Here is a 122770-nt window from a genome sequence, read left to right on the forward strand (position 1 = left end):
TATCATCACAAATTTTTTACTCTAGTGTCAGTTTTTGTGTTCTTCTCTTTGTCTTCAGATCACTTTTATTTCTTCCTCCATCACCTGCTGGTTCTGACACACTGGCTCTGTGGCTGGAAATGAACTTGTTTTCCACAGCAGTTTACCTGCAGATCTTTCAGCCACTATTCTGTTAACTGTGCTTCTCTGCCACAGTCCAGAACAGTTTGTCTGACTTATTTCACACACTCCTGGAGAAATCTGTCCCTGCCTGTCACACGTGTGTCTATTGATCTGTTTGGATCAGAGATCTGTCACTTTCCAGCTATGATTTTAAAAGTTGGAGGTCTGTGCCTCTCTTACACTCACTCTCATTCTATAATTTGCTGAAGGCTGTATTGATCCCTTTGTAATTGATCCTGTATTGATTATTGTGTCTAAACCCCTCTGTACATCTGTCAAACTCCCTGCGTCTCATTCCAGCTGTAACAGATACAACTCCTGTCTGAAACTGTGTATCGACACCCTTGTCTGTCTTTGCCTGCTTGAGTCCCTGCAGATCTCCCTCTGTGAGAATGTGACAATATTCCTCCCGCAGTCCCTGTCTGTCAGGCTGCCCTGAGACAGGACCGACCACAGTGTGGCGCCACTGCAGGCTTGCAGAACAGGACTCAGACTCTCCAGTGTCAAGAGCTGCACCTGTAGACACTGATTGTCTGAAGGGCTGATTGGACTGGGAGGATTTTCACATGGGATTGAGGTGTATAAAAGCTGTGTCAGAGGCTCAGGAAGGAGTAGCAGTGGGATTCAGGATAGACAGGTCATGGTAAGAAAGAGCAGTTGCTAGTCTTATGCTGTTTGGTGAAAGCCTTTTGGTGTTATTTGTGTTTTTCTTGTTTAAGCCTCTAAATGTATTTTTTTTTTATTGTCCTTTTGGTTTTACAGGTTTCATATTTTTTTTCTTTAGCAATGGGAATAGTGTTTAGTGTCACTTGAGTAGATTAGCAGGACTACAGCCCTAAACAGCACCAGCTGTCAGCAGCCAGTGGAGGCTGAGATTGATACTAACTGACCAGGCTGCTGCTTTTCCATGCAGGGCCTGATGTCTGTGACCAGGTCTCCCCTGGGGAGAGTCTCTCCTGCAACTTCCTGATTGGATACTGGGGTCCCAGACGCAGGAGCTGAAGTACTGCTGCAGGAAACACCCCAGCAGAGCAATCACCCCTGCACCCCAACCAGACTCTTCTCCACTTCCTGCGCAGCTCCTGTGATACCCAGGAGAACTGAGTCTCTTTTGCTTTGTGGAACTTGAAAATAGAAAACCAGTGTTCATTTAAAAAATGAAACCCCAATTCTCATATCCCCACACTTCTGGGCTCATGTGTGACTTTAGCTGGTGCTCTGTTGGCACTGTGCCTCTTCCCTCACCCAGATAAACCAATAAACCTGCCACCACAGCTCACAGGAATAGGGCAGCAGTTAATCATGGACGTGGTGTCATCAGCCCCTATGGGAGGAGAGGGCATCAATGACCTGGGGAAGGTCAGACCACATAGAGAGAGGAGCTGGGGGTCCAAGAGGAGGGAAGGGCTTCCTCAAGACCCTCTCGAGCAGAGGGGCTGCAGGTGTTGAGGTTGGGAGGGCAGGTGCCGCTGTGATCCTCAGACAGCGGTCAGCACAGCAACATGCCTCCGGCCAGTGGGGCGTTGGGTCAGGGAGAAGAGGGTTGTGCACCTTGGAAGAGAAGCCAGAATGAACTATTGAGGCAACGGCCTCCCCCACCGAGAGGAGGGGTGACACCTGACTGCTCCCCCAGGCCCCACAGACCCCCGAGCGGGACCACAATGTCTCCCAGCTCCGAGCCTCCTCCCTCAGGGCCACGGGGAGCTGGAGAGCCCCTGGAGCTCTTGACCTCTGATCCCTGGCAGACTCGGGTCTCACTGCAGCAGAACTCACTGCAGCAGAACACAGCCTGTGTGTGGACTTGGGGTCCCAGCTGCACCCCTGGACAGCCTCTGCGCTCCGACACCGGTGAAGTCACGGGCGGCTCGCAGAATTCAATTCAATGCAATTTATTTTAACATAGTGCCTTTCACAACAAGGTTGCCCCAAGGCACTTAACAAAACAAGTGACCGTACATGTTGTGAATACAGAACAGAAAAGACCAGAAGACAACGGAGGAGAGGAACCACAAACTCCTCAGTAAGGAAAAAAGAAACCTCTAGGGGTCCAAGGTCTACTGTCTGCCCAACCCCTAAATGCTAAAATTATACAATTAAAAAAGGGAGAAATGAATGAAGGTTTTAATCCATCCATCATGTCTTCTGTATGTCAGTACTCCATGCAGATCTCTGTAGACCAGCAAAATCCTCGTAATTTATAGCTACATCCACGATGTCTCTCTTGGATCCAAGGCAGTGATGCAGCATCCAAATCAGATGGTACCCAGCCCGGGCGCCATCCAGACATGGGGGGAGGAGAATAGGATAGTTTGATCAGAACAGATGTAGCTACCTGGTGGGCCAACACAGAGACACACAATGGCATGTACAGCAGCACCAGCAGCCATGGTTGCAGCAGGCTATAATGTAAGGTGTGAGCAGGCTAGGCTGAAGTAATAGGTCTTCAGTCTGGATTTGAATACTGAGATCGACTCAGCAACCTGAACATGGGCTTTCATAAGCGAGGGGCCCTGTATCTAAAGGCTTTACCTCCAACTGTTTTTTTATTAATGCACGGAATACGAAGAAGACCTGCATTCTGTGATCTTACCGGCTGACTTGGATGGTAAACATGAATAAGTTCCATTAGACAGACAGGTGCCTGACCTCGGAGAGCCCTGTAAGGAAGTAGAAGGATTTTGAAGTCCGCCCTGTATCTGACAGGAAGACGATGAAGAGAGCTAAGCATGGGGGTTATATTGGTCATACCTTCTGCTCCTAGTAACAATTCCAGCTGCTGCATTCTGAATTCGCTGTAAGGTGATGAAAGAGTGGTGGGTGCTCCCTGATAGTAGGGCTTTGCAGTAGTCTAACCTGCTGTATACAAGAGCATGTACAGTATTACTTTCTCTGTGTCTTGAGTGGAGAGAATCTGCCTTAGTTTTGCAATATTTCTTAATTGTAGGAAGCATGTTATCGATACTGTTTTAACATGAGAATTAAATGAGAGCCTTTAATATGATGCCTAGGTTACGTGCTGAGACTTTGAGGCAAATGTTTTAATCCTCTGAGTGAAGTTCTGAAGGTATAGTAGTCCTATCAGTATTGTTGCCTCCAACAGAACAGAACTGCAGAATTCCCGCACCACCTGGAATTGCAGCGGAGAACTTCCAACGGTTATTCTCACAGGCTTTTTATTCACCAACAAGAGGATACACACATAAAGCCTAAACACGACACAGCAATTGTCCTCCTCCATCTGACAGTGACATGCTTTTCCACGTGGTTAACTCTCTACACTGTGCCAGTACAGATGGAGGAAATCTAACTAGTCAGTAAAAACACAACAGACAGCTCGTAATCCAAACTGGAAGACTGGTTCATCTTCTTTCACCAAATGAAATCAGGTTTGAGTGAGGTTGTAAATCCAATCCAAGCTCACCAGTACAGGCTAAACTTCTCTGCCTGTAACCTGAGAGAAAGCTGCTCTTTTTCTTGACAGAAATCTCCCTCACAGCACTGATCCACTGTTCACATGTTGGGGGCTTTCCAGTAAACCCAGTTTCTTGTGATTGTTGTCTTACTGGCAGCTAAAGGAATACCTAGTATAGATCTACCCTTTACTTACAAGTAATCAAAAGTAAAACTACCCAAACACACCAGGGAGATGGGGAATAGCATGTTAAGGTTCACTATATTATCAAGGCTTCATGTAGAGGTTTCCTGTATTGTTGAATTTCCAGGGAGGACAGGATTATGTGTAAATGAGTCTCTACTTGCTCTCCACACAACCTCCCAACACTGTGAACTGCTTCCTTTTTGATGCGTTTGAACTTAAGGATGCATAAATAAATGTCAGGTTTTTCCAACAGAAGTTTCCTCAAATTTGTGAACTTGTTGAAATCTATATCTGTTCTTCAACTGATCTACAGTTTTGACCATTTTCTTTAAATATATTCTGCTGAATCTTCTCATCACACAATCAACATTATGCTCCAGTGCTGATATGAAGTTACTTGATGAGCAGCTATAAAGCTGTCAAGCAGTGTCTTACCTGGGCCTGTAAGTGGCTGCTTCATGAGATCTTCAGATGAGAGGGGTCGCTTCTCTCTGCCAGCACACCTGTCACACAGCGCTGGGTCACGACGCTGCACAGAGCCGGAGACACGGCTTCACCTGGGAGGAACATGAAGTCTTACCGAAGGCAGTCAGAGCTGTAACTTCAGAAGTCAGGGTGAAGAAAAAGAAAGGATTATGAACTGATAGTGAGGGCAGCATGCTGGTAGAGTGGCTAGCATTGCAACCTCACAGCACTGGGGCTCTGGGTTCAATCAGCCCACCTGGCAGTGCTGCAGCTCTGTGCAGTAATGTACTAATGTATACCCCAGCGGACTGGTACCTGTTGTTGCTCTGCAGTAATGTATACCCCAGTGGACTGGTTCCTGTTGGCTCTGTGCAGTAACGTATACCCCAGTGGACTGGTTCCTGTTGGCTCTGTGCAGTAATGTATACCCAGGGGGAACAACAGTACAGAGGGACACATTGTGCTCTCAGTGCCTATACTGTATCCCCCAACTCTTCTGACACAAACTACAGGACAGAAATCAGACCTAGACTCTCACTCCTCCCCAGACTATTCTGAGACTAACTACAGCACAGAATTCACAATTGGACACACCTCCTCTCACTCTTCCCCAAACTGTTCTAAAACAAAATACAGCACACACAAAAAGTCACAACTGGACTTTCAATCCCTCAGCCTATCCAAACACATCGTAGACAAACTACACTCAGGAAGCACAGCTGAACTCTCACCCCCAACTCACCCTGCCCAAACTCGTCTCAGATAAAATACAAATCAAACTCAGAAATCACAGCTCGCCATACTCTACTGAGAAAAACAACAGCACAGAAATCACAGCTGAACTCTCACACCCTCTCACCCTCCCCAATCTCTTCTGAGACAAACTACTGCACAGAAATTACAGTAGAACTCTTAATCCTCTCACGCCTCCCTAAACTCATCTGAGACCAACTACAGCACAGAAATCACAAGTACTCTTCCACTTCTCTCAACCTTCCCAAACTCGCCTGAGAAAAACTACAGCACAGAAATCACAGCTGTACTCACACTCCCCTCTCTGCCTGCCCAAACTCTTCTGAGAGCTGGACTCTCTTTCTTTTCACCCTACCCTAACTCTTCTGAGAAAAACTACAGCACAGAAATCACAAGTACAAATGTGTTGATCAGCTTTTCAGCAACAGTTAGTGGTCACATAAGATGTAGTCAAGCCATATTTCTGAGGTGAAAGAAAGAGGTTTTGACAATATGCTGTACCTGTGGGTCGAATGTCAAGCCTGAATCAAGTATCACCACCAAGTTTTTCAATATAGACTGAAGGTCAAGTACAGTACCATCTACAGACAGGGTTACAGCACTGGCTTTACAAAGTTGAAATCAGACACCAGAGAGGACTGGGGATATCTGGATAACATGTTTTTGTTTTGTTCTGGGGAGCTTTGCAATAACTGATACTGTGTCCGGCGCTTATGTCAGAGAAAGAAATTGCCTGCTGTTTGCAATATATTTTTTGGGCGTTTTCAATGCAAGGTTGTAATTCCAGGAAAGCTGAAATCAAAGCAATGAAATATTTATGCCCACCAAAAGGACTCAAAGAATGATAATACTTGTAAATAGTTAAACCCGAGCACAAGAACTGCACATTCTCACGGGTAGATTTGCGTATGAGGGTGTTGAAAACACCACCCCAGACAGGGATCTTCAACACTGCGCTGGGGCAAAGCCCTCAGAACTCTAGCAGAGAAGAGTGCAGATGAATGGGTTTGACGCAGTGATTTAAGAGCTGGGGCAGAGCTCTCTGACCTCTAATACCCACAAGGAACAGTGAGCTGGAATACCCTGGATAATCACTGTTCTCACTGTAATACCCTGGAACTGTGCTGCAGGACAAGAGCTAACCATCCGCATGAGGAACATATTTACCAGTGAAAACAGCCTGGGGAATACATTTTATATGACTGGAGAAAGGTTCCGAATATTTTTTTTGATGGTTTGGATATAATTAAATCTGTGCTTTTCTGAAACTTTGTAGCGTTCTGACAGGTAATTATTTGTTTTACGGAATACAGAAATGCATACAAATAGAATAGTTTCGGACTAACATCTAATCTTTCCGAATTTTACGAGCCCCCAGGACGTGAGAGCAGGGAAAGACACATAATCCCTTTACAGCAAAACATTCACATGCAAGTCTGTGAGCAAACTCTTGAAATCTTTCTTTTTAAAACGTTTACAGTCGATATAAAGACACTGCTCCTTTCTGGAATATCTGAACTGCATTTCGAGTTCGTCTCTTCCTCAGTCCTCTGCACCATTTCATATAGATTTTAAAACCAGTAAATCAAATGAGCAAATTAAATTCACTCCTTTAACTTGCGTTCCGTTTAATATTTATTAATGACCCGACAATAAAACCGCTATCAGACAGCAAGAAGAAATCATTTAACTCACCAGAGATCCACAGCTGAAATCGTGTGGACTGCAGTTCTTATTTTAAAGACATTTGCCTTGTTTTCCAGACAAGCGTGTCCTGTTTTTCTCCCCTTAGCGTGTCCCGATCCACTCTCTCCTGCTCCCTCTGCTGGACAGTCGTGGTCTCTGCACCCAGGGGCTCCGCCCTGGTTCAGCTGTAACCTTACAAACAGGGAGATACTTTTCTATCGGTCCTGTAACTGTTTCTCAGTCAAAGTGACTGCTTTTTCTCCCAAAAAGAATTCGAATATTTAATTATTTCTTTAAAAAAAAATTTCTCCCATATACAACCGTTTTTGTGCAATATATGCCAGGGACTTGTGCAATACATTTATATTTATATTGTGCAATACAACTTTTCTGTGTACTGTTCTGTTCTGGTTTGGTCTTTGTGTGTTCTGGACTATCAGTAACTCTTCTTAGTGCACTTCTCACTGCACTGGTTGTATTGTATTATTATTAATGTATCCTTCGTTACACTGTGCTGTGTTGACTGTGTTAAGCTGCTGTTGCACTGCAATTTCCCTCACGGGATCAATAAAGTATCTTTCGAAATAATATTTAAATGTTTTGCAGAGCCTTCACAGCATAGGGTCAGTTTAACATTTTTACTGGATGTGATTCATCTGTTTTCTATAGTAAAGACTTGTATAATAGTAATACCTAAACTCCACAGAAACATTTCAATATCCTACATTTTCAAAATATACTCCATCTCAAGATAAACAGCAACTTAAAACCTGAGACCCGTGTTTTGCTTCATTAAGATCCGAAATAATTGTTTCAGGTCAGACATGGAGGCTATTTTTTTGGTAGCTCGCCCGGTTTATACTGCCTAAAAACATGCGACCATATAATAACAGGATTTTGACGCAGTTGTAAATTTATAATCGTTAAAACACAAACTAAAAATAAAAAGGAGAAAACATGCAAGCGGACCTGGTTGAGACACGATCCCTCCTTCTCTGATTCGTGCAGCAGCAGAAACATTAACCTCTTCCCTGCCGGAGAGCCGATAGGCACGAACAGCACCGGTGTTCACGTTATTCGACGTGAAATCCCAATTAATTAGATATAATTAAGAAATTTCGGATAAAGTAATAACATGCGCGCACACATACAAAAAAAGGTAATGACTGCCCCTTCTCGACTCTGTGGGTGGCTCTTAAAAGAGCCTTTGGGTTCGCTGATCGGGGACGGGCGGGCCGGGTTTACTTGGAGCTGGTGTACTTGGTGACGGCCTTGGTGCCCTCGGACACGGCGTGCTTGGCCAGCTCTCCGGGCAGCAGCAGGCGCACGGCGGTCTGGATCTCCCGGGAGGTGATGGTGGAGCGCTTGTTGTAGTGCGCCAGGCGGGAGGCCTCGCCGGCGATGCGCTCGAAAATGTCGCTGACGAACGAGTTCATGATGCCCATGGCCTTCGACGAGATGCCGGTGTCCGGGTGCACCTGCTTCAGCACCTTGTACACGTAGATGGCGTAGCTCTCCTTCCTGGACCTCTTGCGCTTCTTGGTGCCCTTGCCGGCCGTCTTGGTTACGGCTTTCTTGGAGCCCTTCTTGGGAGCGGATTTCGCTGGTTCAGGCATCTTCACAAACTGCACTCTGTGAAAACAAGCTTGAGAGGTCTGGTCTCCTACAGCTCCTATTTATAGCGGCCGCACACAAACCAGCTCGCTCAGCACAGAAGCCGGCTCATTGGTCAGCGAGAGAGCTTCTCTCCTATTGGCTGCGCTCTCCGCCAATGAAATTCAAACGGCTGAGCGCCCGAGCCGCTCGCTCTGACTCCAGGCGCCTCTCTCTCCCCTCCGCCCGCGCACACAGGAACAAAGGGCCGTGTGATCCGTTTAGCACTACGTGCAGATTTTCTGAAATCCGACTCTCATTACGCTGATGTCCTCTACCCTAGAAAAAAATGTGATCGGCGTAAAACATGCTATTTGTGTAAACTTGGAGTCAAAGGGACTCCTGGTGATATTCTAGGCAACCTTAAAATCACCAACAGCTTTGTGGAGATTTTCTGAAATCCTACTCTCATTACTCAGCGATTTGTGTTAACGTGGGAGTCCAAAGCAGTTTTGGAGATATTGGATCATTTAATGCACTTAAACCCTTCCAAATATATATATATACATGAATCCTAAAAACCTAGATAAAGAGCGTAATTTGCAGGTTAACTGCAACAGGGTCTTGTATAGCAGCGCATTTGAGCTTTGGCACTGCTTTCAAATGAGTCCGAGCTCACGAACCCTTCCTACAGAATGAGTGTAACGAGAAGGGCTCTTGGCGAATGAAGTGGAACTCAAGCGCTCCGTGCGCCTTCCTCTCGTCCTCCTGCTGAGCAGCCCGCTTCCTTTCTTAAAACCCATAAAGCGTGCGTGAGAAACAAAACGTTTGGAAGCTGAACCCCATTCGGTTCCCATGACCTCATTGCAATTTTCTACCATTTTGAACACGTCTAATGGGCGCGCTGTAAATGTCTTATTGAAAGAAGCGCAAAGCATGTAGCACTGCGAGTGATGGGGATGAAAACTATGGGCAGGGAAACGTGTTTCATCACGTAACGTTATTCCATTAGCTACCAGATTCACCTACAGCTCGCTCTGTACTGTGCATTACGGCAGGATAATCAACCTGGTCTGCGATTACATTTCGGGCCGCACTTTTGAAGTATAATTTCATTCTACAGAGAAACACAAAGATTTCAGCTCTCTTGTGAGAAGGTGGGTGGCTCTTAAAAGAGCCTTTGGGTTGATACGGCGGGGTCCGGTCCGGCAGTGCAGCTCCGCTCCTGTTCAGCCTCCGAAGCCGTACAGGGTGCGGCCCTGGCGCTTCAGCGCGTACACCACGTCCATAGCGGTGACGGTCTTCCTCTTGGCGTGCTCGGTGTAGGTGACGGCGTCGCGGATGACATTCTCCAGAAACACCTTCAGCACCCCGCGGGTCTCCTCGTAGATCAGCCCGGAGATCCGCTTCACTCCCCCACGGCGAGCCAGGCGGCGGATGGCGGGCTTGGTGATTCCCTGGATGTTGTCGCGGAGAACCTTGCGGTGACGCTTAGCGCCTCCTTTCCCGAGTCCTTTTCCGCCTTTACCTCTTCCAGACATCTTCAAATTATCAGCTGTGAACACGACACACACTGCTGGGCTGCAGCCGCGGCGCTTCTCTTTTCAAGCCTGAGAGCGGACCTGCTTGAGACCGGAGGCGCACTGACACACGAGCCCGCCTCCTCTCCGACCGCAGCAGCAGCCCAGACTGCACATGAACCCCTTCCCTGCCGTGAGCTCTCTCCCGCAGCAGCGCTGCAGAGGACAGACCTCGAGTATTCAATGTTTATGTTGATGCGACCCGCGGTGCTGTAATATTCTCGTGTAGATTTAGATCTAATTCCGCGCACAACACAAAAACACAGAATTCGGAATGGAAAATGTAGTGTACTACTGTGTATGAGGGTCATGAATAGCTGACATTAAGCATTCATCGTTGAAGAAGTACATATTTCGTTCTCCACCCCTTTTGTAGCATTGAATAAACAATCCAGCTGTTAAAAATGCCAAAAAGATTTTATATAAGGACGTCTTATAAACGCTTAAAACGAAATGTTCCACCTAAAGTAACTGACTGTATACACGTTCTTAAATAATGTCATTGAAATCTCTATCACAAGTACAGTCTATACAGTGTACTACTGTGCATGAGGGTCATGAATAACTGACAGGTTTTGAAGGCACTAATCATTGTAGAAGAACATATGTCGTTCTCTACCCCTTTCTATCATTGCATAGGCAATGCAGCTGTTAAAAAGTTAAGAAATGTTTCAAAAAGTACGTCTTTTGAAACTGGAAATGTTCCACCTAAAGGACCAGTGTATAAATGTTTTTAAATCATGTCATTGCAAACTGTATCACATGTACCGTTGGAGTTTCACGGCTAGTTAACAGCCGTCGCTGCCGCTGGTAGTGGTCCTACTTTACTGCAGTAGAAATAATCGCTTCTTTTGTGGGGATTAAGCAGCCGCTTGTGAACAAACACCAAAATTAAGGGTATGGGGCTTTAACGGTGATCATCCTTGTATTATTACAATTCTCATGCACTTAAAACTCTTTCAAATTTAGATACGCGAATGCTGAAAAACCAGAGCAGAAGGGGTGACGTATTTTGCTGGTTATCTGCAGCGCAGCGTCGTTGTGAACGAATGGGCTTTTAACAATATAGGGGAGACAACTACTTCTATGTACTGATTTCACTTATTAGCTAAACGAAATTTGTGTGTCGTTTAGACCATAATGGAAATATTCAACCCTCTCGAGTGTTGTGGTGGCTCTGAAAAGAGCCTTTGTGTTCAAGGGGAAAGATCCTGCAGCGGGCGGTCCGTGTCTAAGCGCGCTCCCCGCGGATGCGGCGGGCCAGCTGGATGTCTTTGGGCATGATGGTCACCCTCTTGGCGTGGATGGCGCACAGGTTGGTGTCCTCGAAGAGCCCCACCAGGTAAGCCTCGCTGGCCTCCTGCAGAGCCATGACGGCGGAGCTCTGGAAGCGCAGGTCGGTCTTGAAGTCCTGGGCGATCTCTCTCACCAGGCGCTGGAAAGGCAGCTTGCGGATCAGCAGCTCGGTGGACTTCTGGTAGCGGCGGATCTCCCGCAGAGCCACGGTGCCGGGCCTGTAGCGGTGGGGCTTCTTCACGCCGCCGGTGGCGGGGGCGCTCTTGCGGGCAGCCTTGGTGGCCAGCTGCTTCCTGGGCGCCTTGCCGCCGGTGGACTTGCGAGCGGTCTGTTTGGTTCTCGCCATCCTCCTCGCTGCTCTTCACAATCAGCACTGTAGTGAGAGGTGCTGCCGGCACTCGGGTTTATATGCGCAGGCAGCCCCGTCCTGATTGGCTGAACGGCCCCGGGACCCTCTCGCTGATTGGATCGTTTGAGAAGGAGCGCGCAGTTCATACACCCTCTCCAATCCTCTTTGTTTGACCAAGTCAAAGTATAAAGGCGTTTTTATACCTAGAAATTAATAACCTGCAAGAACCTTGATTTCTTTCAACTATGATAAAGTAGGACAAGAATATACTTCCATTAAATGATGAAATAGTATAATCCTACTGTAATGAAGTTAAATCAAACACATGTTACAGTGTAAAAGCGCATCCTGTGACTCAGGGGAGGAGTGCTGTGCTGAGGGACCCCGATTTCTGTTCAACTCTACAGCTCGGGGTTAAAAGCTCGTTCTACAATAATATAAATATGATAGAATAATGTGAATGAAGAGAACAATATCCTAAACCCCATTACAAGTACTATAGGGAACCCAGTTTGTTCTGCTCGGTTTATAATTAAAAGGTGAAAATCTACTTGAACGAACCGAACAAAGAAAATGATCGTATGAACCGTATTGGGAGCGCAACAGAAATCGCTCGTCCACACAGCGGCTGTGATTCGGAGCCACAGACACCACTGAGGAACAGAACACGTGCACCGACCTATTTACAAATACTGCAATTCTTCTACTAAAAAACAACAGAAATCGCTCTTTTCAAGAGACTGTGGGTGGCTCTTAAAAGAGCCTTTGTGTTCGGGGTCAGTCGGGGTCTCTGCCGGGCTGTTTACTTGCTCTTGACCGGCTTCTCGGTCTTCTTGGGCAGCAGCACCGCCTGGATGTTGGGCAGCACGCCGCCCTGCGCGATGGTCACGCCGCCCAGCAGCTTGTTCAGCTCCTCGTCGTTGCGGACGGCGAGCTGCAGGTGCCGGGGGATGATGCGGGTCTTCTTGTTGTCCCGGGCGGCGTTACCAGCCAGCTCCAGGATCTCGGCGGTCAGGTACTCCAGCACGGCAGCCAGATACACCGGGGCTCCGGCACCGACCCGCTCGGCATAGTTTCCCTTGCGCAGCAGCCGGTGGACACGGCCCACAGGAAACTGCAGTCCGGCCCTGGAAGAGCGAGTCTTGGCCTTGGCTCTAGCCTTACCGCCGGTCTTTCCTCTGCCGCTCATCTTGCAGTATCAAGCTTGTTTGAAGAAATCCACCCACAATGATCACAACTTGTCTGCCGCCCCACTTTTGAATAGTCGCGGCTGAATTTGATTGGTTGGACGGGAACAAGCTCTCCACCCAATCAGAGATCAGTGTTGCCACCCAGCGCTCTCGGTCTCGACCAATCAACAGGCAGGAGGGAAATTCGGAATCTGAACACAGAGCGCGGCTCTGCTGCCGAGCGAAGATAAATATTTGTTTTTCAGTTTCAAGCTTATTATCATTATTCTCGTACACAGGTATATGGAATAGCGAAATGCTATTTAGCTAGCTCTCAGACGATAAGTGGTAAAAAACAACACAATTACATGACAAAAGAAAGAGACAACAGGCCATGTGCAGAACAACAGGCGATTAGCAAAACTTTGCTTAATCGGTCATTTTCATGCTTTAGAAAATGTATATTTTAGTGTATTTCACCACCATCTGACTCTCAGTGACCATGTCTTAACACGCTACCTTGAGTGGAATTAAGCTCAACTCCCATAAGAATCTGGATCACCCGCCTGCGAGGGCTCAGTATTGAAAAGTCACCATTATCGCTATGATAGTGATCAAGTTGTCACGTTGCGCCTTTTCACAAGTCCGCTATAGCTGCGAGACTAGCAGTCACGAATTGCAAGTCACACACTAATGAATACCTACGTGCAATGTAACAGTGTAACATTTCACCTCATTGTTGGTGATGAGATGAAAGGAGTCGCAGTGTTGTTCAGTGACGATTAGAAAGTTTCATTCTTAACGAAAAGGCCCCCTTATAATTCTACAAAACCTTCCCTATGCACCCAGTATTTACAATAGTATTTACATTTGAACAATATTTTACTCAATTCGACTAAATATCGCATTTCAGTTTCAAGAAAAATGTACTTTAAACGCTAAAACTCAATCCCCCCCATTGTGTAAATTAACTATCCCCCCCGACATCGAGCGAACCGGCGCTTTCAGGCGGTGAAAAGGGAAAGTCTGCGCTCTCTCTCGGAAGGGCTGGTGGCTCTTAGAAGAGCCTTTGGGTTTGGAGGAAATTAACTCGGGGGTCGATCGCTCACTTCTTCTTGGGAGCCGCTTTCTTAGCTTTGGCCGTCTTGGGTTTGGCCACCTTGGGCTTCGCTGCCTTGGCTTTCTTCGGGCTCTTCGCCTTCTTAGGCGCCGCGGGCTTCTTGGCCTTCTTGGGGCTCTTGGTCGCCTTCTTGGCCGCTGCGGGCTTCGCGGCTTTCTTGGGCGACTTCTTGGCGGCCGCCGGCTTCTTGGGCGCCGCCTTCTTGGGCTTCTTGGCGGCCGCTGGCTTCTTAGCCGCTGCGGGTTTCTTGGCCGCCGGCTTCTTGGCTTTGGCGGCGGCGGCGGCGGCTTTCTTCACGGGCTTGGTCTTGGTCTCCGCCTGCTTCTTGTTGAGCTTGAAGGAGCCCGAGGCGCCGGTGCCCTTGGTCTGCACCAGGGTGCCCTTGGTCACCAGGCTCTTGATGGCCAGCTTGACGCGGGAGTTGTTCTTCTCCACGTCGTAGTCGCAGGCCGCCAGGGACTTCTTCAGGGCGGCCAGGGACACGCCGCTGCGCTCCTTGGAGGCGGACACGGCCTTCAGGATGAGCTCTCCCACGCTGGGGCCCGCTTTCTTGGGCTTGGCGGCGCTCTTCTTCTTGGGCGCCTTGGCCGGCGCGGCGGCGGGGGCCGGAGCGACTTCTTCTGCCATCGCTGCGTCTCTGTCTGCTGTCGGACTGTCTGCGGCTCCGCGCGCAGGCGGGACTTCAAGGCCGCATGAGAACCGTGGAGACTCAACCGCTGCTGCTGCAGCTCCGCTCCGCACAGCCCGCTCGCACTTGTGTTTTCTCCGCGCACAAAACTGCCCCGTAATCCTCACAACTACACCGAAACGAGTACAAAAGATGCAAAATGCAGAGGAAACCCCCTGTTCTTTAATATGCAGTTGACTTACAGATTTTTCTGTATGATAATATTGACAGAATTGCCCAAACTCCAACAACAGCGCACACGAAAGGCGGTGCTCACCCGGCACTTTGTCGTCTATTTCTAAAATAAATGTACTTAAACCTTCAGTAAAGACAAAAACAAGGTGTAAATAATACAGTTGAGACAGAAGGTCATGTAACACAATAAGAATACATTTTGAATTAGTAAAAACAGATTATTTATTTCTCCCTATGTTCAGTGTCATTAACACACTACCGGACTCGCTGTTTCTAAGAAGGAGCCGGATAAGTTTTGTCAAACAAGACAGTTTTATCCCCGTGAAATTGGGAGTATTTCGAGTTTCTCCACCGATACGCTTTTATAAAATGCTGAACAAGCGTATTCTGTCGCTTTGTTTATCTCATAAATTTCCAAATCCGTTATTTCAATGGCGGTTCTTCAATAGGGTTTTAATAAAGACCGCGACTCTCTACCGTCAATACCAACATCCAGATAAGAGCTGCGAGGCAGCAGTTTTAGAAGCAACACTAGCATTGCTTTATTTCAAAACGATTATTTATTGATAATATTAAATAGAAGACCTTTACCAATACTGAATTATCCACACAGACTGTAGAAACATCCTGAGTTTATGTATTCAGCTGCTCTGAAGAAACCAGCTGTTCCGTCTCTTCCTTCAGTATGTTATGCAAGAGGCAAACGGGAAAATCTGCACCCCAAGAACCCCCAAAATCAGTACAACAGGACAGATTACGGAAAAAAGATTAAATTGCAGTACAGAAATGCTGAACTGGAGACGTCCAGAAGTGAATCAAATACCCCTTTTTAATGTTAGTGCACGTTACCTCCGATCAATATTTTAAGGCCAGAATAAAAGGACTCCAAAAGCTGGAACAGGGCACTTTCATATTTTCACAGTAAGTGCAGCATGGAACACTCAAGCAATCAGAATCACCTGAGAGCCATTTGCCTCAAAACATAATTCTCCCCCAAAACAGGAGGACTGATTACAGTTGATTACACTGCCTTACCACAGCTAAGCATGAATGCAAAATAATACCCTGACCAAACCCAACATTTTCTACTGTCGTTTCGTTTTAAACTGTTCATCTAAAACGTAAATGTCATGTGCACGTAGACAAATGTCCCCTCTTGTACCAGTATATACCACTAACGTATATAGAAACATTTTGTAATTGAACTGATACATCAATCCAGATCAGCTCACTGGTTGCCTGGTCTTCACGCCTCAGTCTTGCCACAGTGTCATTTTGTTCCAGACTCTTGCTCATAACAAACTGAACTGCTTCAGCTGGCATCCATATTCCTGAGGGGTTTTCAACAGGAGCGGCACGCGCTAGCTCCCCGAACATCACTGGCGAGGTACGCTAGCTAAAGTCTTGAAAACTTGGCTTGTTAATGTGCCCAGTGTCCAGGTGTTGTATTTTAAAAAATAAAGAACTGCAATCCCTCCTCGATACAAAAAAAAGTCTAAGTGCATCTAATAAGCATTTCACAGAGAACAGGAGACACTTCTTTACCCAAAGAGGTGTGGGAGAATGGAGCAAATTGTCCAGCCGTGCTGATCCCCTGGCTGCTCTCTAGAAACAACAGGGTGAGATCTGTGTCCACTACCTAACGATAATGTTTCTGTCCTCTTTGTAAAGACACTGATATGATATAAATCGACTGCAATGACTACATTCCTATAACCCCAGTGATCAACAGTCAAAAGCACAGATTATGCACGGGCATAATTTTGTTTAAAAAAAGTATGTAAAAAATGATTGTAATGGTTTCTTTACTTTACTGGGAGATAATGATATTGCTTTCATGTACAGTTATACTACATCTCAGGTTTAAAGAACTGACCTGCTTTCAGTTACGACATAAATCAATTGCAATAAATTCCTCGCCAGAAAAAAACAACAACATATTTTGCGCTATAAGTATCTTTATAAATCAGGTCATAGAATTTCAGCAACCTGTTGTATTAAAACATAAGGCACTCGCATCGCCAACAAGCAGAAATAACTCAACTCACGGGAGATCCACGGCTTAATTCGCGCTTACCTGTGGACGTTGATACTTAAAGAGAAGTGCGGTTTTCCCCCACGCTAGCGTGTCCTGTTATTTTGTTTCCCTCGGCGTCGCTCTGGAGTGTCCCGAGAGGATCATCCACACATTTTCACCATTTATGTGATTTTAATCCATCACTGTCACTGTCTAACACAACATCACTTTATTAGCCCTATGCAATTTCTTGCATTAGGAATTCGTCTTTTCGCAGACCCCACCTTGCTCTCCATGAGACAGACGCACAACACTCCAGTCTAAGCAACACAATTTTACTATGAAGTGAGTAACGTTTCCTTACAAGTCAAAGGTGCGTTAAAGGGCCTGCTACTTAAGTTTTTTTCATTTTCACATGTACAATTTCTGACATGTTCATATTTAATGATTATTTGACGCACGATTAAGAATCCATAGGCATAAACCATGGCCGGCTCTTTTCACGAGTCTGTGGGTGGCTCTTAAAACAGCATTTTAGTCTGTTGATGCCGGACGGACGGTTTACGGAAAGAAACTCCTTTAACACCGCATTGTATGCTATGAGCTCGTGTATGACGCGACTTTATTAGTTAAAAAAAAAACTATTTGCAGAAATAATGTAACTCACCAGGGAATCACGGATTAAATCGTGCAGTCCGTGCAGGAATTCATGAAGGTTTACTCCCGAGATACCAGAAACATTACAGAACATGCAGAGGGGATAAAACTGTCTTATTGAAGAACGAAGTAACCATGAAAAGGAAGAAATCATGATTGCTCTTTTACAGACTCTGTGGGTGGCTCTTAAAAGAGCCTTTGGGTTCGTTGATCGGGGACGGGCGGGCCGGGTTTACTTGGAGCTGGTGTACTTGGTGACGGCCTTGGTGCCCTCGGACACGGCGTGCTTGGCCAGCTCTCCGGGCAGCAGCAGGCGCACGGCGGTCTGGATCTCCCGGGAGGTGATGGTGGAGCGCTTGTTGTAGTGCGCCAGGCGGGAGGCCTCGCCGGCGATGCGCTCGAAGATGTCGCTGACGAACGAGTTCATGATGCCCATGGCCTTCGACGAGATGCCGGTGTCCGGGTGCACCTGCTTCAGCACCTTGTACACGTAGATGGCGTAGCTCTCCTTCCTGGTCTTTCTGCGCTTCTTGCCGCCTTTCCCGGCTGTCTTAGTCACGGCTTTCTTGGAGCCCTTCTTAGGAGCGGATTTTGCTGGTTCAGGCATCTTGTTGCACTATTTACTGTACAGACAGTAATAAGATCACACGCCTCCTGCAGCCCCCTATTTATAGCGGCTGCATGCAAATCAGCTCGCTCAGCACAGAAGCCGGCTCATTGGTCAGCGAGAGAGCTTCTCTCCTATTGGCTGCGCTCTCCGCCAATGAAATTCAAACGGCTGAGCGCCCGAGCCGCTCGCTCTGACTCCAGGCGCCTCTCTCTCCCCTCCGCCCGCGCACACAGGAACAAAGGGCCGTGTGATCCGTTTAGCACTACGTGCAGATTTTCTGAAATCCGACTCTCACTCCGCTTATGTCCCCTACCCTAGAAAACAATGTGTTCGGCGTAAAATGCGCGATTTGTGCAAACTTGGAGTCAAAGGGACTCTTGGTGATAATCTAGGCAATTTTAAAATAAATTCTGAACCAACAGCATTTTATCGCAACACTTGAGCTTTAGCACCGGTTTCAAATTAGTCTGAGCACAAGAAAACATCACAATAAACCTTTCTACAAAGTGAACGTAAGCAGAATGGCTCTTTGCAAATGGATTTCAAGCGTCTTTGTCTCGACTTTCCGCCGAGTCCGAGCGAACAAAGAGCCGAGCAGCTCCCTGGCGGGGCGGGAGGGTTAGAAACGGCCCGATATCACTAAAACTCTCTTAAAAGATAAACCAAGCATGAAGAATAAAAAAACACATTTAGAAGCTGAACCCCCTTCTGCCCCATGATCTAATAGCAATTTTCTACAATTTCGAACGCATTTTTTAAGGAAGGCTCATCAGAAGAAAATAGTTTAAATGCAAAAACGCAAAGCACGTCGTACGAGGGGGGACGAAAACTACCACACCAACACTTCTGGGCAGCATAACGTGTTTCACCAAGAAACGTTACCCCATTAGCAGCCACATCCATATACAAGTCGCTCTGTATTGTACAAAGCACCAGTGTTTAACAAAGCGACTCTGTGATTACTTTATTTCTTACTATCAAACGTGGCTTTAAAAATAAAACCTCAATGCCTAAACAGATTAGAGCTCTTTTCTGAGAAGGTGGGTGGCTCTTAAAAGAGCCTTTGGGTTTAAAGTCGGGGTCCGGACCGGCAGTGAAGCTCCGCTCCTGTTCAGCCTCCGAAGCCGTACAGAGTGCGGCCCTGGCGCTTCAGCGCGTACACCACGTCCATGGCGGTGACGGTCTTCCTCTTGGCGTGCTCGGTGTAGGTGACGGCGTCGCGGATGACGTTCTCCAGGAACACCTTCAGCACCCCGCGGGTCTCCTCGTAGATCAGCCCGGAGATCCGCTTCACTCCCCCACGGCGAGCCAGGCGGCGGATGGCGGGCTTGGTGATTCCCTGGATGTTGTCGCGGAGAACCTTGCGGTGACGCTTAGCGCCTCCTTTCCCGAGTCCCTTTCCGCCTTTGCCTCTTCCAGACATCTTCAAATTATCAGCTGTGAACACAACACACACTGCTGGGCTGCAGCCGCGGCGCTTCTCTTTTCAAGCCTGAGAGCGGACCTGCTTGAGACCAGAACCGCACTGACTCCGCCTCCTCTCCGACTGCAGCAGCAGCCCAGACTGCACATGAACCCCTTCCCTGCCGTGAGCTCTCTCCCACAGCAGCGCTGCAGAGGACAGACCTCGAGTATTCAATGTTTATGTTGATGCGACCCGCGGTGCTGTAATATTCTCGTGTAGATTTAGACCAATCTAATTCCCCGCACAACACAAAAACACAGAATTCGGAATGGAAAATGTGGTGTACTACTGTGTATGAGGGTCATTAATAACTGACATGTTTTTCAGGCATTAATCATGTACAAGTACATATGTCGTTCTCTACCCCTTTCTATCACTGAATAGACAATGCAGCTGTTAAAAATTCAAGTAATATAGAAATAATCGCTTCTTTTGTGGGGAAAAGACCGACGGGAAGACCAGTAAGCAGGCTGTTGCTTAATTGTGAACAAACACCGAAATAAATAGCGTATGGGGCTTTAATGGTGATCATCCTTGTATCATTAAAATCATTTCATGCATTTAATACGCTTTCAAATTTACTTACACGACTGCTGGAAACCCGGAGCAAAAGGGGTGATGTATTTTGCTGGTTATCTGCAGCGCAGCGTAGTTGTGAACGAACGGGCTTTTAACAAAATAGGGGAGACAACTACTTCTATGTACCGATTTCACTTATTAGCTAAACGAAATTTGTGTCGTTTAGACCATAATGGAAATATTCAACCCTCTCGAGTATTGTGGTGGCTCTGAAAAGAGCCTTTGTGTTCAAGGGGAAAGATCCTGCAGCGGGCGGTCCGTGTCTAAGCGCGCTCCCCGCGGATGCGGCGGGCCAGCTGGATGTCTTTGGGCATGATGGTCACCCTCTTGGCGTGGATGGCGCACAGGTTGGTGTCCTCGAAGAGCCCCACCAGGTAAGCCTCGCTGGCCTCCTGCAGAGCCATGACGGCGGAGCTCTGGAAGCGCAGGTCGGTCTTGAAGTCCTGGGCGATCTCTCTCACCAGGCGCTGGAAAGGCAGCTTGCGGATCAGCAGCTCGGTGGACTTCTGGTAGCGGCGGATCTCCCGCAGAGCCACGGTGCCGGGCCTGTAGCGGTGGGGCTTCTTCACGCCGCCGGTGGCGGGGGCGCTCTTGCGGGCAGCCTTGGTGGCCAGCTGCTTCCTGGGCGCCTTGCCGCCGGTGGACTTGCGAGCGGTCTGCTTGGTTCTCGCCATCTTCCTCGCTGCTCTTCACAATCAGCACTGTAGTGAGAGGTGCTGCCGGCACTCGGGTTTATATGCGCAGGCAGCCCCGTCCTGATTGGCTGAACGGCCCCGGGACCCTCTCGCTGATTGGATCGTTTGAGAAGGAGCGCGCAGTTCATACACCCTCTCCATTCCTCTTTGTTTGACCAAGTCAAAGTATAAAGGCGTTTTTATACTTAGAAATCAATAACCTTGATTTCTTTTAACTTTAATTCCATTAAATGATGAAATAGTATAATCCTACTGTAATGAAGTTAAATCAAACACATGTTACAGTGTAAAAGCGCATCCTGTGTCTCCGGGGAGGAGTGCTGTGCTGAGGGACCCCGATTTCTGTTCAACTCTACAGCTCGGGGTTAAAAGCTCGTTCTACAATAATGTAAATGATAGAATAATGTGAATGAAGAGAACAATATCCTAAACTCCATTACAAGTACTATAGGGAACCCAGTTTGTTCTGCTCGGTTTATAATTAAAAGGTGAAAATCTACTTGAACGAACCGAACAAAGAAAATGATCGTATGAACCGTATTGCGAGCGCAACAGAAATCGCTCGTCCACACAGCGGCTGTGATTCGGAGCCACAGACACCACTGAGGAACAAAAACACGTGCTCCGACCTATTTATAAATATTGCAATTATTCTACTAAAAAACAACAGAAATCGCTCTTTTCAAGAGGCTGTGGGTGGCTCTTAAAAGAGCCTTTGTGTTCGGGGTCAGTCGGGGTCTCTGCCGGGCTGTTTACTTGCTCTTGACCGGCTTCTCGGTCTTCTTGGGCAGCAGCACCGCCTGGATGTTGGGCAGCACGCCGCCCTGCGCGATGGTCACGCCGCCCAGCAGTTTGTTCAGCTCCTCGTCGTTGCGGACGGCGAGCTGCAGGTGCCGGGGGATGATGCGGGTCTTCTTGTTGTCCCGGGCGGCGTTGCCAGCCAGCTCCAGGATCTCGGCGGTCAGGTACTCCAGCACCGCGGCCAGATACACCGGGGCTCCGGCACCGACCCGCTCGGCATAGTTTCCCTTGCGCAGCAGCCGGTGGACACGGCCCACAGGGAACTGCAGTCCGGCCCTGGAAGAGCGAGTCTTGGCCTTGGCTCTGGCCTTACCGCCGGTCTTTCCTCTACCGCTCATCTTGCAGTGTCAAGCTTTTCTGAAAAAATCTACTCAAAGTGATCACATGTTGTCTGCCGCCCCGCTTTTGAAGAGTCTCGGCTGAATTTGATTGGTTGGACGGGAACAAGCTCTCCACCCAATCAGAGATCAGTGTTGCCACCCAGCGCTCTCGGTCTCGACCAATCAACAGGCAGGAGGGAAATTCGGACTCTGAACACAGAGCGCGGCTCTGCTGCCGAGCGAAGATAAATATTTGTTTTTCAATTTCAAGCTTATTATCATTATTCTCGTACACAGGTATATGGAATAGCAAAATGCTATTTAGCTAGCTCTCAGACGGTAAGTGGTAAAAAACAACAATACAGTTGCATAAGAAAAGAAAGACAGACAACAGGCCATGTGCAGAACAACAGGCGATTAGCAAAACTTTGCTTAATCGGTTTTTTTCATGCTTTAGAAAATGTATATTTTAGTATTTCACCGCCATCTGACACCGCCCTTTCACAAGTCCGCTATAGCTGCGAGACTAGCAGTCACGAATTGCAAGTCACACACTAATGAAAACCTACGGGCAATGTAAGTGTAACATTTCACCTCATTGTTGGTGATGAGATGAAAGGAGTCGCAGCGTTGTTCAGTGACGATTAGAAAGTTTCATTCTTAACGAAAAGGCCCCCTTATAATTCTACAAAACCTTCCCTATGCACCCAGTATTTACTTTTGTACAATATTTTACCCAACTCGACTAAATATTGCGTTTCAGTTTCAAGAAAAAGGATACTTTAATCGCTAAAACTCAATCCCCCCAATAGTGTAAAATAACTATTCCCCCCATCGAGCGAACCGGCGCTTTCAGGCGGTGAAAAGGGAAAGTCTGCGCTCTCTCGGAAGGGCTGGTGGCTCTTAGAAGAGCCTTTGGGTTTGGAGGAAATTAACTCGGGGGTCGATCGCTCACTTCTTCTTGGGAGCCGCTTTCTTAGCTTTGGCCGTCTTGGGTTTGGCCACCTTGGGCTTCGCTGCCTTGGCTTTCTTCGGGCTCTTCGCCTTCTTAGGCGCCGCGGGCTTCTTGGCCTTCTTGGGGCTCTTGGTCGCCTTCTTGGCCGCTGCGGGCTTCGCGGCTTTCTTGGGCGACTTCTTGGCGGCCGCCGGCTTCTTGGGCGCCGCCTTCTTGGGCTTCTTGGCGGCCGCTGGCTTCTTAGCCGCTGCGGGTTTCTTGGCCGCCGGCTTCTTGGCTTTGGCGGCGGCGGCGGCTTTCTTCACGGGCTTGGTCTTGGTCTCCGCCTGCTTCTTGTTGAGCTTGAAGGAGCCCGAGGCGCCGGTGCCCTTGGTCTGCACCAGGGTGCCCTTGGTCACCAGGCTCTTGATGGCCAGCTTGACGCGGGAGTTGTTCTTCTCCACGTCGTAGCCGCCGGCCGCCAGGGACTTCTTCAGGGCGGCCAGGGACACGCCGCTGCGCTCCTTGGAGGCGGACACGGCCTTCAGGATGAGCTCTCCCACGCTGGGGCCCGCTTTCTTGGGCTTGGCGGCGCTCTTCTTCTTGGGCGCCTTGGCCGGCGCGGCGGCGGGGGCCGGAGCGACTTCTTCTGCCATCGCTGCGTCTCTGTCTGCTGTCGGACTGTCTGCGGCTCCGCGCGCAGGCGGGACTTCAAGGCCGCATGAGAACCGTGGAGACTCAACCGCTGCTGCTGCAGCTCCGCTCCGCACAGCCCGCTCGCACTTGTGTTTTCTCCCCGCACAAAACTGCCCCGTAATCCTCACAACTACACCGAAACGAGTACAAAAGACGTCAAGTACAGAGAAAACCCTCCGATCTTCCAAACGCGCTTCAACTTCAGCAGAGTCTGTGCGGTAGTTTCGACAGAAATGCCCCAAATCCGACAACAGAGCACGCGAAAGGAGGTGCTCATTCGGCACTTTGTCGTGTATTTTAAACATATATGGATTTAAAACACCGCTAAAAATAAGAATCGTGTGCGTGAAATACTGTCAAGACTGGTGGCAAGCTATCTCGATAAAAAGGACGTCTGCAATATTAAAAACAATATTATTTATTCTGCTCTTTGGGCAGCGTCAGTAACACACTCCAGGAAACGCTGCTTCTAACAAAGGACTAGAGCAGTTTCGTAAAACTACCACTTTTTATTTCTTGACAAATGTCCAGATCGCCTATTAGAATATAGTGGAGTTGCTGGAATGCATTTATTTAAGGTTTTATAAGCCTGTCGAGATTTTTAAAAGAGGCCAAATGGAAAATCAGCACACACCGGCGAACCCGTTTGAATGAAATTGTCCTGACATGAAAAAAACAGCCCAGGCAGAGAAGTGGAGCCTGAAATGGTCCTCAGACTTTTTTTTTGTCATTCGGACAATGAAAACACTCGGTAAATTAGACTGTAACCAAGGCGTGGTTCAGCTTAATAATCTGCCAGGCGCTTGATCAGAACAAGGGACGTTGCAATGACATTTTTTAGAATGTATGAAAAGCAATATCCGATAATAAAAGCTGAAGGTTGTTCTAAAGACTCCTTTAGAAAGAGAGTGAGGAGGAGCTGTGTGTGACTTAACTCAAGGTGCATTTGAATCGAGCAAAGGAAACATTTCCTTACCCAAAGAGTTGCAGGAGAATGGAGCAACAAGCACAGCCTTGCTCCTACCCTGGCTTCTTTCCAGGAACAATGTAGAAAACACTCGGTAACAGCCACAGGCTCTGTTCTGGGAATGGGTCCGTTTCCTAAAACCAAGCTCTATCCTTGATCATTTGTGAAACAAATAATAATAAAGCTCATGTAAATCTAGTTTCATTGCTTTGAGACTGAAATGCCTTGAAATAAATGTGTAACCGATTCCCAACAGTTGCCAATTAGAAGCATCGAAGACAGCAACCTCAATGTGAAACAGAAAAGGTCATTTACGTGTAAGGTCACACTAAATTATGTATATTGGTAACAGAAGTTAAATGAGGGCTAAACTGCCAGAACCAGAGACAAAGCATGTCCCCCACTTGTCCTTAAATAATCGTCTGTACTTACAAAATGTTACGCGTAGCGCTCAGTGACAAGTATATGTACAACTTACACATACACGTCTACACAGAAAAATCAAATTCAAGCAAGGTGTGAATGTTATTGCACACTTGGGGCCAAAGTATTGCAGAGGGTGGTGAAGTCAGCACAGCTTATCACCAGCTGTGAGCTACCAAGCATCCAGGAGATCTACTCAGCTAGATGTCTGAAGAAGGCCAGGTCCATTCTCAAGGACCCCAGTCACAAACTATTTTCCCTCCTACTGTCCGGTAAACGGTACCAAAGCATTCGGTCCAAGTCCAACAGACTACGGAACAGCTTCTACCTCCAGGCAATAAGACTGCTAAATAGCCAACCTGCAGCTCCTTCAGCAAATCGCCTGTAATGGCTAGATGGACACACAATTCTCACTGTATTCAGCATAACTGCACTACTTGTATATATTGCATACACCCTGGACACATAACAGCTCTACTCACATTGAGTTTTATTCAATTTCAAAAATATAACCTCAATTTTGTGATTCTTGTGTTTTTGTGATTCTTTTGTTTTGTGAGCTCGCAGAAAAAGACATTCCATTGCCAGCAACTACTGCTGCACGTTGTATTGTTGTGCATTTGATAAATAAACTTTGATTTGATTTAAAAGCGTCGAAAACCGGGGTTTGAAGCAATAAGGAAGAAATCATGATTGCTCTTTCACGGACTCTGTGGGTGGCTCTTAAAAGAGCCTTTGGGTTCGCTGATCGGGGACGGGCGGGCCGGGTTTACTTGGAGCTGGTGTACTTGGTGACGGCCTTGGTGCCCTCGGACACGGCGTGCTTGGCCAGCTCTCCGGGCAGCAGCAGGCGCACGGCGGTCTGGATCTCCCGGGAGGTGATGGTGGAGCGCTTGTTGTAGTGCGCCAGGCGGGAGGCCTCGCCGGCGATGCGCTCGAAGATGTCGCTGACGAACGAGTTCATGATGCCCATGGCCTTCGACGAGATGCCGGTGTCCGGGTGCACCTGCTTCAGCACCTTGTACACGTAGATGGCGTAGCTCTCCTTCCTGGACCTCTTGCGCTTCTTGGTGCCCTTGCCGGCCGTCTTGGTCACGGCTTTCTTGGAGCCCTTCTTGGGAGCGGATTTCGCTGGTTCAGGCATCTTCACAAACTGCACTCTGTGGAAACAAGCTTGAGAGGTCTGGTCTCCTACAGCTCCTATTTATAGCGGCCGCACACAAATCAGCTCGCTCAGCTCAGAAGGCGGCTCATTGGTCAGCGAGAGAGCTGCTCTCCTATTGGCTGCGCTCTGGGCCAATGAAATTCAAACGGCTGAGCGCCCGAGCCGCTCGCTCTGACTCCAGGCGCCTCTCTCTCCCCTCCGCCCGCGCACACAGGAACAAAGGGCCGTGTGATCCGTTTAGCACTACGTGCAGATTTTCTGAAATCCGACTCTCACTCCGCTTATGTCCCCTACCCTAGAAAACAATGTGTTCGGCGTAAAATGCGCGATTTGTGCAAACTTGGAGTCAAAGGGACTCTTGGTGATAATCTAGGCAACCTTAAAATCACTCTTGAGCAACCAACAGCTTTGAATAGCAGCGCCTTTGAGCTTTGGCACTGCTTTCAAATTATGTACACCTGCATCAAATTAGGTGGGGCTGCACATTGGTGGTGGTGGAGGGGAGTTTCCATTATATGTAAAGCGCTCTGAGTGGAGTGTCCAGAAAAGCGCTATGTAAGTGTCAGCTATTATTATTATTATTATTCTGAGCTCACGAAACCTTCACACTAACCCTTTCTACCAAATGAATGTAATGAGAAGGGCTCTTGGCGAATGAAGTGGAATTTTTCCCGCACAAAGAGCTGAGCAGTCAAACAAACCGTTTAGAAGCTGAACCCCATTCGGTTCCCATGACCTTATTGCAGTTTTCTACCATTTTGAACACGTGTAATGAGCGCTCTAAATACGAAAATGTCATTAATGAAAGAAAAACAAAGCATGTAGCACTGTGAGTGATGGGGATGAAAACTATGGGCGGAAAAACGCGTTTCAGCCCGTAACGTTATTCCATTAGCTACCAGATTCACACACAGCTCGCTCCGTACTGCGCAGTAAGGCGGGATAATGAATCTAGTCTGCGATTGCACATCAAGCAGGATTTTCAGAGTACAACTTCGTTCTAGAGACCAGCACAAGGATTTCAACTCTCTTCTGAAAAGGGGGGTGGCTCTTAAAAGAGCCTTTGGGTTGATACGTCGGGGTCCGGTCCGGCAGTGAAGCTCCGCTCCTGTTCAGCCTCCGAAGCCGTACAGGGTGCGGCCCTGGCGCTTCAGCGCGTACACCACGTCCATGGCGGTGACGGTCTTCCTCTTGGCGTGCTCGGTGTAGGTGACGGCGTCGCGGATGACGTTCTCCAGGAACACCTTCAGCACCCCGCGGGTCTCCTCGTAGATCAGGCCGGAGATCCGCTTCACTCCCCCACGGCGAGCCAGGCGGCGGATGGCGGGCTTGGTGATTCCCTGGATGTTGTCGCGGAGAACCTTGCGGTGACGCTTAGCGCCTCCTTTCCCGAGTCCCTTTCCGCCTTTGCCTCTTCCAGACATCTTCAAGTTATCAGCTGTGAACACGACACACACTGCTGGGCTGCAGCCGCGGCGCTTCTCTTTTCAAGCCTGAGAGCGGACCTGCTTGAGACCGGAGGCGCACTGACACACGAGCCCGCCTCCTCTCCGACCGCAGCAGCAGCCCAGACTGCACATGAACCCCTTCCCTGCCGTGAGCTCTCTCCCACAGCAGCGCTGCAGAGGACAGACCTCGAGTATTCAATGTTTATGTTGATGCGACCCGCGGTGCTGTAATATTCGCGTGTAGATTTAGACCAATCTAATTCCCCGCACAACACAAAAACACAGAATACTACTACTACTACTACTGTGTACGAGGTTCATGAATAACTGACAGGTTTTGAAGGCATTAATCATTGTACAAGTACATATGTCGTTCTGCACCCCTTTCTATCATTGAGTAGACAATGCAGCTGTTAAAAAGTCAAGAAATGTTTAAAAAAGTACGTCTTTTGAAACTGAAAATGTTCCACCTAAAGGAACGGTGTATAAATGTTCTTAAATCATGTCATTGCAAACTGTATCACATGTACTGTTGGAGTTTCACGGCTAGTTAACAGCCGTCGCTGCCGCAGGTAGTGGTTGTGGGGAAAAGACCGACGGAAAGACCAGTAAGCAGACAGCCGCTTAGTTGTGAACAAACACCGAAATAAACGGTAGTGTGTGCGGCTTTAATTGTGATCATCCTTGTATCATTAGAATTATCTCATGCACTTAAACGCTACCAAGTTTACTTACACGACTGCTGAAAAAAAAAAGAGCAAAAGGGGTGACGTATTTTGCTGGTTAACTACAGCAGTGTAATCGTGTACGAATTTTAACGAAATAGGATATAGTACTGCTGATCAGTACTTTCACTTATCAGATAGCCAAACGGGAATTGTCTTGTACGGACTATAATGGAAATATTCAACCCTCTCGAGTGTTGTGGTGGCTCTGAAAAGAGCCTTTGTGTTCAAGGGGAAAGATCCTGCAGCGGGCGGTCCGTGTCTAAGCGCGCTCCCCGCGGATGCGGCGGGCCAGCTGGATGTCTTTGGGCATGATGGTCACCCTCTTGGCGTGGATGGCGCACAGGTTGGTGTCCTCGAAGAGCCCCACCAGGTAAGCCTCGCTGGCCTCCTGCAGAGCCATGACGGCGGAGCTCTGGAAGCGCAGGTCGGTCTTGAAGTCCTGGGCGATCTCTCTCACGAGGCGCTGGAAAGGCAGCTTGCGGATCAGCAGCTCGGTAGACTTCTGGTAGCGGCGGATCTCCCGCAGAGCCACGGTGCCGGGCCTGTAGCGGTGGGGCTTCTTCACGCCGCCGGTGGCGGGGGCGCTCTTGCGGGCAGCCTTGGTGGCCAGCTGCTTCCTGGGCGCCTTGCCGCCGGTGGACTTGCGAGCAGTCTGTTTGGTTCTCGCCATCCTCCTCGCTGCTCTTCACAATCAGCACTGTAGTGAGAGGTGCTGCCGGCACTCGGGTTTATATGCGCAGGCAGCCCCGTCCTGATTGGCTGAAAGGTACAGGGTACGGGAGGGTGGGAGACTGTAACTCGTTGATTGGACAGTTTGAAAACCAGCACCGTGTCCATTCATTTCTCGCGCCACATCTCACTTTCAATAAAAAAAGTAAATTTTCACAATCAGTTTCCTCGGCCAGCTCTCCCGGCTGCAGCAGGCGCACAGTGGTCTGGAGTGTGCTGTTGTGCCTTCTACAGGTGTAATTATATCCAGGTCCGCATTCATCCATTTAAGTGCATTTAAATACAATGCATACGTTAGCCCTAAAACATATCTAAAAATATCTGGATGTCGAAGTATTATGCAAATTATATGAGAAGACGCTTTTTAAATGAGTTTAAGCTTTGGGTATTTAAAGTTGTTGCAACAATTAAATGATCTGATAGAAAGTGAGATTTTGTTCTATGGCCACCAGGGGGCGAGGTTGCTATTCAGGTATATGGAGGGCTGATTTAAATGTGCCAATTTTTTCATTTTCAATTAATTCAATTATTCAATTGAATGAAAGGGCAGGACAGCCTGCACCCGTGTCTTTCACTGCTCAGCATTAGGTGCCACAGGCTTATGGATCACCACAGGATCACCACACCACTGGGACCTGGCCCATTCACAATGCATCGTCAATTACATCGTTTTCCAATGGAACATTATTCTTTGCAAAGCAAAATAAGGCTCTTCTAGTTCCTAGTATTAGTGTGGTGGAATTAAATAAAGAATAGACTGTAGAAGTACAGGCTGTTTGTTAACTTCCTTTTGGGTCTAATTCTGTGCAGAAAAAAATGATTTTGCTTTCTAGATGCTGTTCAAAAAGCACTCGATTCATGGACATCACAGTAAAGTCCCTGAAAGTTTGCCATGAGGAACAACATTTCCTGAAGGGATAACTCTTTTGTCTGTATAGAAAACCTGATTTTAAGTCGCTTAAGATCAGATCAGCTAATTTCCGAGATTTACAAAGGACCTGGGTTGAGCTGACCTGATGATCTTATCCCCCAATAATAATAATAATAATAATAATAATAATAATAATAATAATAATATAGCACTTTTCTGGACACTCCACTCAAAGCGCTTTACAGGTCATGGGGAATCCCACTACCACCCCCAGTGTGCAGCCCCACCTGGATGATGCAACGCCAGAACGCTCACCTCACATCAGCTCTCAGTAGTCAGCAGAACAGAGCAATGAAGCCAATTCAATCCAGGTATATCAAGGTCTCATATAAGTACAGACCAACTAATTAAGATGGAGAAGAGACATGATTAGAATTACTAAGCTTTATTGGCGGAACTAAATATTGACCCGTCACCCAATTACTCAACAGGTGAACTATTCACAAGCAAAGCCCCTTAACAGAGTGAGCTGTTGAGAGAACAGAGAGAGCCCACTGACATTACAGGTAACGGAGGCAGAGGGATTTATTTGAAATGCCAATCTTGGGAAGACAAGGAGCATTTGGATTTAAGCTATAGAGAAGCAATCAACAGTCAAAGCTAGGACAGCCATCTTGTGGTTTGATTCTGCTGTGCTTCAGTTCCACATTTAAAATCTGGATCTGGTGCACAGCGTTTTGTATTGCGTTTCATTTTGGGGTGGATGTCCTGTATTGAATGGTATTACTTTGTCTTGGGTGCGGACATTCACGGTATTTCGGGACCCTTCTTCCACTAAAATCTAGCATCTACATGCTAAATGGGAGCTACTACTCCTGATGTTAAAAGGGGTTTTAATTTCCTTCCAGGGTTTTGAGGTAGCTGTGGTTTCATAGTAAATACAGAAATTACAACAACAACAACAACATACAATATATCAGGATACTATCAAATCCTTTCTCCCTTTAGCTTACTACAGCCGTCGTTACAATACACATCTGGTCTGTCTTTCCTATGACACAGACAAGACATGTACTGTAGCTGCAGTGGCTGCACTCAGGAGAGTGAGTCAGCAGAAAGATCCAGAGCTGTGGCTTCACAGATAAAGCGTTCCTTTGAGCTGCACTTTACGTCATTCCAGGCCATCTGAAAGCTGGCTACATGAGTGATAGTCACACAGTCCTCGTCCTTGTAATTGTCAGGCTGCTTTTCCTGCCAGTACCTGGAACAGAACAGTAACACAATTCAGCCAGAACATTATTGCACCTAGGAAGCGCCAAGACACAAGCTACATTCACTTCGGTAGGCCAGGCTGTAGACAGTGCCCCTCACCTTCCCAAAAATGTGCTCTACCTCTCTATCACTGTGTGTCACTAGATAAATAGTGTTCATTTTCATTACCTCAACATCTGTGTGCGCACATCTCATTTAGTGAGTTTCACGGTCGTCATCCCTCCTCTTAAGGGCGCTCCGACCCTTTCGTATTTTAGTTCATGACGTGCACCTGCCCCCTGTTTAGTCTATCATTATTTAAGCCTGGCGCTCCCGCTATTCCTGGCTCAGCACTGGGAGATGGACGCCCGGAAGCCCACGTACCAATGGGTCCAGGAGAGACACAATGGCATAGGCTTCATCACGGCATCCTGACCGTCTGAGTCCAGGGCTCGGAGCGCCTGGCCTCGTTACCCTGGTTTTACTCCTTGCTCCTGTTCCAGATCCCGTTCCGGATTTTAACCTTGTCTGTCTTGGATGGATCCCCCGGTTCCTGGACCCTGGGCTGCGCCCCAGATTCCCCCTTTGGACTGTCAGGATTGTTTGCCTTGACCGCGCCCCCCCCGAGCACCGGATCACCGCCGTCACGCCCCCCTGTCTGTCAACCCCTCCTGATCCTTGTCGTCTCCTCCCTGTTGTCCTTCTCCACTTAGTTCCTGATGATACCATCTGCTCAGGGTCCTGAGCTACGCTTCACAGGAGCCTGGACTCCCGTTACAGTGAGGTGGAAGTTAAGTACCTGACTCTGCCACTACTCTTACCCTTTTGTCAGTTCAGTGCCATCCACCCACATGAATGTCTTCTCTTCTGCGGCATCATTCAGGCCAATCCAGGAGGTTCCTTTACTGTGTTTGTAGACAAATTTCTGAATACAAAACATAAAATTACAAAATTCCTTAGCTGGTGCTCTTGCACACTGCTCGACGCAGACATATTCTCTCTCTTTCCAGAACAGAATCACATTGTTTCCTACCTGTTTTTCATCACTGTTTATAATCACCAGGTTAGCACCCAGGAATCTACAGTAAAAGAAACTCTCATTCCAATCCATTGCATCAGAAGAGAAGTAGTAACAGGTGGAGTTCATGTTTATCCAGTTTGATGGACATGTTTTACAGATAAACTCTGTATAAAGATAAAACAGACAACAGCAGTTTCTATCAGTACAGCATTGTGTCTAGAACAGTGTATCAGTATATCTCATGTCTTCACTGTACAAGATGTGACAAACAGTTAAGCAAGCTTAGAAGGGATATACTTTGAATCAAGTATGCTGTAGTCTTATACCCTCTGTAGTTTTGCCCACATAAAACTGTAGTTCTCTTGGGACAGCATGGGCAGCTCAGAAGGCCTTAGGGCTTGAAGATGGCTCGGTAAGTGTTTTCACTTAACAACATCCACCTCTTAATCCCTAAAGTAGGCTTTGTGTACTCATATCATGAATAGCAAACAGACCTCTTGGATTGTCTGGGAGAGCAGACCTAGGAATGAGAGACCACAGTCTACTACTTGTCTGGATAAAGACATCTGTGTGGAATAACAAACTGAGTTGGAATACACTAATGTTAAATCGCCTTCCACTTCCAGGTAGGACCACGTTATTACAGTACGTCTGTGGTGCCACAACACCCATAATGGGAAAATTCTTCCAATGCATGGAAAGATCTCCTTCTTTCCCGGTGTAAGACCAGTACACTCTTGCGCTCTTGGCACCCCAAGATGTCACAAGTTCACCTCATGCTGGGACACACAAGCCCTGTACACTCACCCTGTGAACCGTTCTCTGCGACTTGACAGTACTGTTGTAGAATTGGGAATTTCTCAGACAAGACCGTAAAGAACTGGGTCCTCTCGTTCCGTAATTGGCCAACAGCTGCAGTCAGGGTAGTGATCTCTTTCCTGGCACTGTGAGAGGAAGTGCCGTCTGTGGAGAGGAGATACAAGCATTGTTTGTAGGGAAAAATAAATGACACCGATTTGCAAGTTTGTGGGGACCTGCCTGTCTTTCAGTATGTGTGATGTAAGCTGTGATGTAATCATCCATGAATATAGATTTTTGGCCTGAACGAGTAGATCTTCACCAGAAACTTAGGCTATGTTGCAAAGGTTACAAATTAAAGTTCACTAATTTGCCTAGATTTTTTAAACTTAACCAAAGACACAGAGGACTACCACATAGGCCAAATGGCCTCCTCACTTTTGTGAACTCATATGCTTAGAATATTACACTTCTGACATTCAGTCAGTGGGAATGTACCAGACAGAATTCAAATAGGCTTTCCCGAGTAATCCTTCTGAAATCATCCCAGTAACCCTCCAAAGGATTGAGTACTAGGAATGTCCACTACTTTGTAAGATCACTTTAAGATTTATTGGCCATATACAATTTCTTGTGTTAGGGATTCATCTTTCCACATACCCCAGCTTGCTCTCCATGAGACACACAGACAGGGAGAGCAGCTTGGGGGCCATTTATACGGGGGCCCCTGGAGCAGCTGGGGTTGAGGGCCTTGCTCAGGGGCCCAACAGAGTAGGATTCCTCTGCCAGCTGCGGGATTTGAACCGGCAGCCTTCCAGCCACAGGCGCAGATCCTGAGCCCTAAACTGTTGCATTACTGTCTATTATGCATGAAAGGAGCAGCCCTGCCCTGCCCCCTGCTGGAATTTGATCACAGTCAACCATGGATTTGGAGACACACCCTCCACCACAATGTCAAGCTGCTTAATTTTCAGGGGGGTAAGGCCACGTCCTGGAACATTCTTAAAATGAAGCTCAGGGGTTACCAACCCTGGGCTGGTAATGCCTGCAGGTTTTCTCAATCTTTTTAAAGCACTTGCTGGGATAAGCTGTTAAACGGGTCCCATTTAGCCAACTAGCTGGCTTTTAGCTGACTTACATGGTTAAGAGTCGAGTTAAAATTAATACCTGCTGACTCACCAGCTTTCCAAGATCAGGTCATCCCTGATGTAGACAATTGATCCATTAGGACTGCTATTTGGTAAAGACCTTGCTTTTTTTGTTTCTTAGTGCAATAAACAGCAATGGCAGCCAGGCAGCAATTAATTTTAAACCTCCTGGCTCTGGTCTTTCAGACAGCCTTTTACATCAGGTATCCTTCTAGAAACAGTTCAGAACACTAGGATATTTGTATACATGTAAACACATGTTAAGCAATGCTCAAATCTAACCAATGGTCACACAACCTAACTCAGGTTAACAAGCATCAGTTCATACAAGTGTGCTTTACACTCACGGTAGACACTCAAGGCTATGATGGCAATCAATAGGGCAGCACATAGCAGCCCCAGACACACAGCTGCCAGCCTGTAGGGAGGAGGGCTGGACTCCGCCTTCATTCCAGACACAGATTCTGGTGGAAATAAGAGAACAGGTGGCACCACGCTGTACTGTTGCACACTGAAGAAACAAACAGGTGCCACTGTATGAAGCTCAGTGCTGTGTACGCAGATAAATTGGCCAAATCCAAAATTTTCCATGGAGAGTTTAATGTGCGAAACCCCTGCTTTCACGGTAAAGAGTGCTGTGCAAGAGTACAAATCATGAAAAGAAGTGTGGTGAGAGGCAACAGTACTCTTACCAGAAAATGAAAACACTGGTCCAGCAAAGAGACAGCACTCTCTCAACATAATAACTCTGTATTGCCACGGCAAAACTGAACAGGAATTGATAAACATTCATTTATAGCGTCAATCTGTGTACTTTTCTGATATCCAATTTACAACCGCTGTTACACAAGTAACTGGTAGAATTTGTTCACCACACATTTCCAAATTATCTTCTGGCCTGCACAGAACACTCTCTTCACAGGAAATTACAATACCAGTGTAGTGGACAAAGAGAACTGCTTCTATGTACAGGTTTAGGAGAAGATGCACAGCTCAATGTGACTATAGTAGTTGTAAAACAAAACAGGAATAAGTAAACTTTCATATTCTTGTGCATTTCTGTCATTCAGTCCCTGATGACAGCTCGCTTTGCCAGCAAATAATAAAAATTAATAATAATTTCACCTCCTATAGTTAGTGAATACTGAGTGCTATCTATTCTCTATCACAGCTTGATAATAGAGTCATAACCAAGTGGTAAACCTAGATGGGTCAAGCACATTTTATCACAATAAATAACACAAATACAGTTACAGCCATAAACAGATGTTTACAAATCATCAGACATCTTAGCCCTGCCTGTATCAACAACATGGAAAACCAATACTTCAACCTCTCTACTCTAAACCTAAAATGTTTTAAAAGGCAAAGAGGGAACCTGCATCCTATTTGACAAAGGAATCCTGCCCAGAATTAAATCTTCTTCTCTAACCAGAGGCTGACAACTGAAAGCGAACCGATTTCCCTATTTCAAACAAAACATCACTAAACCAAGAAGAGGTTAGATTGAGTAGTGCAGGAAACCCCAATTTCCCCCACAGAAGACAGCAAAACCCTTTAGGAAGGATTCAGTTCTCTTCCAGAATTTGATTTGAAGTCTGACGGAAGATGAAAACTCTCATTACGAATCACAAAATTACAAAACTGAAGCTGGTATTGGCACTATTTAGAACAATCTCTGTTTCCAGCCCAGGTCAGTTTGCTTGATTTAAAGTTGGGTCATTAAGCATATGTGAGACAGATCTATAAGGTACATGCATCATGAAAAAAAAATCATAATGTGAATTATAATCATTGTCCAGATTAGCCACCAGGGAGTAGATTTATCTTTCTTAAAGTTGTGGCTTAAAGGATAAGCATCTGGGGTGATGGGACTTGAGCCCATGGCTCAGGGCTGAGGCCCAGGCAGGGGACGTTGCATGGCGACACTGATGCAGACTGAGGAAGGCGGTGGGGCAGACAGCCACTCATCGCTGCTGGCAGATGAGGGCTGGACGTCAGCGCTGTGTCGCAAGGCAGCTCTGCCTCTGCTAGTGCAGAGTTTATAAGGTGGAAACATTAGATCCACTGCACTGCTCAGGATGGTTGGGTGGTTCTGTGCACATCCAGTCCTCTGATGCAGGCAGGGAGTGACAAGGGCTCTGGTCTGGTGGGGAGCAAGGTTTTGCCAGCAGCCTTTTCCTTGAGTTCGGTATGCTGCTCAATCCTGGGGCTCAGCATATTGTCAGTACTGATGGCTGTGGAAAAGATGCATTTACTACTGTTGCTGCTACAGTCTACTGTGCTCACTATCTGCCGGGGCTCCTCAGTGTCAGATGTGGCATGGAACACGATGGAGGTGCACTTGTTGCAGTAGAGAGCTGCGACTGTCAATCTGATAGCTGTGCGGTGTCCTCTGCCCGGACCAGTAGGTGCACTATGAAGACTGAATACAGACTGCTCTATCTCAGCAGTCGGAATGCTAGTCGAGGGCAAGGACTGTACTTTGACTGGATTATTCCCAGACAAAAAGCACATCCCTAACTTTTACATCTGCGTATTCCTTTAACTTTTCAGTAGCACCATTAAATCCCCATAAGCAGCAGAACTTCCTTCCCAATTTTCCGTCTTGTTCTCCAGGTTTTGAAAAGCTCAGCTAAGTATTTTGATTTTCTTTCTTTTTTTTTGTTGTTGTTGACTGTTCTGTATTTCAGCTGCAAAAGTGTTCCTTATTTCAACTGAAAAACTTTCAAGCATCGGTACGGAGGCAGTCATATCTCCTGGTGTCACGGATATTGCAAACCTGATGACATTTCTATTAGTAAAGAAACGCTGCATGTTAAAATAAAGGAGAAGGACTCCTACCCCAAATTATTTAAACTAGAGAATCTTGCGCTGACACCAGCTTTTACAAAACACCTATGAATCATTAGATTATGTGAGCATTATGTCTGACTGTTCCACAATATTAAGGAGCAGAATTCACCATCTAGGAAAGTTTTACAGACAGCTGTTGACACAGCTGTAACTGTGATTATAATGTAGATGAATCTTGCAAGAATCCACACTTATCCAGCGTTCAGCAGTTTTAAGAATTATACAGCTATTCCAAAGAGCTGCAGTCCAGTTTCATCCAGGGCCCTGGATTCACAGTGGAAACTGGTGTTTTAAGTCGGCACGGTGCAATTAAAAAAGAACTGGGTTAAATCAGAGGTTGCCTGACCTGCTGGGTGAGGAGGAGGATGAGACGTCTGGATTGGGGGAAATCTTGCTGTTTTCACTTCTGCATAGGTCACCTCATCTTCCCTCACTGGGAGAGAGAAGGGAAGTGAGGGTGAATACACAAAGGGCCTGGCTGGACACTGCTGTCTGTTAATACCATTCAGACAGGGAGAGAATTGAATATAGCCGCACTGCTGGACTGGACACTACATCTAATTATTACTACTCCAAAATGACAGATACTGACATGTTGACTAGACAATATAGTGGAGCCTTAAATTTGAAACAAGAAAGCAACCATTTTCAGTGAGACACGCCAGTATATGAAAACTGCATTGCAAAATTGAGAGACTCACCTCGTCCTCTGGGGCTGGAGTTTTTTGTGAACCTCACAGATGAGTAAGAAAGCTCCTCGGGCATTGGTAAACTCTGATCCACTAACCGACTGACCGAGCAACCGAGTGCTTGATGACCAGGCAATCTGAAGCTGAGCTGGCTCACAGACTGGCAGGAACAACTGTCAAGCTGGTATACTTTGCAGATTCACATACAAAATATTACTTAAAACAGGAAGAAAGAGTGGAAGGAAAAGTCCTTACGCAGAGATACTGTGTAAGATTTTTTGAATTCCTCCTCTATTTCACACTCAACCACTTCTCCTTTTTTGGTGTCAATGCTGTAACATGACCCATCCATTGTATACATCAATACATGCACACCAAGATACAATCACACTATACCACCAACTCTCTGTGCACTGATACACAGGCTCAGTCTACTGTATATGATAGGGGACTCCTAGAGAGTCCCAATCCAATAGATTTGTATATGTCACTCCTAAATCACCAGATTCTTTGGACTTAATTTCAATTACCCTAATTTCCTCAACATAAATGAACAAATTGTCTTCTTTTTATTCAAGAAAGCCTACAGAAAGCAATAAATATCTGATAAAAGCTTTTAGAAATTTAGAAATACATTTAAGATGACTCAAGATACAAATACAAAACAAACCGTAACTGTTTAAAATCCAGATGTTTCACATGTATCTTATATTTGGTGAACTTTTGTTCTAGGTTAATAAATGTAAACAAGACCAAGTCAGACACTGGCTTTATAATGCAATCCTGTGCCTTTTTAGCCACAGAATTGCAGTTGCTCTATATGGCAAAATGTCCGATTGCTTTTCAAATACGGAAGTTATTTGCAGACATACCCCCCATACCAGTAAACACCGGGGTGATTGGGTTATCACTATTTTGTGCTGATTAGAAGTCACTACTGAAACTAAAATTGAAAATCCAGCCTATTCTCACCCGATTATCTTTGCTCCAGAATTTCATGTCGCCATTGCTGTTATCTCTTACCTTTACACACGAAGAAGCAGCGGAAACGTGGCTTTTTCTCATTTTGACTCCTGATTCCACTGTGGAATTAGCTTCCAAAATTTCCTTAGCGTGACCTACAGTACACACCAACAGCTCCCCGCTCAAACTATTTTTCTAACAGACACACATTGTGTTGTTAGATTTTGATGTAGACTCTTCTAAAAGAGTGGCTCAGGGAATCCATAAGCACACAACACACCGGTAACAGCTGCTTAAAGTCCACGAGGGCTCCAAGCCTCAAAAAAAGTTTTAAAACTTGACTTTTTTTTAACATAAGAACTCCCTCTCAGCAACGTACTGTAAAAATCCAACCAACTACAATTTTGACTCAGAACACTAGGTTTAAACTAATTCTCAAATGCCTTCTCAGCCATATTTTGGCAGCTAGTGGCTAGTGTGCATCATTACAGTCATTCCATGGGACAACCTGACACAATGAAATCTTTTCCTGTAATTTATTTTTTACAACAGTAACCAGGTCTCCCAAAACCTCAAGTAAACCTTGTGAAAATATCTCCTGCTGTGATCTTGCAGCTGTACGTTTTACATACTTCTCTTTGCAAAACGCATTTATTTTCAATTTCAGTTTCAGCATCAGAAAACGTATAATATGCAATGCTAAGTTTGCCTTTATTTCGATTGCAAAACAGCATTCTGTTTTTACATTAGCTTTCTTTAATTTGAAATAGCACATTAGGAGAATAATCACAAAATGCCTGCATCAGAAAAGGCTACAGCACCTTCTACATCTAAATTAAACACATGTAGCATCTTTCATGCAACACAAAGACATAAGCCCTTCCTTGGAATAAAACCGGATAAAATAAATAAGCAATGAAAGATAAAAACATACACATAGCCAAAATTAAAAATGGCTAAGATGTTAAAGTGCAAAAACAGGTTTAAATTTAGTTCTTCAAATGTCAAAGGTTTAACGATTCCTTATGCCCTTTGGAAAACCTTTTAGCAATCAGGATACAGAGCAGTAGAATACTGCAAAAGGATTTCAACGTCTAGAGACAGAGTGGTTAAACATGATTTTGGAAAAGCTGGTGCTTAGCCACCCATAGAATACATTTAAATCTGAGAAAACAAAAGGCATTTCTTTACACAAAGGGTGGTGGGAGTGTGGAACAAGCTCTCCAGCCATGTTTGTGGAAGATGATACTGAACTACACGGTTTGATTTACTGAACAGATGGACTGAAATCCTTCGTAGTCTCCAATACTCTCATGTACTTAATGAGTCAGAAAGGAGAATTATATTTTTACTCTAGACTCCATGCAGAGCCAAAGCAGAAATGCTGAATTTGATGCAAAATGATAAGATGAATTTACATTAGTTAAAATTCAAGAAGCGGAATACTGTTCTTCGCAGTGCAGGCCAGCACACCCAGCTGTGGTTACCCACAGAGGCAGGGTTAAGAGTGGAGACTCTTTGCATTAACTTCACAGATCCTGGAAATATTGTTGCTGCAGTGTTGGTCATGCCAGGTGTTCAGGCCTTTGGCTTTGGGGTTGGCGAAGACACAGTCCTGTTTTTTTGAGGGAAGATCGGGTTGCTTGTCATTCCAGTACCTGCAACAGAGCAGAATGAGGCTTCAGCCTGAATACAGTCACACAGCCCAGACAAAGAGCTAAGAGACTCATACTGGAACACAGCTTCAGACTCCGAGATCCACTGCTCTCTGTCACCTCCAAGAACCAGCACACATAATAATAATAATAAGAAGAAGAAGAAGAAGAAGAAATGCTTACACTTATATAGCACATTTCTGGACATTCCACTCAAAGCGCTTCACAGGTAATGTGGAATCCCACTATTACCACCAATGTGCAGCACATGAGCACACTTCAGTGTTTAGATTTGGCTGGGTTTGTCTAAAGCTCTCTGAATGGATTCTGCATCTGTCTTTCTCAGTCTACCTCAATGTGTGAGTCTGTTGCGTTTTTTAGTTACATATCCTGTGACAGCTGAAATCTCAATCTTTCTGGCTCTGTTTCTTAGAGGCACAGTCTCTCCCTCCTACTGACCCTCTCTCCATTACCCAGAGGTCACCACTTAGTAGTGTAGGTATCGTCAATCCACTAAAAGCCCTGTTTACCCCACCCCACTAAGACAAAAAAACATACTGTACTTCTCTCACGTTTCATTCAAAGAACGATTATCCACCCAGCGCCAGACGCCTTCTTCAGCCATATCATTCAGATCAATCCAGTAGGATTTTCCATTAGTTTGGTTCGTAATGAATTCCTAAACACAAGACATCAGGTTACTTTCAAGCCTTAAAAAGGAAAATGGGATTGGAAAATGTTGTAATCCTCAGTGAATTTTGAAAACCAAAAAGGCTCCGGGGATAATTTGAAGTTATCCGGGTTGAAAGCTCTGCGTCTTGTCTTGAAGAAAAGAGGATCTCTAATTTGCACTGACAGGTGATCTAATGCGTTCCTAGGTTGGAGGAATGGAGAACAGCCTGCCCATTTATTTAATCAGCAGATGATGTAATTGTGTAAATAAGGAAATGAGAGGTATATTCCAACAAAATTGGGAAAAAAAGTGGTTTTTTTTAATTCGCATAAGACTATTGCATTGTCTGTCCCCACATGGTAATTAGGGGCAGTATCAATTTAGTAATGGTATTGGGCTCATTAACAAGTTGTTTTGTTTAGACTTAAGGGAAATTTCAAAAACCTCTTCTGCTCGTTTTCATTCCAGCCGAGCTTAATTACCTAATTGGAGCGTTAATTGAACTAATGAGTTGCTTGATTGGAAAAGTGACAAGTTTGGGTTTTTTTTTTACTTACAGGTCTGGGATTGTATTTTGACTTTGAAATGCGCTGGCCGGATGGATAGTTAAAGGCAACCGCCTGCATGTTTAAGAGCTGGGAACAGTTCAAAATAAATGTCAAATGAAATGAATCAAATGCGCAGTGGGGTAAAGGAAAGCTGGAAAGAAACAAAAACCAGCAGCACTAGGATTGGGATTCCTATCAAAACAGGAATTTTCTTTTCTTAACAAATCCAGATCTGAATTCCTAAAACAATGACGACCACTCTTTGCAGTTCAGAAACAGCAAAGTGAGGATATAAATAGTCATACTCCATGCAGTGTTTCGATTTCTGTTCTTTTGTTGTTTTTGGCACTCAGTTTTCCTTTGCATCATACAGAGAAATAAGGGAAAGGGGGGGGGTCTATTCTGGGACTTCAGATTGCATAAGAGAAAACATACCTCAAAGACAAGCAGACATCCTCTCAGTGGAAATGAATGAAATCGAAAACTGAATGGCACACTCTTTTGTTGGAGGAATTTTTCCCCTGCTTCCCCTTGAAAGACAGTCAGGGGTCTGTCTCAGAAGTTAAAAGATGTTTTTATTTCATGCGCGTGGGAGCAAAACACCCAGAGATGCCCTGTGTATTTTTCTCAAGGTAATTAAACTACAATAGTCCGTAAATATTTTCCTGTTCTCTATCACGCTTCCCTGTGCATACAGTGTTCCAAAATCACACACATCTTCCCACCTCCCTATTTGCTAAAGATCACTTCTTTTAACACAATTGGTTACTTACTGTAGGTCTGCAGCACGCATTCCTATATAACACAGTATAGAATTACATAGCAGCCCTTGTGTTCTGCATTCTTCCATTCCAGTTCAAACCAGTTCTGTCCACCTTATAAAATATTGCAGCTTCTGCAGGAAAAGTGTGTACATAGTTCACAGAGACCCTCTTAACACTTTTAAACTTAGAAGTATATAATTTTCCACCTTATACCCAGCTATATTTTCAGGGAGCAGAGAACAGTAAAGAGAAACAGAGTGTGGGACAATGGGATGTTCCACCAAACACAGGAATCCAAACATGGGGAATACAGTGCTGTCCGATGTGAAATCCAAGACTCCTACCTGTTCATTTCTGCTGTTTATAATCACCAGGTCAGCTCCCTGCTTCCTACAAGCAGTGCGGCTGTCAGTCCAGTTCCGTTTATCAGCAGAGAAGTAGTAACACTTGGAGTCGAAGAGCTTCCAGCGCCGAGGACAGGGTTCGCAGACTCTGTCTGTAACAGACGACAGCAGCTCATATCAGTACCTCTCCATCTCTGCCTAAGTCAGCACGATGCACAGAAGGAATGTCATCTCCACAAACAGATGTTATGGATATAATATTTACGGACCTAAGAAAGGTTAGAAATAATTGGCGGACATTCTACCCTTCTTACACTTATAATTGTTAGGGATTTAATTAAGGACCTTGATTTCACATTTTTTGTTTTTCTGGAAAATGAAAAGGGTACCTGTTCCCATGAAGGCACTGGGTATTTTTCCTGACAATCAGAACCTTTTTTCTTAAAGGTTGAGTTTAAGAGCTTAAGAACAGTTAATAATGAGAAGAGGACATTCTTCAGCATGTCCAGCCCATCTCCTAGTTAGTAACTGATTGACCCCAGGATCTCATCCAGCTGTTTCCTGAAAGAAACCAGGGTACCAGCTGCAGCAGCATGGCTGGGAGAGATTCATGGTCATTACCCTGGGCTGTTGCAATTTGATCTTTTCCTTGCAATCTCTGAAGGACAGAAATGACATCTCAACACATGTGCAGAAATCGTCTGCACAGATAGTTTCATCAAGCTTCCCATCCTATGGTAAAGTGTATTATTTTTTTCTGCTACATGCACCAGCAAACACATTTACTTCTTTTGCAAGGGCACTCCAGGAATGAACTGCAATGACAGGAAGGTGTCCACTAGAGGTCGCCATGCAGCTGGCCTCCGGCAATAAATCTCAATATACTGTAGACCTCATCTGTTGTGTAACGCAACACCTCCTCCTCCACACTCTGGCCCTCCCATCTGCGTGGAACAGGCTGAAGAGTGACTCATCCGTGAAGAGGACCTGATGCCACTGCTGACGAGTCCATCGCAGCCTCTGTCTGGCCCAGGCCAGTCGGGGTGACGTCTAGGAGGTGTGAGCAGAGGGCCTCTGACAGGTCGCCTTGCTCTAAGGCCAGCAGCATGGAGCCTCACTGTCCTGTCACTGAGGGGGGCATTGTGTCTGCTGGCAGTTTCAGCAGCAGTACAGGTGGTAGATCTGAAACGCTCTATCAGATGGACCAGTCTGATGTGTCGGTCCTGCTCTGGTGTGGTCACTCGAGGGCGACTGGATCTTGGACGATCATCTGTCCTGCCGGTCTGCTAAAACATTCTCTGCAGTCGGGACACAGTGGAACGACTTACTCCATAGTGTCTGGCAACGCTGGCGCATGACATGCCTGCCTGCAGCATGCCAATGGCCCTCTCCCTTGCTTCTGGTGACATCCGAGGCATTATGGAATGCACAATAAGTGACTAAGTGTGGCCTTTTTCTTGCAGCAACCTAAGCTTTGAATTAAGGCCTTTTTAAAGGTGACCTGATCAGGCATTGTTCCACCTGGACCTCGTTGGGTAAAAGTGCACCTAACGAGCTTTTGTGTGATTGGCAAGTTGCAATGCCTCCCTGCACAAGGTGTATTGCTGGTCAGAGGGCTTAAAACAAATCGACACCTTTTTGTGAAAGTACATAAGCCATAATTATAGTTTTCTCATTCCAGAAAATGTGGTGTTTCTTTTTTCCACCAGTATACTGAATATATTCCAATATACTGTATCTGGTGCATAAGAGGACAACACAACTGTTTATGGAATGCATCTGGTGTGCAGGGTCAGCGGGTTAGCCTCACAGTCTTGGGACCCCGGGTACAATTCTGGACCCGAGGTGCTGTCTGTGTGGAGTTTGCATGTTCTTCCCGTGTTCATGTGAGTTTAATCTGGGTGCCCACAGGTTCCTCCTACTGTCCAAAAACTTGCTAGTAGGTTAATTGCCTCCTGGGAAAACTGGCCCCGGTGTGAGTGTCTGTGTCTGAGAGTGTGCCCTGCGATGGACTGGCGCCCTGTTGAGGGTATAACCTGCCCTGCATCCTTCGCTTGCCAGGATAGGCTCTGGCTCCCCTGGAGACCCTGACTTGGAAGAAGCAGTTAGAAAATGGATGGATCTGGTATGTATAATACATTGGAAGACAAGAAATTATTATACATAACAATTTGCCAGCAGCCATATCACCCTGCAGCTCTCAACTGGCTACCTAAAGCTCAGCAGGAGTTAGCCTGGTCGGTACCTAGATGGGAGACTCCTGGGAAGCTACGGTTGCTTCTGGAAATGGCGTTAGTGGGACTAGTGGGGGGCACCCACCCTCCTGTTGGTGTGGGTCCTAATGCTCCGGTATAGTGGCGGGGACACTATACTGTAGTGGGCGCCGTCTTTCGGATGAGATGTTAAACCGAGGTCCTCATTTTCAGTGGTCATTAAAGATCCCTGGGCATTTCTCGAGAGTAGGGTTATCCCAGTGTCTGGGCCCCCTCAGCCTTTACTGTGGCCTCCAAACTGTCCCCATGTATGACTGGCTTGCTCTTGCCCTGCGATGGATTGGCGTCCCATCCAGGGTGTACCCTGCCTTGCGCTCATTGTTTGCTGGGTAGGCTCCGGCTTCCCGCGACACAGTATGGTATAAAGCAGTTTGGGAATATATATTGGTATGAGCTTAACATGCAGAAGTTACATAGTTATATTGTCACAGTCAGGTGCCTCAGCCCAGCTGGTGAGGGCAAGAGTATAGAATGTGGTCAGCCGTCTGCTCCTTGCTGTCGCCGCATTCGCAAACGGGGTCATCAGTGAGACCCAACTTGTGTAGGGTGGCCCGGAAACGGCCATGTCCAGTTCTTAGTAGGTTCAGCTTGACCCGGGCTTGTCTGGGTAGGTTATTTCCAGCGGGTTTGTGAGATGCTTTTTTTAATATACTGTTTCAATCTGTGGTTGTTATTATTCCATGCGTCTTGCCACTTTTTGTTAGCCCAGTTGGCGCCATTATCGTTGTTTGCTTCTTCCATGAGGCGCCTAATTGTGTTAGAAGGTGAGTGCCGGTGTTCCAGTTGGAGGATCGTGGCGTTCTGGTTGCAGATGGCATCGTGCAGCAGGTGGTTGGGGGTCAAGAAGAGCTACTTCCTCGTAGTGACCCCTGGGCAACGTCTCTGATGGCAAAAAGCTCTTCAGAACAAACTTACCATGCTGCAGTTTGGGAAATGACATGACATGACAATTGTGATGTATGTACCTGTAATCCACCTGTGTCCATCAAACTAATCCATCGAACGATGTTTAATTGAAATGTGAAGATTGTCACATTTTGGGTTTTATTTGTATAAAGGGGTGTTGCTAGGAAAGTAGGGCAGTAAGGCTTGTGCTGTTGCTGGGAGAGCGATAACACTTTTTTTTTTTGTCATTGCTACTTCAAATACATACAGTAAGATGATGAAATACATGCCTGGTGTTGAAATTGTGCAAAAGCATTCAAACTGCCAAGGAAATGCCTTTCAATAAGTATGATTTCTTTCTGGCTGTTGCTTATAATAAAATTGAAACAGCTTGCAGAAACCGTGTAAAGCCCCCAAAGCAAAAACGCTTACATCACAGTAATGGATACAACCGTGACAGTGTGCATTATAAGCATCTTTTATTCCAACATAGAGAGAGTGAGACTGCTATGTGTAAAGACCTTTATCTGATCCACACAAGTGCAATAAGAACAAGCTGTAAAACACATGACAGCAGCCTTAACCACACTTGTTGTGAAATGTCAAAACTTGAGATCATTTCGAACTTGATCGTGAGTTTCTCTTTTCATACTGAGTACAGTAATAACAGAACGCAGGTTCTTTGTGTGCATCTAAAGGCATCAGACAGAGGAAAGCACTCACTCAGCTCAGTGACCTCTCTCCATAACTTGTCATGGTCTTTTCTCAGGTTGCTGTACTTCAGCTGGAGCTGATTCAGTTCCGTCATCCACAGGGAATTATTCTGGGAGGAGGGTTGATCACACACTCCATTGTCTAGATATAGGAGGAAAACAAAGGGAACGCGGACACCGACACCAACATGAATATACAGCCACATTATGGATGACTATGCTGACTACTACTGCTTCTATCCATCTAGTCATACAAATTAACTGCTCGTGAAATTGGCAGATACTTTAATCTAAAACAACTCGCATTTTCAACGCTAGGTATTTCACTGGAGCAATTCAGGTCAAGTGCTTTGCTTAAGGACATAACAGCTGTGTCTCAGCTGGGATTTGAACCCCCAACCTTCCTGTTCTGTTTCCAGCACCCTAAACACAGCTCCACACCAGTGTCAAGTCCAGTACACCGAGTGGTAACAGAATGCACCATAAAGGTTCTGTGCTATTACAGCCAATGACGAGGGAAGACACAGAGCAGAGTCATCACATCCCTACTATGACCAGAGCCTTAGAAGTCTGTCATCATAACCCTACAACGACCTGGCCTATTTAAACGACAACAAGTCCATGAGGCATACAGTATAATAGGTGCAACCTCAGAATAAACAAATCTTCCAAGTCCTGAAATCTCCTAGCAATCCTACAAACCACAGGATTTTTCACACAGACCAGCATGACTGCAAATATTAATATTCTACTAATATTCTTAGTAAGAAAGACGTGTAGGAACATTCAACATACCGTATGCTTGTTTATGAATGACACACACACGGTCTGACAGTGTGTTATACTCACAGTGGACACACAGGGCAATGATGATGGTTAGTGAGACTGCACACAGCAGCCCCAGGCACACCGTGGCCAGTCTGTAGGGAGAGCAGCTGGACTCGGGTTTCATTGTGGACACAAACACTGGCAAGAAAAAATGAAGCCAATAATGAGATGACCCATGTTGCTAACTCAAACCTGAACTGAAACTTCACACACCGAACCTCAAGCACCAGGACTGGAGATGCCTGGTTTAGCCTGGTTATTGCCTTCTGATGACTGAGCTGGTGTTTCAAGGGATCCATAGTCTCTGGAGCCACCCTGGTGTAAACAGAGAGCACCTGAGCTCATATTTATTCTCACACAACATCCCATTATCCATCTTTCCCTTCACAAGTCTGAATCATAGCCCCTTTCCTGATGCTTACAAACACAACCCTGCATGGCAAAACCATTCCCCTGGCTAATTCAGCGAGCCTCCATAACAGTGTGCTTGCAAACAGAGAGACGACAAAGCTCCACAGGGCAGCCAAAACATTACTAGACATTACGCATCACAGGGAGGTGATCTTTTCTCCATCAGATCCAATTCTATCCTACAGGAAATTCAGGCAGTACAGACAGAAATGGCTCATGGAGTTCAGGATCAATCACAATGAAGATGTGTCAGGGTTTACAGAAGAAAGTTCATCTGTAAAACATTCCCTGTGATAGAAAGAATCCACAAATCGTTGCTAAACTAAAACTAACGTGCACGAAGACAGCTGCCTTACCAGAGTACGAGCTTACAGTCTATAAACTACTTACCAGTTAGCAAAAGGTCCAGTTTGCAAGACAAACACTTGCATTGTGTATTCTACAGACCTTGATATCTGTCTACAATTCTCTACTGACTGCAGTGTCTGTTTTTCTGTACTCACTGGTTTTCTGTGATCCTAGGTGACTGGCTGTAGCTTTGTCCACTGTGCAGTACACATTCTTTTCAGGGTCCAGCAGTCCACTATATACGCCTTCAGGTGTCTCATATTCACTTGCGTCTGGAACATCTTTTTCCATCTTCTCATGAAGACACAGGCTCTCCTTCCACTTTTTTGGACACTCTCTCTGGAGTGCCTAGACCGAGTAAGACTTAGAAGTCTAAAGGTTGAGTCTCTTTCCCGTAGAAGCTGAAATAGGGAGTCGTCCTCTCACAACACAGGAAGTTGGGCAACAGTCAGAAATGCTTTTATAAGAATATTCATATTATTGTGTTTGTATGTGGATCCGTGCATTTGTGTGAGTGTTTGCAGGAGTATACTGTATGTCACTCTCAATTGCCTTGAACAAAATCCAAGGCAATGTCTGGGTAAGGTGAATAACTCCTGACAAAGATGAGAAGCAAAAGTTCCCACAATGTAAATGAAACAGAACCTCCTCTAAATCGAACATGTTCTGTTATGGGTCTGTTTTTGGCCCATTAGCAGTTTCACTGGAGAAGAGCTTGGAAAACTCAATAAAAACAGCACCAAAAAATAGGACCATAAATATGTGTGTGTAGCACAGCTACAAACAATAGTGCCCACTAGCATGGTGAAACCATCTGGAGATGCAGAGGACAGAGGGGAAGAGTCCCAGACTTTCATTGCAAATGCCATTAATGCCAAACTTCATGCAGCTTTAAGCAATGCCTGATGCTGTAAGGGCAACAAGAATGCAAATCCTGAGCTCTATTAGGGTTGTCCATCTCAGGGCTCCTTACTAAAAACATTGAAATACCGTATATCTGCTTTCTCAGACAGGCCTAGTAGTAATAACATTCCACAACCAGAGAATCGGGGCAGGAGCTCTGACAGTTTTATTTTTCACAAACAGCTTGACTGGGTCACAATTATACACTCCTTTATATAGAACATGAGGAAATACATTTTTTTTTAAATTGCTTGAAACATCAAACAGGTCTCTGATTGTTAGGTTACAAAACCCCTGCACTGGGTTCATTAACACTTTCTCAGTTTACAAATGTCTGCTGCGCGTGTCTCTCGGCATCTCACTCATTCACTCCCATTCACTCTGGATACACTTTCCTCCACAACTCACTCCTCTTCCTGCTCATTCGTCCCCTCTCTGTCACTGGTTCTCTTTCTTCTCTCCTTCGATCCCTGTCCTGCAGAGCTGGGGCTGGGTCCTCTCGCAGATCCAGTGCAAGTGCTGGCTGCAGGAATCCGAATGGACTCTCCACTCCGACCCTCTCCAATGTACGACAATGCAATTACCCGGATAGCCGTCGTCAATTACGAGCCTGTGACGGAGAGGAAGACTGGGGTCACAGTAAGATGGTCACTTTATTGGCTATTTACGACTTCTTGTATTAGGAATTTGTCTTTTCGCAGACCCCAGCTTGCTCTCCATGAGACACACAGACAGGGAGAGAGAAGCTGGGGGTCAGAGCGCAGGGTCAGCCATTTATACGGCGCCCCTGGAGCAGCTGGGGTTAAGGGCCTTGCTCAGGGCCCCAGCGGAGTAGGATTCCTCTGCCGGCAGCGAGAAACGAACCGGCAACCTTCCAGCCACAGATCCTTAGCCACAGAGCCACCGCAGCGCCCCAACAGTGTGAGTATGTGTAACAGTGTGAGCATCTCATTAGGCATTGAAATAATTCTGGAAACAAAGGGCAACATTTAACTTTCAACTTCACATAAGTACTTATGCATTACTGAAAAAATAGCTCTTGCATAGAAATGAATTGTTTCCTAATACATTTCAATCCTAAGTTATTTGGAAAGGGCCCGCTCTGTTTGTAGAGCATGAGACCCATAATCTCAGGGTAGTGGGTTCATGTCTCAAGTCGGGGCACCAGGTCCTCCATGTTGGAGGTTGGGCACAAGGCTAACAACCCTGTCCTGTAAAAAACTAATGTTACTGCATAACAAGCAAACATCCAACATCCACAGTTGGGTAACGGCATTGTGCAACGTGTGGCAACTCATCAGATAATGCCACTAGGCCTACAGAAATATAAACAGAGTTGAAACAAGTGTTGAAAAGTCCCCAAGAGTGATAACATGTTTACAGGATTATGTCTGAATTATGAATTAAATTACATCCTTTGGAGGGTTGCATGGTGGCGCAGTGGTCACAGCTCACAGCTTGATGGCTGCCTCATAGCATTGGAGCCCAGGGTTCAATTCCTGGGGTGTTATCTCATGGATTGTGTATGTTCTCCCAGTGTTCGTGTGGGTTTCCTGTGGGTGCTCCAGTTTTCCCCCACAGGCTAAAGACATACTGGTAGGTTAATTTGCTTCTCAGAAAACAGGCCCTGGTGTGAGCTCATGTGTGTCTGTGTCTGTGTGTACTCTGTGATGGACTGGTGTCCCACCCAGGGTGTATCCTGTCTCATGCCCATTGCTTGCTGGCATAGGCACTCCAGTTAAGGAAATTATTCATTTTTAAAAGTGAGTATCTGTTATTGTAGTTTAACACAAAGGAAAATCTTTAGAATGAGGTTAATATTTATGCAAGCCACTGTATGCTGACTGACTTGCATCATCTCCGAACTTACAGCGTTGTATTCAGAGTTCTGCCATTAACCCAGCTCCATGAGGTTCTCATGTTCTTCCTTCTCAGCCCGATCCAGTAATAACCCGAGTTTATAAAAGTGCTCAGCATGTCCTGCAAAGACAAACACAGCAGGCTGGTTTACTCTGGATACACAGTCATGGCAAGTAGGCTTTAAAGGGGACCTGCAGCGCTAATTTCTCAGACTGTTTATTTAATTGCTGTAACAAAATATATCAAATGATGCTATCGCAAAATTTTACAGATTCTGAATTGTGAACTTTTTGAAAGTAGTGTATAATCGTCATGTTGTTGCAAACCGCTGGTCTCACCAGAGGCGAGAGTGAGAGTATACGAGAATTGCTATGGCAGCCCTTCCTGCTCACTAGTCACCATAATGACTAATGTAACGCAACATATGAGTGATTTAGTACAGGTTATTCAGCAGACATTTCGCCACAGAAATGTTCTAACACGATCTGCATGCAGAGTTAACAAGTAAGTTGTATTTGTCGGCATAACTGTCTCATAGTCAAGAGCAATATTTCTATTGGATTAAAAGAGATGCGTTTACAAGCCTGCTTCTTTGCAATGTAATAGGGCCGCTTCACCTCACTGAAATTTGTTTTTGCCTCATTTTGAATCACAGCAATATGGCGCTGTGCATACCTGGAAATTGAATCTGTTTTATGATGTGAATTGGAGATGTTACGCACTACGGAGTACTGTGTATTTTACCTTCACTGTGGTTTGAAATGCAGTCATCAATGCCAATTCTTTCTAACCCCGAATAGATAAAAATAGCATTGCAGTTCTCTTTTAGTTCTTTACATTGATGTACCTCATTCCATCTGTGCATAATGCTATCTGTGTGTGTTAATGGGGATGGGTGTTGTCCTCACCAGTTCCTTCTTGTCGTCAATCACTACCAGATGAGAACCGAGTGATGAACAGGAGCTGCGTGCAGATTCCCAGCCTCTGTCTGCAGTATTTATGTAGTAACAACTCCCACTGTGTCCTCCCTTCCATCCCATCGGACAGCAGCTCTGTTCTGCATAGCCAGACACACAGACAATGACACAGGGAATCCCCCTGGTTTAATACTGCTGTCATCCACAGTCCACTTCACACTCATCGCTTTCTCCAAACTATTTGATCAGATATGTACTTCTCTGGCCCGTGGAGGGGTCCATGCAGAAGAAAGACTCCAGTTGCTCCATGTAGCTGTCCGTGCCACTGTCACACCTCTGTGTTTCATTGTGGCATATCCCTCTTTGCTCCTCTTCCTTCTTCATCAGCCTGCTCTCCCAGTCTCTGCTGTTCTTCACCACTGCAAGCCACACCCAAGATCGAAAAAGTGAGCACCTCTAATTCCTTCTAAAATCCCGACTAACAAAAGACATGAACCACCTCTAACTGCAGCCAACTCACAGAGTCATTTTCCGCAAATCGCCTAAGTCTTTATATTTGCAGCGGGTGCCCTGACATTTTGTTGAACGGACACAATTTTATCAACAGCTCTTCCAGGAAAGTCACAGGCAGGTAGCACCAGTGGCAATAGGAGCAATGCAAGCCACCCAACTTTGATTCACACTCAGAGTTAATGATTCTGAGATTCTGTCCCATTTCTCTTACAGAATCTGGACAAGCATGTACCTGTTCACTAGCCTAGAATCCTAGATGGCTACATGTCAACCAAGCTCATCCCACACATAGTCAATGTGGCACAGGCTTGTCAGGTAGAGGTAGAGGTAGAGCATCCACAACAGGTCATATTCTCGTCTTGCAAGGAACACATTGTTATATGAGCAGGAAGGACATCATATTTGACCCCAGCCTTTATTCAGTGAGTGAACGTAGGGCACAAGGTTCTCTAAGAACCCATACTGGGCAGCAGCAGTATAACATCACTTTAGTAGCCCTATACAATTTCGTGCATTAGGAATTCGTCTTTTCGCATACCCCATGCTTGCTCTCCATGAGACACATAGACACACAGACAGGGAGAGAAGCCTGGGGTCAGAGTGCAGGGTCATCCATTTATACAGCGCCCCTGGAGCAGTTGGGGTTGAGGGCCTTGCTCAGGGGCCTAACGGAGTAGGATTCCTCTGCCGGCTGCGCCTTCCAGCCACAGGCGCAGATCTTTAGCCACAGAACCACTGCTCTGCACCCTTTTTTTCATAACATCACTTTATTAGCCCTATACAATTTCTTGCATGGGGGGGTGGTGTTGGCGCCAGAGGATCAAGTTTCCTTTACAAAGGCAACAACACTTGCACTATCTGTGCGGAAGAATGGCCTGGCAATCTACTTCCGTTTCCTGCCACGACAGCTCTATGGATAGTGACGGTGGAACTCGTCCATAGGGTCGCCATGAGCTGACACCGACTTGACAGCACTCATCCCACCCCATCAACTTATCAAGCTTTAAACAACTGGATAAAATGATCTGGATGAGGTTGTGAAACTGTTAAAAGTCATTTAGAGAGCATTTGGACCTTTATCTCAACACCCTTCATCAGCTGAAGTGAGGGACCTCTGAACTAAAGAAATCATCTGCTCCACCAATCGATGACTTCTAGTTCTTCCCCAAACTTTTGGAAAGTGACCTACAATATACAGTATGTCTAACAGGAATGGGACCTCTCTGGGACCTCTGAACTCGATTCTGCTTCATGACGGGGATGCATCGCTTCCACACAGTGAAAAAGATCATTTGGATAAGTGGGATGAAGGAAGCAGGGGTCCCGCTATGACTGTATAGGACTCCCAAGAAAATTCTTCCCGGGCTGAGCATTTATTTACTCATCTTTAGCACAGGAATATGAAAACAGGCAGAAACAAGAGGATGCCATTCGGCCTATCTCGCCTGCCTGGTAATTAACAAATAATTGATCTTAGGATCTTATCCAGACATTTTCTGGAATAAATCAGGAAGCAGCTTCAGTAATATGGATCAGTAACTTATTCGATAATACTGCCCCAGCCCTGTGAGTAAAGAAATCCACTTGGTGTGTGTTTTACCATTGATTCTGTAGCTGGGGTGACTTTATCAATGCTCTGAGGACTTTAAAATCTTGCACCAGGTCCCCTAGTAATCTTCTCTGTTCATTTGAATACAAATCCATTATGGAATAATCACACATGCACATCAACGGTGTGTTATACTCACAGTAGGCTGACTGGACTATGATGACGGTCAGTAAGACAGCACAGAGAAGCCCCAGGCACAGTGCAGACAGTCTGTAGGGAGAAGGGTTGGGCTCCACTCTCACTGTGGACATTGACACTGGTGGAAATAAACACACAACACTGTATTGTTACAGTAAAAGGGACTCATAAGGAGTCTGCTTCTCTCTCAAGATAAAGTGGCAGTTTCTTGTAACCCTCTCAGCAGACTCCTGTCCAAAAAGGAATAATATGCACTCTGCCAAGATATTTGTGGGAGATAACTCACCTGTGCACAAAGGAATTATGTTTAAAAATAATTACAGCACTGTTATCAATTTGCAGACCATTTACGACCTCACCCTGTCAACACACAGCAGGAGGACTGCAGGTTGTTTGGCTGGGGTCATGAGAATGCAACTGCAGATGACCTGTAGGTCACTGTCTCATTTTCATTTTAGTGCAACTACGGCTTGTTGCACTGCTCTGTAAGGATGAGTCGACCAAATGACAGAACAAATCAAAACTAGGAATTTGCTTATCAAGTATGCTGTGCAGACAGAGTGGGGGAACTGCAGTTCACTTTAGTCGCACTCGTGAGTGGAATTGCTATTCTTATTTAGGTACAAATCTAGAGAGGCTGTCCTCTGTAGTCTCCAATCGCATGTTGCACTAATCAACAGATTTCTGGAGTTCTCCTTCTCTGTACTTACCTCTGCTCTGCGCCTCTGCTCTCCTGCGTGAAGTCTCCCGCACTGTGGCGTACGTATCGTATTTCGTTTCGAGAAGCTCAGTGTATATGTCCTCCTGTGACGCACACTGGGCTTTGTTCGTATCGGCGCCCATGGAGGCGCCATGGTCCCCCTCCATAGTGTGAATTGGAGGCAGTTGCCCCAGTGCTTATCTGCACGCAATGTTGGGCACATGATTCTCCACAGTGAACTATTCCTGGCTTCCTGGACGCGTCTGCTGACGACAACAGGAAGTTGTGAGGGGGAGCTGAAGCTGCCTTTGAGTTTGTGGTCTCCCGCAGGACCTGCGCCATCCATGATAACGTTTTTATCTGCCGTGAGGGGCTCTCACAGTCCAAAAGGAATTACTCCAAGCTAAATGAGACGTCAGGGAGCGGAGGTCACAGGAACTAAACAGGGCTGCAAATAATATTGGCTTAAGGGCTTGTGAAGATCCAGGGAACATCATCTCAGCCATGCTGGGACCCCTCGGGAAATGGTTGGATGACATTTTGGGATGGATAACAAATGAAGCAAAACAGTACAAGCTGCCCCCCACCCCCCTTCCTCCCCCCATTTTGAAAGTTGCAGAAATACTTGAGCACATCTTGGCCATTATTGTGGATGTTTTGGATGTTATTCAGAATTAAAATATCAATCCTAGTCATAACATTTAAGATCAGGATTGGGAAAGTGGCTCTGTTGCACATAGCTGTTGGGTACCAACAACTTTATTTGATGGAAAAATACAGTATCAGTTTACTTAGACATTAGATTTTATAGCAATAGAGGCCTCAAACCTCAAGTCCTCAAGTCTCAAACCAAAGTCTCAACCTCAAGTCTCCTTCTAAAGATACTTATAGTCCTATTACTGTCTCTGTCCATCATTGTTTTTTTCTTAAATGTTCTGGGGTGCACTGTCTAATGATTTAGATTATTCCGAGAATAAGCAGTTCTTGGACAAACAAGTTTCGTTTTCATGTGTTTACTTACTGACTCCATACCAGCATTTTCAAAGGTGAAAGGGTATTTGGTAAAGAGTATAAGAGGAAGTGGAAAAACAGGATCAAAAGAAAATATTTGAAACCACCTGAAACCGTTTGGAAACGCCGTGAATCGTGAAAGGAATCGAGCGCCCTTTGGAGCCTTGCAGAGTACAGGAGGTCCTTGAAATAATCACGAAATAAACAAAAGATACACATTCAGAGCAATGAAAACGCATACTGTCCCACTTGCTTTGTTCAATATGTGCTGATAGCTCTTAGAAATTGCAGTTAGCAAAGGATTATTTGATCATCAACACTCAAAAATCATATATATGTATTTGCAAATGAATAACCCAAGCAAACTAATCTACCTGACTGAACAGCAAGGCATAGGGCTTTGACCCTAAAAAAGATCAGCTTCTTCTCTTCTCACAAGCGGCTCATTGCTAATGCAGAGACGACTACCTATAAGTTAAGTTGATTTGTATGTTCACTATTAATTGATTAAAGCAGCTGATTTCTGCGGGGACGTTCCATCTTGTAAAGAAGGTTTGGCCTAGCTTTTGGAATATTATTCCCAATTCTGTTCTGGTTTCACAGATTTAGGCATCGGCTGCCTCATATCACAGAGTCTTAAAAAGTTAAGAGCACTACCGCACAATCTCTGTGCATCTACAGTTTTGCTTGTTAGTGAGGGATACAAAGATATTCTGCAGCACTGCCGGATATAAAGATCTCTGTCAGCAATATTGCATCTTTTGACCACAATGAGCCCAATGTACTGGGGATGATGATCTAATTCAACATCATCATCTGTCTGGATTTCCAGCTCCTGTGCACACCAGCAGTAACTGAAATCAAGCCATTTATGTGCTATGGGGAATTTACACATCCAGAAATATAAAATAGAAAATATAGAAAATATATTGGGTCTTATCAAATTGAGTCTTTTGTTAAGTTTCACGTCAGGAAGCTTAAAATATTGTGCAGGTCCTTAACAGGAAACGAAATTGCATGGCATTCCAGTGCATAGCTAGATGACAGGAAGGAAGTAAACTATAAATAAATGATAGAAAAGAGGATACTTAGAAAAAAAAAGATCCTTAGAAACAGCATGAAACAGCCTTATGTTAAAGCACTAGTTTGCTATTTTTCCATCTGATCTCTTGAAAGAAAGGGATGGGGGGGGGTTCAGCTCCTCCAGATGTACAGTGATGCTGCACACCCAAGTGAAGGAGCTGTGCAGTTTGTGAATATCTGATGAGCCTGCAGAGTAAGAGAACAGTTTCTTAACTGCACTGCCACTGCTTAACCCTTTTGTACCCTGGAGAGTTGAGAGTTTAATGTCCCCGGGACTGTTTGGAATTCTTAGGGATGCTCTTAATTGTAATGCTCCATTCTGCCAAAACATTTGCATTTCCACTCCTATAAAGGAAATGTTGCATTTATCAGGCACTTAAATGCTCTGGTTTCCTGCCTGACAGTTTATCTCCATACAAGCTTAGCAGTGATAGACATTAATAACACTTACAGTATAACACTTGTTGTTCATTTCCTCTCAAAGGATGTTTCATTTATTTTTTTTTAGAGACAAGACCATTTGAAGTACAAATGACATCACATATCCATCCTTTTACAATACAAATTTGCAAATATACATCATACATGAAAACTAATCTTATCTGTTCCCTAAATATTTTACAATTATTTTACTTTTTGTAACTGTATGCAAAGGAAGGATGTAAGGAAGATGCACACATTTTTTTATGACTTATGAAGAGGGAGAAATGCATGTCGATAGGCTTTCTTAATTCAAGTTTCAGCTATTCTCAACAAATTCAGACTTCAAAGGTTTAAAGTTGTACTCAACCCTCTCAAGTGAAAGTCCAGCTTGCCAAGTTACAGGACTCAAATATATTCTCCAGAGCCTCATGTAAATCAGTCCAGAAAAGCTTTATTTTAGCACACTACCAGAAAATATGCCAATGATGACCTTCTCCAGCATTTATTTTGCCCAGTATGGTGTGCCTTCTGCCAGACTATTAAAAAAAATTGAGCAATATTTTTTTCCAGGAAAAGCGTGGGTTAGTACCTTCCCATTGAAATTCACAAATGTTAAACCACTCTGCATTAGAAATCCTAACAACTTTCTTTCACATTTGTCACATTTAACTTTTATATACTCCGTAGAATGTAATTTATTTTCCAATAAACCCTTCTACAATCTATAATAATATCTTTACCTGTTTCTGATTTGTAGGCGTTCTTTACTACTTTTACCTCTGCTTCGTCTAAAATATCTTGTTCTCCCTTTTAATATCTTTTGAAATAGTGGCGAACGTGGATATCTACAACAATCTTGGTTTTCCAAATGGTGTTTCCATTTTAAAAACTGAAAATTTTGTAACTGACTTTTTTTTCCCTTTATAGTACAAAATGCTGTTATTCCTTTTCCTATCTAAACTTTACATCTATTATCCAATCTACAGTATTTGGTTTAAACTCTTAATTGTAGGTGAACCATCTGAGTACCTTTACTGCATCATTTAAGTGATATTCTTTTATAACTGAATTATTTATCTTAAGTTGGAGCTTTATCCATAGATAAAGTATTTTTCAGTACGTTTTTCTAAGTTCTTATTATCTAACAACACCTGAGATGGCAGGGTTCCTTATAAGAGACCTTTTAACGTCTTTCCACTTGATTTGATCATCTGGGTGACAGGACTTAATCCAAGGTTTAATGTGAGATGCATAAGAATAACTTGGTATATCCATTTCCCTTTCTCTTGGGAAAGACATAATGGCATGAATCTTATTCTTGGTTTTCTCCCTTTGCCCCATAAACCTAGAAATCATCTCATCCCATTTTGAAAATTGTTTTGGAGAGACGTCTGTTAAATAGTCACGAAACATCTTATCTGCCCCAGCTTTTACAAATTCTCTTAAATGCCACAGGAAACGTGCTCATAAACATTCTGAAATCAACTTAAATAAGGCCTGACTGACTTCTGTAACAATTCACGATTTTCCTCAGTCCTCTATGAGGGATATGTGTCTCAAACTCTGCACCACTGTCTGCTAGTTGGAAAGCAGAGTGAATCTCCACAAAGTTGCAGGAAGAGGTTACAAGTGTAGAATTGACTGGAGGGGTTTAAGATAAGAGATAAAGATAAGATCACTTTCTTGGCCATATGCAATTTAGTGTGTTAGGAATTTGTCTTTTCACATACCCCAGCTTGGTCTCCATGAGACAGGGAGAGAAGCTTGGGGTCAGAGCACAGGGTCAGCCATTTATACGGCACCCCTAGAGCAGTTGGGGTTAAGGGCCTTGCTCAGGGGCCCAACAGAGTAGGATTCCTCTGCCGGCCATGGGATACGAACCGGCAACCTTCCAGACACAGGCGCAGATCCTTAGCCACAGAGCCACCGTTTACAGTAGGAGGTTGTGGTATTACAGCCAGGTCACACAGCAGATTCCTGAGGAGTGAGCCTTAAGACATCTGCTTCACAAATCCAGTAATGAGAAGAACTGCAGATTCTATCATCCCAGTTTTTCATGGAATTTGCTTGTGGACTGATGACCACACACCGTGGAGTTTTATTCCGAATGTTAGGCTGTTTATCACCCCAGAAGCTGAAACAGAGAAGAGTTCCTTCAAGTTGAACATAGTACTGGTATTATCGATTAACATTAATTAGACTGTGATCACTATTCCCCAGCACAACTGACTTACACACTCTGCTTTTAATACATCATGACACTGGACAGAATTAACATGATTCTTAGCGAACCATTTTAGACATTACCGATTAAGCATCTCTGGAAATTGCGAATTCATTATCTAATAATAAATATTTCTACACTGTGTTGGAACAGATTATACTTTGACTCCTCCCTGAACACAGCATTGTGACCAGCTTGCATTTGTACACTTTCAGATGGAACGTCCTAGTCCATCATAGCATTATTCCAGTTATTGAGCACCAGGATGAAGTGGACACTACGTTCTTGTGACGCCATCCTAAAGCTGATGCTTTACAGTAGTGGAGGTGGTCTGGCCACAGAGAAGACCTAGAGTCACTGCAGGCGGCACTGCAGTGTCGATCCCTCAGTCATGTATATACAGTACCATTTTTGCACAGGAGAGGTGAGGCATTGAATTGAATTAACCTCTATTACCCCAAAGGGAATCTGTCTTGCACATCAAGAGCTCATAATGTATTATGATATGCTGTATGGTGCATTGTTGTGTTCTCACCTTTCATTCTTCAGTGGAGACCCATTCACCCAGTGCCAGTTTTTATCACTGTCTCTCAGACCAATCCAGACTAAATCCTTCAATGTTCTCACTTTACTCCAGATGAAATTCTGAGACACAAAAAAATAGACAGTAGGTGCAGTACAACGGTATTTCTATGGGCTTATCAAGACGGGGGGAGGGGTCTTGAAAATACAGTTGAGTCCTCATCAGTAGGCCTGAATTTCAGGCCAGTTAGAAACAAGTCACCAGGGTCTGGTTTCCTTAAGTATGACCGGAAAAATGAGAAACAAGATATTTCAAATTAGAATGGAATCAGTAACTAAAGATAGGAGAATTGCAAATGCCAACGTCATTTCCTAAAGAGAATATTATCGGGCAACCTCTGATTCTGTTTCAGGTAAAGTTATGGAAATGGTGTCTCTCGAATTTCAAGTCTCTGAGGAGAGCTCTAGACAGGACTGTGATGGGCAGATAAGACACTATGCTCTCTGACTGTGAGACCGACTTTCTTCATCTGAGTCCAGCTGAACAGAGTGGTCTCCCAGCACTTACCTGCTCCTCCTCACTGTCTATAATCACAAGGTGTGCCCCCTGTGACCTGCAATGGCACTGACTGGCAATCCAATCCATTTTGTCTTGGTACAAGTGGTAGCATTTCCCTTGGTTTTGCATCCAGTTCTGTGGACAGGGCTGACAGTGTCTCTCTGCAGGGTGACAAACACAGGCCACCCAAGTAAGGCACAGACGCTAGCAGAGAGGCACCAACACGCTGTCTTCACACACGTGATTTCTTTCATAGTACCCATGTACCAAGACACACATCCACAAAGATACATGCATAATCCACACATTTAATGGGTAAACCAACTAATAAAGCTTCTATTTCACTCATAATGTTCACTTTTAAAGTGAATCAAGACTGAAACTATCTCACTAACAACACACACCAGTGTCTACTGTTTTTTTATTATTGAGATGTTAATGGAATCAGCAATTGAGCTCAAACATTTTAGTTTAAAAACAGAAAACCATTGCGTAGGTCTACTCTCAGCCTCGTGGGCAGCATAGCATAGGGGATAAGTCTAGTGTCACAGTGGTGGGTTGAAGTTAAGATTTGCCGATGTAGTCACCACAACTCTGTTGTACCCTTGAGAGGGAATGTACCCCAACTGTGTATGTACTTCTGCTATGAACCAGCATTCCCGATCCCTTCTAAGGACAAGCATCCTGTCCGGGGATAGAGTCACGTGCTCTCTTGTCCATTTAAACCTGTGGAAACTAGGATGGGCTGTTGAGGTTCAAACATGGACATTATGAAATAACCAATCGACGGTATAGCTCCACTCACCATGCGACTTATGGTCATCAATGGGACAGTACTGATCCAGAATGGGGAATTTCTGGGAGAACTGGGCAAGGAGGTTGGTATTCCATATGTTCTGCATCTGGTGTCCGGTGCTATAGTTCATTTTGGGCTTGTTCAGTTTTTCATTCAACATAGAGTCATTTTGAGGCCGACTGCTGTACTTTTCACCATTACTGCAAGAGACATTATCTGAGGAAAGAAGATACATGTCCTACGTCTTGCTGAGACACACACAAGCATGCTAAACTGCACAGTTCCTCATAAAGCTTGACAGTGACAAGTACAATCTTCAATCAACACACTGTCCATCTTGAGACGATGAGATAGACTTGGAGGTCCTTGTTGAATTAGACAGCAATGACAGTCCCTTCACAGAACAGCTATATCATTAGTAAAACACTGACTCCTACACATAAACCTCCGCTGGATATACCAAATGTTGCAAACCTGTCAGAGCTCTGGCCAGAAGTGAGCAGATCAAGTATGTCAATTTCTTCGATGACATCGTATGAATTCTGTGCCAGAAATCCTCAGAACTGGTCTGTGCTTCCAAGAAGAGGCAAGACGTTGCACCACACAGTAGTAACTCTATTATCCTACTGGTATAGGGCCAACATTGCACTCTATATAACTCCAGGATGAACACTGGTTCTTCAAAAATCAGGCAAGGGGATTTTATTTCCATGTAATTTCAGCACACAAGCGCAACACTCACACAGATCAAACCAAAACGGACTCACAAACATGGAGCTTGACAGGGTTATACTCACAGTAGACAAATTGGGCTATGATGGTAACCAGCAGGACAGCACACAGCAGTCCCTGACACACTGCAGTCCATCTGTAGGAAGGAGGGCTGCGCTCGGATCTCATTGTGGACACAGACACTAATGGAAAGAGCACAGCACTATACTACAACACCTAGGTCACCGAGCTACTTAATACATACTGTAACTACTGGGGAGGGGAGACATTTTGATCCTGTGTTTGGCTTCACCTGTTTCTGTTGAAAAATGTAACTAGTTTTATAAGTAGATAAAACAAATATGTGTATTCAATACTGGTAAGCTGCTTTTCCAGGAAAGACTGAGACTTTCGAAAACAAGGTTCTGCCAGACAGGATAGATGGGCTTCTCATCTGTAATATTTTACTTACAACAGCTCCATGGGTGGAGTGCCAGAGCATCACAGGGCCACAGAGAGTGACAATTTAGAAGAGCTGGACACACCAGGCATGAAAAGTGCTTTTCTGGGTTAGCATGGCTCAGGAACCTGAATTCTGAATACGGAAAAGCTCCGGGTCAGCACAGATGCACCCTGCCCTGTGCCTATTGCTTGGCAGGATAGAGTCTGGCTGCCTCCCAGTCCTGAGTTGGATAAAGCAGTTAAATGGATGGAATCATTTCCAGAGTGTGATTAACCTGCAGGTCCGGGAGGGGGCACAGTTTGGGCTGATTGAGATCCTTCCGCCTTCACTTCTTCATAAGTGACCTCATCCGGCGTTACTGGCAGAGCGATAGCACCAGAGAAGGGCAGAGAGGAAGAGAAGGAAGAAAAAAATGATGAGAACACAGCAGTCCCCAAAACCACCCTGCAGCACTGAGAGCAGACTTCTGATGCATGGCACCACTGAAACAGTACTGAAGACTTGCACTGTTACTTCAGACTTCCCAAGTAGAAACATGTGCACAGTGTAGAAATGCATCAAGGATTCAGCCATTTCTTTGAACTCTCGAGCAACAAGGCTTGCCAAAGGACCAGAAAAGATTTGAACTATAATTCCATCCTTCAGAAGTGAGGTGTTGCTCCAACAGACCACGGGCACAAAGCCATTGGTCTCTCGATTATCAGGATATGCAGTACTGTGCTTTCCCACTCTTGATTTTTTTCCCCCCCGTCAGGCATGTTCAACAGGTTATACCACCTCACCCCTGTGCCCAATGAACTCACTAACAAGGCGATTCGGTGTTTTCATATGCACCAGTCACTTCAGCAAATAGTGGGCAATCATGTGTGATCAGCTCATCAACAGAAGTCCCAAAACATTGATATCTAAATTCAACCATCATAATGTACAAAAGGTTTAAAGTACAGGTTAAATTAAAACTTGGACCCATTCATCCATTTTCTAGCTCAGTGCAGTAATTCAAAAGTCCAAGTCCTGACCTGTCTACAGTCTTTCAATATTGCGTCTTGCAGTCCTTGTTTTCACTTTAAAACACGTATTAATAAGATCATGGTTATGAGTGGTGGTGTATTTAAGCTAATAACTGCTTTTCAGTTTGTGCCACTCAGTCAATCACTGTGACAGCGAGAACCAAAAGAGAAGGATTAATTAACACTCACCCCTTGTTCTGGGACGGGAGTTTCCTGTGAACTTGACGGTAGAATAGTACACTTCGTCAGGCATTGTGACATCCGACTGACTCAAACACAGCGCAGCATTGCACCTAACTGACACGGGGGCCGAAACATCACATAAAACACCGATTTACCGACAGATGTCCTGACATGCTAATTAATTTACTGACACACTGAATTACTGGTTCATGCATTGAAACAAATGCAGATACCAACACTCCTGATGAAAAACCACAAACAAGGTGTAAGATTGAACAATCCAGAAATAGCAAGAGAAAGAGAGAGGTGGCTGAAGCGTGAAAGTGCCAGTATGTTGTTTCTTTTCATCATGCATCCTCTTTCCTTCTAACATCTGTCTCTTACTTCTGCTTTCTATTTCCATTGCTCTTAGATTGAGTGGTACTAGACCCAGGCTCTTGTCTGGTAAGCAGAGCAACTTCATCATATCTGTTACCTTCTTACCATGAGGATGGTATAATATTAGGATGACATGGTTGTTCTGTGCAGATGAGTTGATCTCAGTCACTACGAGTGGAGGCCTATAGTGTCTCAGCACACACTTGAACCTCCACATGGGTATTATGGAGGTGTTATGGCTCTCAAATCGTGGCTTAACAGTGATAGACTATTTGGCTCTAAAAACATACCAGGCTAGAAGTTACCTACATCCCAAACAGCAAACAGCAATGCTCAAGGTTGCCAGACCCAGGACATCATTATGCCAGATTTCTGATGACCAGGATGGCAGACACATGATGAGAAACCCAGGAAAACTGGATGCCAGATAACATACTCAGATGGAATACTCATACTTGGATGCCATAACATACTCAGATCTTGGACCAGATGGCTCTCTCGGATTCCCAAAAGATTCACGGTCTTCCTTGTTCATCTTTTGTTCTGTTTTTCTTTCAGTTTTGGTAACAGACACACACACACGTGTGGCAATTACATTTACAAATTGTGATGCCCCGATGAGCCCCAATGCACCTGCATTGAATTCCATCCGGCATTCCACACGTGGAAGGAGCTCATCAGGGCCAGCCCAAACAAGATCAGGTCGGGCCTATCAGCCTCGTTAGGGGAGAAACATAGACCATTTAAGCCCCGAGGAAGCTCCTCCTTCCCCATGTCTCCTAAACACCCTCCTCATTACCCCCAATAACAAACTCCTCCGCTGTGTCTACTCAGATCATTACTCATCACCGTGCCTTAATCTCCATCCAAGGGTGAAGCGTAACACAAATAAAATTCCATGGCTTCCTCACCAAGCAGTCTTCACAAGCTTCCCAGTCCCTGCTGATGGGGAGCGGACCTGTAACATAATGCTGATGCCACCATCAGGCTTGGCTGTAGGGATGGGGAATGCATCGTCTTAGGTCTGCGTCGGATATAACACTTTGCAGTTAGACCCAAAAAGTCCACCGCTGTGCTCCTCCCACCATAAAACCCTTTGCCACACATTTCACTTAAATCCTTCGTTGCAAACACTTTGCTTGACCTGCGAATTGTTTGGTTTAGTTCCACACAGGTCACCTCTGAGGAGTGATCGAGATATTGCTCACGGCTCGGCCAACTGTATCTCTTTCAATGCCACCCTTGGTCTCCCGCTAGCATCCTTCACCTGTTTCCATCACAGCCCGCTGCTCAGTGGCCAGTGTCTGTGGTTAAGTTTCTACTGCTGTTTAATGGCCATTCTCAAAGGGATATTAAAGTTCTTTGAAAGGATTTTGTACCCTTCTCCTGATCTCTGTGTTTACATGACTTTATTTCTGATGTATTTTGAAAGCTCTAAGTCCTCCTGATTGCTTGAAATTTACTACTACCTGAGGAATATTACAGAGCCAGACGCATTTATTCTGAAATCACGTGAACCACTATTGCTGCACCAGGACACACTGGACATCCAACTGAATGACTTGTCAAAGTTATCTAAGCATCTGAACTAATTGAAATTTCGCACAGCGGAGGGTGTGAATACGTTTGCAGTCAACGTTATTTAGTCTCTGATAACATCATTCACCATGAAAGTGTTCAGTTTGAACATTCATATTTTGATTCAATGTTTTTGCATTAAACCAATACCTATACAGTGGGTACAGAAAGTCACCATTCAAAATGTTCACCTTTTGTTGCCCTAAAGCCCAAAAAGAAGACAAATTAAATCAGCCTTTTTTCCAGTTTTATTTACAAATTGTACCTTGCAACATCCAAGTGAAAAAAGAAAGCAAAACTTCTGGGGAAAAAAATAAAGATAAAAAAGTAGAATAACTGGGTTGGATAAGAGACCCACCCCTTGAGTTAAAACTTGGTGGTTTGCTTGAATTGCAGCCTTGAGTCTGTTAGGATATGTCTCTACCAACTTGAAATTAAATTCCCATCAACCCATGATCCGATTGACCCTTCACGCTCTGTGGTGGAGCTCATGAAGCATTTGGAGGTGCCAAGCAGACCTTACAGAGCCATGATCCATGATCACTGCACTGAGGCACCAACACTCGGCACTCACCTGCTGTTCCAGAACTGCTTTTTTTTTAGAGAACATCACAGAGGAATAGTTCACTTCCTCAGACATTGAACAGACTGACTGAGAACACATTCAGATTCATAGGGGAACTGATTGACAGACTGTCGTCTCCTAGTCTGCACACAGTCAGTCTGGGGACCCAGTTAAGAAAGGAAAGAGATAGAGGAAGCTGGGAGCAATGGTGCTTGGGAGAATTTCACATCACAGCCTCCTCCCCAACTGCCTCTGTCAGCTCTAACTTCTCTTTTTCAAAACCAGTGTTGTTCACTTAAGAGCTACTCTGGCAAATGAACAGACTCTTATTGAACACACTGTATATCCACACACACCTGGAGTCTAGACTCTTATTGAACACACTGTATATCCACACTCACCTGGAGTCTAGACTCTTATTGAACACACTGTACACACACACACACCTGGAGTCTAAACTCTTATTGAACACACTGTACACACACACACACTAAAAGCACTATATACAGTACATAGTTTAATATTAAACAACACGCAACACTATTGGAAAGGAGTGAATACTTTTGCAAGACACTGAATGAATGTAAATAATAGGACAGTGTTTCTATAATATGTGCAAAAAAACTATGAAAAAAGCATATTGTAGGATGAAATCAGATTGCAGAGTCCAGGGCACCAGTGTGTCTATGCAGAGAGGGCTGCAGTACCTTCACACATAGAGAGTCTATGGAGGGATTCTCAGGGCTTCAGCTGCACAGATCCAGGGCAGTTTGTCAGTGCACTGACGGTTATTCCAGTTATTGAGGGTACTGACACCTGCTTCAGCAGCCACACAGAACCGGCTCCGTTCGCCATTGTAAGGTTGTCCAGGTTTCCAATAAATGTACCTAAAACAGAGCATCACGACCTTGTCATGAACACAGCCACAGAGTCAATTAGCTTCAGAGGCAATGCACAAGATCACCAAGAGGAGAGCAACCTGCTCTCTATGCTATGAGCTTCACTTAACAGCTGCAGGCAGTGTTTGTACATCAAACAATGTCACTCTACAGCCCCAGCAGAGAACAACTGAACAGCTGAATAAAAACAGCACTGTACAGTACAGTGTTGTAGTGTTTCATAGCCGTTCAGGGACGCCAAATATGTAATCATAGTGGCTCTCTGAAGGCACCAGTTCTGTAGGGTTTGGGCATTTACTGAGACAATTTTCAATTGTAGCAGTAAATCACAAAGTTGATTCTTTTGATGGCTTTAGAATCCAACCATGCGATATAACTCAAACAACGCACACACACAGGTACTAATACACGAGGATACATTTATTAATACATAGAATATGCATGTAAACCTAACAGATCTTATCGAGAAGGTTATCAGAATACAAAAGATATATATTCAATCAGTTACGAAGTGTTACATATATCAAGAGGACATACGTTCAGTATATCATTCATTAAGACCGTTTCGTAAATGAACTTGGTTACAACTTCTACATTAGATACTCAAAACAAGTACATAACTCTTAGGAATTAAATTGATATCAACTGGTTGGGATAACAATTGAATTCTCGAGCTGTAATGCATTGAAGTTGAATACTCATCCAATTTCTGGGGATTCAGATCTCCTGCGGGCACAAAGAAACAGTTGCAGGCTGTTGCTGTCCAATCCGCGCTCTCTGGCTGTGTGCCAGGCTGTGCTGTGCGGCTTGCGACGGTGCGCTGCTGATGCTCACTGTCCGGCTAGTTAGTGTTGGCTTTAACTAGCAAAGTTTGTGCACAGGAGAAAAGATGACTGTGGATCCCAGCAAGTCAGGAAGAGGACCGGTTCGTTCCTGATGAAGAGCTAGTTCTGAATAGTGATTCAGCTGTCCACAGTTCTGACCTGTCCACGAGGCCTGCTGCTGGTTACTCTCTGGCAACCTCCACTCTAGACTCTTAGAACAAAGGAAAGTTCTGGCACTCGGACACACTGGCCGTTCCGTGGTTGTCCGGGCTGAGTCTCGGGATGGTCAGGAGGCGCGCTGCGAGAATGTCCTGCCCTTGGGAGCCTTCTGCTCCTGGGCCGTCCTGCCCTGGAATTCTCCTTTGAATTCCCTTTAGAACAGTCCACAGAATCCTCTCCAGAATCTTACTGAATCTCCCGAATCTGAATCTTGTTGAATCTCAATCTTGTTGAATCTCTGAATCTTGTTGAATCTGAATCTCCAGGCCTGTGTTGCCTGTTTTTACCTGGAGGAACTTCAGCTTGTTGATTGGCTGAAAGTTCCATGGGCATCAGAGTCCCACGTGGGTTACTCAGCCCTACCAGTCCCTGATTGGTTGATCAAGGTGAGATATGAGTCACTTAGTCCTGACACTTAGTAATGCAGTCCAGATGTCCATCCGGCACTCCCTAGACTGATAGGCGCCAGTGGATGACCATTGATCATGATAGCCAGACTTAGCTAAGTGCATCCCCCTTTGGGAGCTGTCCTAGGAAACCTTAAATCACCCTGCACTAATGGTCTCTCTGTGGCTGCACCACAGAGATGAACAGAGAAATGGGGCCTCATTTGGGAAGCTCAGAAACACTTAATTCTGCCTTATTATTAAGCCTCGCCGCTACAGTGTCCTCACCTCTGCAGCAGGCTTTCATTAACCCAGCGCCAACCTCTCTTCTTGCAAACATTTCTCAGCCCAATCCAGAAATCTTTCTTTGACTTTTTCACAATCTTCCAGATGAAGGCCTGAACCACAACAAAAAGGCAGTCAGTACAGGGCAGAATAACCACGTCTCTCTATGGGTCTGTCAGTGTCTGTAACTTGTAAGTGCAGTTCAGTGTCTGTGCAGTTATTCAGTTGGGAAAAGGCAACATCTTGCTCTCTCTTTGAGCATCATAGCCCATGTCTCTATTGCCCCAGTTCCTATAGTGTGGGAAGAACACAGACAGAGGCTTATGCAGAATTTTGAAGTGCTCTTCAAATCACTTGTGGATGATTTCATGCACACAAAGCCTTGGACTGCAGATCATATTTAATATTGTGTTTTGCCATCAGTAGTAGCACTACTACTAAATTCCTGACACAGTAAATGAATTTCAACAGGGAGCCATTTTATTTACTTTAACTTACAAAACCTAATGTGACGGTGTTGAAGAGCTGACAGCTTAAAAAGACACTAAATCAACATGCGCCGCATGACTAAACTAACAAACTAATAGCAAAATCATGAATACCATCCTTTACAACTGTTTGAATAAACTGAGCACCCGAGTGAATACCATGTGAATTCCAGTAGGTTCTTTTCATGCTGTGCTGTCAGCATCTCAGTGAGGTTCTCAAGAGATCACTGGGCTCAGGACATAGCAAACAGGCCAGCTGTGTCTCAGAGCTCTGAGAGGAAGATCTGGTGCCTGATAAACTAGGGCAACAGATACTGCTGGGGGTTGTGCTGTTAAATCACAGGGCAGTGAGACCCGAGCCTCAAAGACTGTGTCTTATCTATCAGAGTCTGTGTCTCCAGGTGGTACAGTGGTATTGGAGTGTATTATCACAAAACGTACTGAAGCTCATGGTGTGTTGCACTGGCTCCCGTCAGTCCAGTGGAACAGTGAGGTGACACTGAATCTTACCTGTTCCTGCACACTGCCTATAATCACCAGCCGTACCCCCATTGAGCTGCAGTAATAATGGCTGTTTACCCAGTTCAGTGTCTCAGAGGAAAAGAAGTAACATTTCTCATCATGCTGCAGCCAGTTTTTTGGACAGGGAGAACAGCGTCTCACTGCAGGGTGACAGACAAATCCTATTATACACTGACAGACACACTGTACCCACCATATATTCTACTATATACACTGAGCATCCTACTACACACTGATACACTCAATAACACTGCTGTTAACTAGTAGTACAGTTACAGTTAGTAGTACAAACTACTGTAACTATCCTGTTATAGACTGATAGACATACTGCACTTGACACCATGACTAGGTTCATTGAAATATATTGTGTCTTTCTTTTTTTCGTCACCGCCAATATCCTTTCGTTTATCCACTGCTTTGACACTGAGACAGGGATGCTGTCACTTGGAGTGAATGACCACAACTCTCCAAATGACTTTTTCACCTGCCACTGTTTTGAATTTACATCATGTGACTTGCATTCTGAAACTGATCTTTCAATTGAAATTATTTTTGTTCTGAATAGAAAAGCAGGATTATTTTCAGATCCCATAGGCTTGGCATTATAGTCCATATATTATCTTAACTTTTATTTACATTAACACCAACATTAATATACACATATATTATTTATCTCTCTTTATGTATTAATCATACTCACTCTGTGTCTCACTGTTAACAGGACAGTACTGCAGTATAATAGGGAAGATGTCTGAAAATGCCTGTAGAATTTTGTCCAGCGCTATGGCTTTTGAACCAATACTGTTTTCCCCCTCCTTGAATTTCTTATTGAAAGCAGCCAGATTGCTGTTGTTCACTGTGTGCTGAACCAGTGTATCACTCAACAGGCCAGTAGCGCTGACACTGTGAGAGAATACATTATCTGCATGGAGAAGATAAATGTCATGAACCTCAAAGACTTACACACATGGACAGAAATACACGTACACTCTTTTCCCGGCTCTTGGTTCTAAACACAAACATAAGACATGAATCAGAGAGCTGTGAGTTGATTTCCCACACCTGGAAGAATCACAACAGCTTCCAGTCCACTGTGTCCTTACTAAAACACACAAAACGATGATCCTCCCAGAATTCAAATAAAATTATTTGCATTTGAATTTAAGAAACACTCTGGAAGAGTGCTACTGATCTAGGGATATTCTCCAACATTGATCAGCATCCTTATGCAGTGATCCTCTCAACTCCTAAAGGGAATGTAGATGTAAATGGTTTCACAGAGCCCGTTAAAATCTGGACAGGAGGCAAATAAGTGTGTGTTGTTGCCTTGACTCTGTGTTCAGTATTTCTGGGTGTCCTATCCACTTGTCAGAAACCCCCCAAGGGAGTGGAACCACCCAATCTTTTGTACTGTAAGTTGTTCAATCTCCAGCAACTCTGGCTCAAAACTTACAGCACCTTGCCATCAGTCACTGAACCACAGGACACTGATGATGCTGCAGTACGTGTTTTGACAGAAATGGATCTCCAGATGCTTGTCAACATATGAACTGAGGCAACATGAGTGGATGGGACTTAGACCCACTATCCAGAAAACTGGAAATCGAGTTGGCAATGCACAGATTCCAAAATCATCTTCATAATAAGTGTGTGAAGAATGGAGAGCACTTCTCAGACTTCTCTAGATATCTGTAACAGAAGTCTAATACTGATCCAGACAACCAGCATTTGCAGGAAGTCTGCAAGTGGAGCCTTTGGCCACTTGAGGAAGCAGGTTTGAGGATTCAATTCAATGTATCATCAAAACATCTAAACAGAAACCAAACTGATGGTCAGGCTTTGGTCTTCATTCCCACTACTCTTCAAGGCAAACATGGACTAAACCCAGGAGATATTTAAAAGACCTGGCGACGTCCTTTTCCACCTATTCCATCAGGAACGAGTTTACGTTTCAAGAGAATGGACATTTCAAAGATGTGGTGAAAGCAAACCAACAAATGCAAGAGCTCCAGGGAGAGGTAGCCCCTTGACCGAACCAGACAGAGAAAAAAGTGTCCGAAAAAGAGACCAGCAGCTTTGAAACTCAAGGAATCACATTGAGACTCATTTCCCATCATTCAATGCTTCGTGTCCTGCATTACCATGTGCACACTGATACATGCAACCATTCGATTTGATAGCGCACCATACTCACAGTAGACACTCAGGGCTATGATGACAGTCAGCAAGACAGCACACATCAGCCCCAGACATGCGGTGGGTAGTCTGTAAGGACGTGGTCTGACTTCTGATTCCACTGCACCTAGTGGAAATCAACACATCACATTACACTGTTACACTCTTAGAGATCCATAGGTATAGCGACAGGAGTTCAGTACTTATCTCAGGATAAGTTGCAGTGACTTAGGAACTTGACCCCTAAAGGTACTATAGAGGTACCAGCATTGCTGGAGACAATCTTGCTATATACTAACATTCTATTCAGGGGGGACTTCAATTCTCTCAATCCTCTGAACATCACAGAAAACAGGAAACATAAAGTTACAGCCTGATGAGCAAGGAGGGCTCAAGTGTGGCATTTAAAAAGTGTTAGATTGTAATGTTTGACAAATGGAGTTAAGGGACTTGATGAAGTGTCAACAGTTACGCTCACTTCTGCAGTCACACAGTAAAGATCATTCTAGTATATAACTTATTAGTAACGTTTTAAAAAAATAATATTTTTTTTTGCCTCGAACAAACAGCTTCATGCCTTTTTGTGTAGAGCACACAAAACCACAGGTCCAAGGTCACTGTTCATCACCTCAGGCAAGATCCACCAATGGGGTGGATATGCAGTGTGGGTATCAGAACCAAACCTGATAGCGTCCTAACCATTCATTAACTTGAAACACTATTTTAAAAGCAAGAACCAAACTCATTTTCATCGGTTAACTCACTGGCTCCTCATTTCTCTCCAAATGACCTGGCAATCTGGCTTTTCCAATCACATGACTTAAACCTTTCTCCAAGTTGCCAGGACAAAAGAGTTAGTAAGCACACAATTCTACCTAGGTTTTTCACTTAATTTCATTTTGCAAATGAACCAAGTTCTCCTACTTCTTGATCTGGATTCCAAGAAGACAGCTACGTGCAGACTGTTTCTATTATTTAAAGACCAAAGTTAAAAAAGACACTAACTGTTGAAGCTCCAGAAACACTAGACAAAGCTCTCATTTTTTTCTCTTGCACCAGGACACTCCCAGCACAGACCGCAGCTGTCAAGTTGGATCCAGACCAATCTATCCCAGCTATATCTACTTGGAGGGAGTTTTAACTCATCAAGGATGCTTGGCCAATGGATCTTTGAGTATAAAACTTTTTTATTTACATTACAATCTAGAGACTTTCAACTATTATTACATACATGTTTAGTTCACAATAGTAAATGCATCTTGTTTCTGAAAATATAAGTGTGATGTAATTATGTAAGACTGTTAAAACCTAGGGGGTAGACCATAACAAGTTATAGTCAGTGTTTTAACTCTGAAGTTATTAGCTCTTCTTCTAAGCTAAGAGTGAAAGATCATCCAATCGTTTCAAAGCAGATCATTTCACAGATATATTACATAACTTGTACATTGTATAGTATATTTAGAATCCATGTGTGAGACTGTAAATTATGTTTGATTGATTCTTTAATGTAATCAAGGTCAAAGTACTCTCGCAATTTACTTTTACAAGTTTGGGATTGTTACAGTAGACCAAAACTCTCACAACACTACAGGCTCTTTTTTTTATAGATGTGACCCGAAGAACACTTGATTCAAATGTAAACCGTATTAAAATACATTTAACTCAGCTAAATGTATCAAAAATGATTATTAAGTATGAGTATTGCAAATTTTCATCACTAGTGTTTTATCTCTGGTGATAGGACAGGACATGACAGAGAACTGAATGACTGAATAAAGGAAGGAACACTCTTCCCTTACTTACTTCCTGAAAAACCACAATAGCAAAATTACCAAAGCACATTTATATTAGAGTTAGAGCACATAGGGAAGGAGACAACAATGAAGGGGCTTTTGTTACACATTAAATTGTACAGTAGAAAAAGGCTGTACTTGCATATTTGTCTGTTGCAAGAATACCTTCAGGGATCTGAGCATCTATAGTCTAGGAATGCTGTTTACAATTCAATTTTTTTGCTGTTAAATCACATTCCATGTAACTATTAACTATATTTTATACTTTCCCTTGTTGAATTAATGCTAATTTTGTTGTATTTGCCATTTCTAAGAGTGAAATCTGCAGGTGATGTCGTTGATGAGTGCAATAGGAGTCTAATCTCCTATTTCCCATATTCTGTACTCAAATATTTACCAACCATGAGGTTTTCAGGAACATAGCCGCCAGGTTGGATGAAAGAACCCTGTATTTTTTTTTCTGTCAGCAGAAATACTGTATTTTTTATAGCAGATCTCATAAAACCATGAACAGAAAATGCTCAGGAAATATTGATATCAACTCATCCCTTCAAACCCGGCACATTGACTGTAAAGTCTGTAAATCTCAAGAATACCAGCTACAGTAGGTAGATGTGTTAATGCAAAGGAGGATTATTTTTAGCCCCAAATCTAGTGCAGTCCACTAGCACAGAGCAAGACTGTTAAATTTACCACCAATATAAGCTCTGCTAAAATCAGCACCTCATGGTATTTAAACCAGTTGCAAACCAGTCCAGAATGCAGAGAATTTTTCACCAATATGAAGGCATCATCTTAACATAAGCCTATTCACTGTAAGGCACCTACAGTATCACTCTATCTGTACTCACTTGTTTGCTGGGATTCCGGGTTCCTGTGCACAGTCTTACCTATGTCTACGGTACTGTACACATTCTCTTCTGGATAGACGAGTCCAGTGTAAAAACCTTCTGACTCCATAGCCTGAGTTGTATGTAGTCACTTGGCCAAACTCAAGAGCCTGAACCACTACATCACTGGGCAGGAAGTCTGTGAAGTGTGATAATATTGGGTCCTGAAAGAGGAATAACAAGCTCCCCTGTGTTCACAGGCAGCTAGGAAAGCTTGTATAGGGTAATGTTTATTTTTCCAGTTTTTTTAATGTAGTTTAATTAATACTGTATTTCATTCGTATAGGCATTAAAAGAGGGAGCATTATTTTTTTGTGACTATGATATCTACACAGTACTTAGAACAGATACCTGTATTTTTCTTTTGCATATTACATCTTGCAAAGCATAACATAATCTAACATTCTAACATTCACCTTTGAATGCTTAAAGAAAAGGTGTTGCTGGTCTATCCAAAACAACATTGTGTATACAATATACAGGTGACAAATAGATGTGTTAGAGTTTATTTTCCAGCCTTATAGAACACAAATAAATCAATTTGCTCATGCTTCAATCTAGAAGGTATTAGTTTACCAGGACAAAACCTATGAACAATGTTATGTCTCTAATCTTATTTGTATGGTAATATATCTGTCAGGGGTTGCAGTACATATTTGTAACACTGCACTCCAGAAGAAATACAGGGAGGTTACACAAATTTCTGATGTGGTCATTACTGCATTTTTATGTTTTATGTCCACACAATCTTCCCAACTGTAAGAAGCCTTTGCTCTTGCACAGCTCCTCCTATGGAAACTTAAAAAGGTTCTCCACCAGCTCCTGGCTCTGTGTTGTAGTTACGTTTGACTCACACATATATCTCACTCTCCTATGTCTCTCCTCCTAGCTGGGAGGGTAATTGCACATATGACACATTAGAGCGTGCAAGAGATTTCAACGCACTCTAAAGTCAGTTCAATTCTTTTTTTACGATATCTTTACATCTCACAGACTAAGGTAAATCCACATTTCATGTGAATGCTCATAATATTTTAGGAATTTCAACGGTTCGATTAGAGTTCACGTCACTGAATTTGTCATTTTGAAGGGAGAAATCTGCCAGGGATGTTGGCCTTTGTCGAGTGTAACATGGACAGGGGAGAGTCTAACATCCTATTTCCCTCAAGAAATGTGTTTACCAACCATAAGGTTTTGAGGAACGTGACCTCCAGCGTTGACAAAAGAAACCTGTGGGTTTTTTTTCTTCCTGTCAGCGGCAATTCTGTCATTTTTACAACCGATCATGTTAAACCGTGAAGCAAATACTCAGGGAATATTGACAAGTTAATTCATCCCTTCCAAGCAGGCTCACTGGCTGAGAGGTCTGTAGACCTCAAGAACACCAGCTACGTAGCAATGTTAATGTTAAGGAGGATTAGTTGAAAGCCCCAGATTTAGTGCAGTCCACCAGCACCAAGCAAGACTGCTAATCTTACCACCAACATATTCTGAGCTACAATCAGCACCTCATGGTATTAACAAAAGCTACAAATGAGTCCAGAATGCACTGAATGTTCCCCCCAGATTATGGCAGCATTTTATAGCAGACTATAGACTGCAGAGCACCTATCTATCGTTATGTACTCACTTGCTTGCTGGGCTCCTGGGTACCTGTTCACAGTTGTGCCTATGGTGCTGTACGCATTCTCGTCTGGATTGTCGAGTCCAGTGTAAAAAGCTTCCGACGTCATAGTCGAAGTTGCGTTGGAACTCAGCCTTCGGAACTCAAGAGCACTGGGCAGTAAGTCTACAAAAGTGTGTTAATGTGGCCTATACCTATAAAAAAGAGAAAGCTGCCCCCTGTTCACAGGAAGTTGGACAAGAATGTGTGGGGTGAATGCGTTTAGAAGTTTTGAATCTAGGAACATGTTTCATGGTCATGGGTACATGTTGGCGTGTGTGAACAGTGTGTGGTAAACACACGTTTGGGCAAGTAAAATCATGTCATGACAAAGTCTGGTATCGAGAATGAGCACTAACACTTGTTTCATGGGCACGTTTCCAGCTCAGTACCCAGAGCATATTCCTACGGGTTTCTTTTGTCCTCTCTTATCAGGATGAGAACCGGGACGTCTGGCCTCCAGAAGAAATAAATGGAAACTGTGGAGTGGTATTCACATGTGACAGTCCCAGCAGGAACGAAAATCAGAAAGTGTCTGGGAAACCCTGCTGTGTGCAGCTCAATTCAGTTTTTAGACAGGTGTGTAAAGGTTCCAGAATTAGCCAATAAAAACCTCACACCTAAAAAAGCCTTTGACCATCGTAAGCAGTTATCACAGGGTTTCCTTATCCAATATAATCAAGCCCTTCTTTCTTCCCAGTTTTGGAGATGCAGGCCACAATATCCTTTGCACGTGGAAAATTCCTAAAGCCACAATTCAAGGACTAAGATGGGAAAAGTGACCAGCCATCTACCCACAATGATATTGGTTGCGTTTTAAATTGTGACAATTGAATCAGACATAGGACATGGTGCATTCTGTTATAGGATTGATAATAAATACTAAAACATTAGCTTATTAATTTGATCCAAACATGACTGCAATTTTCAATTAAACTTTATTTTTCATAGTATAGTTTTGCTTCTGTTTTTCTTTCCCGTTTTGTCATGATAGAATTAAGTAATTAGCAAGCTAATTTGGCATGGAATACATTGGACTAGATGAATGATTGAATGATTAAGAAGTAAATTCATTGGAAAGTTACAAGTAGTTTCAAAACAGCCATGAGACACCTACTGTAAGCTACACAGCACAGTGTACATTTGAACTATTTAATGACAAAAAGAAGTTAGACAGCACCTATATTGCTACCATTACTGAAATGAATTGAACCTGAAGTGCAATACCAGAAGAATTTGTGCCTGAACCAGCAGTCAGTTCCACAAAGCTACGATAATCAATTGATGACTGAAAACACAGGCAGATTTCAGGATGAAATGAATTGGCGAACGCCAGTGTGTGTCTATGCAGACAGTGCTGCAGTGATTTCACACTGAAGAGAGAGACTCAGGGCTTCAGCTTCACAGATGCAGGGCAATTTCTCACCACCTTCACAGTCATTCCAATTATTGGGGGTATGGACATCTTCAGCAGCCACACAGTACTGGTTAGCATAAGCATTGTTAGGCTGTCCAGTTTTCCAGTAAGCATACCTGAAACAGAGCATCATGACCTCATCATAAACACAGCCACACACAGTCAGTCAGCTTAACACTCTTGAACTCCACCTATCTCACCATCTCACTCCTGGTCCTGGATGAGCTCGTACTGACTGAACTGAACCGGTTATTGACTTTTTTGGCCTCAATTCCAACAGTCTTTAGTCAATGAGGAGTTCAAGCTCCAAGCTTTCCAGGCCATCAATGAGAAACAATGATCTTGGCTGAATCAGTGAATGATTCCCTCGATTTAAGATCCAGCTAAATTGAGTCAATTAAGAGTTTGAGCTCTCTGTATAATCCACAGGATTGCGGGTCTCCGGCAAGATCAGTAATGAGGAGAGAAAAAAAAACTTGTGATCTGTGGTTTGTTCAGTGTAATCAGGAGAAATCTGATCCCCAGTTCCTATAAATCTCCTTTGTTTTTAGTTTCATTTCTCTTCGTTTATATATATTTTTATTTTAAGTCGTGTATCACATGTTCAGATCTTTCAACTAACTCGCCTAAGCTCCGCAACCGTCCCTTCTCAAATTCCTGGGAAAATACAGATCGTCTGTGTAAGTCTGGAATTCCCACGTGAGTTATTCACACACTAGAACACGCACGTGGAAATTCCTCCAGCCGCAGAGGGCTCCGATTAAAAAAAAAAAATACTGGCGCCCTCTCGTGGCGTTAAGTGGAAGTACCGGCCAAAATTGCGTTACTTCAATCGGTAATAGGGTGTAATTCATTCTGTTATAGGATGTTTTTGTTCCTGTTTCATCAGGGGAATGAAATGTGCTCCCCTTCTAAAACAAAAGTCTTGAAAAGTCCTGCCTTGAGGCCTTGGGCCCGGGATAGATTCTGGGTTTATAAGCTTCCTTATCTTGGACAGTTAATTACCTGGCAAAAAGTGTATAGACCCCCACAGGGTAAGAATGACACCCACCTGCTCTAATTGTTCCGATTATGGCCGAGACACCCCACTGATGTCACTGCAGTCCTTCAGCGCTGCTGGCACGTCTCAGGAGTCTCTGTGGGTGCTTCCCGTTAACCTGCTCAATACTTACTGACAACTTCTGCTGTCCCTTATGGGCCCCCGCGTCTCAGCTGTCTGGTGATGTAACAGGGGCTGCCTGCTACAGGTGATCAACCTGCTTTCTGCTATAAGCCTCAATGCCGCAGCTCCTGTATTCCAGTCTCAAGTGCTAATCACCTCAATCAAGGTCACTCACACTTAAAAGGACTTTCAACAGGCAAGTAACTGAAGACTGCACTGTGTCCTCACCTTTAGCTCAGTGGGCTTCCATTAACCCAGTGCCAGCTTCTGCTTCTTGTCCACATCTCTCAGTCCAATCCAGACAGGAATCCCTGAACTTCTCACTTTGCTCCAGATGAAGAAGGCTCCACATCTGAAACGTTGTGTTTCTTTTCTTTTTTCAGTGCAGAATAAACCTTTACTTGTTCCTTTGCATCTTTGGAGGAGCCTGATTTTCTCCATTACATTAGCACACAATGGGAACTTGCAAAGCGACATTTAGCTGATAACCAGGGTCGGGGAGGCGCCAGTTTTCAGCTGCTGAAAAACCCCAAATGGATCACAGTTCGGATAAACGGCTTAAACAAGCAATTCCACAAGAAACCTTTAGATAAAAATGGCTTTATTACAGTAATCTGTGCGCATTAAAAACAAATGTCAGAAAGGGGAAAGCTTTCTTCTGCCGCAGAGTGCCTGGTACATTGTCTGCAACTCTCCAATTACATAATTCAGGACTGGACTCAAAACAAAATCCAGCAGACTATTTTTTTGCTGTTTTTTTTAATTTTCCATTTTTATTATCTCAGGTCCAAAAAAACATCAGAAGCATTAACAATAATAATAATAATAATAATAATAATAATAAGGAACATAAACATCAAAAAAAAATACAATTAAGAAAAAATAAAATTATTTTTCTTTCCCAGATCAGCCAATAGAAACGCTCCTCTTGGAAATGAGGGGCGTGGTCTTGCGGGGCTGGTGGGGGCGTGGCGTTTTCATCCAGGAGCCAATCAGGAATGTAGAAGGGGGGACCAGGGGGTGGCGGCTGGAGCTCCAAAGCCAAGCCAGAGCAGGAGAGAAACACTACTGCTGAGCTACCTGCGAGTGAACAGAGACAGGGAGGCAAAGTTAATGCCGTGCACACAGTGTAACTAGTGCTTTTACACTGTATGAACTACACCCTTGTCTACAGGGTGCAAACCTCCTACGGACAAGTACAGATCAGAGGTGTACTCCATGAGGAGAGAGCTATATGTTTTCTGTGGACCTGCATCTGAGAAAGCACTTTGTAGAAGCCTCCCAAGTTTTTTCTTGTATCTCTTTGCTGCAATATTATATGTGAATTGTACTAGAATCGGATTATAATTTAGGCCCACGAAACATGCTGAAAGCACCAAATCCATCCATTAGAATCCCTCATACAGTTCTTGGGCTGCTTTTAACATCACTTTATGTGCCACATTCAGTTTCTTGTATTAGGAATTTGTCTGATCGCAGACCCCAGCGTGCTCTCCATGAGACACACAGACAGGGAGAGAAGCTAGGGGTCAGAGTGCAGGGTCATCCATTGTACAGCACCCCTGGAGCAGCTGGGGTTAAGGGCCTTGCTCAGGGGCCCAACAGAGTAGGATTCCTCTGCCGGCGGTGGGATTTGAACCGGCAACCCTCCAGCCACTGGCGCAGATCCTTAGCCACTGGAGTAACAAGTATGGGATGAGCAGCTGCCTGAAGCAGCCAATCAACATACCCAGAATGACAACTACATCAAACTCACGTGATCTCAGGGAGATGGTGCAAACTCCACACATGCTACCAGTGTAGTGAGCATATGTAATATGTACAGTATGCAGACAATGTATCTAACTATATGAAGAGTGAATAATATACAGAGAGCATGCTCTGTACACACTGTATATGAGGCATCACAAACACCTCCCAGAGGGCCTAGCATCTACAGCTTTTATTCTAACCTGACCAGTCAGATTAGATATTAATCTCTTTTACTAGACATATTAAAACGATTTTTTACATATGATTTTTCTTGAGGTCTTTTAAAGCTGATTACTCATCGTTAAACAGATACAGTTGCCTATAAAAACAACTCAAGAGCATTTCAAATGCGCAATTAAATAACTAGACCAGCGTCGTACCAGAGCTCAGGTGGAACACAAACCTTGATATACAGGCCCCTGATGTACAGTGAAAAAGCAGACAGTACACGCCGCCACATCACTGCTTACCTGCTGCGTCTGTGTCTCTGTGCCTCTGCTGGCCAATCGGCTCAAGATATTCCTCTCTGACATCTGCAGTCTCACGGCAACCGGGGGTATCCGGGCGATGGTTGCCGGGAGACGAGTGACATCAGCCTTCATGTCGCTGAGCAACTCCTCCAACTGTTTCAACACTGCGAGGAAGAGGGGGGACCGGTCGTTAACGTGGCCAGGCATGAGTGAGGAGATCCTCGCTACACACCCACCTCTTACACCCCAGCTCTTGTGCAGCACAGTGTCAGTTGAACTATCAGACAATTTTAGTCCAGCATGTTTTGTAGTCAGCCTTTAAAATGAGCAATTTCTAAAGGCCTGCAACAATTAAACACCTTAAATTTGAAACATACTGTTTTCAAGCACCCTTTAAAGTTTTTTATGACTCAATTTGACTAAGACAAAAAGGAGCAGGGGTGGTACCCCTGTGTCCGGGCCAAATTTCCCCCTGGCCTTTCCCAATCATGGGCTCCTAATATTCCCCCTCTCTGAACTGGCTTCATCACTCTGCTCTCCTCCCCACTGAGAGCTGGTGTGTGGGGAGAGGACTGCAGCATCATCCAGGTGGGGCTGCACACTGGTGGCGATAGTGGGATTCCTCATTATCAGTGAAGCGCTTTGAGTGGAGTGTCCAGAGAAGTGCGATATAAGTCTACTAGTAAATAATTTAACACGGTGGCCTTATTAATAATAAAAACACGTACCAAAGGTAAATACAGCCATGCAGAGTAAAATATGATCAATGAAACAGGAGACGTGTTCAATTAAGGAATGAAGAGATCACTGGCAAGAAAAGGCAGAATATCCTTCAGCCCTCACAGACCAGCGCTCCCTTCAGCGAATCAGCTTTTTTTTTTAATAACGGTGACCTAGAAGAATAACGCAGCAAAATCTGCGTTAAAATCACCGGTCACAACCTGGAGCGGTCCCCCAAATTTTTTGTGCCGCCTGTTTCATCTCTTTGTGAACAGCACAGAGACCCCGGTGTGTGAGCCACATGCTGCGATACCAGCCCAGTGATCTGAGCCACCCAAGGGAAACCCAGGAAGCCTGCGCCCAGTTCCATCGCCCTCACCCTTGTGCAGTACCGCGTTGGCAGGCTTGTTCCCAGACATGCTCTCTTTGGACAGGTGCTGGTGGCTCTCCGCCAGACACTCCACCTCGGAGAACCGCGTGTTCAGCGCCATGGAGGGGTGAGAGGGGTCCTCCGACATGTTCAGGTAGGCGGCCCTCCGTAGCTGCTCCTCGATCACCAGAGCCTGTTCCAAGAGCTGAGAGGGAGAAGAGGGGTTAATGCAGAGAGACTGGAGGGGCATGTTAATCTAGACTGATTGGGCTCCACAGCCCTGAGAGACACTGGAGGGGCGTGTTAATCCAGGGCCTTGAGAGAGACCGCAGGGGTGTGTTAATCCTGACTGACTTGACTCCAGAGCACTGTACTGAAAAGGGAGGATGGACAAAGAAGGGGGAAACAGTCTAAACACCACTGATTGTTGGAGTCAAGTAAAAGATGCTAAACCTCGTGTTAAAGCCGATTCCCAGGCTTCTTTGGATCAGATTCTAAAATCAAGTTTCTACTTACTTCCGAACAGGCTAGATGGGTCAGATGGCCTCTTCTCAACAGTAAAAAAAACAAGTTACATCTGTGCCATCGCTCACCTTGAACCGCCTGGCCAGGAACTTGTTCTTAATTTCCAGGAAGTTGCCCCTGTTCATCTCCCCCTTGAAGGGCTCGTTGAGGATGGCGTACTTCGGGTCGTTCTGGATGTCCTGCCAGCGCGCGTATCCGTGACTGGGGCGGAGCTCAGGAAAAGAACAGAGCGAAGCTCGGGGCCAGAGCTCCGTGCAACACAGACCTGGGATCGATCACGGATCGACACAGACGGGGCGACAGAGCGCTCAGGGCAAGGGGGGCAGGCCATTCTGATCCTGGGGTCTGCAGGTTCTCTAGGTCTCGTCAAAGAGCTGGGAGCAGCCGCTGAATTAGACACCCTGAGATGCTAACGAGCCGACGTAGGTCATTAAAATGACAGCTGAAGCGAAATCTGTCTGACACTACAGTTCCCCCAGGACCTGGAGTGAACTGTCCTACTCTAGGGCCTATATTAGGGCCCGTGCTCATCTCCATGTATTAGTTGTCTCTCTGGAGCAGACGTGGCCAATCCTGGTTCTGAAAGGCCAGTGTGCCTCCTAGAAAAGCTCTGTGGGTCTCTTCACAGCACCAGCACCCAAAGAGCTGGGAAACCTTATTCAATTGGGCCCCATAAAGCCTCTTAACGAGCCCGAGTTAAGTTAAGAGTCGGCCTGGAAGGAAAACCAGCACCGGATCGTCAGGACCAGGAGTGCCCACCCTCGATTCAGACCGGCGGGACACCGGGGGAGTGAGGAAGGATACTTGATGATGCCGGCCAGCAGCCAGTAGTCGTGGCGACGGTGCCAGATCTCGTACGTCTTCTTGGTGACGGTGGCAGCTCTCTCCTCATTCTGCCACAGCGAGTGGAGCTCTGAAGGAGAAAGCCGGGGGGGGGGGGGTTAACAAAGCAACGGCGCCAACAAGCACGTGGTGAACCACACCCGACGCGTTTTCGAGGAGTGAGGATGATGCCGACTCCATTATATAAAAAAGGAAGACAGGCTGAATTATCATCTAGATAAAAAACCACTGGAATGTACGCATTATTTGTCTTTCAAAAGGACTCAACACATGGGAGACCCACTTCAAACCCTAATACGCAGCAGATCAGGTGGAAAAGCGACACGCTGCTGCGAACAAATGAAATGGGATGTTAAGGCAGGCTGTATCGCTCAAGCCAAAAGCGAAACGCAGCCAGGGCATGACTGTCTCTCTAGAATTAATGAAGGCGTCTCGTCCAAAGGACTGCTCCTACAGCACACTATCAGGGGACGACGGCTTGGACGTTCTGATGCAGAGAAAAGAGCAACACCTAGCGGTACACCACCCACGCCAAGCGAGTCTCTCATCCCACCGCAGCCCAGCCCATCTTTGTCTGCCGAGATCCGGCTACAAGGTGACAACACAACTGCCGCCACCGACGGGAAGCAGGAAACGCCGCGCCGGTACCTGTGAATCCCCCGTCGGCGATGTTGAACATGAACCTCTGCTTCCCCGCCTTCTTCTTCTCCTCGCCGGGCTCCTTGGCGCTCTCGCCGTTCTGGAGCTTCGCCTCCCCGGCCTTCGCCCCCTCCTCCGCCGCGGCCTTGCCCTCCTTCTCGTCCCTGGGCTCTGGGAGAAGCCGAGAAACGAGACGGGGGCGAGAGATGAGGCGCACCGGCCGCGGACAGATCGCCAAAACGAACCCGAGGGCGACTTGAAGAGCGTTTGACAACGGGCGCTTGCTAAGCTACAGGGCGGGAGGAGTGTGGAACAGGCCACCCAGCCACGCTGGTGAAGCTCATCCTGCGGTTTCTTTCAAGAAATGGCTGGATGTGATCCTTGGACCAATACGATTAACTACAAGATGGGCAGAGCAGCCCCCTCTCATCTCGCACCATTAAGTTCTTACGTAGATGCAGCCTGGTCCCACAGTCCAGTGGTTCCCCACTGAGTGTCTGCTAGTTTTCATTCCACTGTGTCCCTTAATCCCTGGGGTTGATGGATGTAATTGATCAGCTTAATTGATTTAGATTGTTTTGCACTTTCTTCCAATAATTTCATCAAGCAGAACTTTATGCAGTCTCTTTCTCAGATGGCCGATGACAGTTTTGTTTCTGTAGTGCTCACCAAACAGCCAACAGCTTCTACCAGGAGATTAACCGATGAACAGGCAGGTATGAATTACACTGTATCGGCCACCTCCCACAGTGAGCGCAAGTCCTGCTTCTGAGGTCTGATTGGTTAAATCGCAGCTCGGACACCTGAATGAGGGCATTCCTGAAGCCTGCATAGGGATTGTACCAGCTTTTTAAGCTCTTTAATGTGAAAAAGAACATTTTAAAAACCCACCTATCACAAAGAAAATTCAAAAGGGAACTGCAGTCCCAATTTCTCAGACCAATTCTTAAATCTTAATAAAAATAAATAAATCCATTGCCATTAGGGAAAAGTTTCCCTAATTCTGAATTAAGCGCAAAACGCCTAAAATTTGTGAAAGTACTGTAAAATCGCCAAATGATCGCAAGCTGGCGTTCAAGTTCCCACAAATTGCGACGTAAAGTGGCCCTTCATGCTCACTAGTCACTGTACTGACTAATGTAAAGTGATGGACGAGCGAATAAGTACAGTTTGTCTAGCTGACATTTCGCCTCAGAAATGTTTCTGATGTGATCTGCACGCAGAGTTAACAAGCAGGACTTGTCGGCAAAGCCATCTCGAAGGCGAGAGCAATATTGCTATAAAATTAAAAGAGCTATATTCACATGCCTCTTTGGTAACACTGTCAGAGGGCCGCTTCACCTCACCCGAAGTTTTGTTGCCTCTTTCTGAATCGCAGAACATGGCGCTGCACAGACCTAGAAATGTTGTTTACTTTATGCTGTAAATTGGAGGTTTTCCAAGTTACTGTGTACATTTTGCTTTTAGCAGTTCAAACCAAGAAGGGCTATCCAGGGCCAGAAATGAGAAGTGTAGATAATGTCCTGGAGATCATTTCTCAGCCAGAGCTACTCCCTATGCTCTTGGAGAGGACTCTTGCTCACTGTCACGCAATCTTCATCCTGACGTCAAGACTCCCATAATGCAAGAGTCCCTCTCGCTTCCTGTGGTTTACAGTTACAAGCTGTCAAACCAGTGGCCCTGGATTTCCTATCACAACTCTGTGGACACCTGGACCAGACTGCAGCCTGATTTTGGAGTTCTGAATGAAAGCCTAGAGGTGGCGAAAGGTCAAGACAGATAAAGATCCTCTTTCACACGGAAGCCCACTAACGTTTCTCACTGAGAGATGCTTCGCCATCTTATTCCACCTCTCACCTTTCTTCTCCTCCGCAGACAAGGTCGTAGACATCTTCTCCGCTCCTTTGTCCTGCTCCTTCTGGTCTGCTGACCAACAGAAGGAAAAGAAGAGTGAGCATTTGGGAACCCACACCAATCATCAGGATCTCTTACTCTAAGGCCGCCATTCTGGCTCCTAGTACCCTGAAGTTCCCATTTAGTTAGATCCAAAATGGCGGCCGCACATTTCAAAATGCAGCCATAGTCACCTTTGGAGTCAGCTTCCTCGGCCTTCACTTTGGACTCTGAGGTTTCCGCTTTTTCCGTCTCCTTTTCCTCCTCCTGTTTCTTCTCCTCTTTCTCGCCTTCCTTCGCTTTGTCTTTGTCTGCCTCTGCACTCAACCCTCCGCCTCCCTCCTCTGTCCTTTCACTGGTCTTCTCCGGCGTGCCCCTGTCTTTTTCATCTGTGGCTGAAGTAGACTGGGAAAGAGAGAGTCAAGTTCATACAGACACCCTGACTGGACACTCCAGTACATGAACACTGCACTGAGAGAGAGGGGTTCATACAGACACACTGACTGGACACTCCAGTACATCAACACTGCACTGAGAGAGAGAGGGGTTCATACAGACACACTGACTGGACACTCCAGTACATCAACACTGCACTGAGAGAGAGAGGGGTTCATACAGACACACTGACTGGACACTCCAGTACATCAACACTGCACTGAGAGAGAGAGGGGTTCATACAGACACACTGACTGGACACTCCAGTACATTAACACTGCACTGAGAGAGAGAGGGGTTAATACACACACACTGACTGGACACTCCAGTACATTAACACTGCACTGAGAGAGAGAGGGGTTAATACAGACACACTGACTGGACACTCCAGTACATGAACACTGCACTGAGAGAGAGAGGGGTTCATACAGACACACTGACTGGACACTCCAGTACATGAACACTGCACTGAGAGAGAGAGGGGTTCATACAGACACACTGACTGGACACTCCAGTACATGAACACTGCACTGAGAGAGAGGGGTTCATACAGACACACTGATGGGACAATACCTGTGGCTCCTCAGGGTTCTTGCTGCTCTCCCCCTCTCTCTCAGGCTTCTCATCTTTCTTCTCTTCTTTATCCTTCACTCCATCATCAGGCTTTAAGGGCTCTTCTGCACAAGAGAAATTGCAGATAAAATCAACTGCATATGAACACTGAACACAGCACACAGAACACAGCACACACAGAACACTGAACACAGCACACACACTGAACATAGCGTATACGGCGTGCTGTACCAATCCAGCTGTGCTGGGCGAGAGTACAGCGTGCATACAGATCTCTGTACCTGATCCAGCAGTGGCAGGGGTGTTGGGCTGTGTGTCTGCAGGGGTCCCCGTGGTCGAAGGGGTTTTGGGGGCGCTGGGAGACTCGGGGCGCGCCGCCTTCTTGCTCTCCTCCATCTCCATCATCCACGGCATCGACCACTGGCCGTTGACGTGCTCAAACTCCTGCACCTGAGATGACCAAAACGTCATTTCATCAAGGGGCCACAAGGCTCCCAACACTGACTGACGTCCCAACTCAAACCGCCTCACCCAGGTGGTCCTCACTAAACAACCTGGCCTCGAGATCAAGCCCTGCCCACCAGCTATACTTGCCACTGGCTCAGAGGCTCGGTGCAAAGACGTGGTTGGAATAGGACCCACATGGTAGTGGGCAGTCCACCTTCAACGCCTCCTCCACTACTTAACAACCTAGTCGATTTCCACCCACAAAGACAACATGTGAAGCAAAATCCATCTAAACTGCACTGAAAAACTTTTCGCGTTCCGTAGATGTCACAGACGCCTTTCAAAGCAGATATTCAGACAAAACACGAGAGTAGGCTTCCCAGGATGCTGTATGTGGAGCAGGGCTTTGGCACAGACCCGAGCCGAGATCGCCAAGGGAGCGTTTCCTTAACCGAGCCGCGGACTGTTACCTTCTTGCGGATGAGCGACATCACGCCTATCCGGGTGAGCACGTGCTGCCGCGACAACCCCTCCCTCGGAACGCCGTCGGCGAACGTCTCGGCTCCGTCAGCCCCGGGCTCGCACAGGTGCCGCATGAACAGGGAGACGTAGGCCCTGGAAGGGGGGGGGGGGGGGGGAGGGCAGGAGGGGCAACTTAATACAGAATGACTGTCTGGACACAACAGGACACGCACTGAGCCAGTGGGAAAGAGGAGTCCATCCAGCTCCAGAATGGAACTGGTTTATATGGAACTGGATATCACTACTGTAGAGAGTATTCTATACAGAAGCAAAATGGACACTGCAGTGAGAGAAGGTATTACAGTACAGAGTGACTGGATACACCAGGACTTGCACTGAGCAAATAGGAGAGAAGGAATCAGTACAGCACAGCAGGAACTGGAACTAGAGTGTGCTACCGGAGAGAGTATTTTCTCTAATGGACGCTGAAGTACATTTTGACTAAATCTGAGTGAATACAGTGCAGGCTCTCTGGATACATTACTGGCAAAGACTACAGCGTGTATACAGGGTGCTGTCCTGAGCCAGGTGCTCTGAAAAGACTACAGCGTGTATACAGGGTGCTGTCCTGATCCAGGTGCTCTGGAAAGAGAACAACATGAACGCAGGGTGCTGTCCTGATCCAGATGTGCAGGGCAAGAGTACTGACTGACTAAGCCACTTCAACAGAAACAGCACTGGAACCAAGTCCAACACGCAACAAACACGCAGTACCCTGCGGGGAGCCAGAACTCTGTACCGTCCTGCCTTTAAGACGCAGCCCGGACTGTGGACCGGTCTCCATTGTGGACGGGGTTACTGTGCGTCCAGACTGCTCTCCCCCCCGACACTGACTGACAGAGGGACACACACACAGCCTGGACAGGCGCGTGGGACGGGACAAGAGGAGGGCCAGGGAGGGTCGCCGGACGACTCCCTGCCCCTCGTTTCCGGCAGGCAGACGGGCTCGTACTTGAACTCTTTTTCGGACTTGCCCCGCAAGTCTCGGACCAGCCACTGCGTAGTGAAGGCGTCCTGGGGCGGCATCCCGTACCGCATGATGGCGTTGAGGAACGCCTTCCGCTGCCGAGCGTTGAAGCCCAGCACCTGTGGCAGAGAGAGGGGGATTAACACCCAGACTGACTGGACACTGACCAGTCCCTAACCCCAGCACCTGTGGCAGAGAGAGGGGGATTAACACCCAGACTGACTGGACACTGACCAGTCCCTAACCCCAGCACCTGTGGCAGAGAGAGGGGGATTAACACCCAGACTGACTGGACACTGACCAGTCCCTAACCCCAGCACCTGTGGCACAGACAGAGGGATTAACACCCAGACTGACTGGACACTGACCAGACTGACTGGAATCCAAAGTGCAATAAAGTAGCAATAAATGCTTCTCATAGCAAGGATTTCCAATCGGATCCTGTGCTGGCTTCTGTTCCAGCAGAGCCTAAGTGCTTGAAGCCTTAAGCCTCCGCTGGGACAGGAATGCCAGCGGGTGTGTGTGGGCCTCCAGGAGCTGTGGAGCGCCTCGGGGAAAGGGGGGCGGCGAACGCACCTCGATGTTGCCACCCACTCGGGCCAGCAGGGGCGGCAGGGGCTTGTCCTTGTCGTTCCTCAGGCCCTTGCGGCTGGGCCGCCGGGAGTTCACTGCGGGCGACAGCACAAGCGCGTTAGTGTGCCGCGGCGAGGCGCTGGGAATACAAAACAAGACTAACAGCGCGGTGAGCACTCAGGTGTAACAAGCACCTGGGAGGAATCACGAAGCACAGCAGGCCGGTGCAGAGAGAGACCGCTGGCTCACACACAGTAACCCAGATAAGACCCCGCACTGGGCCTGTGAGAGGCTAATGAAACACACACACACACAACTCGGCAACGTCTGTACACTTGCCACAGTACAAACACTTTTACTACACTTCATAGAGGAGAAAAACATTTCTGAGTTCATTTCAAACAGTCATGAATGTGCTTCATTGTTACAGTTGTCATTCACAACTCAGCAGTAAAAAGAAGGAGCTCAGGTGGGGAGGTGCGTCAGCATGCGTAGGCTGCAAAGGAACAAGTAATAGGTCTATTCCCTGCTGAAAAGAAAAAAAACAAGCCGAAACGTTTTCTTTCTTCTCTTTTCAGCATGAAATTAACCCATTACCTGTTCCCAAGGAGTAATAATGTGCAGGAGAGATTTAATTTCGGAGTACAGCCACTAGGTGGCAGGAGAGAGCTATACAACAACGCAACATGGGGCACTGGTCCTGGAATTTACAATGCTGTACATTGTAGAGGCTCTGGGGGACACGTGGTGCGTCAAACATTTCTGCATTCATCTTGCTGATGAGGCAGCTTCATGTTCGCGACCATGGCCCTGCAGGCTAACACCATCGTCCCCGGCTTCAGCGGATCTCCTTGTACTAATGATTCTGAGCAACACGGGAGACGTGCAAAAAGAATCATTTGGATTTGTAAAATGATCGCGTCTACTCACCTATCCCACGGTGCACACTGGAATAACAGACCTCAAGACCCATCATGCACCCAACACAGCTGCAGCGTACAGAGCACAAGCCAGCACGACGCTCGCGGACTCACCCTCTGCCCGCTCGTCAAAGTCCTCGTCTCCCTCCTCCGAGGCCACGGAGTAATCCGACTGGTTATCCGACTGGTCATCCTGCCAGTCTTTCAGACACAGAGAAGGAAAGAAACCGACATTCGCGATTTAGCAGGCGTAATAAAGAGAGGGACGGAGGTGGGAAAACGGAGGAGGTGGGAAAGGAAAGGTAGGGATGGAGAGAATGGGGATCTGATGGCGAGGAAGACCGTGACAACATTCACACGCACTTACACACTGAGCCAGAATCCATTCCAGCAACAGCTCACACAATGACGGGAATACACACACACACACTAACCCAAGCTCACTTAGTGAAAGACACCACACACACACACCACGCAGTCCTACAGTAACACTACACACACATGTACAAACAGTCCTCGCACAGTCCAGCCCAGCAACGAGACACGCGCACACACAGACACACACAGTGCAGTGCAGAGGTTCTGACCCGGCTCTCACCCCGTGTTTTACCTCGGTCCTCCTGCGACCCGTCGTTGTAGTTGACCTGCTTGCGGATGCGCTTGCCCTTGCCCAGGTTCCTGGCCAGGTCCTCCTGCTGCTGCTCGTAGTGATGGCGCAGGAGCTTCTCCCAGTAATCGGGGTCCACGCTCTCCTCCTGCTTGATGATCTCCCTCTGCACCTCCTCTTCCTGTTCCACCCCCCCCGCCAAAAACGCACCAGTTAAGCTGGGCTGAACTGGACTCCCCCCAGTAAGAGGGGCCCGCTCTCTCCTCCTGCTTGATGATCTTCCTCTACACCTCCTCCTGTTCGCACACACAGACTCACAAACTGGGCTACACAGGACTTCTCCCAGGGTTCACACCCTCCTGCTGCTGCTTGATCTTTCTCTACGCCTCCTCCTGTTAAACTGGGGCTATACTGGACTACTCGGAGTAATCAGCCTTCTGCTGATGGATGATCTTTCCCCTCCACCCCTTCCTGTTCATACACATACCAGTTACCAAACGGGGCGAATCCGGAGTTCTTCCAGTAACCTACACCCTCCTGATGCTTGATCTCTCTCTGCACACCTTCCACCCAACACGAGCAAGAGATCTCTCGGGATTAGACTATTGCCCGCTCTCGAAAAGCGACACTGGGCAGTTCTAGTCCCCAAACCGGTCTATGCTGGGATACCCGGAGCTCCGTGCTGCACTCACCGCCTCTTCCTCATCCTTCACGACGTACTGGGCCACCTTGAAGGAGCTGAGGTACTCGTTCATGCTCTGGATCTCGGTGTCGTCTGTCGCGTCTTGGTTCCGGTCCAGGAGCCGGTCGATGGCCTTGTCGTCATAGTGGATCACGCTGCTGTCCTCCCCTTCTTTATTCTCTCCTGGGCGGGAAGAGGAAGAAGGATGAGCACGCCGTGGTTGCCCAAGGACATAGGCCAGCGCCTTGACACGGCACCGAGGGAGAAGGAGCGCTCCCCTACCCTCCCCGATCTCATCCTTGAACAGCTCCTCCGTGCCGAACTTCAAGATGTCGTCCAGCTCCTGTTTGCTCATCGACCCCGTTTTGGAGCCCAGCCCGGGCCGCACCACCAGGTGGGTCAGCATCATCTTCTTCTTGGCCACCTGAGTGATCCGCTCCTCCACCGACGCCTTGGTGACAAAGCGGTAGATCATCACCTTCTTGTTTTGGCCGATACGGTGGGCGCGGCTGAAAGCCTGGAGGTGGGAGAGAGAGTGATGGGGGGGTCAATACAGGGAAGTACAGACAGCTCACTGCAGCGAGAGTATGCTGGGTTAGGTCATAGGTACACAGGACGAAAGAGGCGCTTCCTGGAGGCTTCCTGGGGATCCACATGTAATATGGGGCTGTGGTGGGGCTCACAAGACACCCCGACAAGTGAATCGCCCGGATGTAATCACAGGGGGTTCCAGTACCAGTGAAAGAGAGATAGTCGGGGTACCTGGATGTCGTTGTGGGGGTTCCAGTCCGAGTCGTAGATGATGACTGTGTCGGCAGTGGCCAGATTGATGCCCAGACCGCCTGCTCTCGTCGACAGCAGGAAACAGAACTGCGGCGCTCCGGGAGCTAAGGGAGACAGAGGGAAACCGTGCTCACAGTCATCAGAGGATGATGGCACTGATGCCACCCGTCTGATGTCATGAACAGTCATGAATGCCAGCAGCCATATCCTAACCCACTGAAGCTCCCAGGTCAACACCTAAATGGGAGACCTCCTGGGAAAACCTAAGGTGGTAGTGGGGCCACCGGGGAGTGCTCACCCTGTAGTCTGTGTGAATCCAGTATAGTGACAGGGACACTATAAAATGGCACCGTCCTTCAGATGAGATGCAAAACTGAGGTTTTGACTCCCTGTGGTCATTAAAAATCCCAGGGCGTTTCTCGAAAAGAGTAGGGTATTACCCCGGCATCCTGGACAAATTTCCCATTGGCCCTTACCAATCATGGCCTCCTAATAATCCCCATCTATGAACTGGCTTCATCACTGTTCTCATCTCCACTGATGGTTAGTGGGGTGAGCGTTCTAGCGCACTATGGCTACCATCACATCATTTAGGTGGGGCTGCACATTGGTGATGGGATTCCCCATTACCTGTAAAGCACTTGGAGAGGAGTGTCCAGAAAATCACTATAGTAGTGTAAGGAATATAATTATGAATACCAGTCACAACCACCAGTAACACCTCATTGCTATTACCAACGTTGACACGTGGGCCAGTACTCCGATTCTTAATATCATACCGATTGCTACTTCATTAAGGTCAGCCACATTTCTATCACCAATCAGAAAAATCATGGCTGTCAATATCACCAATGTTAGTGGGACTATGAATAGTATTCTGATCAGTATGGTCACTGATCAGTGCTATGGTCCTACTGTTGAACCCGTCAAGACTCTCATGCCAATCAATGATACTTCCTGTAGTGAATAGCATGCCGACGGCAGTGTTTTACCGTTGAACCTGTCGATGGCCTCCTGTCTCATGCCTCCAGTGATCCCACCATCAATCCTCTCGTACTTGTAGCCCTCATGCTCCAGGAAGTCCTCCAGCAGGTCCAACATCTTCGTCATCTGGCCAAAGCGAGAGGAAAGGAGAAGGAAGGTGGTCAGCGATATGCGGTGAGGTAGACAACAATATGGATACTGATCTGTGCCAAACCATGAACACATACAATGCCTTCCTTCACTCTATAATAGCACAATAGTACTCCCAGATGGCAGATCTTTTAGTGCAGAAAGTGTTAGAGCATCACAGCCTATTGCATACACTCCTACACGGAGTGCTGGTGTCCTACTACGATAATACAAGAAGCACTGAAGTCGGGGACAATGCTTCACCTGTGAGAAGATGAGCACCCTGTGCCCGCCCTCCTTCAGCTTCTTCAGCATCTTCTGCAGCAGCAGCAGCTTCCCTGCCGCCTTCGTCAGGGCACTGCCATCGTACATCCCGTTGGGCATCTTCGGGGCTTCCTGTTGGCGACAGCAGAGGAGAGGGGGGGGAGACGTATGGGTCAACGGGACTCCAAACCAGAGGACTGGCAACTTCTCGCCCGGAGGGCTCCCCGCCTCCCACCCCGTGTCCTACGGCCGGCAGCGTACCATGGCGGCTACGGGGAAGAGGTAGGGATGGTTGCAGCACTTCTTGAGGTCCATGACCACGTTGAGTAGCGAGACCTGGTTGCCCCCGCCCCGCGTGTTCAGCGCTTCGAAGTTCCTCGTCAGGATGAACTTGTAGTACTTCCTGAAACGAGCAGTCGACACACTGCGGCTTAGGCCAACAACACGGCTGAGTTTTTATACCGCACCCGGCAGTGCGTTAGGGCACACCAACGAGACCTATATTGGCATCCGTCAAGAAATGGCTGAATGAGATACCATCCCTGGTTCAATGAACAAACAGGCTGGATGAACCTTCTCTCATGTCACCCTTCCTAGGCAACAGGGTTGTATCCTGCAGCACGCTCATGTGCTCTCTAACTTGCACAGTTTACCCACAAGCAATGTAACATTTCAGAGCATATAACTATAACATTTGATTTAATCAATCTTAACGTAATGGGAGTGTCTATTGCAGAACAACATGGAGACACTCTAATAAAATATCTTGGAGATACTATACACCAGGGGAGCCCAACTCTAGTCCTGAATGCTGTCCAGCAGGGCTTAAGGGTTTCTTCACATCTGCAGCATCCTAACAACAAGGAGCTGCTTCGGCTCTTTCGAATTAAGCAAACAGGCTAGCGATTAAGGGCTCAGATGGAAGGACAAGCAGAAGCCATCTGGCCCCTACAAGACTGGGGTTGGGCCCCGCCTGCTGCACCCTGCATGAGCGCCACACTGACTTCTGCATGGGGCTGAGCTCGACGCGGACAATCAGCTCAGTCTTGGAGGGCATGTTCTTGAAGACGTCGGCCTTCAGCCTCCGCAGCATGTGGGGGCCCAGCATGTCGTGGAGCTTCTTGATCTGGTCCTCCTTAGCGATGTCGGCGAACTCCTCCAGGAAGCCCTCCAGGTTGCTGCCACCCAATGCAGGACGAGAGGAAGAGGAGGGGGGGGGGGGGGGGATTGGAGAGGCCATGAACATGGGAACGCAGAGACGGCCACGGCAGGAAACCGACTGCACGAGAAAGGGCAGCGCACGTCCTCGCTCCCGTGTCAAGACAGGGAGGCGATGGGACTCACTTGAACCGCTCGGGCGTGAGGAAGTTGAGCAGGTGGAAGAGCTCCTCCAGGTTGTTCTGCAGCGGGGTGCCCGTCAGCAGCAGCTTGTGCTGCAGGGGGTAGTTATTGAGAACCCTGAAGAACTGAGAGACACGGGGAGGGATCAGCGCCCTGCGACTGGAGGAACCGCGCTCTAATCAGCACATCCCTAAGTGTTTGGGCAGTACAGTGTGTGACGACCCTAGACTGGGTGTTTCTGAGCACAGTCTAGGATGTAATTACCCTGTATCCTTGTGTGCAGGATTACATTGGACTGGATGTTGCCAAGTGCAGTACAGGAAGTGATTGTGTGCTGCATGATGACCTTGGACTGGATGTTCCCAGGTGCAGTACAATATGTGTCCTGAATCACTTGGACTGGTTGTTCCAGAGTGCAGTATAATGTGTAGTGTGTGCTGTATGAATACCTTGGACTGGTTGTTCTTCAGTCTGTGTGCCTCGTCCACAACCAGACAGGCCCAATTGATGGAGCCCAGGATGGCCATGTCTATGGTGATCAGCTCGTAGGAGGTCAGGAGGACATGGAACTTCACTGCTGCCTCTTTCTATAAAGGAAGAAGAGAGACCAGGGCTACTCCAACAGAAGACCAGAAAAACACCAACACTCTGCCAGTCTGGTCCCTCCCCCTACCTTCATTTTGGAGGCTTTCTTGCCCCCGCGGATGGCGTTGTCCTCAAAGGTGAACTCGTTCTCCCGGATGACAGCACGGCTGTCCTTGTCGCCCACGTAGGTTACCACGTACATGTCAGGAGCCCACATCTCGAACTCCCGCTCCCAGTTTATGATGGTGGACAGGGGGGCGCTCACCAGGAAGGGACCCTTCGAGTGACCCTGAGGGAGAGAAGTCGATACAGGCACACTGACGAGCTGCTACAGCGCAGGCTATCGTACCTTCCAAGAGGGAGAACATAAATTTGTACAATGCTCCCCCTGCCAATGAAATCCAACAAAATCTGCAGATTTGTATATAACATGTTGGTAATCTGTTACCCTCCTGATAAATGACTGGACAGGGCTACTGAATTAATGATTTCATGCCTGTTTGAAGATTAAGTACAAAAAACTAGCAAAACCATACAAACCAATCAGTATGTGCACGTTTCTTATACATTGCAGTCTGCACAGTCTTGCCTAGGGTGTGCAAGAGCCTGTACCTCTTTATACAGAGAGTACAAGAAGACCGCAGTCTGCACGGTCTTGTCCAGAGTGTGTGTGAGCCTGTACCTCTTTATACAGCGAGTACAAGAAGACAGCAGTCTGCACGGTCTTGCCCAGCCCCATCTCGTCGGCCAGGATGGTGTCAGTGCCCTGTGCCCAGGAGAAGCGCAGCCAGTTCAGCCCCTCAAGCTGGTAGGGGTGCAGTGTGCCCCCTGTACTGTCCAGGTACTCCGGCTGGCGCTCAAACTTGATAGTGGGCTGGAGAGAGATGGGAGAGGACGGAGAACAAATTAAGAGGTAGCCAAGTCAACTGCACTCCCAGAAGGAAAACTGGGATGGACTGGCACATTCCAACTGTTAACGAAATGAGAAGTTGGAAAGAAAAAAATGGATAATAGATATATAAAGGAGAAAGAAGCAGCCTGAGACCTCTACAAACAAGGTTATCCCTGGAATTAAAGGAATGCCTTTGCAAGACACTGACTCCAGTGAACATTTCACTTGATTTTTGGGGTACCTAAAAATCGTCTGGGGCAATACTCTGAACAAAACCAGATTTTGGATGTCAAATTCATTATCAAGGCAGCTAAGGGATCCTTAGATGATGGGGAGGGGTGTCCTCTCACACAAGATCCTGTCTTTCCACGAGTATCTTTTTTTCGGAAAACGAGAACACCACTCCCTCATTTTGGGGGTATTGGCTGGATCACATTTTGATAAAGACCATTCATAATCAAGGTATGTACAAAAAGCAGAGGTTACATTACTGTAACTATCTCTTTGAAACGCATCTGTGACACTGGGATATCAGAGTGCTTCCATAAGATGACTTACATCTACTACGGGGTTCTCAGGAGGTCGGTCCAGTTTCTTCACCTTCGCCTTCAACTTCAGCTTCTTCCCTGGTCTCCCTTCCTCCCCCATCATCAACTCCCTGCGAGAGAAAGGCAGATGGGTACAGGCAGACCAACTCCCTGGACACCACATGAGCACTAGACTGAGAAGAGGGGGCTCACACGGGCAGGCTGAATAAGTCGACAGTACTAACTCAGCACTGAGACAAGGTGTTTACGCAGACAGGTGGGGGTGCCCATACCGGCAACTCTGTCAAACTGGACACCAGTACACCATTGTACACCAGCAGAGTTTAACATAACACACATTCTGGGGCAAGACGATCCTCTGCGCAGTGCTGTGCTCTCACACACCTGTGGTTCCAGTAGGCCACTTTATAGCTGTCGTACTCTGGGATGTCCATGTCCTCCAGCTCCCAGGTGGCCTGGTCATAGGGCAGGTCTCGCCACTTGATCAAGAAATGGACATTGTTTTTCTTATCCACGCTGAGCAAAAAGGGAGAAAAGACACTTCAGATCAGCAGACCGGGACATGCGACGCTGTGCATTTAAACCGTTCTGCCCCCAGATGATGAATTCTTCCATCTGCCAGACAACGTACTCCAGTAGTCAAACCATACGACAAATGACAGATGTTTCATTCCAGATTAGAGATGCGAAACTAAGCAAATTATTCCCGACTAACAAAATGTATTCTACATTTGAGATTGGATTATAGATCAATATATTCCACACTGCATTTTTATTCTATTAGCACAAAATTATGACAAGTATTGTATCATTTAAATAAATCTGGGATCATCTCTGAATATATTCCAGATCACAGAGCCATAGGATTCCCCTGGCTGTTCCAAGCTCTGGTCACCTGTGGTTAAGGATGCGATGGATCATCATCCATTCCATCTTGATGCCAAACCGGTAATACTTCTCCTCCATCTGAGCAAAGACGGGGTCTTTATTCTTCCGCTTGGAGCTCTTGTCATCGTCCCCGTCTCCGCCGAAATCCACGGGGGGGGGCTCGTCCATGTCGTTTTTGCGCTGGTAATTCCGGAACATCACCTGACAGTGCAGCTCCAGCTGGAGAGAGAGCGAGAGCCGGGAGGGAGGGGGTCAGCTCGGCATCATAATAATAAACTATTTTATATAGCGCCTTTAAAGGTGGCTTCTCAAAGCGCTTTACAGAATAACAACAACAATAAATAAAAAGAATGCACAAGATAAAACACAATTACAATATACAGAGGAGACCGTGGATGGTGGTACTAAGTAAAGGCTTTTCTAAAGAAAAAGGTTTTGAGTCTGGATTTGAAGGAGTTTAGAGAAGGTGACACTCTGATATCCTTGGGCAGAGAGTTCCAGAGCTTGGAGGCATAACAGGAGAAGGCCCTGTCACCCCTACAATGTAGACGGGCTTGGGGGACAGTAAGGAGAGCAGAGTTAGAAGAGCACAGACGTCGCAGTGACTGATGGGACACTTCAGCACACTGACGTTGCACAGAGACGCAGCCCTCTTGCATCTTGCAGTCAGGAGCGAGGAGACAACTGTCACTTTTGCAATATAACAGACAGGTCAGAGACAAACAGAGGGAGAAGGTGAGAGCTTGACACCTAGAGCCAGACATGGACAGCCCTAGAGAGAAAGACATGCGTGCAGGTCTGACACCATGGAGGAGAGAAAGCAGAACGGGCCTCTGCAGAAAAAGGTGGTACCTGAAGTTCGGACACCCAGGAGCAGTGCCAGTAGGACATGTTGCTCCACTTGACAAAGAACTCCCTCTCGGGGCGTCCTGCCAGGGGCTTGGGGTCGGGGGCGTCGTCTGGGAGACCCGGAGGACGGGGCACCGGGGTGGGGGGCGGGGGCTCACCCCAGCGCCACGTCAAGATCTTCTGGACCTTGCCCTTCATGGGAGGAGACTGAGACAGAGAGGGAGAACTAGATCAGTTGGAGAAGACAAGGCTAACGCTGCAGAGAGAGAGAGGCAGGTCGCCATAAACAGAACGGACTACAACAGCACGATGCGAGGTTAGGGTGGGAAATGCCTTCCTCAGGAATTCAGGATCACCGAGGCAAAAATTCAGACACAAGGAACAGCAACAAATCTCACCTACGATCCTAAAGCAACAGAGGCAAAGAAACCAGCAGGCTGATGAAATTTCTATGCCATCATGACAAAAATAGTCCCTCGCTTAATAGGTCTGTTCTCCCCTTTTATCTTTTATCCCCAGCCCTGATCTGGGAGAGCAGCTATGTCTACAGATTTGCAGTCCAGCTGCATTCGTCTCTATGTGACGAAAACAAACATCAAGCAATTTAAAAGATCATTTTAAAAGCAAGTTAATCCCATGCTATCAGAAGTCCACATTAATGAATGAATTTCTAACGGGACTCTGTTCTTACGGATTATTTCTCTTTTACACTGAATGCTTAAATATATTTGTTTTGTAAGCAAACAGTGTCATTCATCAATATTTTTTTTTCTTCTGGTTTCATTCATATTGCAATGGCACCAACAACAGGAAAAATACCAGTGACAACACTACTAGGTCAGCTCTGCACGATGTCCCAAGCATCGCTCTCCATTGAGCCACCTGATTGGACACGACTCCCATCAATCACATCCCCCCCCCATCCCCTCCTGCTGATTGGCCTCTCCGCTCACCGTGCAGCGGGGGCACAGCCACTCCCCGTTGGGAATCTCGGGCAGGGGCGGGTTGAGGCAGTGGATGTGGTAGGAGGAGGGGCAGGAGTCGCAGCACAGCAGCTCCCCTCCGTCCTTGCACACCCGGCAGAACTCCATGTGGTGGTCGTCCTCCTCCGCCTCGCCCCCACCCTCGTTGTCCTCGTCGCCCTCGGACTGCTCCTCCCTCGCTTCCCACTGCACTCCTTCCTTTTCCTGAAGTTGGGGGGGGGGGAGAGAAAGATCAGGGCATTGAAACCATTTAAGACACACAGCCTTACTCTACACTCAGGAAGATGGGAGTGACTTCCTGTCTGGGGCAGCAGAGTTGTCATCCATGCCCTGCAATGGGTTAGCCACACGCGAGTTTGATCACAATATAAGCATCAAACACAAAGACCGATCCCAGAGCTACTGGGTACATCCGCAGTGGAGATCATTACTATATTATTCTTATATAGTTATTTGGGATAACAGTTCAGCAGCCAGGGTACTTGCGCAATCGAGGAGTTGATGGGGCAGTTATTCACTAGGGAGCACATTTTAGGGGCATGCAAGTGCCTTTACTCACACAGTGGGGGCAGCTCCACTTGCCCTCGGGGGCTTTCTCCATGTCAGGGTCCAGACACACCATGTGATAGGCCCGGGGGCAGGTGTCGCACAGGATGATCTCGCCTCCCTGCTGGCAGACCTCGCAGTAGTCCTGGTGGTCCGTCTCGTAGCCGTCGGCGTCTTCGTCTGGAACGGGACAAGAGGATGGCGGGTAGAGACGAAGGGAGTGAGAGAAGAGGGAGCAGGCACTACGGCACAGGCTTCCCGCCGGTGGGCGGACAGACCTTTCTTCTTCTTCTTGGAGGTCTTGGCGCGCCTCTTGCTCCGGCTGCTCCTGCTGTTCGAGCCGTCCGACACGGAGAAGCTGTTCATGCTGCCCTCGTCGAAGTCGCTGTCCACGTCCAGGTCGTCTTCCTCGCTCTGGAAGGGGAGGGTGCGAGCGCTGATATAGGACGGGGCAGAGGCGGCGGGTGGAACCGAGGGCGGGCGTGAGGGAGTAAGGTGGCCGGACTCACCGACGAGCGCTTCCTCTTGCTGTTGAAGCCGCCCAGTTTGATCTTCAGGGGCGCCACCTTCTTGGTCTTCACCTTCTTCTCGGCTGCCTTTGGCGGGGGCTTGGGCTTGCGGCGGGCGTTCGGACCCTTCCCCTCCTTGGTCTTGGCCTTGCGTAGTGGGGGCGGGGCGGGGGGCTGGTCCGGAGGGGCGGCCGGTGGGGCCGGAGTCTGGGGCACCCCATCCTGGCCGCCGCCTCCCACCATGCTCTCCACCACGGCAGCCACAGCCGCGGCAGCGGCGGCCGCGCTGGCCCCAGCGCTGCCCCGCAAGGGGTTATTGGTGCTGAACTCGCGCCACTTCGCCCCCAGGACCATCATCATCTTGGACACGGCAATCTTGGGGTTCTTGGCTGCAATCAGGGGTCTGCGAGTGCATTTTGGGGGGGGGGGGGTTAGTCCAACACATTCTGAGCGAGCAAAAACTACAGCACATGTGACTAAATCAGAAGAGAGAAGGGACAAAGTCGCTAAGAAATCGTGAAGATGGGTACCTGACAAACTGGCTGAAGGCCTTGTAGTTGGTTAGGGTGCGATAGTCCTCCTGTGTGAAGACGTGGTCAATATCCTCCATCCCCCACTCTTCTAGCAGCTGTGCAGAGGACTTGGGCTCCTGAGAGAAAGCAGGGGATAGAAAGTTAAAACAGCAGGGATGCAGGACTGGACACGTGAGGACGTTACCTCTGCTCCGAGAGACTAGGGAGAGAAGCATCCTGATTAATTCAGGTCAAAGGGCCACTACTGGCTTGGAAGATAAGATCACTTTATTGGCCATATACAATTTCTTGTATGAGGAATTTGTCTTTTTGCATACCCCAGCTTGCTCTCCAGGAGACACACCGACAGGGAGAGAAGCTTGGGGTCAGAGCGCAGGGTCAGCCATTTATACGGCTCCCCTGGAGCAGCTGGGGTTGAGGGCCTTGCTCAGGGGCCCAACAGGATTCCTCTGCCGGCCGCGGGATTCAAACCGGCAACCTTCCAGCCACAGGCGCAGATCCTGAGTCACAGAGCCACCGCTCCACCCCATAACAGGGAAGATACGACATAGCTGAAGGGATTATTAGATGAACATGGGGAACTAACAACCATCCTCTCCTTTATGGCTCTCGTTCTGTTCTTCCTACATCCCGACTCCCCCTCCAAAAACTCTCAGGGTCATGACGGGTAGCTACGAACGGGCAGGCAAGTAGGGCTGTAGCCCTGTCCTCCCCCAGCAAGACTGACGTTTGTCTGGGTGAGGGTATGATGGGAATTCTGGAATGAAATCCTTCCCTCTGTTCCCTTACCCTCCCCACCCCTCTCACCTGACTGTCTTCCTCCTCCTCCTCTTCTTCCGGCTCGGGATCCTTCCGTTTGCTCTTGCTGCCCCCCGCGCCCCCGGCGGAGCCGCCCCCGCCGCCGCCGCCGCCACCGGCACCCGCTCCCCCTCCGGCTGCTCGCTTCTCCTTCTTGGCGGCGCTCGCCCTCTTCTTCTTCTTGCGCCCGGGGGTGTAGTCGCTGCCCTCGCTGTCGGAGCGGCCCCCGCCCTCCTCGTCGTCGTCGCCCACGCCATCGCCGAGATCGGCCCCCTCCGGGGAGCTGCTCGCCAGGTCCTGGGACAGAAGCAGGGGCCGTCAGGCCACACAGAGGAAGGAGACGGCCTCTCTATATCGGTGGATCCCCACCCTGCTCGTGGAGAGACACCCCAGCTGAGCTCTGCTCCCCCAGGGCTAAAAGATCTGATCTAGACTTGTATTTAAAATGTCTCTCTGATCAGTCCTGCATGTCAAAAACACCCAGCTTCAAGGGTACAGATTGCAACAGTTTCGGCACACAGACCTTCGCACAGTCTCCGTTCACTCTGCTTGCCATCATTTCCAGCTAAACCGCTCTTACACCGAACTACGGCGAATAGATATAGTGGAGGTGTTACTATCGGGCACGGCTGTAGTGTTTTTTCCCCCCTCCTGCAGAGGTCCAATACTCCCACTCGAATGAAGGAGAGTTCTCAGAAATTGGGCGATATCGATTAGAAAGCCTATCTGGACCTTTGCCCCAGACACAAAAGTGAAACTTTTTTTACACAGTTACGAGGGGAAATGCATTTATGTCAGCGTTCACGTTTCACTGTTAGCTCTGGAGCAAACTAAGGTGACTGTGTCCGTGTCTTCGAGGATTTTGAATTCCTGCATCATTGTCCCTTCGTAATCTCTATTTTAGACTAAAAGGAGGGTTTTTCCAGCCTCTCAGAAGAGAACATTTTTTCACATTCTAGCTTTCATTTGGTTGATGTAGTATCTGTAGGACCTCCTTTTTAAAAAGGAGCTTTCTCCAAAACTGTGGATCTACTTCTCAATATACACTGCAGTTTAACACTTTCAAAATCTGACAGGCACTCTGACCTCCGACCTTACCACCACTACATCCAGCACAACAGCAAGTGAGGAAAAGGCCAGTCTGCCAGTGTGTCCAATTATCAGCACGTAAGTCACCTTACTGGGTAAGTTACAGTGTGCAAGGCCCATACCTCTCTCCTCTGTCTCTGTCTCTTGGCTGTCTTGCTTTCTCGGCTCTTCTTGGCTTTCTTCTTCTTCTTCACCTTTGGAGCGTCGCCATCCGATAGCTCCTCCTCCAGATCGTCGTCATTGTCTGCGATTGGACGAGAGAGAGGGGGGGAGGGGGCAGGGGTCAGAGGCCGCTCACAGATCCCGTCGTTACTGTTCTTCTGCCAAGATCATGGTTTGAAAAAAAGAAAAACACTCGCTACTGCAGAGAGACAGATCAATCACCTCGGGCGCAGTCTGGTCAGGTGACCAGCTACCGGATCCTGACAGACTGCGCAGGCAGTGTAGAAAGACAAAACACACACACTGGTCAGCTCAAGGGAGAAACATACTCCTGCAAAACTGCAGTTTCAAGCACCTCGAGCTTTATCAGCTGATGGCTCTTGTATCCTACATAAGTGAATATCAGATCACAAACGGAGCTCCTTTCAGGCTGGTAAACTTACAGGTCACTTACAGCCCATGTTGACCCCACGAAACATACAAAAACACAGGTGACGTGCCGTGTTTTCAAGTATTCAAGATTACATTAACTTCAAAAATCTCGCTATACAGACATCTCAACTGCTTTTGGGGCCTGTTAGCAGGTGAGGTCCGTCTTTCTTGAGGTCTCCAGTCGAGCAATCCCTCCTGGCACGAGACGCCCTCACCGAGAGCACGCAGTGCAGAAGGCATGCAACCATCTCGACTGCAGCAACTCACCCAACCACTGTCCTTCAGCTGGAGGCAAATGCTGCAATGAACAGAACCTTGCGCAAATGGTGCCAGGCATGAACCAGTTCATACGAACTGTGGCGGAACTGTTAATGCTAGAACTTCCTGGCACACTGGCATGGGATGGGGCATCCACAGTGCCCGACACCTTGCATTAAGTAAACATGGGCTTTCCAGTGTCATCGAGGTCGTTACTGCGCCTCTGCAGACACACTGCCAAAATATTTACAAGTGTCCACGGAAAACGACTAACTGGATGATAGGACAACGCCGTAGGCGATTTATAACCTTTTTCAGTAGTTTATTCGAATTCTGATAATGACAAAACAAGCCAACAGACGTAAAGGTATAGCATACTCTATACTCTATATAGCATATAGAAATCCTTCAGCCTTTAACTCGCCCTGGCTGTGGACATGACAGCGCTGCTCCAGGGTTACAACCCCTCATTTAGGAGGAATGAAACAAGGAGGCAGCCGCAAGGGAGAAGTTGGGGTGGAGGGAGGGGAGCTTGGAAAGAGGTGTGCAGAGCGGTGAGCAACCAGGAGTTAGTTATGTGGGGAAGCAGAAGGGCAACTTTAGAATCTGACCTCCAACGTTTAACAATCTGGGGAGAGCCCTGCTTTTCCATTTTCAACTGTGTCCCTTCTGAAACTAAAAATCAGCAACATTATTCAAGCAGGTGAAGGAACCCATCAGGCCTAGTTAATGGAACAGTCCAGCTGGGTGATTAGAGACCTCCAAGACACATTTACAACTATCGTTAAATGTCACTGCCAGTAATCTTGGTAGGTGGTGGATGCTACAGATGAAAATTTGGCGGGATTTATCTAGCTGAGAGAATGAGGCTGGCCAAACCCCCCAACTCAGTACTGCAAGGATTGAACTGGGAAGCCGCTGCAAGGGTGTAGATGGAGGGGGGGGGGGGGTGAGAGAAATACGAGAAGGGAAGTTCCAGGTACGAGATTTACAAGTGTAGGCGAGCGGAGGTGTGCAAGATTAGGATCTAACCTTCCGCCAGAACGTGTGTTCATTTAATTCCATGAAATGTGGAAGAAAGATATTTTTTTTCATATCCTCACAAAGCCAAACGGTTGTTAATCAAGTCCGAAACCAAGCTGGTTCACCCTGACAATTCCTGTTACTAGCACAGGAGAGAGAATCAGAATTATTCCTTGCATCAGTATAACGCCATTCACTTCCCAGAGAAATCCTAAACACCCCCGATGTGTGATAGGATTCCAAACACTGCACCTACACAGCAGATTAGGCAGACTAGGAAATTCCTCCACCATCTGAATTGAGGAAGGACCCCAGGGAAGCCAGGCTGGACAAATTGGAATTTAAACAGGACGCTCGGGACTAACACCCCTTCTCTTACAAACAGTGTCTTGGGATCCTCAACAAGCTAGGAGTCAGAACCTCCAACTATCATCCCATCTAAAGGACAACATCTCCTACAGCACAGTGTCTTGTTTTCATACAGGAGCAGTGGATCGGAAATTCCAAGAGCAACTGCTTGAAAAGAGAGCAACAAAGGTGACAATCATCTCTGTTACATCTAGGTCACACTTCCACCTTCATTAAAGCCCCCCCCCTAAAACCTCTGCCCAGGACAGGAAATTCCATGTCGGTCAGCCCCTCAGAGGCAGCATCCGACACCACTTCCAAGTTTTCCATGGGAGGTCTCCCACTGCAGTATTGACCAGGCACAGCCATGCTTAACTTCCCAGGCTACCAGTCTAGCTGGGTAAGTGCAGACCTTCAAGACACATTAACAAAACTACATCTCATTGCTAGTGATCCTGGGAGATTTCAGATGCTACTTATTTGGAAACATCACTGCTTCGGAAGATGAAAATTGCCTGGCAGAGAGAATGGCAGCTAAGCTGCAAACGTGAGGCTAGCCAACTGCCCACCCCCTTCACTACTGCAAGGGTTGAACTAGAACGCTGCCATACAGGTGCAGATTGAGGTGGGGGGCTTTAATTACCGGCACCAGTCACCCAGAACGCTCATGATCGTCCCCGCACTGCAAGCCCAACAGTGCCAGCCGGAGGACGCCGATCTCCCAGACAGCCCTACTACTTCACAACACGTCACAGCAGAGGAAAACCTTGGCCAGCTCTAACCTGGCCAACCCCAGAGGGTGCTGGCCACTTGAGCGGCCCCCAGTTTGGGGAAGCCCGTCCGTGCTCAGATACTGGCACGGCCCAACCCAGCAAGCCGCCCGAGCGCAGACTCTTCCCAACAGCGCCCCCACAGCCCCTCCACACGGGCTGCTGCTGCTGCTGCTGCTGCTGCACGGTGTACTGTAAACATGATGGCTGCTGCGGGCTCTTCTGTATACACAGCAGCCCCGCCGCACTGTAAACACCACTTCATTCCTTCATACGCCCTCAGTCCCGTCGCCATGTCTTTCCCAAGACGCCGCGCGGCTCCCCCCTCCCCCACCCAGAGACATCAGAGCCTGGGGCGAACGCCACCTTCTAACCCACCCTCCACAATCCCAAACCCGGACACTAGATGGCGGGTTTCAATTAGCCGAAGGGTTCTTGTCGATTCCCCCGTGAAATTCCACAAAGAAAGACGGAATCAGGATTTATCAGCCAGGAATGACGGGGTGCAGCCTGTCCTCAGATTAAAGTTTCGATTTTATCCGAGATCTAATTATCCAGGATTCCATCAGGCGCATTTAATCTATTGTTAAGAGGAGCATCTCCCCCCACACTCAGTGACGGTGCCCAGCTTTCCTGCAGCGTTTCTTTACCCTGTGGGATAAGCAGCCATCTGGATTAGCACATCGGGCTTCGAGTGACTCACACAAGGCCCAGGCTCCCTTAACCCTACGGCTGCGTCGACGGTGGCTCCGAGTTTGGCCTTGTGTTACACTGAATCGCGCAGGGGAGAAAACACAGCACAGGGCGCTTCGCAAGAGGAGACAAGGGGGGGAGGTGGGGGTGCACTGCACATCAACAAGTGAGGCTGCAGAGTCACGGATATCGAGATCCGCTTTCCATCCCGGCTCAAGGACGGCGCGCAAGGACGCCGGCCCGGAACCTGCTCAGGGTGACACGACGGGAGAGCTGCCCGAGCCGGGGACTTCCTGGTAACGAGCCCTCCGCTCCAACCACCGGCCTCCCTGCTCGTGCCCTTCCCAGTCAAGCAACGCCATTTCGATAACAGGCAACCCGGTGCACTGTGGACACTCCCCCATCCTTCGCAAGCAGAGGTGCAGTACAGCATTTCAGGGGGGGTGACTGGGCACGTTATAATGAGCCTTCAGTAAGGTGATTCTCACCTCCGTCCCACTCAGGTTAAAGCACAGCAGTGAGGCTATTTTACAACAGGCAGCGGTGGGGAAAGTGATGCATAATTGCCCCTGTAATACAAGACCACTGCAAAAGTATGGGCAAACTACACTTTGATTACAGACTGGCATATGCACAACAGAAGAAGTCACTTATAAGAGGGACTATATTCAAAAGCTCAAGAACTGTCATTAAGAAGCTAGAGGAGAAATACAATAGAACCACATTATTCAGCTGGGCTGTTACTTTCTTATAGTTCACCACATTACAAAATGAAGGCACAGTAAATGTACTGGGAGGGGGAGACAACTTCCAAGTCAAAGTACATCACAATAGGTGTATTAAGTGTATTGCATATTAAGCAATTTCAAGTGAAAAAAACCAGAATAAGTGAGCTAGCTTTAGATCAGAAATCAACTCCAAACAGACAAAAGTGGACTTTTATTAAGAGGGGACTACAAGTATCATAGGTATACAAATCCATGGTCAGAATGCTAGACTGATTTTAAAGGTACTTTTTTAAAGAATGTATCGTGAACTGAGCCGACGTCTGTTACAACTCTACCAATAACTCAACCTGCTACTTTATTTCACGTCTGATAAATCCGATTAGACCTAAATCTAAACCTAAAAAAAAAGTTACCGCGCGAACATATAAAAATAAACTAAATAAAAGATGGCCTATATTTTCCCTTTCTGTAATGCGTACCCCCAAAACAAGTTAAATTTCAGTTCTCAAGGTACTACCCAGTAAAAAGAAATTTCCCTTTATTTTTATTTTTTAAAAAAAACAAGACTTCCGTAGGAGTCAGGCTTCTGTCGGCGACAGGAAATAAGCAGGCCGCGGTCCCCAGCCTGCTTGCTGGCACACCGGCTTTCACGTAATAAATACGGAGAGAAGACCCAACTGCCCAACTAGTGCTACGAAAACTGTTCGAATATGTTAGAATAGTTACTCTAAACGTATTTTCTCAATCCTCACACCCTATTCGCTCATGATATGTAAGATTTTGGTCCTAGTTGTTTCACTTTAAGACGAGATCGAAGCGAGAGAAACAGGAACTCTTGACAATTACGTAACACTTCCCAGATATTAACATTTTATTTCAAAGACTTTTTTTTAAATCCTTGACTTATGCAGAAAAGATACTTAAAATCCACCAAATCTGATAAAGTGGTTTAAGAGCAAATTTTCCATGTATCCTTCTTCCGGTGTGCTCACACACACACACACTACACACTGCTGACTACATAAAGGGGATTACAAAATAAAATTATAAAGTTCTTATATCAGCTTTGGGCAATTCGGTATAATCAGGCCGATTACATTTTCGCAAAATTCATTAAAAGAAACACTGTTCCCTGTTAACCGACTCCCACACGTGAAGACACAGTAGGCCCGTAGTCTAAAAAATGCCGGTTCAATTGCAAGCCGGCATTTCCTATTTACAGTGCAATTCTTCAGCCGTAACAACAAACGAGTACAAATTATTACTGCACACACACACACACACACATATATATATAAGCACACAAACATTAGCGAGACTATAAAATAACTAGCCCAGGAAAATCTGAATGAGATGTTTAAATGCACACGGCTGGTATTTTGTTCCATCATTCAATGTACAAACTTTTGCGATCCAGTTTTCTCTCTTTAAAAAAAAAAAGACAGTAAAATGCACATTCCACGATACAAGAACGTATTAAAACGCAGACCTAAAAAAAAACAAATACCGACGACAATCGCAGACACGCAGGCCCCCGTCACCCACTCACCAACCCCCCCCCAAAAAGGAAATTAAAAAACGAGACGGTCCTGTCCTTGGTTAAAATGTTTGAAGCAGCAACATAACTCCCAAAATAGACGATCGATTCTCAAAAAGACTAGTCTAGTGCACTCTCTTTAAATACTCTGTAAAGACAGCTGTATTTCACGTGTGCTGCGTTAGGTTAGTGAGACATGCGAGTACAAGCCAAAATATTTCAGTTACCTTGCAAAAGCGAGCGGTCGTCCAAGCTTCCGAAATCCTGTCCCTCGTCTTCACTCCCGGACATTTTGTGTTAAATGGCTTTCCTATAAATATATCTGAAAGTGAGTTTGTGTGTGTGTGTGTCGGTACCGGGGAGGGAATTATCGAGGGAGGTGGCGGTAATGGTTGGAGGGAGCTGACGAGCCGATGATGAAAAAGCCCTTCTTTGTTATTTTACGAGAAAAAGAGTCACACAGCGCATAAACCCCCGGTCTTCTTAGAAATGTCTCCGCTACCGGCAACACCAGCAAGAAGGACCGAGTTTGTATCCCAAACTAGAATCGATGCTCCTCAAACACACACGTCTGAAACCAGGGGGGGGGAACGCCGCCAAACTCAACGTTAAAAGGATATAAACTCTCCGGAAAAGAAAAACTGTCGATGTTTTCAGTTAGATGTCTAAACTGCAGTAGTACTATACCGGCTTCTGGAAAGTGGCCGGCAGCGAAGTAAAGTGAGCTGGGAGTTGCACACAAAATAATAAGTATTCCGGATAAAAGGGTCAAAGTTGGCGTTCGGCGGTCTCCTCTTGAATGCTCCCCCCCTTATACAAAGACAACCGACGTGTCGGAGCAGAAATGTCCGACTCAGGAGGGTTGTATAATCCCGAGTTGTGCCAGGTTACGAATAACCCCCAACAACAAGAGCGACTACACGAGGGTAGTTCAACAACGGTTTCCTTGCCGGCTCAGGAGCGAAGACCGCTTCTTCGGAGAGGCGATTGATTGCCGTGGGTATTTCGGGCACGACAAAATGTCTGGTCCAGTCCGGCCGCACAGTCATCCGCACACACTCGCCCTCTCCCTCTCACACACACAAAGAGACCGGGGCAAACCGAAAAGCGAGAGAGAGGCAGACATCCCATAATAATAATCCTGTACACCCCCCCCCCACCTCCAACCCTGCTCTATAATACACACTAACACTCCACACGCAGTTACCCCAGCAACGGGCAGACCATAATACTCCATCCCATGTATATACACACGCACGCAAGACACCCCCTGGGCTCTTCCGGCCCCTAGCAACCGCCGTTGCCGTGGAGACGGTCGCGCCCCCCCCTTCCGTGCCGACGGCCATCCCATAATACCCGGGCTCCACTTCGCGGATCACCCATCCCATAATATGCATATCTCCAAAAAATTATCAGTCGCCTGGTCGCCCAGGCAACCCAGGCCACAAATGACAGGCCATAATACTCTCCTACTGTACAGTGTATGCACACACGCACTGTACATGCTCGGCACACACCAGCTACACAGGCCGATTCCGACTGCACACACGTGTGCCCGCTGCTCTCATGCAGACTGTGCACACACACGGAGTTTGCACAGCCTTACAGTCTGCTGGTTTCCATAGAGACCCCTTACATTGTGAGATCACAGTGACAGCTGACAGGGTGTACAGAGCACTGTGAGTGTGCTCTAGGGCTGTGCTCATGTCCCCATACCTACTCATCATAAAACAAAGGTCTCACATGTGCAAGCAATCTCCACCTCCAAACACAGGCCCAGTCAAAACATCCAGTGTCCCACCGTACTCCTGCACCCATGACATAAACAGTACAAGCCTGAGTTAGGCCTCACAAGAGACACAAGGCCTAAAATCTACCACTCTGCAGTGCTGCTGTGTTTGAGTCTGCTCCCTTTCTGTGCTTGTGGGCATGTGGCATTACCTACTCTTTGTGCCCGGGCTGCTTAATTTCATATGGCAGTACTGTGTAATAATAACAACAACACAGACTAGACTCCATTCCTCTCTCTCTTTGTTGCTATAGAGATTTTTTTTACGGGGGGGGTGGCGGCATCCCATAATGACCAATCAGGAGAGAGAAAAGTGAGGGGGAGGGTTGGTTGTCATGGAAGCAACCCCCCCTCATTACCTTCCCCCCCTTTAGATATCCCATAATACTAATAGTAACATCCAGACCCAACTACACCCCATAATAATAAACCATAGGCATGGGTGCTAAAGTGTGTGTGTATATGGGGGGGGGGGGCATGTTAGGATGACTGATGTGCTACCCGGTTGCCATGGAAGCTGACTGACAGACCATAATTAGCACCCGACAGCCTCCCACCTCACTGGACAGCCCATAATATTCACCCTGACAGCTGAAAATCCTGAGAGAGCATCGCTAGGGGATACAGGGAGGATAGTGGCTAAGGAGACTACAGCAGACAGATGGACCAACAGATATAAAGCCACAGACTGACATCAAGAAACACAGACAGGCAGACAGAGAGACAGGCACAAGAAGAGGTTAATCCCACCTTCCCTGCTCTAACCTTCACAGAGGGGCTTATACACACCTGGTGTACTGATATAAACAGGCCGAGTGAAATACACGCAGGACATGCATGAACACATAGAAACAGAGGCGGACAGGCTGAGGAACACACAGGCAGAAAACCAGAAACAGACAGTCACACGCAGACATTGTTTCAGACAATTACATGCAAATTCTGTGCCAAAAATAGCTCAAAACACAAATTAAATTCAGGCACAGCATTAGGCAAAGCTATTACTGTTTGATACTGTACTCTCTGCATAATGTAACAGAGCAGAACAGTACTGTTACGCAGTAAGTACAGTACAGCACTGCACTGGGAATGCATAATGTAGCAATAAAGTTATTTCACAATCGCTTTTGCTTACAGCTCGAAAAAGTGATCGATATTGGTGGAATACAGCATTTTCAGCAATGTGAAACCCGTAAGATCACATTAAACACACTGCCAGGGTTCACCAGTGGGTAAACTTGACATCCCGGGACACGTGACCTGTGCAGGAAAAGAAACTTTATTGTGCGCTACGGTGGCAGTGTGTCTCGCAGGGCCGTCGGATGTGGAAGTTGGCCTGCAGTGGGCCAGCACACTGACACCCTCCCAGAATGGGTGAAGCCCTGACCGTCACTCACTTCTTCCCCAGCCTAGTGACACTCCTGACTGCAAAGTTGTTTTTTGTGCTGTACAATACTTTCTTTTTATTTCCCTCAATTCCCAGCCCAATTCGACCCCGGTGTGCGCGTGCCTCATCCAGGAATGTCCCAGGGCGGGCTGGTCTGTAAATCTGTGCGCTCCGTGAACACGTGTGCTGCACACGATCCCCCATCACCACGCTCAGCGCGGTTCTGGGGTGCCGTCCATGAAACCTGCAATCAGAACGTTCTGGATTGGAGGGAGGCGCTGCACCTGACGACAGCGCGACTGGAGCGGCGCTTGCACTGTGCCCGTCCGCAGACGAGCAGAGAGAGGCTCGAAGCAGTGCGAACTCTTTCTCAGGATGCGTTCCTTTAATGACCCTGGGGCCCTCTTTTCCCGCCCTTCAAATTCTCCCTCTCAACCTCCCCCAACCCCCCTCCCGCCAACCCTCCTCGTCCAGCAGCCTGTGGGACACAGAGGCTGCCCGCACACATCCCATAATTTCCCAGCTCCCCCTCCCCCCTCCCTCCAGCTTGCGCACAGCCCATAATAGTCCGGCCCTGCCCTCCCTCTCCCCCCCCCCCCCCACATCCCATAATAACCGGCCTGCTCACACACCACCCACACCAACACGGTTCCAGAGAGAGCGTCTGTGTGTGTGTGTATACAGTGCGGGTCTGTGTCTGAACGGCTAAGCAAACAGACACCGTTTCCCCAAAGCGCGCCGCTCTCTGCGGTCCGACGGCCACTGGCGCAGACAGGCAGAAAGTCAGCTGCCTCTCTGGGAGACAGGGCAGAGTGTGCGGAGCTCCGCTGGTGGCTGCGGTAGCTGTCCACACTGACGTCCCACACTAAAGAGCTCTGCCTGGGGGCCGACCAGTCCACATCTGATCGGGACCCGATCCCCATCCCGGAAATCTCCCAGTAATCCGGTCCTGGGGGGCACCTTTAATACAGAGACTCTCAGGCCCCTGGCTGCAGGTCCGCAGACTGGGAATGTGGCCGTCGTCCAGAGATTCTTCGTGGGGCGAAGGAACAGTGATCACCCGGAGCCGTTGGAATTTCAAAAGCACCTTCTACCCCCCCCTGAGAGAGTGGAAAATTTGACATTTTCACAGCTTTCGAAGGAGCTCGAGAGCTTGCGGGCCCGAGCCCTCCCCTGCCGGGTCCTGCGCTCGGTGCCGCTGCCCTGCTGCCTCTGCGGCGGAGTCTGAGCAGGCGGCCGCCTGAAGTCAAACAAAACTCACCCCCATCCTACAGGGTTGCGCTGTTGGTTTCAATAATCAGAATAATAATAATAACAATAGGTTCAAGCAGGGAGCTGCGTCAGCATGCTTAGACTGCAAAGGAACAGGTAACGGGTTTACTCCGGGCTGAAAAGAGAAGAAAGGAAACACAACGTTTCGGCTGTGGGGCCTTCTTCCGGTGTATTATAATAATAATAATAATAAAACACAAGATTGGCGTCCCATTAATGGTGTATCCTCCTTTTTGACCATTACTTGCTCATTGAGGCTCTAGCTCCCCTGTAATTCTGTACTGGATAAAGCAGTTCAGATTGTTGAATAAGAATAAGCTGTCAGGGAGGGTTCTACAAATATAATATCTAATACATCTGTATGAATTAAAACATGTTTGAAATAATAATAAATTAATAATTATAATAATAATATACGTGGGGCTATACAATGGGTTTAAAGTAAATAACAATCATGCAGGGTTAAAAAGTTTGTTCAATATAATGAGATAATGAGAGAAATCACAGCGGGCTATGCTGTTGGCTGACAGGGTAAGAACTATGCAGAACCGGGCAGGTCAGGGATCTGAGCCGTTTCTGTACAGGGGAGGGCTGTGCTTTCCTCTGCTGGAGGGTGACATCAGCGCTGCACACTGGAACGCCGATCTCCCACTACTGCTACTGCTGCGGCTCACACACACACACTCTCACGCGCGCGCACGCACACACACACACACTCGCGCGTGCACACCGCATCCCATAATAAGCCCGCTCTGCTGGGTGTGACCAGACAAAGGCCATCCCATAATAAGCCAGGACCCAAACGCATCCCATAATAGTTGGAGCGCTGCTAAGTGACTGATGGAGTCAAAAGAGGAACGTGGGGGTGTGTGCGTCACACAATTATGCTAAGTATGAAAATGATGCAGCAATTCTTACACTACATGTATTTTTACTGTGGAGGTGTATAAAGTTTCTCTGTCTCTCCTCTTCAAACAGTGATAGTTACTTCCCCTCACCTGTCTTTCTGAGATTCTACATTCATGTCAATCTACTGAGTTGTCTGTTAGACAGTTAGTGGTCCAGGATGGTACATCGGTCTGTGTGTCTGTCTGTCCCATTCTATCTCCTTGTCTATATCTGCCTCCGTTCCCACATTGTCTCTCCGTTCATCGCTTTCTGTCTGAACCTATGAGATTCTGTCCGTCTCTCTTTGCTCATAACGTAAGAAAGTTTGACAGCGAGTGGTAAGTGTGCCCATCTGTCCCATCTGGTAATAGCCTTTTCTGATCCAAGAGCTCAGACTCGTATTGGCTTCAGCCCCGTGTTTGTTCCACACCCCCACAACCCTTTGTGTAAAGTCCAGTCCTCTGCACCTTTTTTGTAATGCAATTCCCCTGTGTTTCCACTTTGTGTGTCCCTCTGGTTGGTGTTTTCCGCTGTTGATTCCTCCGGATTCACTCTGGCAGTGCCTTTGAGCATTTTTTTAATACTCTTTGAATCAGCTCACCTCCGTTCACAGCACAGAAAGATTCAGATCTTCTTGCCTGTCAGTGTAGGACACTCCTTCAATTCCTGGAATGTACCCGGTTGTGGTTCTGCAGGAATTTCTCTCCCTCTCTGTCTCTGTTCTCTCCACTTATCTGCTTGTAATGTGTGTCTGTATCTGAACGTGATAAACCACAGCCCTGGTTCTTCAGAGCAGGGGTGTTACCCTGGATGTTCTGGCTAAATTTAATTCTGGGCTTGAATGATCTGGCCTCTCTACAGCACCCCCTTAAATCAACTGGTGATGCCAGTTTCTTACTCCTCCAGCTGATCTGCTGTGAAGTGGCGCCGCTGGGATGCTCTCACCTAGGTACTGTACCTCAGTACTGGGCGAAGTGTGTCTTCTCCCGTCCGTAAAGAACTTTGCGAGGAAAAGCATTATGTACTGTATATAAGCAAAGAACTTCTCATCATTTATTCTAAAAGAACTGAACCTCCTCAGGCTGGGAAAGAGGAGACTCCGAGGGGACCTGACTGAAGATTTTAAAACCGCGAAAGGTATGAATGCCGGCTTCAATGGTAGAACAAGGCCATTTCTGTGTACCAAGGGTTGTGGGTGTCTTGCACAAGCTCCTGAGGCTTCCCGTGAAAGATTCTCGGTTTCCTTCAAGAACGGCCCAGGTGAGATGCCTGGATCCAAACACCTACTAGAAGTGAAATAAACAAAGGGTCTGGGATGTTTCTACGCAGAGAAAAGAAAAAAAAAAGATCCACAGGAGTTCTGTCTGCTGGGACTATTGGCTTTGTGTGTTTTCCTCTTCTCAGAAATGAAACCCTGTAAAAGGCCAAATTCCTCTCTTGACTCTCATTTAATATGGTTCTCTGAAGATTCGGTGCAATTTCAGCTCTAGGAACTGTTATCTTTCCAGGTATGAACCTTTAAAACAGGGATTTCACAAGCAGAGACAGAGCCTAGGGAAAGTGATGTGCAACAATGTGGGTGAAACCCTGTGTTTCCGAGCGCCAGTGCCGAAGTTAGGACCCCAGCCTGCCTGCAGAATTACCAGTGGAGGTGAGATCTGAAGCAGTACTGTGGCAGGAACATTTAACACACAGAACAGGCCTCACTCTCTCTCTCTCTCCCTACCCCTCTGCCCCCCTCCCCCATATGCAAAGAGAGACAGGGAGGAGTCATTTTCAGAATGACTCCCATCTCATAATACTCCCCAGACGTCCGCAGTTACCAAGGGCAACGCTCTTGTAATGAGGTCAGCCGGCCAGCCCATAATAGTCTGCACCAACCACAACCTTCCCCCCCTCCCCGCCACCCCTCATCCTATCCTACCTACACACTGAAATCTATGCTCTGAATATACCGCAAGGCATACATGCAGACGTCGTACGCATTCATGCTGTATGCACACACGAGTCTGGCCCAATAAAAGAGACGTCTCTGGAATTCCAATAGGACACCCCAGTTACTTGACAGCACACAGTTACTAATGACAGAAGCATCTGGGAGAGACAGAAAGAGATCGAGGGGCTACAGAGGTGGCCTTTGCGACATAAACTGGATAAAGCAGTTAGAAAATGGAAGGATGAGTTTTGCTTTTTCCAAGAGGAGTTCTCTCTGCGTTTTCAACCAGTTTCCTGTCAGTGAGCTTTCACTGGAATCTTTATCCAGTACAGGGTCACTGGAGAGCCGGAGCCTGTCTCAGCAAGCAGGAGGTACTGTACAATGTACAGTAGGATATATCCTGGACGAGACGCCAGTGACTCTGCACATCAGACTTTTATCTTATCCACATTAAATTCCAAGTGTTGGCCCTGTGCTGAAAAGTTCTAAGGCTTGTGCTGTTTTTAAAAAGCTTTCAAAAACGATTTGCCATCAAACTGATGGATGGATGCTGACATCCATTGGAGCAACTAAATACTGTTATTCTGACAGTGTTACACAGTAAATTACTCGCTCTTCATATAGTGTGTCAAACAGTATAAACCTCACACTCTGCGTTGCACAGTGCAGTGCTCATTACAGCTCTAACACCCTGAGACGCACAGCGCAGATCTTAGTATATCTCTAACACACTGAGTTACACTGCACAGAGCTCAGTACAGCTCTGACACAGTGAGTTACACAGCACAGAGCTCAGTACAGCTCTGACACACTGAGTTACACAGCACAGAGCTCAGTACAGCTCTGACACACTGAGCTACACAACGCAATGCTCAGCACAGCTCTAACACACTGAGTTGCACAGTGCAATGCTCAGTACAGTTCTAACACAGTTACACAGCGCAGAGCTCAGTACAGCTCTTACACAATGAGTTACACAGCCCAGAGCTCAGTACAGCTCTGACACACTGCGTTACACAATGCAAAGCTCAGTACAGCTCTAACACACTGAGTTACACAACGCAATGGTCAGCACAGCTCTAACACACTGAGTTACACAGTGCAGTGCTCAGTACAGCTCTGACACACTGCACTGTAATATTACCCACAATGTTCTGTAAGGAATCACTTCTGTCAGATAACATTTAGACAGTTCTTTCCCAACGAGTCCAGCAAGCAAAAAGTGACAAGACCACTACAGACTCCATTTTAACATTACGATTTACTTTTATAGTGGAATGTTTACTCAATGCTTTTACAAAGGTGCTCTTGATTGGTGCCCAGAAAGGTCTGATTATAATATGCAAGATGCTGCAATACCAGTGCGCAGAGTGTGAAGCACGTGTCAAAGACCATGCCATGTAACCTGCCTGAAAAGTGATGAAGGTAGTATTTCTAGAAATTGTACTTTAGCACTCCCTAAACTGTGAGTATGCTGATAACTACTGTGTCATCGCAAGACTCCATTAGAGCCGAGTGCCTTGACTTGAAAGTATTTTAACTCACTGCTGCCACCCAGTGTTTGTGCAAGCACAGAAAATCCCGGCTGCCCATCTATTTATTAGTGCGCATTATGAATGTCATATAAATACATAAAGCAGGGATACAACACACTCGATGAGGATTATTAAAAATAATTCATTTAAATCAATTGAAAGTGACAGCATGGTGGAGCAGTGGTCAGCATTGCTGCCTCGCAGAGCTGGAGCACAGGGTTCAATTCCTGGGGTGCTGTCTGTGTGGAGTTTGCATGTTCTTACCATGTTCACATGTGTTTCCTCCCACAGTCTACAAACATACTGGTAGGTTCATTGTGTTCTGGGAAAACTGGCCCTAGATGTGAGTGTGTTTGTGTGTGCCCTGCAATGGACTGGTGTCCTATTCATAATAATACTATTAACGGTGACCCAGGGGCAGCTGCAGAGGGGGAGGAGGGATGCAGGATATAAATCCGAGGGAGAGAAGGGGATCATATAGTATTTATAGGGTTTCAGGAGAGGAAATGACGGCAGGAGTGATTGCTGATTACTGAGACCTGAGTTTGAGTGAACTTGGCTCTTGTCATCCCTCCCGAGCTTTCGTTACAGACTCCATTTCTTCAAGACTCAGTTACTCGCCTATAACAGGTAACAGCCACCAGTGCCTTCAGCCCTGTACACAGGTGTCCCAGCAGCCTCTCACTGACCGGCCCCTTGGGCTGGCCTTCCACAGGACATCAGGATAGCCCCTCAGTGACTGGCCGGGCCCCACCGAGCTACGGGACCGCCGGCCTCTCCGGTGTCTTTCAACGTCTTCATGAAAGGAGCAGCCGGCTCGGGCCAGGCCAGGTGAGCAGAAACCGCCCGTGCCAGGGGCAGCCGGTGACCAGTGCCAGATTTCCCATGAGGCACTGCAGGCACAGGGCCTACAGAATGTTTAGGGCCTGCGAAGGAGGGAAACACTAGTGACTCACGAAACAACATGCCTGCGATTGACTCCAGCTGCTCCAAGTCAATAACCATCCGCTATCGAGTGGCTGCTCTAGGAACTAGAAGTATCGAAGTGATGGGCGCTCCATCAATCACGTGGTTTAGCATTCGGATAGTTTGAAGCACGTCATGTCAAACGACCCCATTCAAGTGGCGTTCACCCCCTCTTCTGGCACATTTCGGGGTGAAAGCGACCAGGGCCAACGCGCGCCATGATCCGGCCCTGCCCGTGACGCCAGCGGGCCGGTCCCGCGCGAGCTGTACGCTGACCAGTGACGTACATCTCCGCGGACAGCGATGAGGCATGGGGGGCCGGTGTTGGGGGGGGGCCCTGACATTTCCGCGGCTTTTGTCGAAAGCCACACAACGGGATGCGAAACCCCCCCCCCCTCCGCCCCAAAAGCACCGGGGATAAATAATATTTACAGGGCTACGTAACGGAGGCGCCGCTGGGAGGCCGTGTGGGTTGCCAGGGGGTTGCCGGGGGTGACGGACAATGGCGCTCGGGGGGTGGGGGGGGGGGAGTGACGTCAGCGCTGGGGGAACCGTGGAGAAATATGGAGTGATAATACGGAGTGATAAAAAGCTTGAGGTGGGGGCGGCGGCGGGGGAGAGGGGGGTAAAGAGAGAGTGACCGAGCCCGGCAGAGGGAAACGCGGAGATGTGGGAGCGCATATCCTCCCCTGTTTAATGGCCTCCCTGTTTCCAGAGGGATTCCCCCAGATAAATCTCCCCCCCCCCCCTCCCCATTCGCCCACAATTTATCCTCAGCTCTCTCCCCCTCTCCGCTCCGTGATTTATCTGTGGCAGGATCAATATTTGAAAGCGCTGTGCTCCTGCGCTTTTCCAAATGTCAGCCGGGGGCTTGGACAATGCCCAGGAGAGAGAGGCGGGGGGCGGGGTGGGGGGAAGGGAGGAGACCCTCCCTCGTAACGTTTGGGAAAGTCAAACATTACAAACCTCGCTGGAGTCGCCGTTAACCCCCCCACCTGATACACACAAACAGACAACAGCTCTCTCTCTCCTCTCCCCCAACTTTCAAACGCTTTCAGCTTGGGTGAGTGCAGGCTTTCGTCTGCTCAGGACTGGGCTGCTCTTACCCAGGCATGGTGTAAAATGTATTGTCCTTCGATACCATCATAGCCCCGTAACGCAATGCCCCAGCTCTGCCGCCCCTCATTACAAAATGACTGTTTCACTGTGTTTGTACTGAAGTCCCCATTGTAACATGCTTCTTCCATATTTTGACCTTAGCCCTTTTGTTGTAAATTACTGTAGCCCCTATTGTAACAGACTGTTCTACTGGACTGGGACTGGAGCTCCTATTGTAACAGACTGTTCTACTGGACTGGGACTGTAGCCCCTATTGTAACAGACTGTTCTACTGGACTGGGACTGGAGCTCCTATTGTAACAGGACTGTTCTACTGGACTGGGACTGGAACTCCTATTGTAACAGACTGTTCTACTGCACTGGGACTGTAGCCCCTATTGTAACAGACTGTTTTACTGCACTGGGACTGGAGCTCCTATTGTAACAGACTGTTCTACTGGACTGGGACTGTAGCCCCTATTGTAACAGGACTGTTCTAGTGTATTTTACCTATAGTTTATATGTAATGCACTAATTCTACTGAGTTTTATTTTAGCCCCCTATAGGAATAGGAATTTTTCTACAGTACTTCCAGTGCAATCCCTTTGTGGTGATTCTATTTTTCGATGCTTTTATAGCAACTCCATTCAGAAACATCATTTTTCTTCCATACAGTTGCTACAACTGATCCCTATGAGAAATGCTAACCTAACCTCTCAAAACAATGGTGATACAAAGACAGCCCAAAACCTAGACGTACTTTAAACTCATTTTCAGATTGAATCCAAATTTTAACCTTTTATCTCCCCCCCCCACATTCTGACTCTGACCATCGCTCATATTCAAAACCAAGAGTGACTCCATCCCCATATTAATTATTAACCAATCTCAATCTTAACCTCTAAATCATACTGCAAATGTGCCTCAGCCCTAACCTACATGCCCATTCACTCCTTGAAATCGGATCTGGATAAAACCACAGCGTCTCCACAGTCTCCAACCCTGGTCCTGGAGAGCTCTAGTCCAACTATCCGTCTAAATCATCCTCAATCACCTGTCAGTTAAAGATGAGGAAAAACGAGTAATGTTTCAACGATTGTTGTTCCAAATGATCGCTCGATGAATGAACTGAACACGCCTGTTCAGGCCCTTAGAAACTGACGAATTAAAGGCCTCATATAAGAGCTGTGGGTGCTGGAACTCTTCGGGAATAGATCCTCTGACTGTACATTTAAACACCCCTGTACTTGGACATGCCTAAGTGCGGGGAGAGTGCTCAAAAATAATGAAATGTGTAACCCCTGTATTAAAAAGCCCCATGATGTTCCATTTTAGCGCATCACCGCTAATTCCGCGAGTCCTCCGGTGTAATTGCAGAGAGCAGCGGTTTTAAAGCTCATTTATAGTTGAGTCATTTTACACCATTTTGACTTCGCTTTTCACTGCCCTGTTCTATGATTTCCCACGGCTCCCTGCATAAGACGGTCCTACAGACCTTGTAAATATTCACCATGGTGAAGCGCGGTATTGTCCCAGCCTGGTATAGTAAAGACAAGATCTACACCCCTAAAGTCTCCACCATTTCTCCTCCTCCTCCCCCTTTCTCCTTTAAAACCATTCTCGCTGGCTCAGTTCGCTTTTACCTCGCCGATCTCCCCCCCGGTAGATCCTGGCCAGAGAGCTGGAGCGTTTTTACCACGCAGAAGGCGCTACTGTACCTCCGGTACGGGGCGCTCATTTTCTCCGCGCTGGAAATTCCGCCTGTCATTCGGCATAGCGGTAGCGAGACGCTGGTTTGAAAGCTCATTGATAGCCGGATTTCTCTGCATCCTGCATCGCTCTTTGAGAACGATGCTTAATTCTACTTAGACCTTGGATTTCAGTCCGGGGTATTTCTTTCCCGTCCAAATACAGAACCGGCCCACGCGTCTCTACGTGCAATAGAAGTTAGCTCCCTTGTAAATCTAAAGAATAAAAACAAACTCGGTTTTGGAAGCACGTCGGACAATGCCAGGGCTGGTTAGCTCCAGGTGTGCTACTCTGCAGCCCGTTCAGAACCGGACGTCCCGTCTTTAACTCAGAACAGTAAGACCGAGACGGACGCGGGGACAACGCTAGTTTCCTTGTCGAGATTTCAGGACATTTGAAATGACCCTCTTCGGAAGAGTTCTCGGGCTCCGGACACAACAGGTAATATAAGGCTATTCATTATACAAATGTGAGTGTAGTCTAAAGTTTATTATTATTATTAATACTCGTTTTGGAAAATGAAACTTTCGGGTCTCAGCAGGAAAACCTCCCAGGAGACGACCAACAGGTGAGAGAAACTGCCTACTCTGCTTGACTTTTGAAGGTATCTGCCTGGTGAAATGGAGCGGTTTTCAAAGTGCCTGTTGCTTGCTGGGGCATCATTCCTATCACTCTGCGGTGCCTGTTACCATTCCGACCGGGGAAATATATTTACCACCACGCAATCATCCGCTTATAAAGACATGCATCGTGCTGAATTGAGCA

The 122770-nt window shown here is 46.7% G+C and overlaps 15 protein-coding genes and 2 pseudogenes across 22 annotated transcripts; all 17 read right to left on the reverse strand.

The window, feature by feature from the left end:
- Positions 1 to 2311: 2311 nt before the first annotated feature.
- LOC148816523 (histone H2B-like) lies at positions 2312 to 8280 on the reverse strand. The gene is made up of 3 exons (XM_088939716.1): positions 7910 to 8280; positions 6672 to 6856; positions 2312 to 2436 (listed from the first exon to the last, which is right to left on the reverse strand). Exons 1-3 carry the CDS (start codon positions 8278 to 8280, stop codon positions 2312 to 2314), a joined length of 681 nt encoding a protein of 226 aa, XP_088795842.1.
- A 1206-nt stretch (positions 8281 to 9486) lies between these two features.
- LOC148816524 (histone H4) lies at positions 9487 to 9798 on the reverse strand. Its single transcript, XM_088939860.1, has one exon. The coding sequence runs from the start codon at positions 9796 to 9798 to the stop codon at positions 9487 to 9489; it is 312 nt and encodes a 103-aa protein (XP_088795986.1).
- A 1270-nt stretch (positions 9799 to 11068) lies between these two features.
- LOC148816525 (histone H3) lies at positions 11069 to 11771 on the reverse strand. Its single transcript, XM_088939720.1, has 2 exons — positions 11743 to 11771; positions 11069 to 11492 (listed from the first exon to the last, which is right to left on the reverse strand). The coding sequence occupies exon 2, from the start codon at positions 11477 to 11479 to the stop codon at positions 11069 to 11071; it is 411 nt and encodes a 136-aa protein (XP_088795846.1). The 5' UTR covers positions 11480 to 11492; positions 11743 to 11771.
- Positions 11772 to 12284: 513 nt separating this feature from the next.
- On the reverse strand, positions 12285 to 12671 carry LOC148816526 (histone H2A). The gene has a single exon (XM_088939718.1). It carries the CDS (start codon positions 12669 to 12671, stop codon positions 12285 to 12287), a length of 387 nt encoding a protein of 128 aa, XP_088795844.1.
- Positions 12672 to 13665: 994 nt separating this feature from the next.
- Positions 13666 to 14412, reverse strand: LOC148816527 (histone H1 pseudogene; annotated as a pseudogene).
- Positions 14413 to 17492: 3080 nt separating this feature from the next.
- On the reverse strand, positions 17493 to 21795 carry LOC148816528 (histone H2A-like). Of its 2 annotated transcripts, none has more exons than XM_088939714.1 (2): positions 21428 to 21795; positions 17493 to 17819 (listed from the first exon to the last, which is right to left on the reverse strand). In XM_088939714.1, the coding sequence occupies exons 1-2, from the start codon at positions 21793 to 21795 to the stop codon at positions 17540 to 17542; spliced, it is 648 nt and encodes a 215-aa protein (XP_088795840.1). In that variant the 3' UTR covers positions 17493 to 17539. The 2 variants fall into 2 exon arrangements, with proteins under 2 accessions (XP_088795840.1, XP_088795839.1); XM_088939713.1 differs by having other exon boundaries at positions 17493 to 17857; positions 21424 to 21795.
- LOC148816529 (histone H4) lies at positions 19029 to 19340 on the reverse strand. Its single transcript, XM_088939852.1, has one exon. It carries the CDS (start codon positions 19338 to 19340, stop codon positions 19029 to 19031), a length of 312 nt encoding a protein of 103 aa, XP_088795978.1.
- On the reverse strand, positions 20225 to 20635 carry LOC148816530 (histone H3). The gene has a single exon (XM_088939717.1). The coding sequence runs from the start codon at positions 20633 to 20635 to the stop codon at positions 20225 to 20227; it is 411 nt and encodes a 136-aa protein (XP_088795843.1).
- Positions 21796 to 22676: 881 nt separating the features above from the next.
- Positions 22677 to 23381, reverse strand: LOC148816531 (histone H1 pseudogene; annotated as a pseudogene). Its single transcript, XR_016094676.1, has one exon. The product of XR_016094676.1 is annotated as a histone H1 pseudogene (transcript).
- A 2153-nt stretch (positions 23382 to 25534) lies between these two features.
- On the reverse strand, positions 25535 to 25941 carry LOC148816532 (histone H2B-like). The gene has a single exon (XM_088939909.1). The coding sequence runs from the start codon at positions 25939 to 25941 to the stop codon at positions 25567 to 25569; it is 375 nt and encodes a 124-aa protein (XP_088796035.1). The 3' UTR covers positions 25535 to 25566.
- A 1133-nt stretch (positions 25942 to 27074) lies between these two features.
- Positions 27075 to 27386, reverse strand: LOC148816533 (histone H4). The gene has a single exon (XM_088939853.1). It carries the CDS (start codon positions 27384 to 27386, stop codon positions 27075 to 27077), a length of 312 nt encoding a protein of 103 aa, XP_088795979.1.
- Positions 27387 to 28397: 1011 nt separating this feature from the next.
- On the reverse strand, positions 28398 to 28808 carry LOC148816534 (histone H3). Its single transcript, XM_088939884.1, has one exon. It carries the CDS (start codon positions 28806 to 28808, stop codon positions 28398 to 28400), a length of 411 nt encoding a protein of 136 aa, XP_088796010.1.
- Positions 28809 to 30170: 1362 nt separating this feature from the next.
- Positions 30171 to 48277, reverse strand: LOC148816535 (uncharacterized). Its single transcript, XM_088940131.1, has 12 exons — positions 48062 to 48277; positions 47169 to 47285; positions 46330 to 46461; positions 42449 to 42600; positions 40692 to 40798; positions 39980 to 40122; positions 37159 to 37245; positions 34304 to 34420; positions 32818 to 32973; positions 32023 to 32174; positions 31811 to 31914; positions 30171 to 30999 (listed from the first exon to the last, which is right to left on the reverse strand). Exons 1-12 carry the CDS (start codon positions 48195 to 48197, stop codon positions 30834 to 30836), a joined length of 1569 nt encoding a protein of 522 aa, XP_088796257.1. The 5' UTR covers positions 48198 to 48277; the 3' UTR covers positions 30171 to 30833.
- Positions 48278 to 48952: 675 nt separating this feature from the next.
- LOC148816536 (C-type lectin domain family 7 member A-like) lies at positions 48953 to 54726 on the reverse strand. The gene is made up of 6 exons (XM_088939987.1): positions 54557 to 54726; positions 53848 to 53964; positions 51844 to 52005; positions 51578 to 51726; positions 50680 to 50789; positions 48953 to 49419 (listed from the first exon to the last, which is right to left on the reverse strand). Exons 1-6 carry the CDS (start codon positions 54711 to 54713, stop codon positions 49248 to 49250), a joined length of 867 nt encoding a protein of 288 aa, XP_088796113.1. The 5' UTR covers positions 54714 to 54726; the 3' UTR covers positions 48953 to 49247.
- Positions 54727 to 57111: 2385 nt separating this feature from the next.
- On the reverse strand, positions 57112 to 64683 carry LOC148816537 (uncharacterized). Its single transcript, XM_088940132.1, has 8 exons — positions 64511 to 64683; positions 63538 to 63641; positions 62613 to 62696; positions 61962 to 62078; positions 61174 to 61380; positions 60378 to 60529; positions 59823 to 59932; positions 57112 to 59197 (listed from the first exon to the last, which is right to left on the reverse strand). Exons 1-8 carry the CDS (start codon positions 64681 to 64683, stop codon positions 59026 to 59028), a joined length of 1119 nt encoding a protein of 372 aa, XP_088796258.1. The 3' UTR covers positions 57112 to 59025.
- A 1034-nt stretch (positions 64684 to 65717) lies between these two features.
- On the reverse strand, positions 65718 to 74631 carry LOC148816538 (uncharacterized). The gene is made up of 6 exons (XM_088939655.1): positions 74495 to 74631; positions 71870 to 71977; positions 70376 to 70597; positions 69664 to 69815; positions 68669 to 68778; positions 65718 to 66939 (listed from the first exon to the last, which is right to left on the reverse strand). The coding sequence occupies exons 1-6, from the start codon at positions 74601 to 74603 to the stop codon at positions 66777 to 66779; spliced, it is 864 nt and encodes a 287-aa protein (XP_088795781.1). The 5' UTR covers positions 74604 to 74631; the 3' UTR covers positions 65718 to 66776.
- Positions 74632 to 79359: 4728 nt separating this feature from the next.
- chd4b (chromodomain helicase DNA binding protein 4b) lies at positions 79360 to 110469 on the reverse strand. Of its 6 annotated transcripts, none has more exons than XR_016094661.1 (38): positions 109613 to 110469; positions 103557 to 103678; positions 102355 to 102642; positions 101545 to 101663; positions 101015 to 101417; positions 100784 to 100919; positions 100519 to 100685; positions 99930 to 100163; positions 98980 to 99183; positions 98135 to 98346; positions 97624 to 97755; positions 97250 to 97349; positions 96482 to 96673; positions 95888 to 96088; positions 95664 to 95801; positions 95218 to 95339; positions 94878 to 95051; positions 94135 to 94276; positions 93874 to 94005; positions 93489 to 93606; positions 92476 to 92600; positions 91996 to 92230; positions 91724 to 91896; positions 91023 to 91212; positions 90539 to 90625; positions 89508 to 89599; positions 88917 to 89050; positions 87913 to 88057; positions 87277 to 87445; positions 86996 to 87099; positions 86182 to 86392; positions 85952 to 86017; positions 84104 to 84265; positions 83417 to 83525; positions 82681 to 82813; positions 82110 to 82292; positions 80998 to 81161; positions 79360 to 79855 (listed from the first exon to the last, which is right to left on the reverse strand). XR_016094661.1 is itself a non-coding variant. In XM_088939392.1 (38 exons), exons 1-38 carry the CDS (start codon positions 109674 to 109676, stop codon positions 79841 to 79843), a joined length of 5898 nt encoding a protein of 1965 aa, XP_088795518.1. In that variant the 5' UTR covers positions 109677 to 110469; the 3' UTR covers positions 79360 to 79840. The 6 variants fall into 6 exon arrangements, 5 of the variants coding, with proteins under 5 accessions (XP_088795518.1, XP_088795517.1, XP_088795516.1 ...); XM_088939392.1 differs by having other exon boundaries at positions 82097 to 82292; positions 91035 to 91212; XM_088939391.1 differs by having other exon boundaries at positions 82097 to 82292; positions 85952 to 86020; positions 91035 to 91212.
- Between the last annotated feature and the right edge of the window lie 12301 nt (positions 110470 to 122770).

This window comes from Atractosteus spatula, chromosome 22 (genome assembly GCF_055471065.1).
Source record: "Atractosteus spatula isolate fAtrSpa1 chromosome 22, fAtrSpa1.hap1, whole genome shotgun sequence".
In the NCBI taxonomy this organism is placed as follows: Eukaryota; Metazoa; Chordata; class Actinopteri; order Semionotiformes; family Lepisosteidae; genus Atractosteus; species Atractosteus spatula.

Bases quoted from the DNA above. Each gene is read 5' to 3' on its own strand.
- LOC148816523 (XM_088939716.1), bottom strand. From the start codon at position 8,280: ATGCCTGAACCAGCGAAATCCGCTCCCAAGAAGGGCTCCAAGAAAGCC. The intron at 6,857-7,909 runs GTAAACCCGGCC...CCTGTTTGTAAG, and splicing joins ACCAAGTACACCAGCTCCAA to GTTACAGCTGAACCAGGGCG. The intron at 2,437-6,671 runs GAGTTAAATGAT...TGTCTGGATGGC, and splicing joins TTCAGCTGTGGATCTCTGGT to GCCCGGGCTGGGTACCATCT.
- LOC148816524 (XM_088939860.1), bottom strand. From the start codon at position 9,798: ATGTCTGGAAGAGGTAAAGGCGGAAAAGGACTCGGGAAAGGAGGCGCT.
- LOC148816525 (XM_088939720.1), bottom strand. From the start codon at position 11,479: ATGGCGAGAACCAAACAGACCGCTCGCAAGTCCACCGGCGGCAAGGCG.
- LOC148816526 (XM_088939718.1), bottom strand. From the start codon at position 12,671: ATGAGCGGCAGAGGAAAGACCGGCGGTAAGGCTAGAGCCAAGGCCAAG.
- LOC148816529 (XM_088939852.1), bottom strand. From the start codon at position 19,340: ATGTCTGGAAGAGGCAAAGGCGGAAAGGGACTCGGGAAAGGAGGCGCT.
- LOC148816530 (XM_088939717.1), bottom strand. From the start codon at position 20,635: ATGGCGAGAACCAAGCAGACCGCTCGCAAGTCCACCGGCGGCAAGGCG.
- LOC148816528 (XM_088939713.1), bottom strand. From the start codon at position 21,795: ATGAGCGGTAGAGGAAAGACCGGCGGTAAGGCCAGAGCCAAGGCCAAG. The intron at 17,858-21,423 runs GTCAAGAGCAAG...GCCGTGACTAAG, and splicing joins CCAAGAAGACCGAGAAGCCG to ACAGCCGGGAAAGGCGGCAA.
- LOC148816532 (XM_088939909.1), bottom strand. From the start codon at position 25,941: ATGCCTGAACCAGCGAAATCCGCTCCCAAGAAGGGCTCCAAGAAAGCC.
- LOC148816533 (XM_088939853.1), bottom strand. From the start codon at position 27,386: ATGTCTGGAAGAGGCAAAGGCGGAAAGGGACTCGGGAAAGGAGGCGCT.
- LOC148816534 (XM_088939884.1), bottom strand. From the start codon at position 28,808: ATGGCGAGAACCAAACAGACTGCTCGCAAGTCCACCGGCGGCAAGGCG.
- LOC148816535 (XM_088940131.1), bottom strand. From the start codon at position 48,197: ATGGAAAAAGATGTTCCAGACGCAAGTGAATATGAGACACCTGAAGGC. The intron at 42,601-46,329 runs GTGAGTGCTTTC...CGTCTGTTACAG, and splicing joins GAGAGAGGTCACTGAGCTGA to ACAGAGTCTGCGAACCCTGT. The intron at 40,799-42,448 runs GTAGGAGTCTTG...TCTTGTGTTTAG, and splicing joins TAAACAGCAGAAATGAACAG to GAATTCATTACGAACCAAAC.
- LOC148816536 (XM_088939987.1), bottom strand. From the start codon at position 54,713: ATGGAGGGGGACCATGGCGCCTCCATGGGCGCCGATACGAACAAAGCC. The intron at 51,727-51,843 runs GTACATATCTGA...CTGGCTATGCAG, and splicing joins CCCCTCCACGGGCCAGAGAA to AACAGAGCTGCTGTCCGATG. The intron at 50,790-51,577 runs GTGAGGACAACA...TTGTCTTTGCAG, and splicing joins TTGACGACAAGAAGGAACTG to GACATGCTGAGCACTTTTAT.
- LOC148816537 (XM_088940132.1), bottom strand. From the start codon at position 64,683: ATGGGGAAGGAGGAGCTTCCTCGGGGCTTAAATGGTCTATGTTTCTCC. The intron at 63,642-64,510 runs GTAAATGTAATT...CGTGTCAGTTAG, and splicing joins TCATCGGGGCATCACAATTT to GTGCAATGCTGCGCTGTGTT. The intron at 59,933-60,377 runs GTAAGTGCTGGG...TTTGTGTCTCAG, and splicing joins TAGACAGTGAGGAGGAGCAG to AATTTCATCTGGAGTAAAGT.
- LOC148816538 (XM_088939655.1), bottom strand. From the start codon at position 74,603: ATGGAGTCAGAAGGTTTTTACACTGGACTCGTCTATCCAGAAGAGAAT. The intron at 71,978-74,494 runs GTGAGTACAGAT...GATTTCCACTAG, and splicing joins CCCGGAATCCCAGCAAACAA to GTGCAGTGGAATCAGAAGTC. The intron at 68,779-69,663 runs GTAAGATTCAGT...GTTGTGGTTCAG, and splicing joins TAGGCAGTGTGCAGGAACAG to GCCTTCATCTGGAAGATTGT.
- chd4b (XM_088939389.1), bottom strand. From the start codon at position 109,676: ATGTCCGGGAGTGAAGACGAGGGACAGGATTTCGGAAGCTTGGACGAC. The intron at 87,446-87,912 runs GTAACAGTCCGC...TGGTCATCTCAG, and splicing joins TGTCGCTCATCCGCAAGAAG to GTGCAGGAGTTTGAGCACGT. The intron at 82,814-83,416 runs GTATCCTTCCTC...GCTCCGCCCCAG, and splicing joins CTGCTGGCCGGCATCATCAA to TCACGGATACGCGCGCTGGC.